Source organism: Oncorhynchus kisutch, linkage group LG17, assembly GCF_002021735.2.
Source record: "Oncorhynchus kisutch isolate 150728-3 linkage group LG17, Okis_V2, whole genome shotgun sequence".
NCBI classification, from domain to species: Eukaryota; Metazoa; Chordata; class Actinopteri; order Salmoniformes; family Salmonidae; genus Oncorhynchus; species Oncorhynchus kisutch.
In genome coordinates this window covers 28628517-28750484 of record NC_034190.2, presented here as the reverse complement: position 1 = coordinate 28750484, position 121968 = coordinate 28628517, and the positions used below count along the sequence as shown (strand labels likewise).

At 44.9% G+C, this 121968-nt stretch overlaps 2 protein-coding genes across 5 annotated transcripts; one reads left to right on the top strand and one right to left on the bottom strand.

Annotated features, from left to right (window-relative positions):
• Positions 1-10096: 10096 nt before the first annotated feature.
• LOC109875614 (dysbindin) lies at positions 10097-32149 on the top strand. 3 transcript variants are annotated; one of them, XM_031793500.1, is made up of 4 exons: positions 10097-10440; positions 27771-28004; positions 28982-29116; positions 29218-32149. In XM_031793500.1, the coding sequence occupies exons 1-4, from the start codon at positions 10395-10397 to the stop codon at positions 29469-29471; spliced, it is 669 nt and encodes a 222-aa protein (XP_031649360.1). In that variant the 5' UTR covers positions 10097-10394; the 3' UTR covers positions 29472-32149. The 3 variants fall into 3 exon arrangements, with proteins under 3 accessions (XP_031649360.1, XP_031649359.1, XP_031649361.1); XM_031793499.1 differs by having other exon boundaries at positions 28973-29116; XM_031793501.1 differs by having other exon boundaries at positions 10103-10440; positions 28973-29116; positions 29315-32149.
• LOC109875556 (protein Jumonji) lies at positions 30370-111654 on the bottom strand. 2 transcript variants are annotated; one of them, XM_020467899.2, is made up of 18 exons: positions 111089-111653; positions 69871-70006; positions 66537-66657; positions 57690-57859; positions 52863-52886; positions 48907-49083; positions 44174-44367; positions 38866-40123; positions 37730-38244; positions 36880-36972; positions 36602-36720; positions 36411-36481; positions 36186-36300; positions 34936-35224; positions 34151-34281; positions 33670-33853; positions 33267-33374; positions 30370-32546 (listed from the first exon to the last, which is right to left on the bottom strand). In XM_020467899.2, exons 1-18 carry the CDS (start codon positions 111131-111133, stop codon positions 32364-32366), a joined length of 3933 nt encoding a protein of 1310 aa, XP_020323488.1. In that variant the 5' UTR covers positions 111134-111653; the 3' UTR covers positions 30370-32363. The 2 variants fall into 2 exon arrangements, with proteins under 2 accessions (XP_020323488.1, XP_020323489.1); XM_020467900.2 differs by lacking the exon at positions 52863-52886 and having other exon boundaries at positions 111089-111654.
• Between the last annotated feature and the right edge of the window lie 10314 nt (positions 111655-121968).

The following is a 121968-nucleotide window of genomic DNA, read 5'->3' as shown; positions in this document are numbered from 1 at the left end:
TAAGATTTGTAACAAACACAAGGCCTCATACACATCACTGTACCTTCTATCAGTTAGCAGGAAGGACATCCTTAACCGTAAGGCAACAGAGTCACTATTACATGCTTGTCTCTAAGGCCATTTTAAGGCAGCTACCAATATATTGAAGTGATTTACCTTCCCTACAGACTCATGGTCATTACCGTCTGAGATCACAGAACTGCATTTTACATAATGTTCCCAACACAAGAACTGAGTTTGGTAAGAGTGCTTTTTGATTTGCTGCCCCATCATCTTGGAACACTTTGTAGAAGTGCTTATAACTAGATCATTTTATTCTGATTGGTGATTTTTAGATCCTGTTTGGATGGCTGCTGACCACAGATTGCACATGTTTATAATCTCTTATGCACTTTGTACTGTTCTTCCATTCCGTTCATTATGGTGTTTATGTTGTGTTGTGTCACATGTGTAACTAACTATATGCATGTTGCATTCTTGGCCAGGGTTCAGTTGAAAAAGAGACGTAAATCTCAATGTGACTAAATAAAAGAGGTGGGCATGGGCCCCATCAAAGAGGTCGAAGAGGTGGGCATGGGCCCCATCAAAGAGGTCGAAGAGGTGGGCATGGGCCCCATCAAAGAGGTCGAAGAGGTGGGCATGGGCCCCATCAAAGAGGTCGAAGAGGTGGGCATGTGCCCCATCAAAGAGGTCGAAGAGGTGGGCATGGGCCCCATCGAAGAGGTGGGCATGGGCCCCATCAAAGAGGTCGAAGAGGTGGGCATGGGCCCCATCAAAGAGGTCGAAGAGGTGGGCATGGGCCCCATCAAAGAGGTCGAAGAGGTGGGCATGGGCCCCATCAAAGAGGTCGAAGAGGTGGGCATGGGCCCCATCAAAGAGGTCGAAGAGGTGGGCATGGGCCCCATCGAAGAGGTGGGCATGGGCCCCATCAAAGAGGTCGAAGAGGTGGGCATGGGCCCCATCAAAGAGGTCGAAGAGGTGGGCATGGGCCCCATCAAAGAGGTCGAAGAGGTGGGCATGGGCCCCATCAAAGATGTGGACATCAGAGAGAGGGAGGCAGACGGCAGGGAACGGTTATGTCTAATAAAGTCCTGGCCATCGTCGTTGACCATGTATCCAGCGGCTTTACCATGGTGGAGGCTGACACATTAGTTCACCCCAATCTGAAAAGATCCACTGTCAATTCCATCATGAGAACATTTCGCCAAGTAAAATGGTAAGTCTGCAGGATGAGCGCTATGCTTTACCATTACATTTACAATAAATGACATATTGTAATGCAAGTAAATTCAGAAAACATGTTACAGTATACTGATACTCTGTTCTACCATTAGAATTTACAAAAGACCAACAGCAATCGCCCACCTTTTGAAGGGGCACCAGGTGTCTATGAAAAGTATTTACCTGGTGCCTTTTGAGAGAAACAGCGACCGGGTGAAACAACTGCAGGCCGAGTATGTTCCGGTACAGCACTATATACTGTATTACTGTTACTATTTGATACACAGGCTACTTCACAATATCATATTGGAACTGTACTGTAAAAAATAACTAACCAAAATATATTTTTAAAGGGTGATGTTGCTTGATGCTGCTGTGAACCATCACAAGTATATCTTTTTAGATGAAGCGGGCTTCAACCTGGCCAAAACTTGGCGCCGTAGGCGGAACGTCATTGTGTAATGGGCGACCGTCCAAGTGCCTGGAAAACGTGGGGGAAACATCTCCATGTGCACATACAGTATCTCTGAAGATGGGGTGGTAGGACGTAGGCCATTACTTGGATCCGACAACGCTGCACACCTCATTGTGTTTCTCATTTAACTTGAACAGGCTTGTCAAGGTAAAGGGGTCACCTATGTCATTGTGTGGAACAATGTCAGGTTCCACCATGCAAAGGTGGTTCAGGCATGGTTTCAGGCCCATCCCTGATTCGTGATCCTGTACCTGACCTCGTACTCTCCTTTCCTCAACCCTATTGAGGATTTTTTTTCAGCATGGAGTTGGAAGGTGTACAATCACCATCCCCATGAGCATGACACTCTCCTTTTGGCCATGGATGAGGGATGCAACGGCATCAATGCAGACCAATGTCAAGCTTGGATTCGCCAGGCCAAGAGGTTTTTCCCACGGTGCATGAAAAATGAGGACATTCACTGTGATGTGGAAGAGAATTTATGGGCAAATGCTCAAGACAGGCTTGATGCAAATGAATGCATGATAAACGTTGTGTTTTATTTTCATTCATTTAATTTGTTTCATTTAATTTCTTACATTTGATTACAGACAGTACACTGTATGTTGCAATAATATCTGAAAAATAATAAAAACAATTCTTCAATCACACCTTTTTAATTTCACATTGGATAAATATTATGTAAATGATAGATTTTCCATAAATTTTGTCGGGTAATGTAAGTATATTGCCTAATGTGAAAACGGTGTAATTTACAGTACTCTAACATATTACTTTAAGCACTTCTAAGTGTAACGGATGTGAAACGGCTAGCTTAGTTAGCGGTGCGCGCTAAATAGCGTTTCAATCGGTGACGTCACTTGCTCTGAGACCTTGAAGTAGTGGTTCCCCTTGCGGAGCGCTGGGTAGCGATGCTTCGTGGGTGACTGTTGTTGATGTGTGCAGAGGGTCCCTGGTTCGCGCCCGGGTATGGGCGAGGGAACGGTCTAAAGTTATATATACTGTTACAAGGGCTAATTGAAACATGTAGCTTGCATTGTAAACTATTAGATTAATTGGCAGTTAAAAATACTAAATTGAAAAGATATCATTATGTTGTGTTTTGGTGATTTAACCAATGTTCTCATTACATTTCACAATAAATGTATATTTTTAATCAATAATTGTGTGGTGAGAGATGTTTACAATCCAAAGTAATGCATAATGACAGGTTTTGAAGGAAAGACAGGCTGCGTTACAAGTGTGACCAGTTTGAAGTTTTATACTAAGAGTTGTGAAAATGTATCACATACTTGTGAAAATAGTACCAAAGCAATTTTAAAAACTATATGCCCTGACTTTTCACTGTAGTTTTTACATTTTGTATCATGTTAAATATTAGCCCCTATTGGTAGCCACCGTCAGTTATACCCACATACTATACATTTATAACTGTCACTTTAATGTTAGTTTCCTTACATTTTGCATCATTCCATTACATCTTTAGTTTACATTTCTTTCCTCTGTCATGTTCATGTGGTTGTTCCTGAGGATTGCTAGCAATAGTCAGGGTTGGATTACTGAACCAGGGTCCCCCAATCCAAAAACATATTTGGAAATTGGGGTGCCCCCAGATAGAATATGATTACAAAATGTGTAGAATTGCAGGAAATTAGCTTTAAAACTTCAAAAATGTCTCTCGGCCTCATGGCTAAATGTGAACAAAAGCATGAGATGAGCTATAACTCCCCTCCCTCTCTCTCCCGAGCTTACGCTCGCCTCCAGCACACATGCACTGTTGGGGTGAGTGACTCTGAACTTACAATGGCTAGCCCCAAGTTGTTATATATTTGGAAAAATTATTGTGCATTTTGATATTTGCATCATGACACCTGCATGCTTTGTTGACCACTAACTTTCTTCACCCAACCGTGGGACAGACCATGTTTGTTCCCACACTCGGGACTCTGACTCTCTATTGGTTTCACAGACTTTTGGCCTCCCATTCCATTCTAGGCACCTCTAGCCGGCTTTGTATTCATGTTACCTGATGCAATTGCTGTACAATATGATCTTGTTGCTGTCTAATGCACATTCAGATGTCATAAATCAGCACAGCAGAGCTCTCCCTGTACTATGCCGTGCCTTGATTGTGTTACTGTTGATGATATCTTGAAATGTGCATGTACACCCTGTCCCATCTACTGCTGCTAGCCCCAATTCTGACTTGTGCTCTGATATCTGCTTTACTGATTTCTCCAATCCAGATGTGTTGGTCATTACTGAGATGTGGTTAAGGAAGAGTGTTTTGAATACTGATGTTTACCTTTCTGGTTATAACCTTTTTCGGCAAGACAGATCTTCTAAAGGTGGGGGAGTGGCAATATTTACCAAGGATCACCATCAGTGCTCGGTTGTCTCCACCAAGTCTGTCCCCAAACAATTTGATTTGCTGGTATTACAATTTCAAATAGCTATTTGCTGACCGTTGCTGGGTGCTATCGTTCTCTATCAGCACCGGCCTGTACCCTACCTGCCCTAAGCTCTCTCCTGGCCCTTGACACCAAGTCTGAATTTGTCCTGCTAGGTGAACTAGAACTGGGACATGCTTAAACCACCTGACTGAAGTCCTGAAGTCCTAAAGCAATGGGCCTCCCTTGATCTTTCTCAGATTATTACCAAACCCACAAGGTATGACTCCAAACACCCAGAAAAGGCTACTCTCCTTGATGTTATCCTCACATATAATCCTGATAGGTATCAGTCTGGTGTTTTCTGTAATGACCTTAGTGATCACTGTTTTACTGCCTGTGTTTGTAATGGCTGCTCAGTGAAACAACCTGTCCTGATTTGTCATAGACGCTTGCTAAAAAACTTTAATTAGCAAGCCTTCCTTCATGAACTGTCCTCTTTAAAATGGTATAGAATCAGCTTGATCCCCTCTGTCGAAGACACTTGGACCTTCTTTTTTGATGTTTTCAGTGGTATTGTTAATAAACACTCCCCCACTAAGAAAATGAGAATTAAAAACAGGTTCAGCCCTTGGTTCAACCATGATCTTGCAGAGTTACTCCACCTCAAGAATTGCATTTGGCTAAAGGCTCGGCATACGCATACTGATGCTGGCTGGCTCTCGTTCAGGCAAATAAGAAACAAGTTCACTCAGGCTATCTGGAAGGCCAAAGTTAGTTACTTTAAGAAGCAGTTCTCTCTCTCTCTCTGTGGGTCTAACGCCAAGAAGTTCTGGAAAACAGTTAAAGACCTGGAGAATAAACCCTCGTCCTCACAGCTGCCCATGTCCCTTCAAGTTGATTATGTGGTTGTTACTGACAAGAAGCACATGGCTGAGCTCTTTAATCACCACTTCATTAAGTCAGGATTCCTATTTGACTCAGCCATGCCTCCTTGCCCATCCGACATTTCCTCATCTCCCATCCCTTCTAATGTGACTATCCCCGATGCTTCTCCCTCTTTTTCCCCTGCCCCGCTACAAAGTTTCTCCCTGCAGGCAGTCACTGCAGTCAGTCAGGAGATCCTGAAACTTGACCCCAAAAAGACAAAGAGAGACGAAGCAGTTACGGGGAGTAAAACATTTAATAAAGAAGGACATAGAACGAGACAGGAACACCGTCAGCAAACTAATACTAAACTACTACTACTTTGAGGGAAGAGCGGGAGCAGACCTGACAGTACCACCCTCCCTCTTGGGGCGCCACCCGGTGTCCCATCTGGGCGAACCGGCCGAGACATGGGCGCTGGGCAAGCCGGTTGGGGCGTGGAAGCCCGACGAACCGGCAGGAGCGTGAGAGCCTGGTGATCCGGCTGAGGCATGGGAGCCTGACAATCCAGCTGAGGCAAGACGCCTGTCGAGCCAGCTTGGGCGTGGAAGCCGACGAGCTGGCTAGGCACCTTCGGTTCCATCGGTGGCAACCAGGAGCCGATGCCACCATACCAACCGGAACGCCAGTACTCCCCGATGCTTCGTATGTTGGCTGTTGCATTCTGTCACACCGGAATGACGCTGGAGAGACGAAGCAGGTACGGGGAGTAAAAACATTTAATAAAGACGGACATAGAACGAGACAGGAACAGCATCAGCAATCTAATACTAAAGACTAAAATAATACAATGCAGCAGTGGGGAACAGAGCAGGGAACTGACAAATATAGGGGAGGAAATGAACAGGTGATACATGAGTTCAGGTGAGTCCAATAACGCTGATGCACGTGACAAGGAAAGGCAGGTGTGCATGATGGATGCCAGGAGTGCGTGATGCAGGGCAACCTGGCGCCCTCAAGCACCAGGGGGAGGGAAGAGCGGGAGCAGATGTGACAGATGATTTAGACCCTTTCTTCTTTAAAGTTGCTGCCCCTATCGTCACCAAGCCTATCTCCAACCTTTTTAACCTGTCTCTCCTTTCTGGGGAGGTTCCCATTGCTTGAAAGGTAGCCACGGTTCATCCTTTATTTAAAGAGGAGATCAAGCTGATCCTAAATGTTCTATTCTATTCTAAATGTAATATTCTATTTTTGCCCTGTTTATCAAAAGTGTCGGAAAAACTTGTCAACTAACTGGCTTTCTTGATGTCGATAGTATTCTCTCTGGTATGCAATCTGGTTTCCACCCAGGTTATGGATGTGTCACTGCAACCTTAAAGGCCCTCAATGTCCCCATTGCCCTCACCATTGCCCTTGATTCTAAGCAATGTTGTGCTGCTATTGGCCAAAGCTTTTGATACGGTAGACCGTTCCATTCTTGTGGGCCGGCTAAGGAGTATTGGTGTCTCTGAGGGGTCTTTGGCCTAGTTTGCTAACTACCTCTCTCAAAGAGTGCAGTGTATAAAGTCAGAAAATCTGCTGTCTCAGCTATTGCCTGTACCCAAAGGCTCAATCCTAGGCCCCACACTCTTCTCAATTTACATCAACAACATAGCTCAGGCAGTAGGAAGCTCTCTCATATGAGGAGTAGAAGGCCACTCCCCGGATGTTGTGTTAAATGCTCTACAACAAAGCTTTCTTTGTGTCCAACAAGCTTTCTCTACCCTTAACCTTGTTCTGAACCCCTCCAAAACAAAGGTAATGTAGTTTGGTAAGAAGAATGCCCCTCTCCCCACAGGTGTGATTACTGCCTCTGACGGTATACAGCTTGAGGTAGTCACCTCATACAAGTACTTAGGAGTATAGCTAGACAGTGCACTGTCCTTCTCTCAGCACATATCAAAGCTGCAGGCTAAAGTTAAATCTAGACTTGCTTTCCTCTATCGTAATCGCTCCTCTTTCACCCCAGCTGCCAAACTAACCCTGATTCAGATGACCATCCTACCCATGCTAGTTTACGGAGACATAATTTATAGATCGATAGGTAAGGGTGCTCTCGAGCGGCTCGATGTTCTTTACCATTCGGCCATCAGATTTGCCACCAATGCTCCTTATAGGACACATCATTGCGCTCTATACTCCTCTGTAAACTGGTCATCTCTGTATACCCGTCGCAAGACCCACTGGTTGATGCTTATTTATAAAACCCTCTTAGGCCTCACTCCCCCCATCTGAGATATCTACTTCAGCCCTCATCCTCCACATACAACACCCGTTCTACCAGTCACATTCTGTTAAAAGTCCCCAAAGCACACACATCCTTGGGTCGCTTATATTTTCAGTTCGCTGCAGGTTGCGACTGGAACGAGCTGCAACAAACACTCGAACTGGACAGCTTTATCTCAAACTCTTCATTCAAAGACTCAATCATGGACACACTTACTGACAGTTGTGGCTGCTTTGCGTGATGTATTGTTGTCTCTACCTTCTTGCCCTTTGTGCTGTTGTCTGTGCCCAATAATGTTTGTACCATGTTTTGTGCTGCTACCATGTTGTTGTCATGTTGTGTTGTTGTCATGTTGTGTTGCTACCATGTTGTTGTCATGTTGTGTTGCTACCATGCTGTGTTGTCATGTGTTGCTGCCTTGCTATGTTGTTGTCTTAGGTCTCTCTTTATGTGGTGATGTGTGTTTTGTCTTATATTTCTATGTTATATATTTTTTTTAATTATAATTTTGAATCCCTTTTGGTAGGCCGTCATTGTAAATAAGAATGTGTTCTTAACTGACTTGCCTAGTTAAATAAAGGTTAAATAAAAAATAAAAAATGTAATAAATAAAACAGCAACAATAACAAAACATCTCTGTATCATGGCACAATGTGTTGAAATGCAGGAAGTTGGCTGATCACGCCTGCAGAGCCCGTTATGCACCTGCATAAGGTACAGTACCAATCAAAAGTTTGGACACACCTTCACCTACATTCCATGTTTTTTATTTTTTATTTAAACTATTTTCTATATTGTATAATAATAGAGAATACATCAAACTATGAAATAATACACATGGAATCATGTAGAAACCAAAAGAGTTAATCAAATCAAAATATATTCGATATTTTTCAAAGTAGCCACCCTTTGCCTCGATGACAGCTTTGCACACTCTTAGCATTCTCTCAACCAGCTTCATGAGGTAGTCACCTGGAATGCATTTCAATTAACAGGTGCGCCTTGTGGAATTTCTTTCCTTCTCAATGTGTTTGAGCCCATCAGTTGATTTGTGACAAGATAGGGGTGGTATTCAGAAGATTGCCCTACATGGTAAAAGACAAAGTCCATATTATTGCAAGAACAGCTCAAATAAGCAAAAAGAAACGACAGTCCATTATTACTTTAAGACATGAATGTCAGTCAATCCGGAAAATTTGTCAAAAACCATCAAGCACTATGATGAAACTGGCTCTCATGAGGCCCACCACAGGAAAGGAAGACCCAGAGTTACCTCTGCTGCAGAGGATATGTTCATTAGAGTTACCAGCCTCAGAAATTGCAGCCCAAATAAATGCTTCACAGAGTTCAAGAAACAGACACATCAACTGTTCAGAGGAGTCTGCATGAATTAGGCCTTCATGGTCGAATTGTAGCAAAGAAACCACTACTAAAGGACACCAATAAGAAGAAGAGACTTGCTTGTGCCAAGAAACAGAAGCAATGGACATTAGAGTGGTGGAAATCTGTCTGATGAGTCCAAATTTGAGATCTTTGGTTCCAACCGCTGTGTCTTTGTGAGACGCAGAGTAGGTGAACGGATGATCTCCGCATGTGTAGTTCACACCATGAAGCATGGAGGAGGAGGTGTGTGGGTGCTTTGCTGGTGACACTGTCAGTGATTTATTTAGAATTCAAGGCACTTTTAACCAGCATGACTACCACAGCATTCTGCAGCAATATCCCATCCCTTCTGGTTTGCACTTAGTGGGACTATCATTTGTTTTTCAACAGGACAATGACCCAACACATCTCCAGGCTATGTAAGAGCTATTTGACCAAGAAGGGGAGTGATGGAGTGCATCAGATGACCTGGCCTCCACAATCACCCGATCTCAACCCAATTGAGATGGTTTCAGATGAGCTGGACCACAGAGTGAAGGAAAAGCAGCAAACAAGTGCTCTGCATATGTGGGAACTCCTTCAAGACTGTTGGAAAAGCATTCCAGGTGAAGCTGGTTGAGAGCATGCCAAGAATGTGCAAATCTGTCATCAAGGAAAAGGGTGTCAACTTTGAAGAATCTAAAATATATTTTTTTGGTTACTACATGATTCCATATGTGTTATTTCATTGTTTTGATATCTTCACTATTATAGTAACAATATATAGTATATATAGTAACAATATATAGTATATATAGTAACAATAACGAAAAACCCTTGAATGAGTAGGTGTGTCCAAACGTTTGACTGGTTCTGTAAGTCTGAATACCAACTACTGAGAAGTGCGTAGGAAATAAAAGGCGTACATTTCCTAAATCTGAATTGGGCCCTAAGAGAAGAGGGAGGAGAGAAGAAGAGAGAAGAAGAGGGGTTGATTTTTGTTATGATGTTCAGCCTTATTGGATTTGGATTATTGTCCAGACAGATGTAAGTGATAACAACACATCATATCAGAGGTTATCTTACTCCTCCTCTCTCTGTCTTACATGTGCACAAATGCACACACTCACACTTTTTGCCTCTCTTTGCTTCTCCCAGCTCTTATCGGAGCTCTATGACTGTGGCTCTTAGCCATGTGATTGGTACATTCCCAGCTCTTAGCCATGTGATTGGTACATTCCCAGCTCTTAGCCATGTGATTGGTACATTCCCAGCTCTTAGCCATGTGATTGGTACATTCCCAGCTCTTAGCCGTGTGATTGGTACATTCACAGCTCTTAGCTGAGTGACTGGTACATTCCCAGCTCCTAATCATGTGATTGGTCAATCCCCAGCTCTCAGCCATGTGATTGATACAGTCCCAGCTCCTAGCCTTGTGATTGGTCCAACCCCAGCTCCTAGCCATGAGATTGGTCCATCCCCAGCTCCTAGCCGTGCTGAAGCCTCTCTGTCTCCACAGCCAGACCATTCAGCCTGCAGGCAGCAGCTCGACCCTTTCAGACAGCCAGTGTGGGGGAGAACGTTGCTGCCATACTCCTGTGTGTGAGAGTGTGTGTGTATAATACTGTGTATGTGCATGACTGTGTGTGTGAGATAGTGGTTTAAGCAGCCTCTTAGGATGAGCGCAGAGGGAGACAGACGGTGCTGTGATTGAGAGTTGGTAACATCGCCTCTCTTTGCCGCCTCACCCTGTCCACAGCCCATCCTGCCCTCCTCTCCCTTTCCTCTGGCTCTGATCTACAACACCGCTGGGATGTCTTCTTCTCCAGGATCCATGGACGGCAGCCAGAGGAATAGCTGTAGGTACCCACCATAGATATACGTACAGTATATATGCATATAATACAGCTCTAGAATTATATTTCTATGGTACTGACACCCGCTTGTACTGGTTATTTCTTTATTGTTTTCTGTTTGTGTCATAATGTCTACATGCTAATGTATGGTGGAATCGCAGATCCATGTATGATTATTAGATAGTTGTAATATCTGTAGATATGCTTCTTCTTTTTCCTGGTAGCCTTTTTTTTATCTGGTTTTCTTTTCAATTGTTTTTATCTGAATTTGATAATGGTCACAGTTGTCACAAAAATGTAGTAATTTTTTGGTGGCAGTAGAAGAATCTTTAAACGGGTTGGATTTAGATTCAAACGTATGGATTTAGTTTCAAGCGTGCACGGAATTCATATCAACAGTATTTGATGTCAAACATTTGGAGTGAAGAGGATAAGATGCAAGCCTTCAACCACAACTGAACACACAGTAATACTAAGATACGTATGTTATTAATGAATAACAAAACGTCTGGGATGGAAAATATTGGTGCTGTAACTACCAGAGATTAATGGGTGATGTGACTTATTGTGACAGCTCAGTGTGGGCGTGCACGCACACACACACACACAAACACACACACACACACACACACACACACACACACACACACACACACACACACACACACACACACACACACACACACACACACACACACACACACACACAGAGAGAATGAAAGCTTTTTATTGCTTTCATTATTATTGAACCCCCCACATCCCTTCTCCTTCTGCCCTTCCATCTATCCATCTATCCATCCATCCCCCCTCCACTGCTCCCTATCTCCTTCCATACATCCACCCCCCTCCTCCACCACTCCCTCCTCCCTATCCCCTTCCATCCACCCATCCATCCCCCTCCTCCACCACTCCCTCCTCCACCTCTCCACCACCATGTTCAACTCCCTCCTCCCTATCCCCTTCCATCCACCCATCCATCCCCCTCCTCCACCACTCCCTCCTCCACCTCTCCACCACCATGTTCAACTCCCTCCTCCCTATCCCCTTCCATCCATCCATCCATCCCCTTTGTATGTCTCAGAACATTCATGTTCCATGGTCTGTTAACACAGCCACACATTTTGAATGCAGAATATTGGATGGTTTCGATGGAATGGTTTGACAGTGTTTAAGAAAGAGATGTGACAGGACAAGAAAGAGATGGGACAGGACAGAGCTAAGAAAGGACAGGACAGGAAAAAGATGGGACAGGACAGGAAAAAGATGGGACAGGACAGAGATAGGACAGGTCAGTATAGAACAGGACAGGAAGAAAGGACAGGACATTGAACATTGGTCTCTGTAATCTATTGAAAAGCTTCACAATAACAGTGCTGTAGAGGAGAGGGAATATTAGCTGGTGGCTCTGAATAGCCCTTTATGATGAAAGCCAGAGGGAACCAACAACATTAGCAAAGCCAAAGAGAGAAAATGAAAGAAGAAGCAACTGTATATTGAAGGAATTAAAGGTTGCCCCCAAAGCATTGTTTACGGTGTGGTTGTGTGTGCATGTGGCATGTGCGCTTGTGTGTATGTGTGTGGTTTGGTTTTTACTATCCTTGTTGGTATCAGAAGTCCTCACAAGGCTAATAAAACGAGGAAATGTTATGTAATGAGTTACTGCAGTCTGGAGTATTTTAGCCTATTTGACAGATGTTGGCACACCTGACGAATGGCATGATGTCTACACTGGGTTGGCACGATGTCTACACTGGGTTGGCACGATGTCTACACTGGGTTGGCACGATGTCTACACTGGGTTGGCACGATGTCTACACTGGGTTGGCACGATGTCTACACTGGGTTGGCACGATGTCTACACTGGGTTGGCACGATGTCTACACTGGGTTAGGGTTAGAGATGTATACTGTACACTGGGTTAGTCTTGGTTAACCCAGAAATAAAGTCCCACGTAATTGGCCAGCTGCTTGATTAAGTTCTGGGTCCATACGTGTGAAGAGAAGAGATGAAAAGATGCTAGAACGAGGAGCAGAACTGTAGCTCCACCCTCTCTCTTTGCAAGTTAATGTCCCCTCCCCTTACGAAATTCGAAAGATACCAACACCTGCAAAATCGTGATTTTTGCAAATAACCAGTGACAACCAAAATAAGAAGAGAAAAAACTATTGCTTCTCGTTATCCCACGCATCCCATTCCTTCCCGATAGATTCTATGGTACCAGTTATGCATACATACAGTTAGGATGGAGTCATTAAAACTAATTTTTCAACCACTCCACAAATTTCTTGTTAACAAACTATAGTATTGGCAAGTCGGTTAGGACATCTACGTTGTGCATGACACGAGTAATCTTTCCAACAATTGTTTCTGGACAGATTATTTCACTTATCATTCACTGTATCACAATTCCAGTGGGTCAGAAGTTTGCATACACTAAGTTGACTGTGCCTTTAAACAGCTTGGAAAATTCCAGAAAATGATGTCATGGCTTTAGAAGCTTCTGATAGGATAATTGATATAATTTGAGTCAACTGGAAGTGTACCTGTGGATGTATTTCAAGGCCTACCTTCAAACTCAGTGCCTCTTTGCCTGACATCATGGGAAAATCAAAAGAAATCAGCCAAGACCTCGAAAAAATAATTGTAGACCTCCACAAGTCTGGTTCATCCTTCGGAGCAATTTCCAAATGCCTGAAGGTACCACGTTCATCTGTACACAAGTATAAACACCATGGGACCACGCAGCCGCCATAACACTCAGGAAGGAGACGCGTTCTGTCTCCTAGAGATGAACGTACTTTGGTGCGAAAAGTTAAAATCAATCCCAGAACAACAGCAAAGGCCCTTGTGAAGATGCTGGAGGAAACAGGTACAAAACTATCTATATCCACAGTAAAACAAGTCCTATATCGACATAACCTGAAAGGCCGCTCAGCAAGGAAGAAGACACTGCTCCAAAACTGCCATAAAAAAGCCAGACTACGGTTTGCAACTGCACATGGGGACAAAGATCGTACTTTTTGGAGAAATGTCCTCTGGTCTGATGAAACAAAAATAGAACTGTTTGACCATAATGACCATCGTTAAGTTTGGAGGAAAAAGGTGGAGGCTTGCAAGCTAAAGAACACCATCCCAACCGTGAAGCACAGTTGGGATGGGGGTGCTTTGCTGCAGGAGGTACTGATGCACTTCACAAAATAGATGGCATCACGAGGAAGGACAATTATGTGGATATATTGAAGCAACATCTCAAGACATCAGTCAGGAAGTTAAAGCTTGGTCGCAAATGGGTCTTCCAAATGGACAATGACCCCAAGCATTCTCCCAAAGTTCTGGCAAAATGCTTAAGAACAACAATGTCAAGGTATTGGAGTGGCCATCACAAAGCCCTGACCTCAATCCCATAGAAAATCTGTGGGCAGAACTAACAAGGCGTGTGTGAGCAAGGAGGCCTACAAACCTGACTCAGTTACACCATCTCTGTTAGAAGGAATGGGCCAAAATTCACCAAACTTATCGTGGGAAGCTTGTGGAAGGCTACCCGAAATATTTGACCCAAGTTAAACAATTTTTAAAGGCAATGCTACCAAATACTAATTGAGTGTATGTAAACTTCTGACCCACTGGGAATGTGATGAAATAAATAAAAGATGAAATAAATCATTCCCTCTACTATTATTCCACATTCTTAAAATAAAGTGGTGATCCTAACTGACCGAAGACAGGGAATTTTTACTCTGATTAAATGTCAGGAATTGTGAAAAACTGAGTTTAAATGTATTTGGCTCAGGTGTTTGTAAACTTCCGACTTCAACTGTACATCTGTACACGAGAGATGAACACTGGGATAAGATTATCTATCATTGATAATCTTCTAAAAGACTGTTGTAGAACCATATTGCCTATTGCTTCGACAGGGCTCTCCAGAGATAACTTGTGTGTGCACTGCCACATGGGTCTCCCGGTCACAGCCGGCAGTGACACAGCCCAGGATCGAACCCAGGTCTGTAGTGACACCTCAAGAACTGTGATGCAGTGCATTAGGCCGCTGCGCCACTAGGGAGGCCCTAAACCAATCAGTTTAGCTTCGGAAAAGATCTGATGTAAAATGTTCTTAGTGGACAAAAATATCAGAATTGGGCTGCCTGTGTAAACGCAGCCAGATAGGTATTGGGTCAGTAAGGAAGGATCAAACCAAATCAAATTTGTCACATGCTTCATAAACAACAGGTATAAACTAACAGTGAAATGCTTACATAGGAGAAGGTGACACATTGGAATGTGTTGCAGTGCAAGGAGTTTTAACAGACTAAGAAGTTGGAAACAGTGGAATATTACCAGTGCTATACTGTGTGGTACTACTTTGTACTGGTTGCTTGGTTACTTGCTGATTTGGCAGTGATGTTCCCTACTCATGGTTCTCTCTCCCACTCAGGGTTAGTGCTGATTGTCCATCGGGCTTGAGAATGCTGCAAGAAGGAGGAGGAGAAGAAGGAGGAGGAAGAGGTCCATCTTGCACAATCTATTCATTGTCCATAAATGTGTTTAAAATAGGAGATACTATGAGATAAACCATCACTGGAGGCTATGACAATATATGTGTTGGTCACAGAAATAAGAAATAAGCCACCATTGGTTTACAGTTGCCTCATTGGTTTAAATTAGTTTGCTGACATAGAACACTGACAAGTCCAGCAATGAAGTGAGTAAGCGGTTGAAAATGAACATTAGATAGTTTAATGGCAGTGAATGCTTCGTGCTCTAATAGATATAGTGTGGGTAGATATAATGCTTATTGCTCTAATAGATATAGTGTGGGTAGATATAATGCTTATTGCTCTAATAGATATAGTTCTTGGCAGATGTAATGCTTATTGCTCTAATAGATATAGGTCTTGGTAGATATAATGGTTAGTGCTCTAATATACTGTATATAGTATTTGGTAGACATAATGCTTGTTGCTCTAATAGATATAGTTCTTGGTAGATATAATGCTTGTTGCTCTAATAGATATAGTTATTGGTAGATATAATGCTTATTGCTCTAATAGACATAGTTCTTGGTAGATATAATGGTTAGTGCTCTAATAGATATGGTATTTGGTAGATATACAGTGAGGGAAAAAAGTATTTGATCCCCTGCTGATTTTGTGTGTTTGCCCACTGATAAAGAAATGATCCGTCTATCATTTTAATGGTAGGTTTATTTGAACAGTGAGAGACAGAATAACAACAATAACATCAAAAATGTTATAAATTGATTTGCATATTAATGAGGGAAATAAGTATTTGACCCCTCTGCAAAACATGACTTAGTCCTTGGTGGCAAAACCCTTGTTGGCAATCACAGAGGTCAGACGCTTCTTGTAGTTGGCCACCAGGTTTGCACACATCTCAGGAGGGATTTTGTCCCACTCCTCTTTGCAGATCTTCTCCAAGTCATTAAGGTTTCGAGGCTGACGTTTGGCAACTCGAACCTTCAGCTCCCTCCACAGATGTTCTATGGGATTAAGGTCTGGAGACTGGCTAGGCCACTCCAGGAGCTTAATGTCCCTCTTCTTGAGCCACTCCTTTGTTGCCTTGGACATGTGTTTTGAGTCATTGTCATACTGGAATACCCATACACGACCCATTTTCAATGCCCTGGCTGAGGGAAGGAGGTTCTCACCCAAGATCTGACGGTACATGGCCCTGTCCATCGTCCCTTTGATGCAGTGAAGTTGTCCTGTCCCCTTAGCAGAAAAACACCCCCAAAGCATAATGTTTCCACCTCCATGTTTGACGGTGGGGATTGTGTTTTCGGAGTCATAGGCAGCATTCCTCCTCCTCCAAACACTGCGAGTTGATGCCAAAGAGCGCCATTTTGGTCTCATCTGACCACAACACTTTCACCCAGTTGTCCTCTGAATCATTCAGATGTTCATTGGCAAACTTCAGACGGGCATGTATATGTGCTTTCTTGAGCAGGGGGTCCTTGCGTGCGCTGCAGGATTTCAGTCCTTCACGGCGTAGTGTGTTACCAATTGTTTTCTTGGTGACTATGGTCCCAGCTGCCTTGAGATCATTGACAAGATCCTCCCGTGTAGTTCTGGGCTGATTCCTCACCGTTCTCATGATCATTGTAACTCCACGAGGTGAGATCTTGCATGGAGCCCCAGGCCGAGGGAGATTGACAGTTCTTTTGTGTTTCTTCCATTTGCAAATAATCGCACCAACTGTTGTCACCTCACCAAGCTGCTTGGCGATGGACTTGTAGGCCATTCCAGCCTTGTGTAGGTCTACAATCTTGTCCCTGACATCCTTGGAGAGCTCTTTGGTCTTGGCCATGGTGGAGAGTTTGGATTCTGATTGATTGCTTCTGTGGACAGGTGTCTTTTATACAGGTAACAATCTGAGATTAGGAGCAATCCCTTTAAGAGGGTGCTCCTAATCTCAGCTCGTTACCTGTATAAAAGACACCTGGGAGCCAGAAATCTTTCTGATTGAGAGGGGGTCAAATACTTATTTCCCTCATTAAAATGCAAATCAATTTATAACATTTTTGACATGCGTTTTTCTGGATTATTTTGTTGTTGTTCTGTCTCTCACTGTTCAAATAAACCTACCATTAAAATTATAGACTGATCATTTCTTTGTCAGTGGGAAAACGTACAAAATCAGCAGGGGATCAAATACTTTTTTCCCTCACTGTAATGCTTATTGCTCTAATAGACATAGTTATTGGTAGATATAATGCTTGTTGCTTTAATAGATATAGTTCTTGGTAGATATAACGGTTAGTGCTCTAATATATATAGTGTTTGGTAGATATAATGCTTAGTGCTCTAATAGAGTGTTGTTAATTTTACTCTGCCAGCTCTCTCTCTCTAGGATGTTGAGTGGGCCTGACAGCAGTAGAGTGACTCAGTTTGCCCCCAGGTTCCCACTCCTACGCTTTTCTTGTCTGCACAAACCAAAGTAGAATGCAGATAGCCTGGGCACTGTGTTCCCGTGAGTACTGTAGTGGAAACTCCTCTGTGTGTGTGTGTGTGTGTGTGTGTGTGTGTGTGTGTGTGTGTGTGTGTGTGTGTGTGTGTGTGTGTGTGTGTGTGTGTGTGTGTGTGTGTGTGTGTGTGTGTGTGTGTGTGTGTGTTTGCTTTGCCATAATCATTATAGCACATGTACGCTGGATGCAAATGAAGCTATTAAACAAAGCAAACAAAGACAGAGTGGTCTTGTCGTTCTGGCGCCCCCCTCACAGTCATTAATCAGTTCACTTTGTCATGAGCAGCTCACCATCAGTTCACTTTGTCATGAGGCGCTCGATACATAAATGTATTAATCCTGTGTGCCAGACAAGCACAGATGAGCATGATGCTATCCCTAATCTTAACCCTAGCTTCATATCCACATCACAGTTTAACCCTAGCTTCAATCCTAACCCTAACCTTTAGCCTAATCCTAACCCTAGCTTCATGTCCACATCCCGGTCCAACCCTAACCCTTGTCTCAACCACACCCCTAACACTAGCTTCATGTACACATCCCGGTCCAACCCTAACCCTTGTCTCAACCACACCCCTAACACTAGCTTCATGTACACATCCCGGTTCAACCCTAACCCTTGTCTCAACCACAACTCTAACCCTACAGTAGCTTCATGCCCACATCCCAGTTTAACCCAAGCCTCAACCATGACCCTAACCTTAACCCAAGCTTTATGTCCACATCCCAGTTCAACTCCAGCCTCAATCACTAACCCTAACCCATACGAACTCACCACTACTGCTTACTGATCCTTTACTTCTAACTCTCCACTATTGCTTACTGATCCTTTACTTCTAACTCTCCACTACTGCTTACTGATCCTTTACTTCTAACTCTCCACTACTGCTTACTGATCCTTTACTTCTAACTCTCCACTATTGCTTACTGATCCTTTACTTCTAACTCTCCACTATTGCTTACTGATCCTTTACTTCTAACTCTCCACTACTGCTTACTGATCCTTTACTTCTAACTCTCCACTACTGCATACTGATCCTTTACTTCTAACTCTCCACTACTGCTTACTGATCCTTTACTTCTAACTCTCCACTAATACTTACTGATCCTTTACTTCTAAGTCGCCACTATTAACAGCGTAAGTTATTTTCATGTTGGCTACTGCCTTGCTTTAAATCTGAACACTAGTGAGAAAGATATCTGCAATCTAAAAGTAACATTGCATAAATGCACTGCTACAACTGTCAAGAATGTGAGGTTCATCAGGCCACTGGTACATCTTCTTTTTAACCATGCATAACAAATTAATTTCAGAGTAGACAATCCTTCCTTTGAGTTTATAAGAACCAAATCATATGAATTATTTATATGCATTTTTAAAAATCTAATAATAGACAATAATTTGAGCTGATGCGTTTCAGAAGAATAAGGGAGGGAAATTGACAGCATTGTTCTGTATTGTGTGTAATGTGTCCTTCGTGAATGGTGTTTATTGCTAATCTGTTGTCTCTGTGGTGGGATGTGCTTGCATTAGCCTACTTTCCAGTATTGGGCTGGACGAGACAGCTCGATTGTGTAGTCTGGCAACACTCTAAATGGAGACCTGCAATCAGATAATGATGTCCAGTTTCATAGAGGCCCAGCCAAAACCCTCTCACAGAATACTAATATAATTTTACTGCTTATACAGTGCCTTCGGAAAGTATTCAGACCCATTGAGTTTTTCATATTTTTTACATTACAGCCTTATTCTAAAATTGATTACATTATTGTTTTCCCTCAATCTACACACAAAACCCCATCATGACCAAGCGAAAACAGGTTTTTAGAAAGAAAAAAAATTTAAACGTTAAAAAAAACATATTTACATAAGTAATTCAGACCGTTTGCTGTGAGACTTGAAATTAAGATCAGGTGCATCCTGTTTCCGTTGATCATCCTTGTTTCTACAACTTGATTGGAGTCCACTGGTGGTAAATTTAATTGATTGGACATGATTTGGAAAAGCACAAACCTGTTTATATAAGTTCCCACAGTTGACAGTGCATGTCAGAGCAAAAACCAAGCCATGAGGTCAAAGGAATTGTCTGCAGAGCTCTGAGACCAGATTGTTTTGAGATACAGATCTGGGGAAGGGTACTCAAAAATGTCTGCCGCATTGAAGGTCCCCAAGAACACAGTGGCCTCTATCATTCTTAAATTAAAGAAGTTTGGAACCACCAAGACTCTTCCTAGAGCTACCCTCCTGGCCAAACTGAGCAATTGGGGAGAAGGGCCTTGGTCAGGGAGGTGACCAAGAACCCGATGGTCACTCTGACAGAGCTCCAGAGTCCCTTTGTGGAGATGGAAGAACCCAGAAGTACAAATATCTCTGCAGCACTCCACCAATCAGGCCTTTATGGTAGAGTGGCTAGACGGAAGCCACTCCTCAGTAAAAGGCACATGACAGCCCGCTTGGAGTTTTCCAAAAGGCACCTAAAGACTCTCAGACCATGAGAAACAAAATTCTCTGGTCTGATGAAACCAAAATTTAACTCCTTGGCCTGAATGCCAAGCGTCACATCTGGAGGAAACCTGGCACCATCCCTACTGTGAAGCATGGTGGTGGCAGCATCATGCTGTGGGATGTTTTTCAGTGGCAGGGACTGGGAGACTAGTCAGGATCAAGGGAAAGATAAAGGACGCAAAGAACAATGAGATCCTAGATGAAATTCTGCTCCAGAGCGCTCAGGACCTTAGACTGGGACGAAGGTTCACCTTCCAGCAGGACAGCGACCCTAAGCACACAGCCAAGACTACACAGGAGTGGCTTCGGGACAAGTCTCTGACTGTCTTTGAGTGGCCCAGCCAGAGTCCGGACATGAACCTGATCGTACATCTCTGGAGAGACCTGAAAATAGCTGTGCTGCGATGCTCTCCAACCAACCTGACAGAGCTTCAGAGGATCTGCAGAGAAGATTGGGAGAAGCTACCCAAATATAGGTGTGCCAAGCTCGTAGCGTCACACCTAAGACTTGAGGCTGTAATCTCTGCCAAAGGTGCCTCAGCAAAGTACTGAGTAAAAGGTCTCAATACTTATGTAAATGTCATATTTCCGTTGTTTTTATTTTTTTTTATACATTTGCAAACCTTTCTAAAAACCTGTTTTCTTCTGTGTCATTATGGGGCATTGTGTGTAGATTGATGAGGGAAAAAAACAATTAAATCAATTTTAGAATGAACAAAATGTGTAAAAATTCAAGGGGTCTGAATACTTTCCGAATGCACTGTGTGCTTTATAAGTGAACCTTGGTCATCCATTCTGATTACAACCCATTAAGAGTTGTTATGTAGTAATTTTTAATTTTTTTATTTCACCTTTATTTAACCAGGTAGGCTAGTTGAGAACAAGTTCTCATTTGCAACTGCGACCTGGCCAAGATAAAGCATAGCAGTGTGAGCATACAACAAAGAGTTACACATGGAGTAAACAATTAACAAGTCAATAACACAGTAGAAAACAAAGGGGGGGGGTCTATATACAATGTGTGAAAAAGGCATGAGGAGGTAGGCAAATAATTACAATTTTGCAGATTAACACTGGAGTGATAAATGATCAGATGGTCATGTACAGGTAGAGATATTGGTGTGCAGAAGAGCAGAAAAGTAAATAAATAAAAACAGTATGGGGATGAGGTAGGTGAAAAGGGTGGGCTATTTACCAATAGACTATGTACAGCTGCAGCGATCGGTTAGCTGCTCAGATAGCTGATGTTTGAAGTTGGTGAGGGAGATAAAAGTCTCCAACTTCAGTGATTTTTGCAATTCGTTCCAGTCACAGGCAGCAGAGTACTTGAACGAAAGGCGGCCAAATGAGGTGTTGGCTTTAGGGATGATCAGTGAGATACACCTGCTGGAGCGCGTGCTACGGATGGGTGTTGCCATCGTGACCAGTGAGCTGAGATAAGGCGGAGCTTTACCTAGCATGGACTTGTAGATGACCTGGAGCCAGTGGGTCTGGCAACGAATATGTAGCGAGGGCCAGCCGACTAGAGCATACAAGTCGCAGTGGTGGGTGGTATAAGGTGCTTTAGTGACAAAACAGATGGCACTGTGATAGACTGCATCCAGTTTGCTGAGTAGAGTGTTGGAAGCCATTTTGTATATGACATCGCCGAAGTCGAGGATCGGTAGGATAGTCAGTTTTACTAGGGTAAGCTTGGCGGCGTGAGTGAAGGAGGCTTTGTTGCGGAATAGAAAGCCGACTCTTGATTTGATTTTCGATTGGAGATGTTTGATATGAGTCTGGAAGGAGAGTTTGCAGTCTAGCCAGACACCTAGGTACTTATAGACGTCCACATATTCTAGGTCGGAACCATCCAGGGTGGTGATGCTAGTCGGGCATGCAGGTGCAGGCAGCGACCGGTTGAAAAGCATGCATTTGGTTTTACTAGCGTTTAAGAGCAGTTGGAGGCTACGGAAGGAGTGTTGTATGGCATTGAAGCTTGTTTGGAGGTTAGATAGCACAGTGTCCAAAGACGGGCCGAAAGTATATAGAATGGTGTCGTCTGCGTAGAGGTGGATCAGGGAATCGCCCGCAGCAAGAGCAACATCATTGATATACACAGAGAAAAGAGTCGGCCCGAGAATTGAACCCTGTGGCACCCCCATAGAGACTGCCAGAGGACCGGACAGCATGCCCTCCGATTTGACACACTGAACTCTGTCTGCAAAGTAATTGGTGAACCAGGCAAGGCAGTCATCCGAAAAACCGAGGCTACTGAGTCTGCCGATAAGAATATGGTGATTGACAGAGTCGAAAGCCTTGGCAAGGTCGATGAAGACGGCTGCACAGTACTGTCTTTTATCGATGGCGGTTATGATATCGTTTAGTACCTTGAGTGTGGCTGAGGTGCACCCGTGACCGGCTCGGAAACCAGATTGCACAGCGGAGAAGGTACGGTGGGATTCGAGATGGTCAGTGACCTGTTTGTTGACTTGGCTTTCGAAGACCTTAGATAGGCAGGGCAGGATGGATATAGGTCTGTAACAGTTTGGGTCCAGGGTGTCTCCCCCTTTGAAGAGGGGGATGACTGCGGCAGCTTTCCAATCCTTGGGGATCTCAGACGAGATGAAAGAGAGGTTGAACAGGCTGGTAATAGGGGTTGTGACAATGGTGGCAGATAGTTTCAGAAATAGAGGGTCCAGATTGTCAAGCCCAGCTGATTTGTACGGGTCCAGGTTTTGCAGCTCTTTCAGAACATCTGCTATCTGGAATTGGGTAAAGGAGAACCTGGAGAGGCTTGGGCGAGGAGCTGCTTGGGCGAGGAGCTGCGGGGGGGGCGGAGCTGTTGGCCGAGGTTGAAGTAGCCAGGCGGAAGGCATGGCCAGCCGTTGAGAAATGCTTATTGAAGTTTTCGATAATCATGGATTTATCAGTGGTGACCGTGTTACCTAGCCTCAGTGCAGTGGGCAGCTGGGAGGAGGTGCTCTTGTTCTCCATGGACTTCACAGTGTCCCAGAACTTTTTGGAGTTGGAGCTACAGGATGCACACTTCTGCCTGAAGAAGCTGGCCTTAGCTTTCCTGACTGACTGCGTGTATTGGTTCCGGACTTCCCTGAACAGTTGCATATCACGGGGACTATTCGATGCTATTGCAGTCCGCCACAGGATGTTTTTGTGCTGGTCGAGGGCAGTCAGGTCTGGGGTGAACCAAGGGCTGTATCTGTTCTTAGTTCTGCATTTTTTTAACGGAGCATGCTTATCTAAAATGGTGAGGAAGTTACTTTTAAAGAATGACCAGGCATCCTCAACTGACGGGATGAGGTCGATGTCCTTCCAGGATACCCGGGCCAGGTCGATTAGAAAGGCCTGCTCACAGAAGTGTTTTAGGGAGCGTTTGACAGTGATGAGGGGTGGTCGTTTGACTGCGGCTCCGTAGCGGATACAGGCAATGAGGCAGTGATCGCTGAGATCCTGGTTGAAGACAGCGGAGGTGTATTTGGAGGGCCAGTTGGTCAGGATGACGTCTATGAGGGTGCCCTTGTTTACAGAGTTAGGGTTGTACCTGGTGGGTTCCTTGATGATTTGTGTGAGATTGAGGGCATCTAGCTTAGATTGTAGGACTGGCGGGGTGTTAAGCATATCCCAGTTTAGGTCACCCAACAGAACAAACTCTGAAGCTAGATGGGGGGCGATCAATTCACAAATGGTGTCCAGGGCACAGCTGGGAGCTGAGGGGGGTCGGTAGCAGGCGGCAACCGCGAGAGACTTATTTCTGGAGAGAGTAATTTTCAAAATTAGTAGTTCGAACTGTTTGGGTATGGACCTGGAAAGTATGACATTACTTTGCAGGCTATCTCTGCAGTAAACTGCAACTCCTCCCCCTTTAGCAGTTCTATCTTGACGGAAGATGTTATAGTTGGGTATGGAGATCTCTGAATTTTTGGTGGCCTTCCTGAGCCAGGATTCAGACACAGCAAGGACATCAGGGTTAGCAGAGTGTGCTAAAGCAGTGAGTAAGACAAACTTAGGGAGGAGGCTTCTGATGTTGACATGCATGAAACCAAGGCTTTTTCGATCACAGAAGTCAACAAATGAGGGTGCCTGGGGACATGCAGGCCTGGGTTTACCTCCACATCACCCGCGGAACAGAGAAGGAGTAGTATGAGGGTGCGGCTAAAGGCTATCAAAACTGGTCGCCTAGAGCGTTGGGGACAGAGAACAAGAGGAGCAGGTTTCTGGGCATGGTAGAATATATTCAGGGCATAATGCGCAGACAGGGGTATGGTGGGGTGCGGGTACAGCGGAGGTAAGCCCAGGCACTGGGTGATGATGAGAGAGGTTGTATCTCTGGACATGCTGGTAGTAATGGGTGAGGTCACCGCATGTGTGGGAGGTGGGACAAAGGAGTTATCAGTGGTATGAAGAGTGGAACTAGGGGCTCCATTGTGAACTAAAACAATGATAACTAACCTGAACAACAGTATACAAGGCATATTGACATTTGAGAGAGACATACAGCGAGGCATACAGTAATCACAGGTGTTGAATTGGGAAAGCTAGCTAAAACAGTAGGTGAGACAACAGCTAATCAGCTAGCACAACAACAGCAGGTAAAATGGCGTAGACTAGGCAACGGGGCCAACAGATAAAACAAACAAGCAGAATGGAGTACCGTGATTAATGGACAGCCAGCGTGCATCAGCTATGTAGCCAAGAGATCAGTGTCCAGGGGGCAGCGGTGGATGGGGCAGGGAAGCTGGACTGGCGAGTGTTATCCAGGTAAAAAAAAACGAACAATGACTAAATAGCTTGTAGCTAGTTAGCTGGTTAGCTTCTGGAGGTTCTTGAGTGTGTTCTAAAAATTAAAAAATTAAAAAGCGATTCCGTATCACATTGGGTGAGGCAGGTTTCCGGAAGGTATAAACAAATTAAAAGTCAAAAGAGATAGAAAGTAAATATGGGTCCGGTGAGCGTTTGGGACGCGGCGATTCAGACGGTTAGCAGGCCTGTGCTAACAAGCTAACAGTTTGTAGGCCCGGGCTAGACAAGGTAGCAGTTAGCGGACCGGAGCTGGACAAGCTAGCAGTTAGCAGGCCGAATTAGCAAGCAGGGAGATAGCGAGGGCTAGAGAGTTAGCCTTTGGGGGACGTCGCGATGGGGTGAGTCTGTTTATTCCTCTTCATGCGGTGACATCGATAGACCGGTCGTGGGCCCGGGTATTGTAGCTCAGGAGTATGCTACGGTGGTAGCGCAGGCCGGGCTAGCTTCAAGCTAAGTGGGTGGAAACGCTAGCCCGGGGTAATCATCCGGGGTTGTGGTTTAGCTAGATAGCTAGTTGTGAAGATCCAGCTAAAAAAATCCAGCTGAAAAATGTTCCGTTTGCGGTGGGAATCCGGGGATGAATCCGGGGATGAAAAATAAATAGGTCCGTTATGCTCTGGTTAGAGTCGCGTTGTTCGAACTGGCGAGAGCTTTCCGAACTACAGGTTAGCTGATGACCGGTTAGCTGAAGACCGCTAGCATAGCTGGTGGTTAGCTGGCTAGCTTCAGTTGAGGGGTTCCGAAGTAAATATAAATACTTTAGGAAAAATAGCTACATTGGGTGAGGCGGGTAGCAGGAGAGTATTTGGAAGCTTAGGTTTAGCAAAAAGTTTTTAAAGGGATAGCTATGTAAAAAACGAAAAATATGTTTAAAAAAAACGGAAAATAAACGAAATATACAGGGACACGACACGACAGGACGACTTACTGCTACGCCATCTTGGAACATTGCACTGTGGTCCACTGTGGTCCTTCAGTGTTTTCCTGCCGCTGTTCGAACGGATAAAACATTTGTGGATCTTTACAAAATGTCTCCTGTTTGTCGTTTCCATCCACGTTGCAATGATTGTTTTGCTAAATGTTTTTGTTGTAGACTTGGCCCAATGGAGACCTGTGCAGTGATGCCATCTCTAGATCCTGCAGTGCAACAAGTCTCCACTGTCAATCAGGACCCAGTGACTGTAGGTTTAGAATCTGTTTGGAAGGCAGTGATACCCACACACCTGTTTATTGGTATGGTTGGAACATGTTTGGATGAAATACTAATGTCTATAAATACAGATTTCTTCATCAGTCAACATACAAATATTTTATTTGATAGCACATACATGAGCAATCAATCAAAAGTATTTATTAAGCCCTTTTTACATCAGCAGATGCCACAAAGTGCTTATACAGAAACCCAGCCTAAAACCCCCAAACAACAAGCAATGCAGATATAGAAGAAAGGACCCTAGAAAAAAACTAAAGAGGAGCCAGGCTCTGAAGGGTGGCCAATCCTGTTCTGGCTGTGCCGGGGGGAGATTATAAGACTACATGGCCATTAAGGCCAGATCGTTCTTCAAGATGTTCAAATGTTCATAGGTAATAATCAGTGGTTGTAGAGGGTGCAAAGGTCACTACCTCAGGAGTAAATATCAGTTGGCTTTTCATAGCCGAGCATTCAGAGGTCGAGACAACAGGTGTGGTGTGGTGTGGTGTAGAGAGAGAGAGAGAGCGAGAGAGAGAAAGAGAGAGAGAGTCAAAAACAGCAGGTCCAGGACATGATTCAATCATCTTGGCACAGTATATATGACTAATTTCATATTTACAACATGTGCAATTTTACTATGTCAAGTCGAGTGGAGACACATTCTACAGGGGCAGAATATCTTTATTTCTCAGGGTTAACAAAGTCAAAGCCAACTAACCACAGTAATGAAAACACACTGGAGTCCCTTAGGAACCCCACTACCTTTAATTCATCCTCAAAAAAAAGCACAACACAAACACACTTATGCACGTACACAGGCACACAAACACACACACAAAAAAAATCGCAGACACTCTGTACACACACACACACACACCAACCACACTCAGCAGCACACCTACAAAGATAAAGAGTGAGTGATGGAGAGAAAGAGGGGACGCTATAGAAAGAAAGGGGGAGAGAGACTGGGGACAGCTGCTGATAATGGGGACGTCAACTGTACCCGCTCTCTTTCTCCCACTCTAGCCGTCCCACTCTCTCTCTCTTTCTCCCACTCTAGCCGTCCCAGTCTCTCTCTTCCTTTCGTGACTTAGATCGTTCTTATATAACGGACTCTCCCCGTCTGAGAGAAACAGTTAGCTGAAGTGACACTGTGTCGTCTGAAATCTCCAGGCTCTGTCATCATCCAGACAGACAGAGATGGTCAGTAGGCTATGTCATCGTCCAGACACAGACAGTCAGTTTCTTTTCAAAGGCCCAAGCTCTAGGGCATCTGATATCACAGCATTTTGTATCAAATGATTTCATGCAACAGAGCTACAAGTGTATATGGGATGCTGTACAGACCTGTAATCCACGCTAGTAACCACCTGTAATCAATGCCGGTAATCATTCATTGTTATTTGAGTTTAGCTGTTAAAAGCCCAGTGCAGGCAAAAACGTGATTTTCTTGTGTTTTATATATATTTTCACACTATGCGGTTGGAATAACACTGTGAAATGGAGAAAATTATGATAATGACCTTTCAATGTATGAACTGTTTGAAAAGACTGCCTGAAATGTTTGCCTGTTTTGATGGGATGGAGTTTTGGCCTGCCTAGTGACTAGACCAATACAGACCAGGTCCAAATATCTCTGCCAATAACAGCTAGTTTTCAGTTTTCCCCTCCCCACTCAGACCACTCCCAGAATGTCCTAGCAAAATTCTTGTTTGAGAAATTGTTCTTTGCTATTTTTGTTTCTTTTGGACAATTTTTATTGAAAAAATAAATAATCACAGAAATGTACTTCATTTTTACCCAGAAATTATGCTATTGAGATTTAAATGAAAATATCTCGGCCCTGTGTAGCGGATAAGGTGCCACCCCAGGTGAACGAGGCGGAGCCTGCCCAGGTTAAGTTAAAGGATGCGGATCCTCCCCAGGTGAAGCCAAAGGAGGTGGAGTCTAGCCAGTTTAAGCTGAAGGAGGTGGAGCCTGCCCTGGTGAATCTGAAGGAGAGGCAGAAGTTCTTTGAAGAGGCATTCCAGCAAGACATGGACCAGTACCAGTCCACCGGCTACCTGCAGATCAGTGAGAGGAGAGGTGAGAGAGTCCCACCTTAACACCTTATCGTCTTCAATGGAAAAGTATGGTCACAGTGACAGATGGTGTGTGTGTACTGGTGCATTTCCAATAAGGATTTTCCCGTGTTTTACCCAAAAGGTTCACACTTTGTTTCGATCTACATGGACCGGAATCTGGTTTACACTGGGCCATGGCCCCGGCAGACCTGCACCTTCTCAAAAAAGATTTGAATTATCAAGACATTGTTGATTTTGCTCATCACAAGTCTTTAGTGTCACACTGTTGATGGGAAAAAACTGGCGACTCACTGGTGTGGGGGTAAGTCTCATTGGAAAAGCACCGGTTGTGTGTGCGTGACTGCGTGGCTGGCTAGTAACAGTTCCCTCTCTCTTTACTCTGCCCCACCCTGCTGTCCTGCCCTGCTCTCCTCGTATCCTTGAGGTATGCCGCCTCAGCTGTCAATCATCCCTCACAGTGCACTGTGTGTTTGTAACGCGTGATAACACCAATGTTACAACAGATACTGTTCCTGCAAGGTGATGAATCCAGGACAATGATTGAACACAGACACAAAACTGGAATAACTTCAGACAGGATAGAACCATACAGACACCGCCTGAAATAATTTACGACAGGATATAACCCTACAGATATCTAGAACAATTTCAGGGTTTTTGGCAAGTCAGTGAGGATGAATTAAAACCATTTTTCAGATGAAGATCAGCTCTTTTAATGGAACATGATTTCTTGAAGGTTGGGTTTGAATAATCTGAAGGTTTGAAGAATAGTCAGTTAGCATGCAAGATTCTTTTGGGGTTCAAATATAAATATTTGCCGAAAGCAGTAAATGATTTTGGCTTTTTATTTGTTTGAGAGTTTTAAAAGAAAAAGGCTTCGAGGCTCTTCCTGGACTCAGCCCCTTGCCGTTGCATTCTTGGTGAATTGCTGTATGCGTTGGTGACTAACACCTGTGTCTTGCTGCTCAGGGCCAATAGGCAGCTTTTCATCCATGGAGGTGAACGTAGACATGCTGGAGCAGATGGACCTGACGGACATGTCCGACCATGAGAGCCTTGACGTCTTCCTCCACTCTGGGGGAGAGGACAACAGCGTTGCCTCGCCCATGCTGGGTATGACACAGACACACAGACACACATGCACAGTAAACAGCAACTTAATACTTCGATTAGTTCTCGGGCACTCCACAAAACGTCCCTGCTCTGTCTCTCAGGTCCAGACGTGGAGTCGTTAACCACAGAGATCACACTGCAGGTTCCCACCCAGGCTGAGCTAAGACACACGCTCTCCTCCCTCTCATCCACTGACAGGCAGGACACCAAGGCCAGGGAGGATGAAGGGGGTAGGGAGGACCACATCCACTGTACTGCCGGGGTGCAATCATACGAAACAGAGGTTCCCCCCAACACAGGCCTAGCAGGGAGGCCACTGCTCCAGCCACCCAGAAACCAGCCACTTAAACACTGAGGACAGCAGCTCACAGGCCACGTAAGGGCCAGGGTAGAAGCGAAGACACTGAATGGCCCAAAACCCTGCGAGGACTGGTTGCGATGCATGGAAGAAGAGATGCATCATTTATGTTCACTGTATTTTAATCCGTTTTGTAAATAACTAATTCCATGTTGAACATTGTGGTTACAGTATTATTCCCCCCACATCTCTTGACTTGGTAATAAACATTTCACCCCCTTGTACTGCCATTTCTCATACTGATCCCTTAGTGCCATTTCAGAATGAAATGAAACTGGAATAGAACGACAATGTTCCATAGTCCCGCTCCACTAGTCTGTTGATTTATAACCCAGCCTGAACCCTTTGAACACAGGGACAGCTGACCGGCGCCACCGCAGACGAGCGCTACGTACATTCACGGTTTCTTTTCTTTACTAGAGGCCATTGCACACACCTGAATATGTTTTCAGAACATGATTATATCATACAGCTGCTTGAAGCACCAGCACTGCCTGCTAATGGCTCACAGGTGTGGGTGATTGGCAGGTTATTGCAGAGTGAGAGGTGGACTAAGTATCCTCTCGGTCTGGTTGGGTCTTACAGTGTTGGTTTGACACCTTTTTGTTATTACACCTTTTAGATATTTCCATTTTTGCAATCACCATTTGAACTTAAATGGGTCTGGTAGGGCTGGCCGTTTAGAGTGTCAGGACAGAACTCGCCCTGGACCCTGGTAAGTACACTGTTTCCTGGGTACATTAAAAGACATCTGTCTGCTTACCCTTGTTTGACACTGAATGCACACACTTGTATCAGGCTTGGATCCCTAGACATGGAGTATACTTATTTGTAGAATGGCTAACTACTTTCGTAACATGACAGCTTCAGAACACCACAACGACAGACACGCAGGTTCAAAAGAAAAGACAGTGAATTGTCTGTACGTTTTTATTAAACCTTTAGTACAAACTGCAAAAGTAAAAAACTGGCAATATAACCAACATGAACTCTTTCCAAGTGGAAGGAAAGATGGAGACGCAGTGCTAATAAATTAACTTGCCAGACCGTGAGCAATAGTTTATACTGTAGAAAAAGAAAATTGCAAAGAAATCTGAATAAAATACATTGTAAGGCCATAAAAACTTAACCACTTTTGTTGAAAACGACCGACTTGGTTTTCATTAAATATTCCTAAAACAGTTCAGTCTTCTGTAAAGGACAACAACCACCAACAAACTGGATAATAGGATCACCTTGTCAGCCACCACTGGCAAGCTCAGTGCAACATGAGGAGCTACTACATTGTTGAATTTTCAGTACATTTTTGTGAACATATGTTCCCTTTTCTTTAAAAAAGTAGAGCTAAAAGAAAAAAAAAAAACGTTAAAAGAAAACTAGGGGGCCATAGCTACTCCATATCTTTGTCTTAGTGATGTAAGCAGCACTTAAAATGTATACACGTAACCAGAGCAACCCTGTAAGCATCAAACTCACACAGATGAAGAAACTGAAACGTAAGGCTTTTCTTCATCAAGCACTTCCTCCCTTGCTTCCTGTAATACCTTTAAAATGGTATCATTTTCCTTCCTTCACCCCAGAAAAGGCTTGAGTATTTAAAGACATTTACAGGATTATGTACAAAAATGTATGTTGTGTTGGACCTTCTGCTAAAATAATTCATAATATATCTGAAAAAAAGGGAAAAACCTCAAATACACACCCCAAAACAAAAAAAACGTGGATTTCCATATTTCACATTTCACACCCTTTGACTAGTGACTCTACTCGCACATTAGAACAAAAACACAATCAAAATAGAAAATAATAAAATTATTAATGTTAACTGATACAGATGAAACAGTAGGACTGGAAGAATGGAATGTTAACATGATTGCACATCGAGAAGAGGAGAGCCGAGAACCCTAACCCTATGGGAGAGGAGAGCCTAGAACCCTAACCCTATGGGAGAGGAGAGCCTAGAGGCTACCGCCCTGTGGGAGAAGGGGCTAGCAGTTAGCCAGCACCCCACCTTTCTTTTGTATTGTTATACAGTAATAATAACCAACAGCACCAAAAACAATGGATCTCTTTGTTGAGTATCAGGCACAGTTTTCACTTGCTAGCGAAGGAGGCCTCCCTCCTACTACAGAGACAGAGACCAGCGGCACCGAGGTCTGCATTTCTGACATACAGCCATGGCACCTTGGTCCGTTTGACATACAGCCACGGCACCCCAGGCTGTGTTTCTGACATACAGCCATGGCACCACTAGTTCCACAAGTAACAAAGAAAAAGGAAACAACGATGACAAAATAAACACAGAAGACTTCCTCAAAATCTAAAAATCAAAGCTAAAATCCCAAATAAAACAAGCCAGCCAAAACACATCTGCCTTTCAAGTTCTACCTGGCGTGGGTTAGGGAGCAACAGGCCCTGAACAACAGGAGCTTCTGCAGGCAGAGGAGAATAAAAAGAACTCATCTTCAAAAACTAAAGATGAGAGAACTTTGGGTTCTACTTGTGTCATTTCAATAAAATGAAAAAAGGAGCACCTTCTCCACTCATCCCTTTGTTCACAGTTGAGTGACAGATGGCGATGGGTCTGACTGCACACATTGGGGGGGGGCAGTGAAAGGGGCACAACATTTACCTGTGAACGTTTCAATTAATGCTAACCCCCCCCCCCCCCCCCCGAAAAAAAATCAGCTGAAAAAACATTTTCCGTGCTAGTGCAAAAAAAGACTGCTTGCTTTCACAAGTTTGCCATACTAAGGGGGTGGGTGGGGTAGTTCGTCATAGTAAGGTTGAGTGGGAGATTTGGGGCATTATATTTTTTCTTTCTTTAAAAAAAGGACGACAGTGATTCTCCAAACTAAGATGGAGGGGCAGTGGGGGGTGTTAACGTCCTCATGTGACCGCTGCAGGAGACAGGTGGGAAGAGGAGAGACGGGACAGGGACACCTCCACGGTCTCTCTCTTCCGGGGTCCGCGTTTAGGTGGTGGTTTGATGGGGCTTGCACCGTTACATTTCTCGGTCGTCTTCCCCAGGGCCTTACCACACACCTGCTTCACCAAGCTGTTGATCTGCTCCTGGGGGGGCAGAGGCACGGGGGGCACAGCCAGAGAATGGAGGAATTAGACAGAACATGTGTGTTATAATGAACACAGTGCATTATAACACATACACTATAAATTAACAAATATCATATTTATCCAAACATTGCACGTTACACCACTCCGCTGTTGAAGGTTCTGATCAATTCTACCCAGATAAGAGCGGGTCATCCCAGCAATGACACAAAAACTGTCCAGTTGTGCTGATGATTATACCATTTTTGCATAAAACATTCACCTGATTGCAAGACCGTTTCCAGAACACATTTATTACATTACCTGGAAACATAAGAAACTTAGGGGAATGTTCTGTGCGGGTTGTTACAGATGTTGTGGACAACATTTTTGTGAATGTTAGGAAGACATTCAAAGGATATTTCATTTAAAACATAAAAAAACATCTTTTTTTCTATCTAAAACATTTAATGTTTTCATCATAATGTTCGATAAAAGCCGAACTAGAACTTATGCCTCTATTCAATCCGTATCGTGGAAGTTCAGTCTTAAAGCCCAATTTAGAGGCAATGTTCCCACGGCGGCAGAGACAGTATTCATGTTAAATGCTGCATACGATGGCTCAATCAGAAATGTTATGATCATTTTCCATCGCTTCAGCGATAAATTGAATAGAGCCCTTAATGGGAATGTTAGCTAATGTCCTGGGAATGCTCCCGGTTTGCTGGGATGGAATCTTACCTCATCGTAACGATACATCATCTTGAGGCCTCTGCAGGACTTGTGATTCTCCACGTATCTCAAAGCACACTCCAAACAGAAGACAACGTTCTCATTCTCCTGGACCACCTGGGATGGACATCACAACTCAGAATTCAACACATTTTTCATGGAATGGTAAACTAAATTCATCTTTACATTTAAACCATTTAGCAGACGTTCTTATCCAGAGCGACGCACAGGAGCAATTAGGGTCAAGTGCCTTGCTCAAGAGCACATGGACAGATTTGTCACCAAGTCAGCTTATGGATTCGAACCAGCGACCATTTGGTTATTGGCCCAACGCCCGGTTACCTTGCCCAGCACTAGCTCTAGTCCCGACCCAAATGAAACCTAGCATTATTCCCCATGGGCCAGCTCTCACCATGGACAGGTAGCAGAGGTGTTGGCAAGTCTGGCAGCGTCTCTCTGACGACTCCAGCGCCAGCCACTTCCTGGGTTTCTTGCGTCCATCACCGGGCAACAGGCTGTTATCATGTGTTCCGTAGCGGGCAGAGGACAGAAGCCCTGCCTCGTACAGTTCCTGCCGTTGTCTCATCTCTATGTTCCTATTAGAGCGGAGCAACAACTCAGTGATTCAGAACACGACAATTCACAACGTTGTGATTAAAGCTCAGTACAGCAAACAGTTCTAAAGGTCTTTCCGCCCTGACATAGACAGTAAGCCCACACATTAAATCATGGAGTGTATTTGAAACAGAAGATTTTGGGATATTTTCAACTTGGCTTTGAGCATAGTTCGACTGAGCTATGTCTTTGATCATACTGGCACGGCAACAGAGGATGAAGAACAAGGCCGTGACAGCATCCATGTTTTTATGTGCCCGGTTTCCATGGCTACCGACCTGAGGTCTTTGAGAAGGGCGGAGATCGTAGTCAGAATGTGCCCGTTCTCGCGTTTGGATTCGGCCGTGGCGATCTGGTAGAGTAACTTCTCCATGGAGAAGGGTTTGGCTATGTGCCGGCATTTCAGGTCCTACAGTGGGAAGGCAGAGAGACACTGCGTTAACACAGAACATTGACAGAATATCCTACAGCCTTTTGTATCAACCAGATTACACATGACACTACACTAATCAACAGGAACAAAAACCTGTATAGACTGTAGAGCAGTGCTGCCTAACCCTGTTCCTGGAAAGCTACAATACCCTCCTGTAGGTTTCAGCTCCAACCCCAGTTGTAACTAACCGGATTAATCTTATCAACAACCTAATTATTAGAATCAGGTGTGCTAAATTACATTTGAAGCCAAAACCTACAGGATGCAGTAGCTCTCCAGGAACAGGGTTAGGCTAGGGCTCCCGAGTGGCGCAGCGGTCTAAGGCACTGCATCTCAGTGCTAGAGGCGTTAATACAGACCCTAGTTCGATCCCAGGCTATATCACAACCGTGATCTGGAGTCCCATAGGGCGGCGCACAATTAGGGCGGCGCACAATTAGGGCGGCGCACAATTGGCCCAGCATCGTCTGGGTTAGGGGAGGGTTTGGCCGTGGTAGGCAGTCATTGTAAAATAAGAATTTGTTCTTAACTGACTTGCCTGGTTAAATCAAAATAAATAGAGACACTGTGGCAGACAATGAGCTATGTCTCTAAATGGCCACAGGGTGGCAGCTCCGGCTTCAGACTCACCTTAGCAGCCTCATATCCCAGGTTCATCCACTGTGGGGTGGCAAAATGCACAGTTTCCGACACACTATAGCCACAGCAGACCTTGGACACAAAGGTCCCGGGGAAGCAGACCACGAACTGACCGCTCTGCTGGACGGTGCGGTGGACCTTGATACCCTCTCGACAAAGCACCTCTGGAGAGATCATGATGTTCTTCTCCAGCATCTCCAGCCCAGGGGTCCCGTTGGCCTGCAGCAGTGTGTGAACCACCTTGTCAAGCTTCACCTTCTCCTCAGCAGGAATAGAATACCTGGTAGGGCGAGAGAGGACCAATCAGGCTCATGCAAGAGTGTGTGTTATGCTGGACATCGGCTGTGCTGTGTAACCCCTCAGCTTTGAACAGTCAGAGTTAGGTCGGTCTGTGCTTACGCTCTGCCTCAAAAGGTTAGAGAAAGATTGAGAGCGAGAATGAGATCCTAAAGAGGTGGCTTTCCTGTGGGGATCATAGCCTGTAGACAGACTGCAGGTAGAGCTGTCTGTCTGTCTGTGGTTTCATCTGTCAAATGGAGGATGTGGATTGCATATTAGAATGAGACCTCTTTTTAACAGACTCACTGGACAACTAAGTACTCTGGGAATAGTGTAACAGACTTATGCTTGTCCTAGGGCATCCCAAATTAGCACTTCCTGTAACTTTCAGACATTCAGACAGAATGAAAAGATGAGTGGAACATTCATACTTCAAGATAGCAGGCAGTCAATTATGATGATTATGACTTGCCTTCATCTCAGGAACCTCCTAGCACATTTCTACTCACCTGTGTCACCACCAATGGGCAGGTAGCACACATGGGGAGGGAGGGGTTGGGCTGGTGGATGTCTAGAGCCACCGCCCTTTCTCAAACCCTTCATTACCATTACATTCAAGTTGGGCTAATGCAAAGAGATTAAACATTGCCTTCATAACAGGTCAATACACAACACACTAACGCCTGTGGCTTTCGCTGACACCCAGTCATTTCTTGTTGTAAGTAAATGTAGCTTTAATGAGAGACACTTTGGTATCAATACATATTTTCAAAAGACTGGCGTGTGTTCAATGAAGTTGGAATTTGATCAGCTAATTACAAGTCTGATCTGAGTTATCAATGGCATTATGTTTTATATCACGTATTCCATGTCACCTTAGAAAAACCACATGTCTTTGTACAGTACACATGTACCTGTGAGGAGGAAGAGAGACCCAGAGGTGGTCATGTTGGGATACTTACCAAATGCAGTCAGCACCAGTGTGTAAGTAATCAATGTATGGAAGGCGGTTTTGGTCTCGAGACCAGCATGAGGTAGAAAAGACCATGCCAATGTTCAGCCAAGGAATGGTGACCCCTACGGGGAGAGAAAAGTCTGTTTTTACATAGCAGACACCACAACAGGCATCACATTGTCTCAGAAAGACGTGTGCCTCAGGGGTGAGGATGACGGGTTGGATATCTCACCGGGCACAGCTCCAAGATGCCGCAGAATGGATCCAGAATTATTAGGGAGGACAGTGAGGTTCCATCCATGTCTGAAACGGAGAGAAGAACAGTCATTACACAGTGGCCAGTCAAGAGATATATTTTTTAACTCTAATGGTTATTACACCACGTATTACTGTGTTTAGGGTGTGATGACATTGGGTTCTTACTTAGAAAATGGCTCTGACTTTCCCACGGGGAAGCCACTTCCGTGTGTGTTGGTGTCCACTTTCCCATAATGCACTGCCACATGGCAGTGCCTCTGCTCCACTATCCTCCAGTATTCTTGCTGTAAAGGAAGACAAATAGGAGAAGTGATAGATAAATCTGCATACTGAACAAAACAAAAATGTACAGTGACTAATAAATGGAGGTCAATGGAATGCTACAGTAGTGAGCTGACCTCTACATGAAGGCCAGTAGGGATTGAGACTAGTTCCATTCTTACCTCGACCTCAGCAGCCCCAGGCGCTTTGTTAAAGCACATGATCATGGTGTTCCTGGCTATCCTGAAGAAGTTGGTGAGCGATACAGATTTCCCCTGCAACAAGAGAAGCCACATCAGGACAGTACAGCTAGCATCAAACAAAGTCAGGTACCCTGTAAACGCACGTACTGTATCGCAAGTCTCTGCAGCTGCATGTCTGTCCTGAAAGTTTCCGAGCTTGACTAGTTATTATGAACCTTCGCCGGGACACCTCAGAATGGAGGGGTGTTGATAGTCTATAAATCTGCCTGTACCGTCCCTGGATTTAATACCCCGCTGAAATACACCCTCTCCTCACCCCTCTTCTATGTGAGAGCTAGGTTACTGTACTGAACTCACATCTCATGGGTCTGCTTGTGTTGGGGATTTGGTTACAAGAGGGAAAAGATTGAAATGGAATCCAGACTAGAACAGTGTTTGAGATGTCATGATCAGACAGGTTCAGAGGAAGGAGACGGTTAGAAACAACACAACACTCAGGCTCTTCCATGAGAAGAGCAGCAGGGGCAACATCTGGGTCACGAAGCTGTGGTGTGTGTGTGTGTGTGTGTCTCGATGTCTGGGCAGGGGTAACAGAGGCAGATCAGAACGATGTTGAGTAGAGAGGCAGTGGCCTGCTCTCTGTGGGTCCATTTCACCCAGCTCAGCACTGACCTACATTCCATCAGCTAGAACAGAACAGAGCAGGCAGACAAACAGGAAGACTGGAGCTACACTACCAGGTTTGCCTTGTAGCATGAGCAGAGCATGAGAATAATGAACAAAAACACTCATTTAAAAAGGATGTGCAAAGTTGTTGCCCTTGCATCACCTTGTAAATACACTTGTGCTGGTCGCTGAGAACCCCCTTCTCCTCCTCCTCATCTTCCTCCTGCTGTGTCATTTCCCCATTCCTCTTTTCCTGAGAGAACAGCCTCCGGCGTCCCACCTTGAGCTGCTGACTGTCCAGCTCCTTCAGACGGCTGCACAGCTGACCGTTGCTGTGCTGCACCAGACTGCCGACCAGCCCGTTCTTGGGCTCGTAGCGTGGCAGTGTCAGGCTCCTCTCTGTGTGGCCCTCCAGGGGCCCCCTGCGGCGCTCCAGGCCCTCCTTCTCCTGCAGCACCTCCCTCTCCAGGCGCCGGTGCTCCTCTAGGGACAGAGAGTCATAGGACAGCAGGTACTGGAGGTAGGACTCCTGCAGCTTGGCCAGCCGGTCCTGGGCTGACTTGGGGATCCGCAGCAGATCAGCCAGTTTACTCCACTTCTTCAGGTCCATAACCTGCTGCATGCCACCCATGTCATTAATCAGCTGGAAGAACCGAGCCAGGTCCACCTCGCAGCCACCTGGGGGGAAGAGACAGATCGATGGGGTCAGATAGAGTTAACCCTAAACCCACAGTTGCCTGGGGAGAGAGAGATGGGTTAGGGTCTATGGCCATGAGTTTAACACTCCTACAGTAATGATCAAATCAAATTGTATTGGTCACATACACATATTTAGCAGATGTTATTGCGGGTGTAGCGAAATTCTTGTGTTCCTCGCGCCAACAGTGTAGTAGTATGATAGCACTACAAATTTGGACCGTATTCTCAAACCGATTCAGTAAACATTTATTTCAGCCATATAGACTGACTGGGCTAGAGGCTGTTTAAAACACATCAAGCTGCTGAGTGAGAAATCTAAAATGACAGACAAGCTGCTGGGTATAGTTATATCGTCTCAGACACACATCTGAACACTGATATTGACCTCACAGTATAAATACCATATACGGTTGGTGGAATGCAACAAACATTTTATTGGATTGTCAATAATGTCCATACCCAATTTTTGTGATGTTTGCTAAAGAGGTCCGTTTTGCGACAGTCGTCCAGCCTATGTGAGTGTGTCTGACTGTCAGACTAACTGATGACCAGTGTTAGGGTAGTATTGCTGGTAAAGTATGGACAGTCAGTTAGACTCACCGATGAGTGGGGGGTCTTCCATGGTGATGCCCTGAGATTTGAGGTGCTTCTTGATGCAGGCTAGCCTCTGTACGTTAGGGCCCCAGCGACGGCCTAGCTTGTGGATGCGCTGCACCTGGGTCACAAAGCGCATCTCATCGTTCAGTTTGCACTCTGGGCGCCAGTCAGCCGGGGGAACCACCCGACACAGTCCGCAGGGCTCCGCCCCCTCCCGCACAGAGTCCAGGTACACCAGGGGGTCCTGGAACTCCCGCTGGGTGGGACAGAACTCTGGTGCCTCACCCAACGCTGCCCAGCTCGCCCTGCTCCTCTCCACCCGCTCCCTCTCTTTATCCCGCTCCTTCTCCCTTTCCCACTCCCTGTCAGGCCGAGGCTCTGCTGGTTTGTGAGGGGTATGCCCAGGGGTGTGGCCAGGGGTGTGGCCAGGTGACTCTGAGGTAGTTGAGCGGTTAAGGGTGTGGGTGTGGTTAGGGTTAGAGGCAGCCTGCGCCCGGTGCTGTGCTTGTCTGATGAACATCAACTTGCCGGCTGACGCTCGCTTGGGCCGCTGACGCCCTGGCTCTGGAGTGGCTAGTGGTGTGGAGGGAGGGGGTGGGGCTAGCAGGGAGGGGGGAGGGGTGGTTTCCATGACGATGTGTCCGTTAGGGACCGAGGCCTTGCCCTGACACGCTTTCTTACTGCGTGTCTCCAGAGGGCTGGTCTGGTGCTTGGTCTTACCATCCAGGGGGCTGCTCTGGTTCTGTTTGGTCTTCTTACGGTTGGGGTTAGTCTCCAGGACGACCAGCTTACCCTGGGAGTCAGCCACCGCCCCGATGGCAGCCACCGCCACCTCCAGCCTCCGCTTGGAGTTCCTCAGTCCCTCACGCCCCTGCCTGCCCACCTCCTGCTTGGCACAGAGGTGTCCGTTGAAGCGCACTCCGCCCCCGCTAGTCACCTTGTGCACCCCATTGGATAATAGCACCTGTTTGCTTGTTTTTGCTTTGCTATTCTGGGCTTTTCCTGAGTTGGAGAGGGGGAGTCGCTGGTGGCGCTGGAGGTGGTTGTGGTGGCGATTGTTGCTATGGGCTCTATGGGTAGCAGCAGTGCTGTGTTTGCGCTTGTTCAGTTTGGTTTTCTTGACCATTTCTCGTTTTCCTTTGGTGTATGTGACAAGGCCATTCACAGTTTTGGACGGCAGTCTGAAGTCTTTCGGTTTTTTGGCACCGGCCGTGTGCATGCCTGTCTGGGACGCCCGTGTGACTCCGTTCACTTTAGAGACCTGAGAGTGGGAGGCGAGAGAGAGAGAGACCAGAAACATGGAGTTGTTTATTCACATACTGTAGTGCAGCAACATAGAACACAGACTCACTGCACTAACACTCTCAGGAGCTGGCGCTTGACATTGAAGTAAAAACTCCAAGCAAACATTAACTCGCTGAAACAGCTATAAAAGTAAAGAGTTAGGGTTAGAACTAAATGCTATGCGGAAATTGCTGCCATTCGTTAAAGCCTATACAGGGTTGCTGTACTTTCAAATCAGCTAGTTATAGACAAACACTCCTCACAGGGCAAAAAACAGATCAGTATCAGCTTCAACAGATGAAAAAGCCATCCCGGCCCTAACATGGAGTGAGGTTCACTTCAGAGCCAACTGCTGTATGTACAAAACGGGTTACTACTTGAAACCCCATCCCAGCAGAAAGCCAGTTTTATTTGGTATGGTTTCCTTAACCTCTTTAAATGGCAAAAATAAACTTTTTTTTTTTTTTGCAGATCTGAGAACCCCTGCTGAACATGTGAGCTCTAATGTAGGTAGTTTGGGTTACATCAGGGACCTCACTGGCTAATGGCAGCTGGGGGAATAAAGCCACCCAGACCCACCAGTGGAAGAAGCAGAGTCGACTCTCTCTCAGTTCCCTCTCTCCCGTCATGTTTTTTTACTTGCCCTAGTTTTAGTGCTGCCCCTAAACCACCCTGCCCCAGAACATGATACAGACTAGCATCAACCTGAACGGGAACAACCGTCATTCATGTTAATATATATGTGTGTGTGTGTGTGTGTGTGTGTGTAGTAAAATGGAAAAGTTGTGTGTAGTCAAAACAGAGGGGATGTCTGGACTGAGACCCTGGGATGGATACATTGGGGTTTCTGGTAGCTGGACACCAGCTTTCTGCTTCGACCCCACCTAGCTACTCTGCTGTTCTTCCCACTACATCCCTGTCCGTTTGAGTAGCACCCTGTTGTAAGTGAACCTAGTAGCCCTGCTGTAAGCGAACTATGCAGAGGAGATGAGAGGATGGCGTTATCGAACCAGCGAGGTGCCAGAGGGAGGTGACAGCAGGCTTGACGGCTGCGTTTGAAGCAGGGCCGCAGCTGTATTGTATTCCTATCAGGTGCAGCCAGCACAAAGGGAGGCTATTAAAAGATAAGGGGAGTGAAATGTGACCCCCTTCATCAATCCTGTCCCCTTCCACTCCAACAGTGGAAAAATACAGAGGATGGGGAGCGAGAGGGGGCAGAAGGGAGGGGAGAGAGAGAGGGGAGTTGACAGCAAGAGAGGCGACAGAGAGAGGAGACGAGAGACACACAGAATGCCTACACATTCCATCACCTACAGAGAGATCCACCTAGAAAAGAGGCCCCTCAGCCAGCTGGTTCTGGGGCTCTGTTCACAAGGACCCCACAGAGCCCCAGGACAGCAACACAATTTGACCCAAACAAATTATGAAAAAGGCAAAAAGATATCTAATTGACACTGGAAAGAATCAACCAAAAAAAGCATATTTGACCATAGTGACTGACACAAAATTAAGAAAATCCATTGCTATTGAGAGAGGCCGCCATAGGCAGACCTGGCTCTCAAGAGAAGACAGGCTTTGTGCACACTGCCCCCAAAATGAGGTGGAAACTGAGCTGCACTTCCTAACCTCCTGTCCAATGTATGACCACCTTAGGAGATACACATTTCCCACAGATTGATCAACTCCCATATCTGTTCAGTGTGCAATCACAGCAGCAAGATGTGTCCCGTTGCCATGAGAAAAATGGCAACCAGTGAAGCAAACAAACAAACATTGTAAATACCACCAATAATTTGTTTATTTATCGTCGCCTACTATTCATACTACAACTATTTGCACATTGCTAACACACTGTACATAGCGGATAATATAACACTTGAAATGTCTACCATTTTCAAACCTTTGAGAGTGCAATGTTACTGATCGGGTTTGGAGTTATAACTTTTATTTATTTCACTTGCTTAGGCAATGTAAACATGTTTCGCATGCCAATAAAGCCCATTGTATTTTTGAGAGAGAAAGAACGGCGTCGCCCCGGCAGGCCAGAGTGACGATGTCTAAACGCAGCGTGACGTCTACCGGGGGCTCGAAACATAACGCAAAGAACCAACGAACACATCAGATTCTAGAACTCTAGAAGGTTAGGGTCATAACCAAAGATTAAATAAGACTCTCAAGACTTCCGTCTGCAGAATTTAAACACCTTCCTTTAGGGTCAAACTCATCCATTTGGCCTCAAAGACCAAAGTAATAGAAACAGAAAGCCAGTCAGCCAACTGTGACTGAACAGATATGCTGACAAGAAGGCACAGCGGGCTGGGTGGTGGTCTACTTTAGTTTCACCACTAGAGAGCTCACCGGCACTGTGCTGCTGCACAAGCCTTGAGGGTTGGTGTGCACGTGAGCCCTGGCCTTGCACTGTAATAGTCTGGTCCGTGGCAGAGGAGAGAAAAGAGGAGAGGGAGAGAGAAGATGGGCTACATCCCAGCCCCATGGAGCAGGAGAAGGCCCCATGTTACTGTAGAAAGCACCAAAAGACTGGTGAGAACGAAGGAGAAAATTCAGTGCCGGAAACAGAGGTGAGGGGGGGAGAGAGAACGAGAACAGAAACACAGCCAACCCTCTGAAGTGGATTTTGGTCACACGTGAGTGGGAAGAGGGGGGGTGGCGGGGGAAGGGCCAGGATGACATCATGTGTTGCTATAGCCAATCTGCAGGATGGCGAGAAGATTCACATGGAACATCTGCAACTCAGATGCTTATAGGAACAGACTGGATCCATCTCAACAAACAGACTGGATCAGGAAGAGGAGCTATAAACGTAACCCTTCCAATGCTTAGAGAAACAGACACACACACACAAACAAACAAACCCACCAATGTGATAGCTGAAAGATGTGGCCTTCATCTTCATGAATAGCCTTCAGAATATTGACTTTTAAACTGAGACCGAAAGGTCAACGCGATACCGGAGCAGCAACCCAATATTCCTGCGCAATTAACATTCCTCAGTTTGGATCTCATCAAACATCATGACTCTGGCTTACTCTAACTGCTATACAACAGGGCCATTGGGTTCATGTATGATAAGAATTTAACCTATGGCTGATTTCCTTCCACAGATAAGGGATCCTGATGCTTTCGGCCAGGGGATTGGACATCAGCCTGCTGCTGCACTCACAGTTAATATCAGAAAACACAAAATGCTAATACCTCAAAATGTTTGGAGCTCTGTTGCCAAGGATGGTAAATCTGCCAGCATAACACATGAACAGAGGTAAAGAGTAAGGAGAGAGGGGGGGGGGGGTTTAATCAGAAGGAGAGAGCGAAAGCAGAGAGAGGAGGGCAGAAGGAGGGGGGATAGAACAAAGGCCAATAACTTGAGCGTAGTTTGTCTTGGCTCTCCCCTGCTCATTGAGATTCATTGTTCCTTAATTAGTCAGTTGGCGGCACTTAAAACCGACAGGCCCGGCATCAACATGAGACAGCGTGGCTCGGCCACGTCTGCTGGCCGTCTGGGAGAGCTGCTAGTCTTGATGCTGCCCTCTCTGACGAGGCAAAGACCCCAGCACTCCATTCTGATTAGTTCACGCAGTTGTCAGAAGCACAATGTGCTTTTTGAGCAGAGTCAAAGTTACTCTCCATCCTCCTCCCGACCTCTCCTCCTTAGAGCTATTTTAAACCAACAGAACGTCTTGGACAGGAAGGCAGCTTTCACAACCCAGCCTCAGTACTAAATATAGTAGCAGACTGAAATACAATCATTACATGGAGACAAAGGGAGGAGAGGAGCTCAGGGATTTCACACAACACTGAGCATGCTGCTATCATGTTACTCTATTAATGTAGAATATTTTTTATCATAACACATCACTGCTCTTCTAATGACGATAAAAGATAGACGATAATCACGCGCCTGGTGGCTACGGAGGCATGTTGGTCAGCCATCTTTATGACCATTAGAGTTACATATAAGCCAAATCAACGAAGCATACTGTTCAGGCATAGATGAAGTATGATACAGTACCTGCTTGCTGAGCTCCTCTGCAGCCCTCCTGTGGGGCAGTCCGTTGGTAGTGTGGCCCCTGGCTGTAGCCTTTAGCTGGCTGAGGGCCTGCTCCCTCCGGGCCTCGGCTCTCTCACTGCGCTCTCTCACCTGCACCCACTCCTTCCCTCTGGGCTTGGGGCTGTCTCGGGGCGCCTTGCTGGGGCCGTTCAACACTGAACCAACAGGAAAGAAAGATGATCTTAGGAGGTTGAACACCGGACCAACAGAGGAAAATATGATTTCGGTGCAGTGTAGGAGGGATGCTGCTGGCTTACAGTGCCTTCAGAAAGTATTCATACCCCGTGACTTATTCCACATTCTGTTGTGTTACAGCCTTAATTTCAAAATTGATTAAATACAAACGTCTCACCCATCTACACACAATACCCCATAATGACAAAGTGAAAACACGTTTATTAAAATGTATTGAAAATAAAATATATACATCTAATTTACACAAGTAAATAGAAGCACCTTTGGCAGAGAATACTAATACAGAGAAGTCTAAGAACTTTCCACACCTGGATTGTGCAACATTTGCCCATTAATGTTTTCAGAATTCTTTAAGTTCTGTCAAATTGGTTGTTGATCATCGCTAGACAACCATTTTCAGGTCATGCCATAGATTTTCAAGCATATTTAAAGTCAGAACTTTAACTCTGCCACTCAGTAGCATTCAATGTCTTCCTGGTAACCAACTCCAGTGTAGATTTGGCCTTGTGTTTTAGGTTATTGTACTGCTGAAAGGTGAATTCATCTCCCAGTGTCTGGTGGAAAGCAGACAACCAGGTTTTCCTCTAGGATTTTACCTGTGCAGAGCTCCGTTCTGTTTCTTTTATATCCTGAAAAACTCCCGTCTTTAATGATTACAAGCATACCTATAACATGATGCAGCCACCACTATGCTTGAAAATATGGAGAACGGTACTCCGTAATGTGTTGCATTCAGGACAAAAAAGTGAATTGCTTTGCCACAATTTTTTGCAGTATTATTTTAGTGCCTTGTTGCAAACAGGACGTATGTTTTGGAATATTTTTATTCTGTACAGGCTTCCTTCTTTTCACTCTGTTAATTAGGTTAGTATTGTGGAGTAACTACAATGTTGTTCATCCATCCTCAGTTTTCCTCCATCACAGCCATTCAACTCTAAATTGTTTTTAAAAAGGTTACCATTGGCCTAAGCGGTTCCTTCCTCTCTGGCCACGCGAGAGTCCAGAAGGACACCTGTATCTTTGTAGTGACTGGGTGTATTGATACACCATCTAAAGTGTAATTAATAACTTCACCATGCTCATAGGTATATTCAGTGTCTGCTTTTTTTATGTTTACCCATCTACCAATAGGTGCCATTCTTTATGAGGCATTGGAAAACCTCCCTGGTCTTTGTGGTAGAATCTGTGTTTGAAATTCACTGCTCGACTGAGGGACCTTACAGACAATTATATATGTGAGGTACAGAGATGAGGAAGTTATTCAAAATTCATGTTAAACACTATTATTGCACACAATGAGAGTACATGGAACTTAAGCAATACTCCTGAAAGTGTTTAGGCTTGCCATAAAGGGGTTGAATACTTATTGCCTCAAGACATTTCAGCTTTTCTTTAGTAATTCATTTGTACAAAATAAAAACAACAATTCCACTGACATTATAGTGTATTGTGTGTAGGCCAGTGAGGCAAAAAAATGTTTAATCCATTTCAAATTCCGGCTGTAACAAAATGTGGGAAAAGTCAAGGGTTGTGAATACTTTCTGAAGGCACTGTGTATATTAAAACTTTAACAAGAATGTATCATTTCAATTAAATATTTCCTCCAGTCTTGTACAGTGACTTGTGGTGAACATTATATTGGTCAAGCACCAGACGACAGCCCTGCTAACCTCAGACTAGAGCAGAAGCATTGATATTAGCTGTCTGAACCATTCCAATTAACACATTCAATAGCTCTCTTTATATTTTATGGAGGTTCACTATTTTTTTAATTTTTATCAGTGTTTTAATATCAACAGTCGCTGGCGTTTATAAAACGACATGGTTCGTTCTCTCCCCCCCCCCATCTGTCTAAGTCCCTTCAGCGTTTTGAAAAGCTACTGGAAAACTGAACTCAATAAAAAAGGTGTTTAATTTAGAAAATGTAAACATGGCTGGGGTTAGCAAGGTGCAGGGTAATGAAAGCAGAGCTCTATGATTTCTCACTCGGTGCACAGCAGCTCAAATAAACTACTGAAGTACTGCCCACGCTACATTTTAAAAGTGTCACATCTGACACACGGCCTTATAGTGTACTGTACTGGCCAGGTATAATAGTGTACTGGGATACAGGCTTCTATAGTACTTACAGACCAGGCCTAACACTGTACTGGGAGCAGTGGCGACCAGTCTTTTTTGTGTGCCTGTTTTGCATGTTAATACGTCACATATCAGTTTGCAAACAATGCAAAAGTAATACTAATCGTTAATAAAGCTGCATACAAACGTGGTCTCTTTTTGACTTTCTTAAGAAAGGCAGCTCTAAAATGCAGTTGTTTCAGCCGAGCTCAGTGCCTTCTGTGGTGGGGCAGCCAGTGGACAACACGTAGCGTTGGGGTTGGTAATGTTCTTTAGCTGCACCGTGATTGGCTCAGTGTTCAGTCAGTCATGTGGACACTACGTCACTGCGACATCTATGGGTAATGCTCGAAAACTCAAGCCCCTTGGGTGCTGCCATAGAGTTACATTAGAAGAACCCAACCAAGGCGGCTCAAGGTCATTGGCCACAAATAAAATGTCAAATCACATATGTACAGTAGCTTTGATTCTTAGCTAGCGGTCATCATTAATCAAGTCGACATCTACTGGCAAATCCTTTTCAATCCTTGGCATATGAAAAGAACATTACAACAGTTGGAAATCGCAAATTCAACAATCAGTGCCTAACTACAAGCATTGCAAAGCAATCATTAGCCTGCTATTCAGTGGAATGGCTGTGTGGTCCAAGTCTAGGTTTAAGGGTCTCATTTCCAAGCTTAAAATGATAAACATTCAACATTGGCCATGCTGTCAATCCAGCATGACTTCTGCCACACTCAAAACCTGGAAATCTCCGACTTCAGTGAGTTCAAGACAACTGGGAACTTGGAAGAAAACAAGCTCAGACTGGGAAAATACATTTTGAACATTAATCCAAATCGGAATTGCAAGGGCCTCTTTCGAGAGCTCCAACCTGAAGATCCCTTACGTCATCATGATTCGACCTTGTTCCCCCCCTCCCAAGTTATCTTGAAAGCACCATAAATCAAGAGAATACCAGACTGATGACAAAATGTTCCCACAAAGGAGCGACGCATCACCTTCCTGTTCAAGGGAGCACAGCAAGGCGAGTCCAAAAATATCTTGTATAAATGCATAAATGATGTGATATGCCAGAGCGATATGTATACTGTAGCTAAGAAAGTAATACTAAGTGTATGTTGGGTAGTAAGCTGTTAGTAGCCCATGTTATGAATTGTCGCTGTACATTTCAAAAGTGCTGAACAAATGGTTATATTGACTACGTCCGTCCTAGCGCACTCCTTAATGTCTTAATCGAAATTACAGATTGCCTCCTACAAGCTCGTGGTCCCCTTATGCCATAGTTTGTACATCTCAATTGTCAGTAGAAACCACATTTGTTTAAGTCCACTGATAGCCAGGTGTCGCGGTGGTATGGTGTTGGGACGGCTGTTGAAGCTGTACCAACAGCAGAGCACCATGTAGGCCATAACAAGTTTGTCACCATTATAGTGCAATTCATGTACTGTCTAGTGGCTTTGCTGGCATGCATGTAAAGAAAGTTTTCCCGACCCAGATATACATGCTAAAAATGGCCACTGAGAGACTGAGAGACCGGCTTCTCAGGTACTTGGAACTAAGAACACTGGCCTTGTTTCCATGGGGATTGCCTGGGCTGGTGGATCTGGTGTCACAGGGAGGAGGACGACAAAGTCAGGAACATAGCACTGTACTTACAAGTGTGTGTGTTTCTATAATAACCACTGAAAGTTGCTGAGCAACACCAAGCATATGCCACTGATAACATGTAGCTATTTATCGCGTGGCTTCGCCTGCTTGTAGCCTTCATCACCACTGACACATTGTGTTTTAACATGACGTGTTTCATTAAGACAAGCTCCCCTCAGAACCACACACAGTGTGTGTGTGTGCTCCTTGTTTTCCATCCCTGTTCCCCTCCTCCCTGGCCAGCTGTGAGCTGAATGCATAAACACCTTGTTACTGCTGTTCCCTCCTAGTGTTAATTGGAGTGGAAAGATGGAATGCTCCCTGCCACACTCCCATGTGAGTTCCTCAGTCTCCATGCTCTCCCTTTCCCTACCTCCCTCCATCCAACTCAGCCATGCTCGGTTGCAGACAGCTCTAACCGTGTGGGTCTCTTGTGCACATTAGGTCCATTTGAACCAATCCACCCGTTTTCCTTCGGCCCTCAATCATGATTGGTCAGTGTTAAATGTCTGTTGTGATTGGTCAGAGTGGGGTGTGGTACCGTGCTCTATTGCATGTACAGAGTTCTATAGAGACTAAGGGAGCTGGCAGTATGACGGCTGAAGTGTCGCACCGTAGCCGTTAACGGCGTGTTTCCCGGGAGGTTCAGGGTTGGGTAGGTGAGAAAGAGGATCGTTTCGTAGGGTTAAGGTTAGCATTGAGGTTAGGTAAGTAAGAGGACATTGTCATACCGTGGCCATTGACGGCGTGTTTCCCTTGGGGTTTGCCCTTCCTGGGCGTGGACTGACAGGAAGTAGATGCCACGCTGACGTCTGGCTTTACATCCTCGTACTCCTCTTCATCATCCAGTGCATCTTCATCCTGAGAGCTCCCAAAGTACGCCATGTTACTGGGTAACACTGATGACCCTAGGAGAGAGAGAACAGAGAGAGTGTTAAAACTAGTGAGAACCTACCAAGCAGATATGAGGAGAGAGAACTACTGCAGCCTTCTGACATAGTGTAATGTGCTGGCAAACACCAGTACTGTAAAATCACAGCATCCCAGAAAATGTAAAAAAATTAATAAATAAACGGGTGATATTAAATCTCCTCTCCCTCCCGCCTTTTCCTTGCTCTCCTGTGTTAACATGCATAAAAATTCCCATTGTCTGCGCCATGTTCCAGTGTCTCTCAAATTATATAGGAGTGCGACCGGTGCATTATGGGACACTGGGATAATTGAATAAATACAGGTATAGGTATGTTGATATGAATGATTTAACACTGCAATAGAACATTCATAAGGTGCAGAATACTAATAGTGTTGACAGTGTATAGGTCCTTATGTGGTCCTACACCCGTAGTTCACCTATAACCCCTAGAGCAGGGATCATCAAGTAGATTGAGCAGCTTCATTAATTGTACCCACAGAAACAGTCTCAATGTCAACAGTGAAGAGGCAACTCAGGGATGTTGGTCTTCTAGGCAGAATTCCTCTGCCCAGTGTGTGTTCTTTTGCCAATCTTAATATTTTATTTTTATTGGCCAGAGTGAGATGTGGCGTTTTCTTTGCAACTCTGCCAAGAATGCCAGCATCCCGGAGTTGCCTCTTCACTGTTGACGTAGAGACTGGTGTTTTGCGTGTACTATTTAACGAAGCTGCCAGTTGGGGACTTGTGAGGCGTCTGTTACTCAAACTAGACACTAATTTACTTGTCCTCTTGCACAGTTGTGCACCAGGGCCTTCCACTCGTCTTTTTATTCTGGTTAGAGCCAGTTTGCCCTGTTCTGAGAAACATCTCAGCCGCGAAGTCGTAGGCTACACAAGCTCACAGAACAGGACCGCCGAGTGCTGAAAATCGTAATAATTGTCCGTCCTCGGTTGCAACACTCACCACCGAGTTCCAAACTGCCTCTGGAAGCAACGTCAGCGCAATAACTGTTAGTCGGGAGCTTCATGAATTGGCATTCCCTGGCTGAGCAGCCACACAGAAGCCTAATATCTCCATGCGCAATGCCAAGCTTCGGCTGGAGTGGTGTAAAGTTCACTGCCATTGCACTCTGGAGCAGTAGAAACACTTTCTCTGGAGTGACGAATCACGCTTCACCATCTGGCAGTCCGACGGACGAATATGGGTATGTCGGACGCCACAAGAACGCTACCTGCCCCAATGCATAGTGCTAACTGTAGAGTTCAGTGGAGCAAGAATAATGGTCTGGGGCTGTTTTTCATGGTTTGGGCTAGGCCCTTTAGTTCCAGTGAAGGGAAATCTTAATGCTACAACATACAATGCCATTCTAGACGATTCTGCGCTTCCAACTTTGTGGCAACAGTTCGTGGAAGGCCCTTTCCTGTTTCAGCATGACAACGCCCCTGTGCAAGGTCCATACAGAAATGGTTTGTTGAGCTCGGTGTGTAAGAACTTGACTGGCCTGCACAGAACCCTGACATCAACCCCATCGAACACCTTTGGGATGAAATGGAACTCAGACTGCGAGCCAGGCCTAATCGCCCAACCTCACTAATCCTCGTGGCTGAATGGAAGAAAGTCCCCGCAGCAATCTTCCAACATCTAGTGGAAAGCCTTCCTAGAAGAGTGGAGGCTGTTATAGCAGCAAAGGGGGGACCAACTCCATATTAATGCCCATGACTTTGGAATGAGATTTGACAGGCAGGTGTCCACATACACTACCAAAAGTATTTGTACACGATCAAATACACTGAGTATATCAAACATTAGGAACCCTTTCCTAACACAAATATTTTAGTGTTATGTCCAACAACATATTTGGGTGGCCAAATAAAATCACCAGCTGGCCAAATTCTGCCCGTCGGCCGCCAGTTGCAGAACCCTAACCCGGAGCACAGAGAAAGCAGTTCCATGGCCAGCTGGCGAAGGACCCAGTCCTCCATAGGACTAGGAACCGCTTTAGGACTAGGGCCATTAGAGACACCAGAGGAAAAGAAAGCTGGTTTGTATGCATCAGCGGTCTCCATTGTGGTTTATCGGTTTAAACCAGTGTAATGTTCTCCAATGAGCTTTGATTAGACCTATGTTAAGATGTCTGAATTAAGTTTGTGTTATCAATCATTACATTTCATTTTCATGTCACAGTATATAAAATAAAAATGCTCATTCCTAATGACAGTGGGAAATACAGTGCCTTCGGAAAGTATTCAGACCCATCGACTTTTCCCACATTTTGTTACGTAACAGCAATCTACACACAATACCACATAATGACAAAGCGAAAACGGGTTCGGACATTTTGGCACATTACACATAAAAAAACTGAAATAAGTTATTTACATAGGTATTCAGACCTGTTGCTATGAGACTCTAAATTGAGTTCTTTTTCCATTGATCCTCCTTGAGATGTTTCGACAACTTGATTGGAGTCCACCTGTGGTAAAGTCAATTGATTGGACATGATTTGGAAAGGCACACACCTGTCTGTATAACGTCCCACAGTTGGCAGTGCATTTCAGAAAACCAAGCCATGAGGTCGAAGGAATTGTCCGTAGAGTTCTGAGACAGGATTGTGTCGAGGCACAGATCTGGGGAAGGGTACCAAAATAATTCTGCAGCATTTAAGGTCCCCAAGAACAACATGGCTTCCATCATTCATAAATGGAGAAGTTTGGAACCACCAAGACTCTTCCTATAGCTAGCCTCCCGGCCATAGAGAGCAATTGGGGGAGAAGGGCCTTGGTCAGGGAGGTGACCAAGAACCAAATGGTCACTGACAGAGCTCTAGAGTTCCTCTGTAAAGACGGGAGAACCTTCCAGAAGGACAACCATCTCTGCAGCACTCCACCAATCAGGCCTTTACGGTAGAGTGACCAGACGGAAGCCACTCCTCAGTAAAAGGCACGACATCCCACTTGGAGCATTCCAAAAGGAACCTAAAGGACTCTCAGACCATGAACCAAGATGATCTGATCTGATGAAACCAAGATTGAACTCTGGAGGAAACTTGGCAACATCCCTACGATAAAGCATGGTGGTGGAAGCATCATGCTGTGGTGATGTTTTTCAGCGGCAGGGACTGGGAGACTAGTCAGGATCGAGGGAAAGATGAAAGGAGAAAAATACAGAGAGATCCTTGATGAAAACCTGCTCCAGAGCGCGCAGGACCTCAGACTCTGGCGAAAGTGCACCTTCCAACAGGACAATGACCTTAAGCACACAGCCAAGACAATGCAGGAGTGGCTTCGGGACAAGTGTCTGAATGTCCTTGAGTGGCCCAGCCAGAGCCCGGACTGAAAACCAATCGAACATCTCTGGAGAGACTTGAAAATAGCTGTGCAGCGACGCTCCCCATCGAGTTTGAGAGGATCTGCAGAGGAAAACCACCAAATACAGGTGTGCCAAGCTTGTAGCATCATACCCAATAACACTCAAGGCTGCAATCGCTGCCAAAGGTGCGTAGCAAAGTACTGCGTAAAGGGTGTGAAAATACTCATGTAAATGTGATATTTCAGTTGTTTTTTTTATATAAATGAGCAAAAGTGTCTAAAAACCTGTTTTTGCTATGACATTATGGGGTATTGTGTAGATTGGTGGGGGGGGGGGGACAATTTCATCCATTTTAGAATAAGGCTGTAACAAAATGAATACTTTCCGAAGGTACTGTACATGATTGTGTATTAACATTTGTCTAGATAATAAGTACTTTTTAAAAAAGGTAGAAATTGAACTAACCTTCATTTGGCCACGAGGAGTAACCTGAAATTAGATGTGGTGAAGCTAGAATTAGTCAGACATCAAAACGTCATAATCAAATTGGATGCAAATCCATACAATCATCAGTATGATAGGAACTGGTCTATTGCAGCAAATTGTGCTTTAAACTGAGCATCATTAATAAGCAACTTATTGTTATGGTTACAATAGGGGAGCCAATGGGGTTAGGGTTACGTTGAATGCAGTAATGAATTACAGTGATATCGGAGCCTTCTGACTCACACGCACATCAGAATAGTTAGTAGGCCTACAAAAAAAATACAGTCAGTACCCACAATACAACACAGCTTTTGAAGCGGCAGGTAGCCTAGTGGTTAGAGCGTTGGGCCAGTAACGAATCCCAGAGCTGACAAGGTAAAAATCTGTCGTTCTTCCCCTGAACAAGGCAGTTAACCCACTGTTCCCCTGTAGGTAAACACTGTAAATAAAAATGTGTTCTTAACCGACTTGCCTAGTTAAATAAAGGTTACATACATTGTTTTTAAAAAAGCTTATCACAACAGGACTAAAATGCCAGTGTGACTCGATACTTTGACTATCCCTACATGTAGAGAGAGCAGAGATGCCAGTCCATTGTTATTAGGGGTCATTGTGTAAGGTTTAGGATAACAGTATAATGTGTAACGTGAGAAGAAGTCATGTCTGGACTAGGTTTGAGGTGCTGGTTTCAGTCTCGGCTCCAGGTTAGGCTAAGAACAGGCTGTAGAGAACTGGGTTAACTGGGTTCTGTATAAGCACTTTGTGACGCCTGATGTAAAAAGGCTTTTAAAACAAATGTGATTGATTGACTGCAGAGGAGTGTGATAGTAGCACATTTGTGTCAGCTCTCCAAACTGGTCCTTTCTCCTGGTGACAGAGGCCAGGGGAACTTAGAGTCAACAAACTCCCAATCGGCTCCAAGTGACCTGCTTCATTAACAACATGGCTTCAATTTCTGTGTTCTCTGGGGTCACAGGGCCAATTGCTAGCAGGCCCAGGGGGGCACGGGGACAGGGGGTTGGCGAGGTGGTGTGGAGCATGGGGGTGAGTTCGCATCTAAATGGGTGAGGAATCTCTTTGTGGGGAAGTGAGAAAGAGAGGAGAGGATGAGACTGGACAATGTTATCCTGTAATCCTTTCCAGTGGCCCAAAATAAGCCTGTTACTACCATGTATTTACAGTAGCCCCCAGAGTCAGAGGGAGGGAGAGAAGAAGCCTGTTGGGCTGGCTCCTCTGGTCACTGGTATCTGGTCTATGGTTAGGCTACGTTTTCAGCGGGTGGTGCTGGGCTTATAACAGCCGCTCTCTCTGGTGCAGAGACTCCGTCTGTCAGCTCCCAGACACAGAAATATAACCCAGGCGTCCCTCCTCCAGGCCTGTTCCCCTCCCTCCTCCCAATCCTCAATTATGGACCTTTCATGTGCCTCAGAACCACAGTCAAATCATAATTAAGGCTGAAAGAGTCCATTATGACTGTCATTTTTCACTAGACAGGCGTAATTACAACCAAAATGGTCGTCTTAAACATTGTCCTTTAATAGAGTTCAAACAATGAGTTTAAACAGCCAATCGAGAGCTTTAACTGATTTTTTTTTTACACAAATGTATAATCTGACTAACATCCATGTTAGGGAAAATTAGCACTTCTACTGGTTCTCGGGTATAGCCTAAAGACCCTCCGGAATCTCTAGAGCCTCTCAGAAAAGCAGTTCCAAGATGTGAATAAAAAAGGACAGATGCCATTGAGTCAAGTGTATGACCTTCCTCTTCGATGGAAGTAGGGGGCCAATCCCTGGCTGAATCCCCCGTCATAGACAGAGAGTATGTGGAGAGACCATGTCAGACACTCTGCCCCCTCTCCCAAACCCTCATGCTTCACCACTTCACCTCGTTCAGGGAAGAAGATGGGTGAGGAGGGGAGGGAATGGAAGAGAGTGGACTGGGACTTTTTCAATAACATTGTTTTACAGGCTGCTGCAGCAGAGTGAATCTGAGAGGATTGGGGATTATATCACCTCTGATTTACTTTCCTGAATGTCAGCAAATCCATTAACCCATGCTGCTCTCGGCTCCAGTCAACTCATTTATAAAAAAATATATATATATTTTTTTTTTCATCAGCCTTCGTAAACACAACCACGGCCGCAGCCTCCGACCTAGACCCAGACACATTCAATGCTCAGCCAGCCATGGCACACACACACACACACATATAGCAGTAGCTGTTATGTAACATTGGACAAGCATATTAGTGGGGGTTACTCATCTACTATATCTGGCACTCTCAGCCATGCGTGTTTGTGTACACAGAGAGAGGCGCAGCTGCGGTGACATTGTCACAGCCACTACCAACAATTACCCTCTCTACCCATCACTACAGGCAAGGTTCTGTGCTGCCTGTATCCAAGGCTAAAGACTCAAGAGTTGCAGCATACTACGACAGCCTACACAAGCCGACAGGCTGGCTGGACTACTACCCCAGCCTCAGAGACGAGCTGGCTGGCCAGGCTCCAAATGGATTCTGTCACCGCCACAATAAAAAGGGATGCGAGAAGGCACCGTAGCACATAAAACACGACCGATTCACTCTGTTTTGTGACCGTCGCACGTTACTCTACATTGCATCAGAACCGCCAGCAGTTTCCCAAGAGAGATTAAAAATATATCGTTCCTGTTTCAAAATCGGGAGAAAGAAAACAGCTCATTATGATGCCGAGTCCCAGATGAATAAGCAGGGGAGATTACAAGCTGCTGCTGCGGTAGAGAACAGAGGAAAACTTCTCCCGGTGAAATCATGGTGGAAATGGCCTGCTTTCATAACCAGTGCTTTATTATCAAACGCTTTTCTAAAGCGGTCAGACAGGGGGCTTGCTGGGTAAATGTGGCATGTTTGTCAGATAAGATAAACATTTGAGAGGAGCGGAGCCGTTTGAACAGAACGACCGTTTGACCTCTAATATCGACCAGGAACGCCATTGATCTGTTCCAGAGCTAGAAGAACAGACCGTGTGCCGGCTCCTTGCCTCCCTAGCCCCTCCCTGTCAGCTCTGGGGAAAATATAAAATACATTGATACAAAGTGTAAGTGTTAGACTCAAACATAGCTGCCTGGTCTTGGGCCACTACAGTGAAATACCTAGCTAGCGTGGGCCACCAAAGTGGATTCAGATGAACAAAGTCCTTTGAATGAAATCAAAAGGGCAAAAGCGCCTTTGAAAAATAAAACGTTAAAAACATTGCTGCCTCATGGTCTATATCTATCTGTCCCCAGGACACCGACCGCGCGTGTGCGCACGCACACCCCTGCGCTGCCCTGACATTCTTGCACGTCTCCTCGATGTATTGGTATCTTCCACACGGGCCATTAAAGTGAAGGAAGAGAGAGCACAACCCTGTGTATGAAAATGCCATTAAGGCAGCATGAGCTCTGCAGAGGAATCAGGCCGCCTCTCGGCAGGGTAACAGAGCTATAAATAAGGCTGCCACGGAGACGGGGTGCAGCGGTCAACCAAGCGCGGCACGGTGGGGTGGGAAGGGAAATAATAATAATAATAATACTAGGAAACTGGTCAGGAGTTAGCATAGCATCCAGGAGTTGTCCAAAACCTGAACAATAGAAGACATTTACTGGAAGATTCTGAGAACAGATCTGTTCCATTAAGAATAAGGCTGCCAACCCTGTCCGTTTGACTGATCGCTAATTACGTTACATTGAAGTGACATTGGCTTTTAAAACACGAGTCTTCATCTCTTCTTCTCCTCTGGGCCTCTTAGCTCCCAGCTGATTCCAGTTCGTTTTAACCTACTTCATGTTGCCAGCCGAGGTTAATGGCAATACCAAATTAATCTAATCAAGGCATTACTCTTCCTAAAGGGCTATTTCTGGTTGTGATGAGTCGGGGAGGGTTCTGCTGGGTGGGAGGAGACACTGTTCAGAGTTAAACACTCTCTGGGATTGAAGACATCAGTAAAAGCCAAGGCCAAGGTTGTTCATTAAAAAAAAAAAAAACATCAAGAATCCTCTTTGTTCCTGAGGTGAGGCTATACTCCACTCAGTTTCTCCATTTCTTTTTTCGTGTTTCAATTCATCATTGAGGTAAAGACTAAAGGGAAACATGTCCATGATAGTGAACTTCTTGAGTCTTGTATAGCACTGAAGAAACCTGTTATACCAATACAGAAATGAGGCGAGGTGGGATTTCAGCTGAACCCTGAAGCTGAAATGCTGCCCTATTCTCCCTAGCTTGGCCGTGTTTGCGTTGGTGGGCAGCAGAGAGCAACCCAGGCCTCTCTGTGCTCTGAGGTACAGGAGCAGGGTTATCTGGCTCTACCAGGATGTATGTGTGGGTGTGTGCGTAGGGGCTGCTCAACGCTGACTGTGTGCAGATAACAATATTCAATATTCATTGTTGAAACATTATCTGTAGCCAATGTGTAACCTGTGAGGACAGAATGGGTTTGGTGTTTGCCTTATCAAGGTCAATGAACCTGGACCTCTGACTGAACTATTCCTTCTGCACAGCTAGGCCTGGATCTAGGTCAAAGGCAGGCCGGGAGGAAGGCCTGGAACTCTCCTGAGATGTGTGGCTACTGAACTGAAGCCCTAACAGAGGTCAGAGAAGCAGGGCCCTGGTGTTGGCCTGGTGACGAGACGCATGGTGCTAGGGTGACTGGGCAAGTAAGTGGCCGACTGAATGAGTAAATTAGTGAGTTGGGAGGATGAAGGACTGAGTGTGTGTGGGGGTGGATGAAGGGGTTTGTGGATGAAAAGGTGAGATGTGAGGCATGGACCACAGGGTTACTGTACCTCTCAGGCAGAGGAAGGTGAGGAAATCTTCGGTCTTGGGTTTTCGTCTGGAGATGTCTCTGATGTGAGAGGAGGGTGCGGGCAGGGCGGTATCAGACACCTTGACCGGGGTGGTGCTGGGAGAGTTGGGCTGAGACTGGGCAAACTTCCTCTGTGCTTGCAGTCTGGGCCTGGGAAGAGACAGGAGATAAGTTTTATTCCATACATTCTTACACAGACCTACGATAGGAACTGACATACGGCTCGCCCTGTTTTGTGTATGCATTTAAATTTACACTGAACAAAAATAAACACAACATGTAAAGTGTTGGTCCCACATTTCATGGGCTGAAATAAAAGATCCCAGAAATGTTCCATACGCACAAAAAGCTGATTTCTCTCAAATTTTGTGCACAAATTTGTTTACATCCCTGTTAGTGAGCATTTCTCCTTTGCCAAGCTGATCCAGCCACCTGACAGGTGTGGTATATTAACAAGCTGATCATGATCATTACACAGGAGTTTATCAAAAGTTACCTGGCTAAATCATTAATCCTGGTTTGTAGTATACCCCTCTGTTCAGCGGTTTAACACAGCTCTGGCCTCAGTTGTTAGTATGCCTAATTTAGTCAGTCTGGGCTTTGGACATGATTTAATTATCTTTAATAACACTGCAGTGGCCATTGACTGAAGTGTCCACGGGGGCTAAAACAATGATAATCCTCCTTCAGAATAACCCCTAGCAGCACCTGCAAGCAGCCGTCCACCTCATAAAAGACTTTGATCCATGTTGACTCTGAATTGTAATTAAGTTCTCCATTAAAGCCAAGACATCTGCAGCAGCTGACAACTGATAACAAGTACAAAGGAGGTGTCAAATTGCAGACAGACTTTCAAGGCCAGATTTATTTTTTTCCCTTCCGTCTCTCCAGGCCAGATCGCTTTCTGCGTCCGTTCTTTCTTCTGATTCCACAGAGGGAGCAGGCTGACAGGATGGAATATTAAGAGCAGCCTGTCTGGAGATGGACCTGGTCACAGCTCTTCATCTTTTATCACACACACAGCACCCTGCATTTAAGAGAAGTGTGCCATTTAATTTCACCATCTCCTTGTTTCAAAGAGGTTTGATGCCAGATACAGGCCGGTCTCACGGTAAACCGAAAAAGACAATGCCACGCTCATACTGCCTCCCTGTGTTCCACCATCCTGTTTGAAACAGTCTCCCATTCAATCTGATGCTTGTTTAGAGGAGAATGTTCAGGCCTTCCAGGCAGGTTGACAGACACAGACAGCATCACTAATCAATTGAAACCACAGCCACTTGCTCCAGACAGATTGTGACTACTCGGCTGATTGTCTCATTGCGCTACATGTAGGGAGGGAAATGCTTCATGATATCCTACAGTGAGCCCCCCCCCAAAAAAAATAAATAAACACATGACATTTGGCAAACTATGCCCTGAAACACCCAATGTATTTTGTTTCCATCAAACCCCCGGAACCTACAGCTCTCCAATTTCACTTCAATCACAAAGCAATACACAGCCTATATAACACCAACCCTGACTAAATACCTTGATCAAGAAGCTGTGAAGAGATTGCGTCGATACACGCATACACTGGGTTCAGTGACGGAACAATCTGTTCAGTTCCTGAGAGAAGTCTTTATTCAAGAAGGATTCTGTATTTGATGAGCAGGTGCATCAGTATGGTAACCAATCTGTTCTCATGCTTTAGTTCAGCCAGTGAAGAGAACAAAAAAGGTTCTGTTCCCCCTGGAAAGATCAATGGCTGTTGCAGGTCACATGGTTCAAACACCTGAACATGACAGGTGTCACCAGCCCATCATTATGTTGTGAATGGAGCTATTAGTTTCCCTGACAGACTGGTAAAACACGAGCTGTTTAAACAGCCCGACTCATGGCCCTATAGCTGGCAGGGCCTCATGATGGCGAGAGAGAGCGAGATATTGTGAGTCATGGAGACTGGTGCAGATTAGAGATGCAGAATGCATTAGCTACAGTGGCTCCCTGACACCACGTCTCCCAGAGGGCAGAACCGACACTACAACTTACTTGGGGGAGAACCAACACTACAGCTCCATGAAGGCAGAGCCAACATTGCAGACAGCAGTGGACCATTAGAACGTGGATGATGGTATTTACTGACTGCCTCCCAGACAGTAACAGGAGAAAAACATGGCTTTCAATAAACCCCTTCAGAAATATGATCTTGCTCATGGGAATAGAGCCAGCGATAAATAGCAGCCATTTAACTGGACGTGGTTGTTAAAAGGTAGGATAGACCATTAAACTATTAGAAGTGCAATGGCTCTAGACAGACCTGAGCCCAATGAGCACAGTGGCTTTTATTGGAGGGGCTCGTCCTATCTGTTGCCTATTAAAGACATTCAACAGTGAACTGAACCACAAGACTAAAACCTGGATCCTTTCCCCAGGAGGGCGGAGTACAGACCATCTAGTCAGGATATCATGGCACCATGATGTACCCACAATGCCCAGCAGGACTTAAGAGACAAATAGCAGACACCAAGCCTCTCAAACCCAGAGCCTCCCTGTAGAAAGCTCTCGCACAAACTTCTCAACACCGTCAAATCTATGATCTTTAAATATATATATATATATATGAGCAGATGTGATAAGGATATTTTCTAACACTGGCCCTGTGTCAGAAGTGGGGTAAAACTGGAGTTGCTTGATGAGGTGCTATCCTTCTATAGGGGTCTAAAGACATGCTATGTGTGCCGTTTATTACCACCACCTAACCCAGACTTATACTCGCTGCCTAGGCACTGCTCTACACACGCCTAATAGAGAGATCGGGAGCGAGAGAGAGGGAGGGAGAGCAGAGCACCTGCAGTAGAGGCACAGGCTTACAGGGGAGGGATTACTGCAGGATGTCCCCTTCATCCCAAACTAATCTTCCTCCTCCCCCTCTGCCTCCCCCGCTCTTCAAAGCTGCCGTTCCTCTGATGTTACACGTGCTTCCGCTCTGTATCATTGATTAGCTCTCAGACAGGAGGGTGACCCAGCGCCGGAACAGAAACAATGTCTGGATTCCCCCGGCTAAATGAAGGGAGGAATGAGGTTCTAAACCGCTCCAGATGGTCCACATGGTCCTAATAAACTCTACCAGCAGACACTGCAGCGCTCAGCGGCTGGAGAGGAGACAGGAGACCGTCAGACGCAGATGCAGGAGAAGAGACAGCGAGACAGACAGAGAGACCGAGAGTGTAAAGACAAGGTAGCCAGACTAGCAATATTCAGTTAAGCTGCAGTAATGGTTACTGCATCCTTGTTTAAAAGTATTGATTGTCATCAAACTAACAACACAGCCACAAGGGGAGTATGTGGCTGATACACCTGCATTGCTTGCTGTTTGGAGTTTTAGGCTGGGTTTCTGTATAGCACTTTGTGACATCCGCCGACGTCGAAAGGGCTTTAAAAATACATTTGATTGATTAAACCGGTGGGTTTAGTATCCAGTTGAAACTACAGCCAAACTTTGTGTCCAACATCTCTCCTCACAGCAGCACCATTCTCCTAGAACATCAACACCATAACCACGGCTGTCAATACAAACATGAAGACTGGATGAATCAAATGACTGGGATTCTAAAGTAGGGGGTTAGGGTCAGGGTTAGCATAAACAGCGCTCACGGAGAGAGCCACTCCGGCTAATGTGTTATTGCTTTTCTGTCTGAGTGTTGAGCGCTTGGAGAAGAGATGGCCTTGCTTGAGCCGACTGCGTGACCTGGTGACCCTGTAACCCCCCCAGGGCTCAACACTCCCCGTGCCATAACAGGTCATTGGTCAGAGAAGCTGAAAGACAAGGCTATGAGGGTGAGAATCAAACAAAATCTCTTGAATTTCATCTAAGAGTTCATTACAACTATTTCACCTTGAAACATTCGAACTATACCATTGTGTGGAATCTGCTGATGCAGAATAACCCTGATAGTACTGCTTGATGCAGATCCATGCTGGCTGGCAGTTTCTAGTCTATTCAAAACCAAGACTGAACAAGACTTCTGCCGCAATCAAAACTGGGATCTCTGAAATTTCAGACTTCCGACTTCAGTGCATTCAACAAAACTGGGAACTCGAGTTCCAACTGGGATAAATCATTCTGAACTGTCATCCAACTCGCCACTCTTTCTAGAGCTCTGACTTTCCAACCTGAAGATCATTGACGTCATGATTTCACCTCGTATTTTTCAGAGTTGCTAGTTAAAAAAAATTATTTAAAAAACACCAGTGAACACATCTCTTTTAAATGATGTGAAACGGAGTGTTGGCGAGCATTCCAATGAGAGTTACCACAGACTAACAAATATATTGGGGCAGTGTTGGTGTGTGATGTGTACATAAGGCTTAAATGAGTCCTACACGATGACCTTCACACAATCCACTTTGCGCATCATTTAATTAAAGCAACCTAAGCCTACGTGTTGCATAATGCATTACCACACTACCATGTTACTGTGTCCACTATTTCCCTTTAGTAGAGTACTACCATGTTACTGTGTCCACCATTTCCCTTTAGTAGAGTACTACCATGTTACTGTGTCCACCATTTCCCTTTAGTATAGTACTACCATGTTACTGTGTCCACCATTTCCCTTTAGTATAGTACTACCATGTTACTGTGTCCACCATTTCTCATTATTATAGAACCAGTAGTGGAAAACGTAATTGAAATGTTATACTTGACTTAAGAAACCTTAATAGAAAATGACTCAAGTAAAAGTGAAAGTTAGCCAGTAAAATACTACTTGAGTGAATATCTAAAAGTATCTAGTTTTAAAATGTACGTATGTACAGTGGTGGAAAAAGTACACAATTGTCATACAATTGAGTAAAAGTAACAGTAAATGCTATACATCCAATTACTTATATTAAGCAAACCAGTCAGCACTATTTTCTAGTGTTTTTATTTATTTTACGGACAGACAGGGGCACTCTCCAACAATCAGACATCGTTTACAAACATACTATTTGTGTTTAGTGAGTTTGCCAGGTCAGAGGCAGTAGCGATGACAACGTATTATATTGAGAGGTGTGTGAACTGAACCATACTGCTGTCCTGTCTGAGAAATGTAACGAGTACCTTTGGGTGTCAGGGAAAACATATGGGAGTGAAAAGTACATATTTTCTTTAGGAATGTAGTGGAGTAAAAGTAGCCAAAAACATAAAATAGCAAAGTAAAGTACAAATACCCCAGAAAACAACTTAAGTATTTTTACACCACTGTATACGTTGATGTTACAGTGTCCACTATTGTGCTTTAGTATACTACCACCATTGGTCCCAGTACATTCTCTATGCTTAGAGCAGTGAGCTGATGAACTGTGTATTAAGGTCGGCACTGGACAACATCACCTTCTCCTCGGGTCAGTGGGCCGACCACTTCACTGGACAACATCACCTTCTCCTCGGGTCAGTGGGCCGACCACTTCCCTGGACAACATCACCTTCTCCTCGGGTCAGTGGGCCGACCACTTCCCTGGGCAACATCACCTTCTCCTTGGGTCAGTGGGTCGACCACTTCACTGGACTTACCCTGGTCTCTGACCTCTGACCCATGAGCTTGGCGGCAGTCTTAAAAATCACACTAAGCCAGATCAATAACGAGCAGGCTCAGAGAAAAGCTGTGTTATTGCTGACATCACTTTAAAAATCAGGACATTATCCATGAAATCACAGGCTCTGATTAGTTCTGGCCACAGCAGTGGAACATGGGATATGCCATCCAGTCCACATCCGATTATGATAGAACAAAACTACTTCTCTTCAGAACTGCTGTATAGTTTGTTGTGATGTTGCCGTTTTATTCCTTTGGTGTGCCTATTGTCTTCAGTGAATACAAACAGCCTGCAGAGAATAGAGAAACTGGAACAAACACTGTTTATGACGATGCCTTGCTCCCTCTCTGATCTCCCCTACAGTCTTCCCTGCTTGGTAACAGGGTATACAATATCACAATGCATGATAATACACAATCCTCCGCTCAGCAGACCGTATTGTGAGAGTTTATTCAGAATGATGTGTGACAGTATGTAATGCAGGGATCATCAACTAGATTGAGCTGCGGACCAATTCTTTCTTGAGCGTATGGTCAGGGGCCAGGAACATATTTACAAAATAATTTGTAGACTGCAAATTGACCGGAAGAAACACAAGCAGATAGAATCATTTGACTAAAAACAATCATTTCAAACCTTGTGATTGCATACAAATGTAAGCATTGCTCTATTACACGTGGGAATACCTTGGAACACTTTCCCACAATTAAAAAGTATTTGATCTCCACTTTTTCTCAGAAAACTTGGGGGGGGGGGGGGGGGGGGGGGGGCAACAGAACGGCAGACAAAGGCAGTGCTTACTAACTTGGCATTCATTAAAACAAACACAACAAGCAGCTCAATGAGCTATACTTGGCTCTTACTACTGAGGAGAATTTGCCTCAAAATCTCCCTAAGAAGTGGAGCTTTCCAACATTGGTCACCATGGCTGAACTGTGTGTTTCCTACTCCAGCCTCGTGGTGTGGCTGGGAAGGGGAGGAGGGAAGAACCTCTCCAGTACTTGGCAGGGTTCTAAGATGCTGGGGCCCGATTTCCAATCCCGGTACCCTAGGAAGACAAACAGCTAAGGTCCCCAAACGCCTCCCCGGGACCGCCCATCCCCTCCGAGACACACTGGGACCCTCCCTTGCACCCCAGGATGAAGCAGCCAAAAATCACACACCTGCGCCGCCCCTCTCCACTAGTTCTTGCGTTGCCAGGCGTGAAAGGTCCTGGCACCTCCTCAATCAGCCACCCTGTTATAGAGTGGCGTGGGCTGCAGATGCCAGGGCCAAGAAGTCATCCTCCACACACTCCCCACACCAAAAGACCTGAGCTATTGCCAAGCACTCTGAGCCGGCTGCTCATTAAGAGAGAGCCTACTTTTATTCCAGCATGAGAACTAATGAAAACCATCAAACCACTGTACTGAACACAGGCCTGTTGTTGACGCAACGCCTTTCTGCTTCTCTCCCTGTCCATATTGTTCTCTTGCTCTCCTTTTCAGGTTTGCCAGACCTCTTAAAGACAAGTTCTGCTGGACTATTAAATAACAGGTACTGCACACACACAGAGGGTGAAAAGAGGTGGTGGAGACAGGGAGCTGAGGAATCATGCGATGGCTGGCTACACAGAGGAGGGTCTCACGGTGAGAGATTACAGAGCAGATCTCTGTGCTATGGCCGCTGCAGTACAGCATGTGCATATGAATATATATGATTTAATGTAGCTGTGAGTGTGTGTGTGCCAAGCAGTGCATTTAATCCACAGTGGCCGGTCTGTTATAGAACCAGGACCTGCTAGTTGAGAGGGAATCCCTCCCAGTCTGAACCCACCAGTGTGCTCACACCACGCCTGTGCCCCAGTCTCCTCCAGTCCAACACGCTCCCCAACCCAGTCTCCTCCAGTCCCACACGCCCCCCAACCCAGTCTCCTCCAGTCCCACACGCCCCCCCAGCCAAATTTATTTATAAAGCCCTTCTTACATCAGTTGATATATCAAAGTGCTGTTCAGAAACCAAGCCTAAAACCCCAAACAGCAAGCAATATGCAGGTGTAGAAGCACAGTGGCTAGGAAAAACTCCCTAGAAAGGCCAGAACCTCACTACAGACACTGGTTCAATTCCAGGCTGTATCACAACCAACCGTGATTGGGAGTCCCATAGGGCGGCGCACAGTTGACCTAACGTCGTACGGGTTATGGTTTGGCCAGGGTAGGCCGTCATTGTAAATAAGGATTTGTTCTCAACTGACTTGCCTAATTAAATAAAAAATAAATAAACACTGAAACATCTTTCCGCCTTTTAAGAATGAACGCTGGTTAAAGAGCTCCCATTCTTCTGAATCAAACTCCTCTTTACCCTTCACTGTTGATGCTGTCATGTCCCATTACTGTAATTCCCTGACTTAACCAAACACATTACTGGAGAACAAGAAGAGAATACAGCAAGAAGGAAGTTAATTAATAAAAAGACAAGAGGCTTTTTATACATGTACTACCACAATTGTTTATTTTGGCTTTGATAATTCACACACATGAATCTGAGAGCGCTGAATTAACCTATGCTGACATCACCAGGATCAAAACACCTCTATGATACCGTACCTCGGCTGTACTGCAGGCCATAAAAAACACTACTTACGAAAAAAAACATTAGCTTCTTAAAGTTCATGAGAGCAAATCCTCAACAATATCTTAAAATTGAATGATTTTCTTACGAACTTCTCAAATTCCTTAAAATGTTTGTTGCTAGGCAACCATTTTAGCTATCTAGCAAGCAATGGCAATCATGTTAGCATATTTCTTACTAAGATTACTGTTCTAAAACATGTTCTTGGGTTTAAAATAATCAATACTCAAACTATCAAATGATGTTTGTGAATTAAATATTTTCAATTGCTTTCATGAACTTTCTCTCATTGCCCTAAGATTAAGGGTTTAGCCATTTTGGAAATAGGAACATTCCCAATAATTTTATTTTCAATAATCTAATTTCTTAACTTTTAGCTTAAGGAGAAACATGAAGAAATGGCACAAGAAAGATGTTCAATAACTTTGAGGAATATCAACTTTGCTTACATATTCTTAAGTCTATAATTAAGGAAAAAATGCCAGTTTAAGACATTTCTTCTTAAGGTTTTGTGAATCTGGGCCCAGGTACTGTAGAGATCCCCCTGCCTATCACTACCTTCTCTCAAGCACTCTGGTTCAAAGCGGCTGCCGATCAGAGAGAGAGCAGAGCGAGAGAGCCATCGCTCCAGAGTACAGGTTAATACGCTCACCTCTTCTTGGCAGGGCCATCCTCAGAGTACTCGCTGCTGCCGTCGGTGCTCTGGAACCGTGACCCGTCAGCATTGTGGCCCTTCTGCCCTGAGCCATTGAGCTGCCCGCGGGCATGGGAACCTAGAGAGACAAGACATGGGTTAGAGACTATGCATTGTGCTGCTAGGACATGTTGACTGGAGAGAAACACGGTGACCAAAGTAAGGGCGCTAATTTGTGTTTGGAGCCCGTTAGCTGAACAAAGTAAACAAGTCGGGACTTGAGCAGATCTCAAAAATACATTCCAGTCAAATAAAGACAGCATTGATGCGTAACCAAGACATGAAACTGAAGTGAAACCCTCTTGACCAAACGAAACTGCATTCACTGCAATTACACAAACAAGGTGGAAGTAGTAATCATGGTTAAGGAAAAACAGATCAATTATGATCCACAAAATCTTTGTAGGTAGTAAAAGTCTACAGAGGTACTGGCATTTCTAGTTGACGCATGACCTTCCCCATCACATTCCTTAGGACTGAGTCCTTACCTCACGTGCCAACCTAAAACCACAACCCTTAACTGCGGGTGTCAAAGAAACATAAATTAGAATGGTAATAATGAGTGGCTAATGGTTGAGTGGCGGCTTCCTCTGAAAACCTGTTTGAAGAACCCAGAACAAACCCAGACAGCTGGTAATTGAAGTCTGTGTACCGAGTGCAGGTCACTACCTGATAGCAGGAGACCAGCCATAGAGCTTAACATGTCTGTAGACCTCTTAACATGCTCTGGCAGTATGAGTCACACCACAGTGATGCTCAAGGAACTGACTGGGTTATGTTTGGTTTGTGTGTGTTCTGTGCTCAGGGTGAAGCTTATAACACCAAGAACTCAAAAGAAACCATTCTTCTGATTCAGCTATAATAATATTTGTCTAATCTGTAGTAGTAGGTGACTGTAATAATATTCATACTGAGCATAAACAGCCTGGTGAGGGGCCATCTTGTCTCCTCTCTACTCCCTCCCCTCTCCGCCCTTCCAAGACGTTTTACATATGTTGGTTTCACATCAGTGCCTTTGTGAGGGGCCGGGCACAGAGACAGGGATGCAAACTGGCAGTCACGAAAGGGAGCCAGACTGGGCTGAGGCTTAAATTCTTTCCCCTGGTCCCAGTGAGGCCTAGTTGGGAAGGAGGTTGACGGCTGATCCGTAAGGGACTCTAATCAGATTTATGCGTTGTTTCAATAAGCCCATCACCTTGCTATGTTCCTCCTGCTCTCCAGACAGAGAGAGCGGGAGAATGAAGGAGATAGAGGAGCGAGGTTGGGGGTGCGTACCACAGCAAGTCAGAGTGTAGCCCATTAGTGGGAGGTGGAGTAATGCAGACAGGAAGCCCAGATGCAGACAGAAAATATTAAAACAGCCAGGAGAGTGGCATTACTTCAGCTTAAATCATCTTTACAAACAGAGAGTGATTACGACTGAATAATAATGTTTAATGGAGTAAGCTTAGTATCCATCAGCAGCCTGTTGCAGTAACCCGCTCACTGGTCCACTGTACTGTGGCTAGTAACAAAATACTTATTTCTCTCAGTTTTTAATGACACAGTATGATTGGGACTGTAGTGTGTATAAAAATAAACAATGTGTTTGTTGTGTGGGATTTATAACCCATTTGAATGTATTTTCAACCACTTCTGACAATAGAATGGGATACTAAAAAAGGAACTCTAGGAGACAACCCTACAAGAGGACAACAAAAAGTAGTGTTTTTAAAATGACTGTCTCAACCACACAGTTCTGACCACAAATCAACCCCAGACCGAAATAGACAATAGTTACTAAATAGAATCTGTCTATGTGGCCTAGGGTGATCTAGCAGTCTAAACCGCAACCTCCTCTGGCACATACTGTATGTCTACAGTGTTGGCAAAGGTTGGACTCCGGCCTACTGCCCTTTGACACAACCTCTATATTTCCCCACTGTCATCTTCATAAAATACCTTAAATATACCTTAAAATTAAAATAATTTGAGTAGATGTGTTATGTGAGAATGACATGCTGCAGATTGTCAGTCTATCACTCGCCCTATCCGAGAGGAAGCCAGCTCCACCACCAAGGCTCTGTGCCCTCTTCCACTATGTTCGGGTCAAAACTTCCAGTGTCAAGCTCTGAGGTCCCCATGAGAGAGGACAGGGTCAGTGCTAAGGGACAGACAGAACAAGGCCAGTGGTGCTATTGAGCAGACACTCACTACCATCCACCATCTCCAATGGTTTGGAACACAGCCAGTAGTTTCATCAATGGGGGCAGGGTATGGAGGGTATGGAGAGGAGGGCAGGGGAGCGGGAGGAAAGCTTCCTGAGCAGCAGTAACCAGAGGCCTATTGATGTAATGATGCCTTCCATCCAAGGAGGGATAACAGGGAGGGGAGAGGATGCAAAAGGGGCATCATGTAATTAGTTGAATAATGCAGAGGGGGGGAGTGAGGGAAAGAGGAAGAGAGATGGAGAGATGGACGCCTGCCAACACTGAGAGGTAAAGTGGTCAGGGAGATAGCATGATTGCCGGTTATGGGATGGGAGATAGACGGGGTTGGGGGGGGGGGGGGGGGCGAGTAGGAGGGGAGACACGCTTAGGGCCTTGCAGGTTCGGTCCCTTCACTCTGCTGTTGGATCAATGCTTTTGGTCATGTAGTGTATTTCAGTAGAGATCCAGCGTGTTGTTCGGTCATCTTGTTCTAATCTAATTTGCACCTTCCTCACATCCCTCTGCAGGTAGCTGGCTCCAGACAGCCAGTCAGACACACTCCTCTAAGAGACTGACAACACTGCGGGGGGGGGGGGGTGACAGTTTCAGCCGGTACAAGGCAGTCTGTGCAACTGAGCCTGTGACCTAGATCTGAACTGAGGCTTCTCCATGCCAGCTTGGCACGGTGTAAACTTCCAGAGGCCTTTATCTCGCTCTCGGCCTCTGGGTTGTGTCGTGACAGCTGAGAATAGGTTCAGAGGCCTGTGTGAAGCACAGCGAAGGTGTCAAACAAAGCAGCAGCAGATCATTCAGACCAGCCTTTATACCACAGGCGGACACAAACAGGCAGCCTGAGCTCCCTGGATGTTATTGCACCTGCTTAGAAAAAACCCTGCAACATCCTCTGTTTCATTGTGCATACCAAAGCACCTTCACTCTGAAATAACGCTATATTAATGTGTCACTATTCTATCACTCCTATCATTATCAGCTGGTCCACTGCAAACAAAAGACAGAGCAGCCTATTGCAGGTCTGTGAGCATCCAGACAAAAGCCTGACTGGGGTAGTGCTGCAGAGAAAAGGGTCCCAAGGAGAAACTCACCATTAGTGTATTTGGTTCCATCGCCGATGCCGTCTCCGAGCTGCCTTTTCTGAGCAGTCTTGAATTCCTTCAGGGAGAGATAGAGCACCTTCCTCACGTCCCTCTCCTCTGACCAGGGGATCCCATCAATATCATCCTAAAAACACAGGACAGAGGACTACTGATTATCATAACACAGCATCTTAACATAACAGCACAGTAGATGATAGACGTTAGGATAAGAATAACATGGCACATTAGCATAACATAGCAAATCGTTACAAGTAGCATCACGTTTCTCACTTCATGAACCATTTCTCACAACATAAAAGACAGAAGGGTGATTGCTCACAAAACCATGTTTTGGGGGATTTTCACAAAATGTAATCCATAGAAGGGTCCTTTGGAGTTGGTATTTTACATATTTATATTTGTGAGTGCCCAGAACCAATAAAGCCTAATAACAAATTAAAATTGGGAGACTACGGCTGCCTAGTATGACAGATTCTGGTCGATTCCCTTGGCTGACAAAGACACAGGATGTTATTGTAACAAGGGTGACAGACGTCTTAATCACACTGCTTCCTTTTCCTTCATCACTTGTCATCTTTGACAATAACTCTCGTTCCATCTCAGTACTATTGCGAAGTTTAAAACAATGGAAGGGACAGCCCATGAGGTCAATGTGGCACAGACACTCACAGCAGTACACCACCAGGAAAGACAGAAGAATAGGATCGTGTCAAACTTCCGTTACATTGCACTAACTTTCCAACACGCTTCATTATTAAGCTCTCCAGTGTCTGAATACAGAAATAACATGCTTCCTACACAGAGCAGATTTAATGTATAACACATTTATAACCCTACTTCCCCTCACAGTAAAGCATTGCTTCCTACACAGTGCAGCTGTACTAGGCTACTTTGCTGCTATACCAGCCTCATTCTTCTGGGAAAGCTTTCCACTAGATGTTGAAACTAGAGGTCGACCGATTCATCGGAATGGACGATTAATTAGGGCCAATTTCAAGTTTTCATAACAATCAGAAATCTGTATTTTTGGGGGCCGATTTGCCCAATTTCTCTTTTTTTTTACACCTTTATTTAACTTGGCAAGTCTGCCTGTTACGCAAATGCAGTAAGCCAAGGTAAGTTGCTAGCTAGCATTAAACTTAAAAAACAATCCTAATCACTAGTTAACTACACTATGAGGCTAAATGTATTTATTATATTAAGTTAAAATAAGTGTTAATTCAGTATAATAAGTGTTCATTCAGTATTGTTGTAATTGTCATTATTACAAATACATTTTTAAAAAATTCATTGGTATCGGCTTTTTTGGTCCTCCAATAAATCGGTATCGGCGTTGAAAAATCATAATCGGTCGACCTCTAGTTGGAACACTGAGGCGGAGACTTGCTTCCATTCAGCCACGAGGATTAGTAAGGTTGGGTAATTCGGCGTGGCTCACAGTCGTCGATCCAATTCATCCAAAAGGTGCTCGATGGGTGAGGTCAGGGCTCTGTGCAGGCCAGTCAAGTTCTTCCACACCAATCTTGACAAACCATTTCTGTATGGACCTCGCATTGTGCACAGAGGCTTTGTCATGCTGAAACAGGAAAGTGCCTTCCCCGAGCTGGTGCCACAAAGTTGGAAGCACAGAATCGTCTAGAATGTCATTATATGCCGTAACATTAAGATTTCCCTTCAATGGAACTAAGGAGCCTGAACCATGCAAAAACAACCCCAGACCATTATTCCTACTGCACCAAACTTTACAATGCACTATGCATTGGGGCAGGTAGCGTTCTCCTGCCATCCGCCAAAGCGTGATTCATCACTCCAGAGAAGGCGTTTCCACTGCTCCAGAGTTCAATAGTGGCAAGCTCTACACTGCTCAAGCCAACGCCTGGCATTGCGCATGGTGATCTTAGGTTTGTGTGCGGCTGCGCGGCCATAGAAACCCAGTTCATGAAGCTCGAGTTCTTGTGCTGACGTTTCTTCCAGGGGCAGATTGGAACTAGTGTGTTGCAAACGAGGACAGACGATTTTCAGCCGTCGCTGTCTCCGTTCGGTGAGTTTGTGTGCCCTACCATTTCGCAGAAGCCATTGTTGCGCCTAGATGTTTCCACTTCACAATAACAGCACTTAGTTGACCAAGGCAGTTCTAGCAGGGTAGAAATTTGATGAACTGACTTGTTGGAAAGATCGCATTCTATGATCGTGCCTCGTTGAAAGATACTGAGCTCTTCAGTACAGGCCCTTCTACTGCCAAAGTTTATCTAGGGAGATTCCATGGCTGTGTGCTAAATTTTATACACCAGTCAGCAACAGGTGTGGCTGAAATAGCCAAATCAACTAATTTAAAGGGTTGTCCACATACTTCTGTATATATGGTGTAGCTGTAGGGTAATTCCATGGTGACGAAATTACACTCAGATTTCAGTTTTAAATCTATAGCAAACAAAAACCCTTGATTTCAAAGTTTAACAAACCACAAAACTGTACGAACAAGGACTACTTTCAACAATTCCACTGAACATTTTATAAAAACACATTTCAGGAAAAACTGCACATGCAAAGTTTGATAAGTTTTCCAGCAAAAGTATATATTTTTTTATACTGTGTAAATTGTTCGAAGTAGTCATTGAGCATAGAGTTGTATGTTTTGTTAAACATGTGGTGTTTGTTTGGCATACATGTTAAAGTAAAAAAAAAGTTGTACTAGTGGACATCACTGAGATATTCCATGAGAATCAACGTGATGAAGTTAGAGACAATCGACTGTCTCCTTGTGATGAAGCGGAGGGGTGACAGCCATGTTTCTCTGCAGACACTCAACTGTGTCGCCAATGCTGTGCACCAACTCTCCTCGTTACACTAAGCTTTGAAACACACGCAAGCTAGCACACACCCACAGCTGACACCTCTGGCTTTGAACTCTGGGAGCAGATCAAAAATGTGCTTGCAAGTGTGTGTTTTTCCTTCTCTTCCTCTTAGAGGCTGGCAGGCTGCCGGAGTGATTTCCTCATCTCCCTACACGTAGTGACGCAAAGTTGGAAACTGCGAAGTGCTGGGCTCCTCAGCCGAAAGGCATCGTCAGCCAAAGCCCTGCAAAGAGATGCAACAAAATGTAGCAAATGGTTTTTTTTACAACACAAGGTAAAACGTCAACAGAAAAAAAACTGAAAGAGGTCAAAAAGGTTCCCAACATTCTACTGAAACGCAACACTTAAATCGTTAAAATAGGACTTTATTCTGCAGATCGCTTGTCTTAACAGAAAGCAGCTCTGCCCATCTGCTTAGTAAGGGCTAAACCCTCTCTAAACACTCAATCCTTGTGTCATACATCACAACATGTTCATCTCAATGCTTTCAAAAAAATAACAAAAACTGTATAAAAATCCAACATTGCTATCCCAAAATTGCTATCGTGCCTTTGCTGTAAGTAAATGCGTTTTTCTTGGCACGACCAACAGACGTAGGTAGGCAGAGAGACTAGCAGAGGCAGGAGTTTGGTAGTTAGGCAGGTAAGCAGGCCGTTGAGAGGGCTGACTGGCGGAGGGTTGCCAGGCCTCTTCAGAGGGAGAGTCGGGCTGCTGGCAGAGCAGAGTAGGGCCTGGGCTCAGATGAGAGCTGAGGAGCTGGCACCACCACAGAGACAACACGCAGCACTGAGCTGACAACCCCTGCCCGCTTACACCCCCCCCCACCCGGCTCCCACTGGGAACCAACAGCCTGCTAATGAACGCTGAGGCTTGTGTGTCTACTGTTGCGGGACGACTGGCACACAGCACGCACACGTTTTAGGGGCCCCAAAGGGACTCAGAACCCGCTGCCTTTCATACCACAGCGCACCACCTTGGCAAACACAGAGAACAGAAAGACACACGGAGGCTCTTCTAAATGACATCAAGAGCCTCTACTCCTTCAACATTCCCACTGAGACGAGCCAGGATGGGGAAGGTGTATATCCGCAGACCGAGACTAAAGTCCCAGACAGACGTCTGTCACAGCAGACGGAGGAGACTCTACATCAGACGACATGCTGGCTCCCTCACACACGCCAGTAGAGACTTAGACGCCAGAAAGAAACCATGTCAACTTGTAAACGCTTTAGGGTCTGGAACCTCCCCAATAGGCTTCAGGAAGATAAGTAGTCTACACCTGATTGTTCGGAGGCTGCCGTTTACACTAGAAGCCCAGTGGATTGGTTATTTATAGCGTTGGTACCCGAGTCTAAAGCAGGGGCAAGTCATAAAGGGAAAATTTAAAAAAAAATCAACTTCATCTCCAGCACATGTGAAAATGGAGTATTTATGTTTCGTGGTAAAAAAAAAAAGGAGGGGAAGATCAGTGTTTCCAATAACATTGGTGTGCATCGTGTGATTTTGACCAATTGGGGGTCGGGGTTGGAAACGCTGATCTGAAGCTTTAAAAAATAGAAACATGCCATTTTCACATATGTTAATGTTGGGGTGGCGCAGCAACATCAGTAGCAGTGGGAGATGTTTGCGGGTCCTGTGCATCTTCTTGAGCAGTGAGATGTCCCATGTTAACACATCACTGGGTCACCTCTAACCATTCCTGTCCAAAGCCACCTGATCCATTAAGACCAGGACTAATATAATAACCAGGACAGAGACAACTCAGTTTCATCTGTCAACTCGAACATTGCATGATGGATGGAAAAGCTTGAATGTAGTTGTAGATAGCGCTTGGGACTGTAAGGTTCCATCTATCTACGAAAATGATTGCGATCCAATGCTTTAAGGTTCTGAACCCTAATTGGTTTGAATTGTGTCAGCAACGTATTCTTTTGAACTTGACATGAGAGGTATTTAGAGTACTATATTAGGTAGAGACCATTGAACAGAACAGAGCTGTCAACTCAATTTTGACAAAAATGCAGATAAATACTAAGTTTATAAAAAAAAAAATTTTTTACTGCTCTAAGGATATAACAATAAATGTTATTATTAATTTATTAATGCACAGATCAACAGAATAATTGAATTGTTGTAAGGTTTGTTTTTGTTAATTAATCTCATAATTGACGGGTTGCCAACTGGCGATTTGACACGAACATAAATGTAATTTATCCATTCATTAATTCATTCCCAAGCTCTTGAGATGTTCGTAGCGCTGATGCATGACTAAATACAAATTGTCTTATGAGGTGCACAATAATGGAAACAAGGTCACTGCAATGAGGAATAAAAGAACACTGGTTCTTCAAACCTACTGTGTACTGTACGGGGATTGGATGAACCTACTGTGCACTTGGGGTGGTAAGTAGCCTCGTTGTTAGAGCGTTGGGCCAGTAACCAAAATGTTGCTGGATCGAATCCCCGAGCTAACAAGATAAAAGTACAAATCTGTCGTTCTGCCCCTGAATAAGGCAGTTTACCCACTGTTCGCCGGTAGGCCGTCATTGTAAATAAGAATTTGTTCTTAACTGACTTGCCTAGTTGAATAAAAAAGGTTAGTTTTTTCAAATGTAAGGACTGGCTGAAAGATTTGATGCCGAGAGGAAGTCCATCTAACCAAGCAGGAAGTTCACACACCCCCGTCTGCAGATTGTCAGCCACCATGGATTAATTTTACAGGAACAGAACTCCCTCCCACACACAGGAGAGGGGTTGTCCCAATTTCAAAACAAAAAAGGAACACGCGTGCAGTGGTTCACATGGCAGACTAATAATAACAGTGCTGATGGTCTGGATCTCATCAACTGGAGAATGTGGGCCACGCGCCAACAGATCCGGCTAAAATGTGTTTTAGTACTGTTTAAACACACATTCTCCTAGGGGGGAGGGGGGGGGTGAAGAGGGCTTAGTGTTTGTGTAGCTAGGAAGGGTCTCCCTCGCTCTTCCCCTCTCATTAGGGTCTCCACGTGTCCCAGCACTAACAGGAGAGGTTTTCACCCAGATCATTAACACTTTCACAGCTTTTCTCCCAAACCGTTACTTAGCTTGCAGATACAAGTGACTAGAGGTCAACCGATTATGGTTTTTCAACGCCGATACCGATTATTGGAGGACCAAAAAAAAGCCAATACAGATTAAAATTGTCCGATTTTTAAAAAATGTATTTGTAATAATGACAATTACAACAATACTGAATGAACACTTATTTTAACTTAATATAATACTTCAATAAAATCAATTTAGTCTCAAATAAATAATGAAATATGTTCAATTTGGTTTAAATAATGCAAAAACAAAGTGTTGGAGAAGAAAGTAAAAGTGCAATATGTGCCATGTAAAAAAGCTAACGTTTAAGTTCCTTGCTCAGAACATATGAAAGCTGGTGGTTCCTTTTAATATGAGACTTAAATATTCCAAGGTAAGAAGTTTTAGGTTGTAGTTAATATAGGAATTATAGGACTATTTCTCTACCATTTGTATTTCATATACCTTTGAATTTTGGATGTTCTTATAGGCACTTTAGTATTGCCAGTGTAACAGTATAGCTTCCATCCCTCTCCTCGCCCCGAACCAGGAACACATCGGCAACAGCCACCCTCGAAGCATCGTTACCCATCTCTCCACAAAAGCTCCACAAAATTTTGCACGCCCAATTTTTCCGTTTTGGATTTGTTAAGAGTTTGAAATATCCAATAAATGTCGTTCCACTTCATGATTGTGTCCCACTTGTTGATTCTTCACAAAAAAAATAGTTTTATATCTTTATGTTTGAAGCCTGAAATGTGGCAAAAGGTCGCAAAGTTCAAGGGGGCCAAATACTTTCGCAAGGCACTGTAAATATGCAGGTTTAGAAACATATACTTCTGTGTATTGATTTTAAGAAAGGCATTGGTGTTTATGGTTAGGTCCAACGATATTTCGCAAATGCGCTTTTGTTAGATCCCCCAGCGTTGCATCGATTATATGCAATGCAGGACATGCTAGATAAACTAGTAATATCATCAACCATGTGTAGTTAACTAGTGATTATGATTGATTGTTTTTTATAAGATATGTTTAATGCTAACTAGCAACTTACCTTGGCTTCTACTGCATTCGCGTAACAGGCAGTCTTTGTGGAGTGCAACGAGAGGCAGGTGGTTATAGCATTGGACTAGTTAACTGTAAGGTTGGATCCCCCGAGCCGACAAGGTGAAAATCTGGCAGTTAACCCACCGTTCCTAGGCCGTTATTGAAAATAAGGTGTTCTTAACTGACTTGCCTAGTTAATTAAAGGTATAAAAAAAAATATATACCGATTTCCGATTGTTATGAAAACTTGAAATCGGCCCTAATTAATCTGCAATTCCGATTAATCGGTCGACCTCTACAAGTTGCAAGCTGCGAATTAATTGGAGGGGTTACAAAGCAGACAGGATTTCACTGAGTCACAAGCAGAAGTCCATTCCAAAGTGCAGGGAGTCAGGCACTCTTACTAGGAGCAGACTTAGTGACTAACTAACTGGGAGTTAACGGGTGCGTGAGGAACTTAATGTCATCACCTCATTACACCTCTACCTCAGCGCATCGGAATGCCCGGGCCGTATCCACCATTAAACACCCTCATGCTGGGATCGACCACATTCCTGTTCTCCGTCTCAGACCCACAGCACTTCCATCTGCACCATCGCTAAACATTATCCCGTTCTGGGAACTTTTGAAATGTTAGGGACTGTCGACCCGGAGTGGGAAGAGTTGCCTCGTTTCATCTCTGTGTGTCTCCTGCCCTCCTACCCATCTCCAGAACCCAGGGGTCCACCGTGATCACCCTGAGAGAAAACACTGCGTTGATCTGAAACACTGCCAGGCGCCACAGAATGCATTTAACTGGAGGGATGTAAAGAGCTTTATCATGGTGTGGTTTCTCTTCCTCCCTTGACAGTGACAGACTGCACTGTCATTCAGCCTGTCATTGTCAGACTCATTAAACTGGAGTATGTAGGGTTGGACGATATCATATTAATTTGATTGCATGTTTTAGCACGATGTTCCAAATGCCTGCATCACAAGAATCTAGTTGATTTGGTGGTACCACATACCGCTAGCAGCATTGTAGCCACAGACTTTGGACGAAAAGCGTTCCCAAATTAAACTGCCTTCTACTCAGGCCCAGAAGATAGGATATGCATATACAGTGCCTTGCGAAAGAGACATTTAAACCAGGTGATGTCATCGCATATGTAGGAGGTGGAACAACATTGTTGGTTAAGGCATATTGAGCAGGGCTCGAGGCTCTACAATGAAATAAGACAGTAGTAATCACTAACCAGGAGAGTAATGGACGAGGCATATTGATATTAGAGAGAGGCATGCATAACCAAGTGAACATATGGGTCAAGTGAGTGGTTGGGTTGACCGGGGCTAAACAAGCTAGCGGTTAGCAGACCAGGGCAGACCGGGGCAGGCAAGCTAGCAGTTAGCAGACCGGGGCAGGCAAGCTAGCAGTTAGCAGACCGGGGCAGGCAAGCTAGCAGACCGGGGCAGGCAAGCTAGCAGACCGGGGCAGGCAAGCTAGCAGACCGGGGCAGGCAAGCTAGCAGACCGGGGCAGGCAAGCTAGCAGACCGGGGCAGGCAAGCTAGCAGACCGGGGCAGGCAAGCTAGCAGACCGGGGCAAGCTAGCAGTTAGCAGACCGGGGCAGGCAAGCTAGCAGTTAGCAGACCGGGGCAGGCAAGCTAGCAGTTAGCAGACCGGGGCAGGCAAGCTAGCAGTTAGCAGACCGGGGCAGGCAAGCTAGCAGTTAGCAGACCGGGGCAGGCAAGCTAGCAGTTAGCAGACCGGTAGTGGTCCCCCGGGAGTGGTCACCCGGGATTGCGGTTAGCTAGTTGCGAAGATTCAGATGAAAAATGTTCAGCGTTTGCGGTAGGAATACGGGGATATGGAGAGAAATGGGTCCGTTATGCTCTGGTTTGAGTCACGTTGTTTGAACTGGCGAGAGCTTTCCGAGCTAAAGGTTAGCTGCTGACCGCTAGAAATGGTTTGCTAACTGATAGCTGGTAGGTAGTTAGCTGGCTAGCTTCAGTTAAGGGATTCCAGATCCTTAGTAAATAGAAATACTTTAGAAAAAAGCAGATCCACGCCACATTGGGTTAGGCGGGTTAGAAGTTGAGATTTAGGAAAATATTTTTAAAAGATATATGCATATATCTTTTTACAAGGGACATGACAGGACAAAAGACAAAGACGTCTGACTGCTACGCCATCTTGGAATGAATTGATAATAACTGTGTGTGTACTGGGCCCCTCAGTGGATGCATACAGATTCAGGAAGTGACCAAAGGAAGGGGGGGGGGGGGGGGGGGGGGGGGGGGGTGGACAGGAAGTCCAAAGTCTCATTACTCCGCTGGATTCTGATTGAGGTGAAACGGTCTGGATCCCACAGGCAGACATGGCATGAACACGCTCATACAGCCCATGCACAGGTTAATACAGCACAGCTCGCCACAGACAGATGGACCTGGGCCCACTTCACCTTTTCAGGGTTTAGTGTGGACAGGGAGGTCGGTTTAGTGTGTCAATGTCCACTTATTCACCCATGAGAGTGGATCAGCAGTCTTGGTGAGATCCAGCCCAGAGCCCACCATGCAGCTCTGTTTACACAGGCAAAAATCGACCAGATAAAAGAGGAACAGATGGTACAGTCACCCCTCTGCTCTCATCCCTCCATGTCGCTCTGCCTTCATGTGTCAATACTACTCAAGATCTTTCTCTTCCCATTAATCCCACTACTTTTTCCCCACAGGGTGCCCCACTCTCACCATACCTCTCAGTGGAGAACATAGTCAATCAGGATCCTGAACAGCTTCTACCCCAAAGCCATTGGACAGCTAAATAGTCCGGGTGACCATTGGTTAACTATCGTCATTGACCCTTTTTGCACCAACTTATTGACTCATCACAGAGGCTGCTGTTGGAGTTTATTCTGCTTCCTGTTGACGAGCCACTTTATCACTACCTACAGTTAATTCTGAAAGTATTCAGACCCCTTGACTTTTCCCACATTTTTTTACAGCCTATTAAGCTCAAATAAAATAAATAAATAAAAAGATCCTCAATCTACACACAATACCCCATAATGACAAAGCAAAAACAGGCATAGCAAAAATGTCTAAGGTCTTAAAAATAAAAACAAGTATTCAGACCCTTTGCTATGAGACTAGAAACAAGATTCTCTGGTCTGATGAAATTAAGATTAAACTCTTTGGCCTGAATGCCAAACGTCACGTCTGGAGGAAACCCGTCACCATCCCTACGGTGGAGCATGGTGGTGGAAGCATCATGTTTCTCAGTGGCAGGGACTGAGAGACTAGTCAGGATTGGGGGAAAGGTGAACAGAGCAAATTACAGCGCGAGAGATCCTTGATGAAGTCCTGAGTGCTCTGGAACAGGTTATCAGAAAGTTAACCTTCCAAAAAGGACAACGCAGGAGTGGCTTCGGGACAAGTCGCTGAATGTCCTCTGGCCCAGCCAGAGCCCGATCGAACATCTTTGGAGAGATCTGAAAGTAGTTGTGCAGCGACGCTCCCCATCCAACCTGACAGAGCTCGAGAGGAATAGGAGAAACTCCCCAAATACAGGTGTGCCAAGCTTGTAGCGTCATATCCAAGACTCAAGGCTGTAAATCGCTGCCAAAGGTGCTTCAAAGTACTGAGAAAGGGGTGTGAAACCTTATGAAAATGCAATATTTTGGGTGTTTTATTTTTAATCCATTTGCTAAAATTTTTAAAGAAACGTCTTTACAATTGAATACATTTTTGAATAAGGCTATAACATAACAAAACGTGGAAAAAGCCAAAGGGTCTGAATACTTTCCGAATGCACTATATACATACCTACCTAAACTCTCGTACCCCTGCACATCGACTCGGTACCCCATGTATATAGCCAAGTTATCGTTACTCATTGTGTATTTGTTCCTCGTGTTATTATTTTCCCCCTCTCTGCATTGTCGGGAAGAACCCTTAAGTAAGCATTTCACTGTTGTATTTGATTAGTCATAGGACTAGCACAATGCATTCAGGGGTTCCCCCATTTGAGATCTCATTGGATGTGTTGAACAGGGATTTTCTCATCTGGCTGCGAGGGTTGGAGGTCACTGCAGTGCTGACAGAACACACAAACTTCCACACAGAAAGCTAAAGGCTGTATCAAGCGCTGGCTATCTGAATACTACGGACATTGGTCTACCAACCACAAAGAGTAAACATGCATTGCTTTCCACACACACACACACCACACCACACCACACCACACACACACGCTCACTGCCCAATATTTTAAATAATCTTGGAGGATTCAAATATCTGTTTCTGTATTTAGAAAGAGGACGTACTGTGGGTAAGAGAAAGCAGCATTATACCTCACAGTTCTGAATCGATCCTTGATCACTAAATCAATAGGATGTTCATTACAGCGTAGCTAATGCAGAACCAAACCCTAAGAGTTCAGGTTTAGCAACGCTTCCTGAATGAAGTCAGCACTGGGTCTCTCTCCGTGGCCATTGTCACCGGTGTTCAGATTGTAAGGGTTGTGGTGGAGGAGAGTCGACTCAAACATACACACAGGATACTTGTGCCCCTGCACTCAGCTCGTAAGGTATTCATATGAGGTCAGAGCTTGAAATGGCATCTGAATCAGCATCAGACTGAGCTCTTTTCCACACAAACATATCAGCACTGTGCTGGAGATAGAATCCAGCAGTGCACAGTGAAAGCCAGCCAGCCCCCACACCTGCATGTTTTTGTGAAGCAGGCAACATCATTTCAGGGAAACATGTCAATTCAGCAACGTCACTACTTTTATCCACCCAGTCAAACCTGATTTGTATTTTACTGTCCCTGACCTGTTGCGTGTACACCCCCCCCCACCCCCACAACAACAATCGGGAGTTGGGAGATTATTATATTACCAAACAAAAGCAGACAGCCGTGGGTTCACACAGAGAATTGGAATGAGAGAGAGCCAGAGACTGTGGTTAAGGCGAGAGAACAGTCACTGCTCCACTAACAGTGCCAGCCTGGCTCAACCTAGGAGAGAGACAGTGATGCTGAAGCATGACTCCACCACCCACTCCCTAGCCCCCCATTCCTCTAATTCCCCCCCCCCCCCCTCTTTTTCTGTCTCATGGGGTGAATCAATCTTCCTGTTCTTTCATAGAAATAAAATGTGCCCTGAACACTGTGGCTGCTCCCATGTCCCCCTGCCTGTCCTGGTCTTATTATTCAGCCCTGTCCCTTGGGACACAGCTCCTAGCACGACACTGTCCCACCTTGTTGACCACCATGTCACCTACTAACTGCACCGCATAATGTTGAGTAGATGTAGTTCCGTGGTAGTGTATGAATACGGAGGTGGTAAGGACAGAAGAGGAGCGAGCCGAGCGAGAGGAAAAGAATAGCCATAGGAGAGAACAGCAAGGCAGCTCCTGTGTGTCAGCCCTGGGAGCTTTAGCGCCTCGTCTCACAGCTGGTGTAAATACTTTCCAAACTGTTGGCGGAAGCGAAGGGCTGGAGCCTGGATGTGTTGCAGCGAGTGGCACAGAGCAGAGAGTACTGAGGGTGCCAGGACACAGGGCAGGATGGCACAGAGCAGCACACAGTGTCGGGGTAAACAATGCACAGTGTTCTGGGATGCCCTCTGCAACCCTGGCGCTCACTGGCCCTGTGGCACGCTACTGGGCCTGAGCGCTTGGCTCTGATCGAGCGTGCGTGTGTCTGCACACTGACAACAGGATGAACAGCTGTTTTCAGATGACATCACAGTTTTAATAGACGGAGCAGAGGCAAAGTGGTGAGGATCAGGTAGAGTCAGACATCAGGAAATCAAATTTGACTGAATGTGTAATTGGATAAAAATGCTGCCCTATCGTAACAAGAGCAGAGCTAGTTGTAATGTGTGCGCGAGGTCAAGCCGGTCTCCCTCTAGCCAAACCAACAAGCACCGCTCAGCTCCATAATATCCATCAGAGCAGCACATTCAGGCAAAACATTCAGCCATCCAGTGTTTCATAGCACAGGGGCCTGGTGTCTTTGATAAACCTTTGCAGTGAGTAGAGAGTTAAGAGGCTGTTATTATTTTATTACTCCCAGTCAGTGTGTGATGCAGGGTGAAGCGGGGTGGGGGTAGACGGTAGGGGTCCTGGTAGACTGAGTCACCCGTTTCTCTTTGCTTAACCTGTCTCAGCGATGTTAAATTCAACACACATTTCAGTGATGTAATTCAATTTTCACCCGCTCCTGCCTCCAACTCACTGACTCGCTCTGCTTCCTCTCCTCCGGCAGGCTCAGTGAGCCAGCCAGATTCTGTGGCGTTCCTCTGCTCTGTAAAACCACAGATGTGTGTGTGTGTGAAGGCGGATGCAGCACACTCTCCAGCAAAGTCCTCCATTCTCCTCTAGCTCCATATGGGCATGCATTAATTGCGAGTGACAGGTCAGCTTGAACATATGTCGACCCTGACACACTTCACTTCCTAGAGGGATTCTGCTGCAGAAGAGAGACCATGGAAACTGACCAACCAAATGGCTGCTGTTTCCCCACTACAGAGAGCCAGTGTACTGGGAGCTTCATTTCATTTTGAGACCTCAAAACAACAGTGTATTTAGACTAGCAGCATTACTGAAATAGTGTCAACACCTCATGGTATCTCAGGTAAGAAGGACAAAGCAATAGAAGGTTCAGCTGAGATATCCAGAAGTAAGCAGTCACCAGTCTGTCAAATCAGTCAGCACTAACTTGTCAAAAGCAGATTCACAGTAGAGAGATGACCATCTCAATTTAAATCACAAGGTTAGCAGCAGTATGGTTGTAACCGTTCCAACCATCTGGCAGCAACCACTAGGACCTCACACTTGACTTTTTTCAAACGGATGGGAGAGAAGTCTACACGTACCATATATCAACACAAGTGCGGGGCACACGACGGACCTTTTATCATCATCACGGTCCACTGTTCTGTTTACTCAGTCTGACACACTGACCCAATTTAGACAGAAAGGGAAATGAAGTCTACCTTGTGAATTTGCACTTCCCTGTTCACCAGCATCCATGAACTTGTCATTGTTAGTGACTGTTTGCAAGACAATATGAAACTACTGTCTAGCTCTGGTCGGCAGACTGCAACACGGTGCAATTTCTAAGGCAACAAAATGAAATGCATTTAGTGAAATGTTTAATAACAAATCACACACTAAACAGAAGCCAGCCGGGTTTCACAACAAAAGCGGAGCTTGCTGGTCTTCTGGGGGTTTACAGAGGTCAGAACACACTGGAACCTTGAAGATGAATGGTTGGGACACTTTAAAAATGTCCACAGCAATTCAGGAGCTCTAAATTAAAATAATAATGATAATAATACTTCCTAACATTGATATTGACTGGTGGATGTTTGGGAGCAGAAGAGACAGAATAGATCTGTGGGAGCAGGCAGGGGGAGGGATAACAGAAAAGAGATACAGGATCACATGTCCAGGGAGCTGCACCAGGGGAGTGTGGGGTTGGGGGTCAGGGAGGCAGGTGGCCTCTGAGGTTAAAGGGGACTCCCAGCAGACACCTCTAGGTTGTTCTGCTCAAAGAGCCCGTCAATCAATATTGATTATTTACCATCCTGCGTCTCGCTCAGCCTAACCTCAGTGTCTCTTTTAGATAAAGCCCTTTACATGACAAAGTGGTACGAGGGAAAGGAAAGAACGGGGGAGGACAAGGAGAGAGAGGGGGGGGGGGAATACAATAGCAAGATGGATGAAACGCCCATGGCACCAGGTCCATCGTCAGTACCCTGCTTTTAAACTGAAGGATCAATGGGACAGGACGTACGCTACGACATCAATCTATGCAAGTAAAGATTCTGTTGGGGTCGAGATTCCCCAGAGATGGAACCATTGTCTGGGACGCCTTAACACCTTCAGACACGTCAGTCTCTCCATCAATCACTGACAGCAGCTAAATAAACAAATCAAACTTTCCATCCATCGATCACTGTCTATTTAAAAACAAAAGAGAAAAAAAGTCAGGCAGTTTCAATCGCTGCCGGGTTGTGTACATGCGGCGTGTGCCTGTGTCCGAGTGAGTGTGTGAAATTATAAATTTTAAAAAGAGAGAATGTAGTTCAAGGAAGTCAATGGAGCACCCTGGCTTGGAATATGATTTACAAAGCTAATACACTGGATCCACTGATGGCAGCATGTTGTTTTAGGACCTGGAATGAGGACCCCCGAGACAGTTGGTTTAGGGGCCCCGAGACAGTTGGGTACCTTCCAGCTCTGTTTAATGGCAATGGTTTGTGTGGCACTAGTCACTGGAACATAATGTCATCACAGCCCTGCGACTAAGAAACTAAATGACACTGCATATTGGGAGCAAACACCAGTTTGGTCATTTCACAGTTAGAGGTCAAAACCAGGTCACATCATTACCTGGTGATCCTGATGAGTCTGTAGTGACGTAGACTTACTGGGAACCTGACCGGCTACACTAGTGCCGTTACCAGACAGGTACCCAATGCCTCACTGTGCACATCATGACATGTCTGACTCAGCCCTGCCCAGACTGGTCCTGCGTGGATATAGCCTCATCCCAACCGGCAACATTCCTATCGTTTTCATCCCCCGAGCTGAAGGAGAGTGATAGTACTGCCGTTCAAAGGAGAGCCGGAAAACAGCCTCCCGCAAAAATAAAACTACCTTGTAGGAATCCACTGCCACCAGGAATCACAATGAATAGGGCAGTGAATAAAACACAGTAAAGGCCAGACAGAATAAGCAGACAGACCCTAGTATGTAGCCTGCTGACAACAGCACACATACAGGCCCACTCACTGTAGGAGGAGACCATCTACCTTTAACTAACTGTGTCGATTTGTCTTCTCTAAGATGCAAATAAGGAGAGTATTGGCTCAGGACATTCGTTGTCATTTGCCCCCCCCCCCCCCCCCATCTGTCTACAGACCAGAGGACTGGGTTGTTATATTAAAACCCTACTAGGCATTTAAACCAGTCCTGGCGTTTTAATGTACGTTTGTGACTCTTATACATGTTATGAGATTTATAGGGCATCATAAAATGTGTCGTTGAATTTAACCTATTTTTCTGTTAGCGGACCGCACAATAACTCCCCTGTATTAGCTCACTGAGGGCCTTAATCTCAGTTTTACTGTGCCTCGGAAAAAGAGAGGGCAGGAAAAAAAAACGCTAAGAAATACAGGACATAATTGCACGCCACTTGCAATCAGCCTGAATGCAGCTCCAAAATACACACGTCTGAAATATGGAATCGAATCAAGTGCGGTGTTCAATTTCCTAGTGAATGGCAGTGGGGTTTTGCGCTGGTAAATTGTCCTCTTCAATTAGTGGGAGATTTTAAGCTGAAGGCTCCTCCTGGAAAAGAAAGAACACTCGTTTACTGGAGAGAAGAAAAAAAATGGATCCGAAAAAAAATACGCTTGTTCCGTTGCAGCCAAAAACAGTACTGGACTATAGTGTGAGAATGCCAAATGACCGTGTCAGGGCATTGAAATACTCAGACACAAAATGCAATGACAAAAGTGGATCTCAAAAGGAGCAGCAGCTACTAGGTGTAGAAAACTCATGATTGCTAAATGTTTGGACCACAAAGTAAAGCTGTGTCTGATCACAGCCTAACTTGCATTGTAATGACACTAGCTGATGCTGGCTAGTTCAGACCTGTGCCAGGCTCATTTTAAATAACAAATGCTTGTTCAATTACTCTCCCAGCTACACCTAGAACCATTAAATCAAGCTGCCAGAGAGCAACCATATTTCTCCAAGCTGCCTGCCTTACACAGAGGACTGAGCCCAGCCAAAAAGGGTTCTGGCCTCCTTCCCTCCTGACACTGACCCCTCCCCCTTAGCACCCCGGGGCACGCTTGACTTCCAGAATTCCTGTCCACAATTAAGCGGGCAATAATGTGGCTGCCGCCTGGCGGGCAGAGCTATGGCAGAAGACTTCCCCGGTCCGGTTTAGCGGTTCAGGGAGGGAGGTGTTCTGCTGATGCGTTGAGGAGCAGAGCGTGGGGAGGGAGCGGAGTGGGGAGCAGGGAGGGAGGGGTTCTGCTGATGCGTTGAGGAGCAGAGCGTGGGGAGGGAGCGGAGTGGGGAGCAGGGAGGGAGGGGTTCTGCTGATGCGTTGAGGAGCAGAGCGAGGGGAGGGAGCGGAGTGGGGAGCAGAGAGGGAGGGCAGAATAACAGCCATCCATTGAGTGTCTGAAGGAGACCACACAACTAAAGCATCAAATACTCAGACAACGGGTACAGTAGGGGAGGACGGTCTTGTTGTTCCCAGATCATTGTCATTAAAGAAACCAGCTCATTGTGCCAAAGTTCCTCTTTGAGGGCTTGGCAGTGCTCTTCTCTGTTTCAGCTCATTTAGGCAGAGAGACTTTTCATATAGAAGAAGAATAAACACATGGAAAATGGACAGAGAGCGAGAAGAGAGGCGCCATATGAGAGGGTTTTCAGACTCAGATCAGGGAAAGGTGGATGAGAGGAGAGCAGGGGCAGACTGGGGCCAGAACTCAGCCCTGGCATTTATAACACCGGACCATTTTTTCTTTCGGGAACGCACAGGCCCATTTTGTTACCCGTGGTCCCCATTATTATTATTATTTTTTAAAACCTTTATTTAACTAGGCAAGTTAGTTGAGAACAAATTCTTATTTACAATGATGGCCTACTGGGGAGCAGTGGGTTAACTGCCTTGTTCAGGGACAGAACGACAGATTTTTACCTTGTCAGCGCACGGATTCGATCGAGCAACCTTTCAGTTACTCGCCCAACGCCCTAACCACTAGGCTACCTGCCACCCCAGTCAGCTATTAGTAAAATAACTAATTTTAGAGCCAATAACCCAAGTTACAGGGCCACCGGACTAAAAATGGACCAGTCCATCTGGCACTTGCCCGGAATGCCAGATGGCCAGTCAGCCCCTGGAGGAGAGGGCGAGTGCAGCCAGTGCATTTCACTGGGTGAGGTCATATTTTTCCTATGGGTGTCATTCGAGCCATATCTCGGGCAATTATGCTGCCTTTTAAAGCGATTTTATCTCGTGAGCCAACTGCACATCTAGATAATGCTGTCTAAATATACCCAGTCTGGGTGAGGGATCTTCCTGAAATAAAACACACATCCCCTTAAATCTGAAAATACTCAGAGCTTACATTCACGCCTGTAGATAAATGAGTTAGGGCAGGTTAAGGAGTCATTTTAGGAAGCATGAACCAGGCAGCACGGAATAGAAAATAGGAATAGAAAATGACTAGAGTAAAAGTCACCCAGTAAAATACTACTTAAGTAAAAGTCTAAAAGTATTGGTTTTAAATATACTTAAGTATCAAAATTAAATATATAAATAGTCCTTATATTAAGCAAACCAGACAGCACCATCTGTTTGTTTTCTGTATTTACAGATCGCCAGGGGCATACTCCAACATTTATAAACAAAGAATGCTTATTTAGTGAGGCCACCAGATCTGGAGGCAGTCAAGATGACCAGGGATAAGTGTGTGAATTGGACCACTTTCCTGTCCTGTTAAGCAATCAAAATGCAAAGAGTACTTTTGGGAAAATGTATGGGGTAAAAAGTACAGATTTTCTTTTGGAATGTAGTGAAGTAAAAGCTGTCAAACATATAAATAGTAATGTACAGATACCACAAAAATTACTTAGGTAGTACTTCAAAGTATTTTTACGTAAGTATTTTACACCACTGCCAGGCAGACCATTAACCGGCAGGTAAAGGTTTATCCAGGAAGCATGTTCAGCAGGTAGAGACCAGGCAGACTGATAACCAAGCAGCCAACAGGTACAGCTTTACCCAGGCATCCTTCAGGCAGAGCCTCAACTAGGAGGAGCGTTAACCGGCAGGTAGAGTGGGCGTTCCGCTTCATTAACACTGCGGTGACTGAGCCAGAGCAGATTTACCCAATTTAGGCAGGAAATGACATGATGTCAACGAGCTGAGGAGAGAGGGAGGGAGAAGAGGCGGATGCTGCCAGAGAGTGAGTCTGGTGATGGCCGTCAGAAAGCCTCAAGCAGAGCAAACTGAATTACCCTGCTCCTCAAGGACGGGAAGACAGGACAGTCTAATTACATTACTACTGGGGGAGGAAGAAGGGAGAGGGGCTGTTGTATATGGCCATCTTGGAAATCAAGTCTGCTTCTGAGAGGATAAAGGTCAACTGGTTCAGCAGGGAGATGGAGGGACAAGGTGGAGCAGGGAGTTGACATAACAGGACAAGGCCACGGGAGAGCAGGAGGAGGTCGATAGTGCATTAAGGAGAGAGGCGAGAGGGAGCACGTGCGAAAGAGAGCAGGGAAAGATTGAGAGAGAGGGACAAGAGAGTGTACACGAGCAAGCAGAGAAAGAGATTGAGGAGACACACAGGGCTGAAGTCGGCCAGGCGGTCTGTAACATGTGCAAGGGCCTCTGCACTAATCAAAAGGTGCTTAAAATAGCAACCGCAGCAGGAGGAGCAGGCCAGGCTAACAGCCTCGGTCTGTAATCATGTCCCCGAAACCTCTAGAGGGGCTATATAGTAGCAACACACAGGACAGACCGGCATGGCAATATAACATAGGAAAAGATTCATCTGAAAAGGCCTGGAATATCATGAAACAATAGTGATAATCAGTTTGGGGATTCCAGGCTAGGAAAAGATAGGACACAAATCAATGGCATTAGAAAGGGGGCAGATCAGCAGGTTCTCTAAAGCCTAGGAGTTGACATTATATAATGTGTTATTGATTATTCCACACAGCAGTCCATGAGCACAGGGAAAACACCCAGTAAAGCCCTGGCTGCGATGCAGCCACTTAGGAAGGCAGTGTCAGAAGGACATGAATGCAGGAACTCACGATTTGGCAGAACTAGGGAAACAGATGATGTTTGGCTAAACAAACACAAGGCCCATCCCCACAGCAACTAGAACTGCTAACAGACATTTGAAGTGAGGGGGGAGGGGTTAAATATTTATAGGAGATTCGACTAACAAATCACATCTTTTTTCTCATGGGCAGGATAGAAATACAATATAGGATGGCATCTGCTGAGGCAGTCTGCCAGACAGACAGACACATCTCACCCCAACAGACAGCAGCACTGATGTGGCTCCAGCCTCTCAGGAAAACACAATAATCCCACCATCCACTGTGCTAAACATTCTACCAGACAAGATACAGTTTTAATGTCATAGTATGATCAACAACCCTCTAATTAAAGACTAGTCTTTCTGCTACTTCCTCATCTACTCGGATTCCACTTTACAATTACATTGAGAGAAATAAGGGGGAGTGCTGTCACATTCTGACTGACTGGCAGTCATGCTGGGCTGGGATAAGAGGACACAGGGCTGGTCGGCGCACATATATGACTCAGGCAGCAGACTCGAAGATGAACAGACTGAGCGAACAGAAAGATGATCTTGATGTGCAGCCAACGAAAATGTGTATATCGAGAACTGAGATCTTGTCTGACTGTCCCTCACCTCCTACTCAAATACACAAAACGAGACAGATGCACAACCAAACACATTTCTGTGAGAAAAGCCAGAATTTGGACAGGAAGCAAGGTCACTTTAGAGCAGCAGCTGAGGCAGTCAGTAACTGGGGCATCAAAGATCATGGACAAGTATGATGAGACCCTAATTCCCCCTAACCCTTCACTACCCCCCCCCCCCAACCATAACCCTATTACATATTAACGATGACAGGTTTAGCCTGGAGGGTCCAGTGGGGGCAGCCACTGGAGCAAACACGCATCCAGACGCATCCACAGCCAGCTAAAACCACAGCAGCATCTGCTAGTTAGGTCTCTGCGCTCAGTGCATAAGAGGTTAAGAGTACGCTTGACTTGGTCCGAGGCTCCATACTGTAGCTTTAACCAGTTCTTGGTGATGAACTAAAAGGCAGAAGGCCTCCATGCTGGCTGGTTGGCTGAGAGCACGGCATGCAGGGCTCGACGTCAAATGCTTATCCACTTGTCAGGTGCACAAAAAAAGAATATATTTTTTTTAAATTCAGTTGTCCAAATGTACATGTAAAAAATAACTACAACAATTACTTTGATCAGAATTGGATGAGGGGCAGTGCATGGTTGACATTGAGTAAATGACCTGTTCCTATGTCAATAAATATGTTATATTTACAACGTGATCTAGTCTCCCCATAGTAGCGGAAAACAATCTGGTCAGATTTTTTTTTTCTCTCGCTCTCGAATGATCTGGGCCAATAGGCAAAGTAGATTTTTATAGCAGACACTCCGTGTCTTATTGTTATAGAAGCCCAAATGTTCCATGTCCTCTATTTGATAGAAATAGGACTTGGCCTATTATGCCACTCACTGCAATGCATGCAAGATTTTTTTTATAGAACAATGAATGAATCTAGTTCTAGGCCATCTCAGAAAGTTAAGTTGTTTCTGAATAACACAAAAACCATGGGAGGCCTAAGGTAATAAAAGAGACCGAAGAAACATTTGCAAGACATAAAAATCTAATAAGAAATTGGAACAAATCATAAGACAATTGATACATGAGGCTGAAATAAAATATCCATCCCTGCGAACCAAAACAACCAAAGGCCTAATCCTACTAACTGAAAGATCAAAAGCATGATGACAAATTAGAGTATTCAAACTATTCTAACAAAGTTTGTCCTCTAGTTCCAGCTTTGACATGAGAATCCGTACGGAAGTCCATGCCATTCTCATTCTAAGATTCATTTTGAACGACAACATATTTTAGGCCACAACAAGAGAAATTTAGCAAACAATACCTTTTTTTAAGGAGAAAAGCTTATGAAATCCATTATACATACTGGTTCTAGAACTACTTCCATATTACTCTAGCAATGCGCAACCTGCCCACAACGAATATACAGTGCCTTCTGGAAGTATTCACATCCCTAGACTTTCTCCACATTTTGTGTTGCAGCCTGAATTGAAAATGGATTAAAATTGAGAATTATTTTAGGTCACTGGCCTACACACGTCAGTGGAATTGTTCACCTTCACAAATAAATCATGAGAAGTATTCAACCCCTTATGGCAAGCCTAAATAAGTTCATAAATGTGTTTAACAAGTTGCATGGATTCCCTCTGTGTGCAATAGTCATAAAAATAAACTTTATACACTAACTCATATCAGTACTTCACACATACAGATAATTGTAAGGTCCCTCAGTCAAGCAGTGAATATCAGAACACCAGTTTCAACCACAAAGACCAGGGAGGTGTTACAATGCCTTGCAAAGGGCACCTATAGGTTGATTTAAAAAAAATACAGACACTGACTATCCATTTGAGCATGGTGAAGTTATTACACTTTGGATGGTGTATCAATACACCCAATCACTACAAAGACAGTCATCCTTCCTAACTCAGTTAAGTTTAATGGCTGTGATAGGATAAAACTGAGGATGGATCAACGACATCGTAGTTATTCCACAATACTAACCTAATTAACAGAGTGAAAAGAAGGAAGCCTGTACAGAATAAAAATATTCCAAAACATACATCCTGTTTGCAACAAGGCTCTAAAGTAATACTGAAAAAAATGGTGACAAAGCAATTCACTTTTAGTACTGAATACAAAGTGTTATTGGATTTGCCTCAAACATACAACACATTACCACGCACCATATTTTGATGATCAACAACCAATGACAGAGCATGAAGAACTTTGAGAACAATCAAATGGACAAATATTGTAGAATGCAGGTGTGCAAAGCTCTTTGAGACTTACCCAGAAAGACTTACAGCTGTAGGTTGCTGCCAAAAGTGATTATAACATGTATTGACTCAGGGATGTGAATACTTATGCAAATTATATATTGCATTTAATTTTTAATCCATTTACTAAGTGTCATTATGGGGTATAGTGTGTAGGTGGATAAAAAAAAAAAAATGTATCCTCATCTAATTTGAATTCTGGCTGTAACAAAAATGTGGAATAAGTGAAGGGGTATGATACTTTCTGAAGGCACTGTAGTGGCCTAGGCCGAATAAGGGAATGAGGCAAAAATGCAAATCAGTTTATATTTATCCAGGTCCGAGGACAGCGGAATTGCTCTGCAGCCCATGATGATTTTCAACCCATCACAAGACGCATAGCCAGCGAGGCTCGTTGACCGTCACTCGCTTCTTCAGCGTTTCTCAGAACACACAGCCAGATGTGTAGAAGCCTCGGCTCTGCTCTCAGTGCATGGCATGCAGTCCAGTGGAGACTACTGCATTAGAAGCAGCTCTGCTCTCAGTGCATGGCATGCAGTTTAGTGGAGACTACTGCATTAGAAGCAGCTCTGCTCTCAGTGCATGGCATGCAGTTTAGCAGCAGCAGCAGTGCATGCTCACCTGACCCAACCACAACACAGAAACCCAGAGCTGTGAGGTGGAGAGTAGCAGAGTGGGTGGGAGGCTGGATGAGCTGAAGAAGTAGGACATGGCAAGGGTCCACATTCTACAAACCTTACCAGGCAGGCACAAAATGGATGTTAACATAGTGTGAGAGAGAAAGAGTGGAGTTTGGACGAGGCTGGGGCCTTAGGAACTTTTTCAACCCACAGAGAGGCAAGAATATCCCCTAGGACAGACTTCCTGGAGCTACAGTAATACCAAATAGATTAACATTCATAAACACTGTTTACAAGTGCTGTTGCAGATTTGATAGTTTTAAGTGCTTCCAACATAACACTTGCCACATTTTCAGTTGCAATTTGTCCCTCCAGTAAAATCTATATAAACACAATGCAGAAATGCAACAAACATTCCAGGGGTTAACAAATAGGCTTTAAATGATCTGTTCTAGCACCTCTATACTCTCAGGTTGGTCATGAATGTCTAAGTGCATCACTACTTCTGCACTAGTGTAAACTACATTCCACTGCGTCTTTGAGCGTCCAATTTAAAAAACGCAGGACTCGGCGCCACCAGCCATGCTCTGCTATGGCTTGGCTATATTTGAATACCCAAAATTCTGTCTGTGCATTATGGGCTTGTGCTGCAGCAGACCCTGTTCATCTCTTTAGTAGATAACATACTTCGGTCTGCTGCTGAAACAGTTCAGTTCTATTAGAACATGTAATCAGCTAAGCCCCCAGAGCAGCCCCCCCCCCCCCCCTTCCTGGGCCAAACTCCATGACCCTTCATCTAATCATCAGCCTGGAGCTGCCTGAGAGAGAGAGGACAGATCAAAGGCTGGGCTACAGAGGGGGGCAGCCCTGAGAGAGACCATAGTAGCGTGAGCCATACCAGACGAGTCAGGAGAACCCACTACTACTGCAGTGCTGTGACATTGAGACAAATAACGTTTATATTAAAAAACAGCCCATTTATACAGTCTGCATTGGTGTTTAATAGGTCTACAGTGATCTTGTCTGACAGACTAATGGAGGGGCCCCTCTGTGCCTTAACACAAAACCATTCCCATACCCAGCAACCATATGACTCAGTAGAGCCTGTTTAATATGGTGGTGGGGGAACAAACCACTGGAGGTTCAGTCAGTTAGGTGCATCATGTGACTCAGTTAAAGCAACACAGACTATTCAAGCCTTGCCAATGCTGTGTGTTGGATTACTTAGCCTGACCATCCGATCAAGTTCCACTTTCGTAAGCTTCTGAAGCCCCCGAGGGCCACCCCACTGCTCACCCCACCCAGGTCCCATCTTTAGGGTCTAGATGCTTGGGTGACTGAATGCCTCCCCGCTCCAGAAACCACTGGAGGTAAATTTGTCTGATGGTTAATGGTTAGTCACTGGGTCTCCCCTCCCTCCCCTCCTTGACAAGTCGTCTCTGCTTAGAGTAATGTTGTTAGCCAGGGGGCGGTATCCCCCAGAGACATGGAGGCAGGCAGGGGTCTTCAACCTGAAACCAAGGACACATGGAGAAACAACCACACCACAAAAACAGTCCTAATGCCCACCGAGTCACAGAACCAATGGCTGAAACACTACCGACAGAAGTGGAGAAACGCAAACACGCTCATCTCAAACCTCAACTACTGCACATTGCCTCGGTACTGGTACTCTGTGTATATAGCCTTATTTTATTGTGTTACTATTTCATATAGAGCATATTGTAATTTATTTATGTATTACTTTAACTCTGCATGTTTTGGAAAGGGCTATTAAGGAAGAATTTCACGGTAAAGTCTACAACTTGTTTTTCGGTGCATGTGACAAAAACATCTGATTTGAGCTTAACATTTCACAGCTTCTGACATCACCACAAGGCACCGACAGCGAGAGGAATGACTGAGAAAGAGAGTTTCCCTTTGGTGACAACACTAGTTTCCTTCGGCTCAGTCTCATGACCGAGGAGGATCTCAGAAACATTCATCAACAAAGCAAGGAGCTTCTGGTAGGCGATACACAGATGAGTAAAAACCACTTCAGATATTGATGTCATCTTCCTAACAACCCACTCAGGTTAAAACCAACATAATGATTGGATGTGATGCAAGGAGGAAGCTCTGAGGAAACTACTGTGACTAAGCCATCCTGAATCATTCTTTCATGTCTTTATCATTATTCTACGGACAGAGGTTCTCATGAACACATTTCTGCTGGGTGGGAAAGTTTGCGAGACAGCTAAAAATAACTTGAGTCCAGCACACAGGAGCAGAGGAGGCTGCAGAGAATTAAAAGTCAATTTTGACAGCACAATAAACTCAAACTGGAGGTCCTCGCCTTACCCAGATGACTCCTAATTGTAAACGTCCTTGTCAGGCAACTCTTCCAAAAAAAGGAAAAAGAGGAAGAACTCAAAAAAGCAACTTGAATTGAGCTCAGTGGTGCTGAGCCATCAGAGGCTGCCAAGCAGACAAAGCATGAGAGCACAGATCAGTCTCAGGGAGACCCAATTACACAGTCACACCCTTGCGCCGTCACTTCCTCGCACACAGGCCCGTATTGACAGTCACAGGGGCCTCTGCATGAATGCTTAAAAAGGGTTCTCCTGCTTAAGATGAGCTGTATTGTGGCAGGGAGGGCAGGGGGGAAAACTAGGGCGCCACCAGGACTGTAACCCCACTGTTCCCAGTAGGCAGACAGATCGTACAAAAGTAGCTGGCCGAAACATGTTACTCAGAGAGCAGCCATTGATATCGTTCCCAGTCCTCCTCCCACCTTCACACTACTGTCACTGCCAGAGGACATTGCAAGTCAAAGTGTGACATATCAGTGCACCACTAGTCTCTTGTTCATCTGCTCAGTTGAAAATGTGCAAGTCTTTTTCCTCTGGTTCCTCCAAATCTCCTCTACAGCCAGTTCACTGCAGTCCAGCCAAGTCAGTGGTGGGTGGGGATTTTGATTTGAACCAGACTAACCAACTACGTATCCTCAATAGCAATGTTAACCACACACACACGACATAAATGGCATCCTTATTTTCTCATTATTTTGCACACATTTATTCCCTGACCTCTAGAACATCCTGTTCTATAAAAGCTACTTCGGAGCACTTGGAAGATACTACATTGGAGTATTCTGTGGGAATACCTTTGACAGAGGAAGTTCCCCTTGTTATAGCCAATGTGACGCCATTGTTTTTCCTCAGGTTCACACACTCATCTCCAACTTAACACGTGCAACTGTACCACCTTATCATGTCACATCGTAGGTAACTTCAATGACGTTATGAATAGGCTTCCGTGATATGGCTTCCGTGATATGGTATGAAACTCTTCCATCTTCCTGCGTTTCACCTCGTAGAATAAAGCCAAGGCTACGGAACAACCATAGAACACAGAAACCTTTGTTTCCATACCGTCACTTTCCCTCAGCTCTCACACACACAGTCTGCTCCCTGGGATCTCCATCCACATGATGTAATGCGTCGCTACAGACTCACACTACGGTCTGTTCTCTCAGTGTTTAGTGGCCAACAGACCAGGCTACCAGACAAAAACCTGTGGCATCATCATGGGTCAAAGATTAAGAGCTACTGAGACCAGACTTTTTCCTGCAAATCAGTGATGTCCATTTTCCATTTCCCCTTCATCGGAACTTCTGACAATCTTTTCTAGGTGGTTCTCTCATTAGTGAAACTCCTGACACCAGTCGTCCTGTCAGACGGCAGTGGGGATACTCTTATCAGGTATCAGATTTCTGAATGGACATAGGCCGATGACCCACAATGCCACACTAATGATGTAACCACCTGAACAGGAAGAGCAGCCAAAAGGTCTCGTCTGGTCACCATGGGAAAAACTGGAAATTTCCCTGCAATGCTGCCATCTAGCTAACCCATAGGAATAAATGAAACCCTCCCTTTCTTCAGGCCAGGACTGCAAGGAAGCTTCTCAACCACACCTCAGTGGAACCTGGAGAATTCACCCGACAGACTAGGGTTGGCTGGTCAGTCACCCACTTACAGGAGGCTACGGTGACTTTCACTTGTGTGTGTGTGTGAGGGGGGGGCTAAGGTGCTAAGTTCTCTGGTCTTAGGCCTGGCTGCCAATCCAGTCAAAAGTTTGGACACACCTAATCATTCAAGGGTTTCTCTTTATTTGACCTATTTTCCACATTGTAGAATAATAGTGAAGACATCAAATACGAAATAACACATATGGAATCATGTAGTAACCAAAATCAAGTGTAAAACAAATCAAAATATATTTTATATTTGAGATTCTTCAAAGTAGCCACTCTTTGCCTTGGCAGCTTTGCACTCTTAGCATTCTCTCAACCAGCTTCATGAGGTAGTCACCTGGAATGCATTTCAATTATCAGGTGTGTCTTGTTAAGTTAATTTGTGGAATTTCTTTCCTGCAATAGTAAAAATAAAAGAACCCCTAGAATGAGTAGGTGTCTAAACTTTTGACTGGTACTGTAAAATCAAATACAGGAGCATTTCTGGCAGTTATCTTTGCATGAGTGTGCATGTTCGTGTGTGCCAGTCTGAATGCTGGTAAATGTGATCGTCTAAATTATGAAAGGAGGAGAAAAGAAGAAGAGCAGAGACCAGAGGGATAGCTTAGTGACCAGGGTCTGTGGAACGCTCTAGTGATTAAGAAAGAGGGGAGGAGTAGGAAGAGAGAGAGAGCCCTTACTGACAGAGTAGATTATTTCAAAGCCTGGTGTGGTGGAAACACACACACACAGACCGGCTCCATGCTTCCTGAGTTGATGTTGCCATGCATGAGAGTTAAAAGACAGGAGTGTTGGCCACTTGTAGACTAAAACAACATTCATTTGGGATTCCATGCAGTTTGATAAGGGTGATAGAAGCTTCAAATAATCTTGAGCCAACATTACACAGAAGTGGGGGACCTTGTGAAACTGTGGTCTTAATATTTTATTGATACAGTTCATTGATCTCTATTCAGCTTTACGTTCAGGATATTTTACGTCAGCAGCAGCTCAGGGCTGGATGGAACGGAGGGCCGTGGCAGTGCCATCCTGAGCTCGTTTCAGCTCCTATTAGCCATTTAAACACATGACAAAACCCAGGGGAGGGAGACTACCTTCTTACCCCCCCGAGCCCCTCGACCCCCAGAGTCTGGTTACACTGCTGCTCGCCTATCAAAAGCACTTTGTTCTGCCATGTAGACCTCAGCCAACTACACAGCAGAGTGAGCAGGGAGCTTGGCAGGGATTGGCCAAGGCATGTGGGTGGCTCCACCCATTCTCCCCCCATGCCCTAACAACAGCAGCATGCTGGTCTCTCCCTCTTCGCTTCCTTTCTCTCCTCAGCAGACTAACTGCACTCAATCTCTCTCCATCCAGTTCTGTCACACTCCCTCTGTTCATAACCCCTTTCCGGTCCCGTTTTGCCGGTCTGTGTGGAGAAGCCGTCATTATTCTCCACCACCGATCTCCATTTCCCCCTCAACCCTATCACTCGTCAGTCCGTTTCATGTCTGCAGCATGACACTGAACAGACCCCTCCAAGCACGGGGGTTCAGCGGTCACACACACACGCCTCCTGGGCCTCTTGCCTGGGGGCTCAGAAGCAGTGGGAAGTCAAGCTGGTTGCTGGCGGAAGGAAACACTGAACAGAAACACAGTAGAGAGGCTGAGACAGCAGAGGCATATTTGCTCTACGCAGGCCTGCTTGATGCAGCACAGCGCAGGGTTGACGAGGCCTCTGATCTGACCTACTTTTCAAATCGTCACTACAGGAAGATAACGGAGTAAAAATGGCGGCCGGTCAGTTCCTCTGACTGCTCAGGTCCACAGTGCCACATAAGACCAGGTGAAGTTCTGTTTCATCTGGTGAAGAGAAGGGTGGGGGTGGTCTGTGTCATTGTGGCTCTCCCTCGTTGTACTACCTCGTTCCACTCTGAGCAGAGCTGCAACAAAGAAAGAGAGGCCCTTCCCTTCAGCTCAGAAAGGTGTTAGCAGCAGCCTGTGTGTGTTCGCACGTACGTTACTATATCCAGCAATTTGTCCAGGCTGTACCATGGATAGCCCAGGTGGAGGCGGACAGCCCACATCTTTGGGAGTGCGAGCAGAACAGACACATGGCCCTCGAACACAGCTAGCACCTGTCTGAGCGGGAGCAAAGCTGCCTGGTCCACATAAATAGGAAGGTGAGGAATATGCTTCTCATTTGCAGAGTGACAGAATCATGCAGCAAGGTGTGAGAGGAGTGATGAGCAGTGGCTCTTTTGAGGAGATGGAGAAACAGGCTCTGACAGCCTTCCTCTACTGTGAATGGGCAGTTTAATTACTATTGATTTATTTTGTAGAAGTAGTACAGGAAAGGTCTAATAAAATAATATTTGATTGTATGATGAATACATTGAATAAAGAATGAATTATACATTTCACAAAAACATGGTGGTGTGTGTTATGAGGATACCTTGTGTACCTGTCCTGTTTCTATTCCAACTTTCTTCTGTCTGTGGTGGCTTTAGAGAGGAAATGTTATTTTTCAGCAGAGCACAGCTGTGCATATATCTCACACATCCCTATTCAGACAACTGCCTTTGTCCAAACAGCCTTGAAGAATAAAAGCCAGTTAGATGTAGACAATACATTGATACTGGGCTTGGCAATCCGCGTCGGTCCCATCCTCCTTTGCAAATACATAAAACTACATTAAAAATCACAGCACATAAGACCTTTAACATTGCACGTTTAACGCGTTACTCCATTGTTTGGCATAAGAGATATACAACTATTAAATAGGGCCAGCTGTCAATCAGCCATTGTAAGAGAAGCTGAATGAGTGAAGGTCCGGGTGCTTCCCAGATCCATGTTGTTGCTCAGAGTAGAATCACTGCTGTACAATCACTGTTCTCATATTACCATACAGTTGGCCTACACTACGCATGGCTGACCACACCGTTAAACACAAACACCTGCAGACATCAGGTTAGTGGAACAGAAGGAACAGGTTCACACACACACACAAACGAAGGGGGGTATGTGGCATTGTCACAGAGTCGCTTTCAGAACGGACAATGGCAGCATGGATGGAGAAGACAGGCAATGAACAACAGAGTGTTGGGGTGAGGAGAAACCACAGGGGAAAAGTTTATAAAGTAGGAAAAATAAAAGGCAGTAGTAGTTCTATACCTCACAGAATGACCCTTGCACAGTCACTTTATTTGGTAAATATTTTCTTAACTATTTTTCTTGAACTGCACTGTTGGTTAAGGGCTTGTAGTAAGCATTTCACGGTAAGGTCTACACATGTATACGGCGCAGGTGAGACAAAGTTGGATTTGATTTGGAGTTATTTTCTCAGAGAGCAAAAGGAAACATTATATTAAAGCTATTCATCAAATCCTGTGAGACAGAAAGAAACACTTGGCCCTGAACACAAAACTGAAGCCAAGAGGGGTAGAGGTATAGACGCCAAGACGTCCTACTGACTGATATAAGGTGATAATCTAAACTTGGCTGTCAATCTGTGGGCTCACTGGGAACAGTCGTGTGTTTGAGGAAGAGACGGCTGCTTTTGGAAACAACTCCTCTGACAGGTTCTTCATACATCAATGCCCTCATTTGGGGAGAGAATATGCACACTGCAGAGTCAGACACTCAGCTTTTCCATGAATTAATGTCACAGGACTGAAATAAAACTATGGTTTAGACTAGCTTCTCTGGTGAGGAGGGAGAACATTAAACCAAACTAGCATGAAGCACTACTGTCTACCTTTATCAATGAATGAAAAGCATTTAGACCTTTATAAATTAAAGGCAAATAACCAGCTCCAATACATCAGAACTGAGTATAGTCAAACTCAAATATCTGTTTCAGTGGCATGGACTGAAGAGAATTTAGAATAAATAGCCAACACAGCTGAGAAGGCTGTGCACAGACCACATTTACACAAACATCAGTGGTTCTATTAAACCTCATGGGATCCCCAAGACACAGCGGGCCGTGTCTAGACTTGACAGTTCATGCAGCTTTGGAATTCTGATCAGAGTTCTGATCATGGAATTCTGAAAGCGTCAGGAGTCTACACCTACATGTAAATGAGTCTAGTGTCCGGTGTGTCCGGACTCCCTTTTGCCAGGCTATATTCAAACGCCAGTATGCATTCTACAAAACGGTGGAATAGGCTAGATTATAAAATCGCAACTGACGGCAGTAGCTAACCTCTGTAGTTAGCCAGCAAGCAATGCTAAAGGGATTGCAAACGAATGAGCATATATCTAGAAAAACTCAATTGTTTGACCTTCTAAATATGGCTAGCATTGATGAGGCCTGCAAAAATGTTCCTCACATGCTAGGAATGTATTTCTGGAGACTGGTGGGAGGATTGCTGGGCTTCACCCACTGTATGCGCTTCCGGTAGCCTGACTGCATTCAGACGAAGGAGAAATTCCCACACAAATCAAAATCAAATCAAATTTATTTATATAGCCCTTCGTACATCAGCTGATATCTCAAAGTGCTGTACAGAAACCCAGCCTAAAACAACACATCCCTGACCACCTAATGTGGTCAGCCAGATCTGAACACAATTAGACCACAAAGCGACTTTTGTACATCTAGACCAGTCTTTTCAATGCGATCTTTGTATTCTGATAGCAGGAGTCGCATGGAAGTGTCAAGTGTAGACACGACCTGAGAAACTACAAGTCAAAGGCATTGTGAGTTTCTCTGGAGTGGGGAGAGAGGCAGACTGACAGTTTCACGGTACTGTGGTTTGAGGACAGACTGAACGGGGCACACATCTGTAGCTGTCGCTCACAAGCAAGCAGAGCGATTGACAGACAGGGGGATCCATGCTGCACCGTGCTCCCAGAGCCATGTTCCCAGTCAATTAGTAGTGGGGAGAAGAAAAATAAAAAAATAAACTAGGCTCATGGGAGAGCACATGGGGTAACAGGAGGGTTACTCTTACCCCAAAACATAGGAGTATTCTGTACTCTGCAGCTCCCATCATGCACCATCACTGCGGTTGGGGAGCTGTGTTGATGCAAGCGTGAGGCCGGGCCCCAGCACAGCCAGTAGAGCGCTGACTGAGCTTAGAGACGCAAAGCTGCTTTGTTCGTCTGTAAACGTCCAGGGTCAGAGGGTTCACAGCATACAAACGCTGTGCTTAACCCCTAACCGACCTACCAGCCATGTTCCAGGAACAAAAACAATAGCAGCAGAAAATGTCATTGGTTTTTCCTCAGCACTACGGTTACTCAATATAGTCGAGGCGTTTGACCATCATATTTCAACCGTATTCATTTTATTCACAAGCTATTCTCCTTTGACGTTCAAACAAAGTAGGCCTGAAAATGACCCATAACAATGGAATCTATTTCTCTGATGGAGACAAGTTATTTACAACAGGAGAAAAAAAGCCAGACAGCCAGCAGCAGCCGTGGCTTCAACAGATTCATGCCCCATAAAAATAGCGGTGGATGGATTTCAGAGAGTAGAGTCGCCTGCCAGATGCTGGGAGACTAAATGATTGTGTTAGGTTGTAGTCGCACTACACAGCTCTGTTAGCTGGAGGAAAACAACTATCAGGGCCAACAGAAATTAAGTGGAGGATTTCATGTGGTTTAATGAAGCTGTGAACTCTGCTCTCCTGCAGCAGGCCCAGGGTCACCAACAGGACACACTGTGGATGACAGATACAAGCAGCTAGTGATTAGCTGGCCTGGACTTTACAGGCCAGTTTGACTGGGAGGGAGAAACTTCAACTGTCACTAAAGCGCTCTCTTTCTGCAGAGACAATGAGTGGACGGACTGGTAGAGTGAAGCTCAAAAGAGATGGTTGCAGGAGAGAAGGCTGAGTGTAATGCTAACTGTCAGGGAGATAAGATTAGCCGTTACTTTGCTGGTAATGGAGGAGACCGCAACAGAACAGACAGTTGACAGGAAGCTGACCACAGAGGGGCCCCAGCCTGGCTCTATACCATGCTACTGCTCTGGGCTCACAAACGCTCACTGACATGGACATGCATCCAACGCGGTGTTGGCTTCTTACACCACAGCCTTTAAATCTAATAGCCAACAGAAACTAAGAGAAAAAGGTCCATGCCCGTATAGCCCAAACACATTTTTTGTATCTCTTGTTCTGGCAATTATCACATACTGTAGAAACGTCATTGGGAGGAAAGATGTTTGATATGCTTTTTACATAAACCACTGCTGAGAAAATCATTCAGAGTGCAGGGCTATATGACTGTAGATTACAGTGGGCAAGCCTACTCCCAGACACAAAGCTAGGTGTTTAGCAGAGCTGCTCAGGTTGTTTGGGGCTCACAACACTAAAGCCCCTCGCTTGCACAGAGCTGCAGAAAACAGGCAATTAAGAAGTGATTTTCACCTCATAGCTTGGCCCGTTTCCTCACAAAGAACCACGCTACAGCCTGGGGACTGGAAGAGAGGCCCAGGGAGGGAAGGAGCTGCAGGAGTAGGACTGGGAGGCAGTGTACGGTGGGGCCGTGCGCAAAATATTATGATGTATGAGAAACGATTAGATAAGATACAGAAGGGAGGGAGGGAAGGGTCCCCAGCAGACTAGAGAGGAGCAGCAGTGTTGATTCATACCTCTATCCCTTTCTCGCTCCTTCCTTCCTTCTCATTCTCTCCCTATAGTTGGTAATTGAGCTCAAAGGGATCCTGTGGAGGTGAAATGTACTTTGTCTCAGGTACACAGACAAACCTGGTTGCCACGGAGACAGAGACACCTAGTTACCACGGTGTCACCGCTTACAGGATCCTCTGCCAACGTCACAGTAAACAGGAGAACCAGTCACACACACCTCCTGTCCTGTCAGGCCAAGTCACAGACAAAGCCACACACCAAACCATGGCTGCTGCTCAGCCAGTGGGTCTGGCAGATTGTCCAGTGATATAGGTACCTCAGACGCGCTCCTCCTTCAAGGTTGGCAAACGGTTCCACTCAACTATGTCTGAGCACCAATCGAAGCAAGACCATTCAATACTCAGAGGAAACTAAATGGCTGCTCTCCATTCAGGTAGTAAAGTAAATGTGGCAACAATGACTGATAGGAGTAATAATGCCTCAGTTGATTTCAGTGGAACTGTCATTTACAGTACCAGGTAATGGTTCTGGTTTCATTCAAAATACAATAGTGTGATATTAAAGGGAACAGGCCTCAAACAGCTAGTTCTGTCAGGCAATGCCTTATTTGTGCGCTTTCAAGTATTTCACAAGAGTGTAAATTGCCACACATTTCATACCAAAGTCAGTCATGCCTCTCAGCCTGTTACCTACAAACACCCCTCAGTAGAGTCTGTGCAAAGCTACTTTACAGTCTAACTTCAGCTCTCTACTATGTTCAGACACTGGAGTGTCGGGTCTCAAAACAGACCGATGGACGCTCCATTCTGCCCAGACTCCAGCAGTTGCTATAGTAACGGAGTGGCTAGGCCCCCGCCGATGGCATGGAGAATGGAAAATAAATGTTAAAAAACACTTCTGGTCACTATGGTAACCCTGTCTTTAGGTGACTCCCAGATTCAGTTTACATTACATGGCAGAGTTGCTTTGGATTGAACTTCTATGATTACCAACTGAAGCATTACTAAATATCATACTCTGTCCTCAGTCACACAGTATACTATAGGCCTAGATAGACACATATAGGCCTAAATGACTGTAGTGTAAATCTGCTGAAACTTACCAATGTAATGAGATTTAAGCAAGGCTGTACAGTATATGGATCTGACGCGAGCTACATATATTGTATGACGTGATCAACATTTAGATCAGTTTCCTTTACCTGGCTCTGTCATTAGCAACGGTGAAGATCGAAATTCTACCCGCGACAGACCCCAATTTAATTATTTCTATCCTCTTTAGTTCTCAGACTGTCACAGGTTGTGGTTTTTAGTGCTTCCTTTGGGAGGGTTATTTGATCCAGGGCCATGGGGCAGGGCCAGCCTTTCAGCCTGGGCTTTGGCTCCCTTCCCTGGGTGTACCAAACACTACAGTCCCCTGCTGTGAGGCCTAGTGAAAACTTAGCCGCTAGAAGTGCCATTAAAATGCTGCCATTGTGCAGAGAGGAGATCAAAGAGGCATTACTTTTGTCTGAATCAGATTTCTGACAATTCTTCTATTTTAAATATTAATCCCACTGTTGGGTCATAATGAACATCTGTCAACGTGCTTTATGAAACCACATATTGTGAATAATCTTTATAAGTTTCAGGCCACCAAGACAACAGCAGAATGTGTAGCTAACCAAACTCCTGGCCTCGTGTTTAGCTGACCCACAGGGACAAAGCACAGGGTGCCTGTTTATGGTGAGAGGGAGAGGCAAGGTGAGGTATTCCAACAGTTTACACTACATCTATCTGGGGAAGATTCCAATGTTTCCTTTGGCAGTCTGAAGCCAAACAACAAAATGTGGGAAGAATGCAGCGAGAAGAAACCACCAAGGAGACGGATCTCCCGCCAAACAGATGAATACAAACACACTACAGACAAATATACACAAGTGTTGTAAGCAGCAAGATATCCCACCGCCAACCACTCCACAGCAGTTTAGAAGAGCTTCTCTGGCTAAGCGGGAGAGAACTGCCATAGCTTCTGCGCTCATGCTGATCCCACTGGAAACGGTGTCGCTCCGCTCTTTGCACCTGGCTGAGTAATGACACTGAGGGAATAAAACAAAAAAACTCAGTATTCTATTACCAGACAAGATGGAGCAGGAGACTAATGTGTTTCTCATGGTGCTGGAGCACACAGAGCGATAACTAACTCGCCTCCATTGACCTACATTTTTTTTTTTTTTACTACGTTTTCTTGCCTCCCCACCTTTGAGCTGTGCGAGTCCACCCCTCCTTCCCCCCTGCCAATCGGTCCCCACAAAACCAATGCAGCCCACCCAACTACTCCAGCAGTTTATAGTGAGCAGAGTACACACTGCAGCCACTTACTGCACAAGCTCATTACTGTAGTAAATCGAGAGGGGAGCTTGTTGAAAAGGCTGCATTAACATGCACCGAGGGAGAGGTCATCTTTCAGAAAACAGCACCGGCTTGTTCAAGGGCCTCAAATGACTGCAATAACAATGTAAATAAAGAGATACCTTCATCGTCATAGTAAATATGACATCGGAGTAATGCTTTGACTCCAACTTCTTAACCCCTGGATAAGTCAGTGTGCCAAGCTAACACGGCAGTGGCCAAAGGTCCCTGTGGGGCTCTCTGGCTGGAAACAGATATTATACAGCTACATATGAAATATAACTATTATATACCACTACAAACATCACCGATTTATATAGAATAAATTGGTGGAAACCTAGAACCCAAAAACTACAATGATGAGTGCGCTGCGATTCAAAACTCAGACATGAGTAAATACGAGTTCTATAAACCAGGTATAACACCGCTGTGTAATCTGATTGTCAACTATATTTAGACATAAGAGTATAATGATTTATAAATCATGTTGAATAACAATATATGGCTAAAATAGCCTCCTCGTTGCCCATTCAGCAGCTCATCAAGGCATTAGGAGTCTAACATGGATCAATATAGTCAGAATGGAACCTGTATTGCTTTATCCCTGGAGGCTTACTGCTGCCTGATGAAAGTAAGTCAGAGTGGTAGAAGGGGATCTGGAGATAATACCGGATTGACCGAGAGTGTATAACTGATGTGTCCAGCCCCAGCTCAACCATAGAAGCAGTCCATGCACTCACTCGCCGCAGGGTCGGTCACAACACAGATGTTTCAGGTTTTCAACCTAACTTCCGTTTGCCCTAAAGAACAGATGTAGGGACTCCGCTGAGGCATCTTTTTACGCCTGCTATGTTAGGTTAGTGGTTGGATGGCAGGACTAATGGTTCCATTAGCCTTTACAGTCAGTAGAGACTCCCTAGGAGTCTACCGCACTCTGAACACAACCCTCGCCAGCTGAATGGGCTCGGCCAAAGTGTCTTGTTCATAATGCCCTCTTTCCTCCCCTGTTCTGCCCTCCAGTCATACCCATACAGCCTACCTACTACCGTCAAGTGTCCTCCCACCTCAGGGTTGAAGAATGTTGAGGCAAAACCAAAGACATCTAAAAATGCTGATTCAGCTCCTCAGGGATTCAGAACAGATAAGCTTTGGCTGCCACACACACTGTGTAGTGCAGCTTGTGTCCCACTCAGGGCAGTCCAGCCAAACCCACAGGAGTAGGAAGACATAAATCATGGCGCAAAATGAAGAGGTACATTCAGTGATAATATGTGGTGTACTCGAGTCTCATACATAACATATATTCTGAATAGTCCTTCAATACAGCAATGTCAGACAGTCTCATCTCAGAATAATTGCACATATGATAGAGTATATTTCAGCACATGATTACAATATCAAACCCCCCATTTATATGATATCACAGCAGTTCATCTGCCTGGTACAGCATGTATGGCACTACCCTGGTAGTTTAATAAAATAGTGCATGTGCCTGGCTGGTAGTTTGCCCATAAAGAGGTTGATCTAATGAACAGAAAGGGAACTGTGGCCTTGTGCAGAGATTGTGCCGAGATGGTAACGGCTGATAAGAGAAAGGTCACATTACATAACAGGGTAACAGGGGCAGGGTGCGTGAAGTAAAGCTGTCGTAAAATCAGGGAGAGACAGAGAATGGAGAATAGGAGGCGATCTGCTGGCTGCAGCTGATCACTGGCGGCCCAAATTAAATCCGGCAGTTTGGGGAGCTCCCGTAACGACGCAGTAAAGTGGAACATTGTCTGTTGGCAGACAGCAAAACACCGAGAACTGAATAGAGCCATCAATAAATGCAACAGCATCAGAAGGCTGTGTCTGCCAGTTCCACTCTCTCCACGTAGAGCTGGCTCTCCATGTACTGTGGAGTCAGTGGTCCCGCCGATATAAAGGAGGAAAAACTATGATTAATACTAAGAATGCTTGAGCAAGAAGTTGGAAGGTAGTGGTGTAGAATGAGGTGTCTGAAACCTTCCTGTTGAAACCTACCTCACAGCATCTTACTGGCCCAGTTACAGTGTCAAGGTTCCTCAGAGCGGAACTGTGAACTCTGCTGTGTTACACACACACACGAAGAAAACTAGGATTTAAAAAAAGACCATCTGCATTAAAACAGAAGGTTAAATGAAGCACATTCAGGCTCAGACCCACGAACTCTCATGGGTGGATATGAGGCACAAATTTAAATAGTAAAGCTGAAGGACTGGGGAGGGGAGGGAGAGGGGACGGAACTTTTACAGGCCTCGACCCCGGCCCCCTCTATTTTTGTTTCCTCTTTTTGTGCTCCACACACTGCGGTGGATTTTTCAACTTGGCCCTCATCAGTTGTGTGCCTGATGAAACAAACACTGACAGCTTCTTTACATTTGTAAAGACCCCTGCAGCAGCTGTGCTTATCCCACCACACAGCCAAGCTCTATCCCAGCACACAGAGGCCAGCCCAGCGCCACAAAGCCTGAATCAGAGCAGCTCTAACCCACCACACATCCTGAGAACAGCCTAGTCAGGACAAAATGGCCCTGGCTGCACGTCTCCTCTCAGTGGTATGTTCAGTTAAACCCCACAAATCTAGCAAACGCTGCTACCCAAATAAGTTATTACACCCCCGCCAAATTCTCTGAATATACAGATATAATTTCAGAGAGAAAGAGTGTTTGTGCCTAAAAAAAAACATTTTTTTTTTTATTGGGGGGGGGGGTTAACTTGTGTCTTATCAAAGGAGCGGCAACTGCCTTGTTTGCATTATAAAGTGTTTTTCCCCCTGACGTATGAACTTTAATAACATGGAGGATATTCACAACTCACTCTTTTCCAGTGTTCCTGAGGAGCCAAGCATGGCTAATTTTCTAAAGCTAATTAAGGGGACGTTAAATCAGAGGGGCCAAGAGTTGTTCTGGGGGGGGGGGGGGTGTTGCGTTCTGAGTGGGGGGCCCCTGGGGGCCTGAGGAGAAGGGGGGCACCTCCAGGTTGTTTTGTTGTTCGCATGGTTTGGTCCGACCAGATTTTTACCCCAGCTGCTGCAGCTCAGCAGATGTGACAGCCATGTTCTGTGCAGTCCAATTCCACACACAAACATAGCCATATAAGCATAGATCTATAATTACATAAGTTATGAATAAAATATCAGACCATTTTAAACTTAATTCTTGAGATTTCCCTAGCGTCCTTTTCGTTTGTTAAATTAACTCACCTGTCCCAAAGAAAGTTGGAAATGTAGTGCATTGATTACTTTAGCATTGCAGTGAGAGTTGAGTATGTTAGAGAAAAAATAGTATCACACTCCGGGGAAAGTATTGAGTACATAGACTAACTATATGCTCACTTCAGGAAATTAGTATTATGTCACCTCATAATATATAAAAGTATAACGTTTTAATCAGTTAGAGTGGTATGTTTGGGCAAGGCCAAAATCACACCTTATGAGGGTCCCACTGTGCTTTGATAACTCAAGTGTTGTGGGCCACAAACAGCAGGCCCACACGTGGCCAAAATGTTTTGACATTAAATATATGGAAATAAAAACGTGCATAATCTGAAATTATGTTATTATTCAAAGTAGTTCATAATAACTTCACATTGTTTCCACATGAGGAAAATTCACACGAGGACACGCAGTAATGTGAGGGTTAAACTCAGCCAAGGGATGTGCCAGTGTCTCCGTTTGAGAGAGTACGTCATTGGTTAGTTTACGCCTGTTTTAAAACTCTATTTAAAATATTTACAATCTTTTGGGTTACACAGAGGGTAAAATTCTTGAAATTACCTAAATTGGCATAGCCCCTTTGACAAAATCGCCGGTATTAGGTAGTTGCAGATAGAAAATGGTCGCTTCTTGCCTCCCCTTCACACGAACCTCTGCAATGCGACTGAAACACCACCTCTTTAAAATTACACAAAAAAACAAGTTCGCATTTAATCTACTATCCCCTTTAACACTTTGTTTAGCCGCATCCAGGGTCTCCGGTCTGCTTAAACATAAATGCGGATTTAGGAGAAAAAAAATGTCCGAGAAGCTTTAACATTCTGACTCAGCAAGCTCAGGCTGCAATATATTCCATTCCCTGAGGTAACAGACGTGCAACACAAAATTTAAATGATCAGACCCTTTATCGCATATCAATGTTAGTAAACCAACAGACAAGCAACTCCCCCTGAGCGTTCCACTACGATTGTAAAATTATTATAAATTCTTCGCAAATGTTAAATTGCCTAACCCCTGCGTCCTCTCCCTACGGAGACAATTAAAGAGCCACAGTCCAGTCGTAATGGTCGGACGGTGCTTTTCAGTTACACTCAAGTCACGTCAACATAACTAAAGTGAATGTTGTTGTGATATCCAACAGCAAAACAAGTGTTAATTTATAAATGCCATTGTATAGAGGGCTGCTCAGGATGGGGGTATGCAACCCGGAATCAGCCATGGGAGATATGGCGGTCTCTCTTCATGGCTCCGAAAGGGACTAAAGGAGAAAAATATCTTCTGAAAACAATTAGCCAGCTCCTGTGGAAAATTCTGACTTAAGTTGTTGTGGGAGGTTTATTGATTTCTCGTACAGTGATGAGTCCTCAATGCGCATTGCCCTTCCATTGCGAGTTAATAATCAAATAAATAGCCTTGTCTTATGTTGAAGAACTGTAGCAACACAGACACTGTATAAATATAACAGACTATAAAATCAAAGACGTCTAATTGATAACACATTCTACAACTTCAATATCTGAAAGGCAATTCGATCCCAATAGGCCACAGCTGTGTAATATTAACCTTCCTACTCCGTGATCGAAGTGGATGCATTTTCTTCGAAACGGGCGAATTGAACGTGCAAACTTGTAAAGGTCAAATTATTGTATGCACATAGGACAATAATAGGAAAGTAACTACTCACGTATTTCTTTTGGATGATATTCCGCTTGGGTCTTTCCTTGCTCATTCTGCAATCCAAAATATTTTGCTAAAGAGAGAATGGCCACATGAATTTCTTTCTTTGACTCTCGCTTCTCCCGGAGCACACCAAACACAATTTAAATCCCCGGTCTGTTGGGAGCTCTCTGGCTTCGTAGAATCCTCACTCTGGGTTTCCCTCGGCGATCTGGTTTTCGTCGTTAGATTCCAAATTAAAGGTCCACGGCGAACAGAGACAACCCCAAAACAAACTCACGTCGGCATAACATACTCAAAACAATTCACAACAAATAACTTCCATTCGCAAAACCCCCTCCGCGTTCTCTCTCCCGGCTATCCTGACATGAATATTCTAAAGGTATTAGTCTTGTTATAAAAGTCACATCTTGTTTGAGAAGAGGATATCAATCGAACCAAATAAATAAATAAAATAAAAAAGGTTCGATGTCCCGTTTTGGCTGGAGCTATCAGACGACGACTGTTGGCTACTCCAGCGCCGCTGCTATTCTGAACGAGGCGAGCTTCTTTCTTTCCCAGGTTCAGCCTATCACATCCGTTACCATGGACAGCGGCAACTTTAAAAGACCGTGTTTCGGGCACCGGGTAAAAATTATTTTACAAAACGGGAGATGAATAATATATCACGGATAAAGTAGCCTACTTTGTTTGAAGGAATCGGATCCCCACACGTAGGCTAGTTGTTTCTTTGAAAATGACAAGTTACCACGTGTTTCCTATTTCTCCTCAGTGGCTTGAGCTATCAAGTGAAAAGTTGATCTGGATTCCATTCATATTTAGTGTGCAAATTAGCAACCTTGTTTCAAGCCCTCAATCTATGTAATGGCAATGCTACAAATGAATCAATAATATTATGTTGCCAAAGTAAATACTGTTTTTAGCCTACAGGCCTACATTCACCTTCAGGAAGGTGAAGTCAAGTAAACCTTCCATCACAGCTACTTTATTATGTTTGGGAATCTTATAAAATGTAATTTTTTTTTCTAAGATTTCATATTTTCAAAACTTGCTTCTTTGTTAAATTCCCTCCAGCCGTGCACAACTTCTGTCAGACTCACCAAACACCGTTGAGAAATGGTCACCAGAATCCGAGATTATTGTACAGGACTGCTTTTGAGACTAACATTGACAAGCTAACCACCTCCATCACTGGAAAATGCATTGGCTACATTGTCCCCACATGAGTGTTCGTTGCATCCCCAATCAAAAGCCCTGGATTAACACTGACGTTGGCACTAAATTAAAGGACTACACAAACCTGAGGCTACTGCCAAGGATATGAATAAGTACAAGACGTCCTGCTATGACCTCCACAGAGTCATCAAACGAGAAAATGGACAATATAGTAATAAGGTGGAATCATACTACACAAGCTCCGACGCCCGTTGCTTGTGGCAGGGGCTAGAGTCCAATACGGATTAAAAAAGGAAAAAGCAACCGTGATCTGCCCAAAGATGCCTTTCTACCAGACGAACTCAATGCATTTTATGCACGCTTTGACAACAACACCATGTCGGGTGTGAGGGCCATCACCAACCCAGATGATTGGGTGATCTTGCTCTCTGAGGCCGACGTGAGAAAAGTCTTTAAGCAGGTCAATAGCCGCAAGGCCGCGGGTCCAGACAGTATTCTGGGGGCACGTTCTCAGAGCATGCGCAGAACAGCTGGCAGGCATATTCATGGTAATATTCAACTGGTAATATTCAACTTCACAGTCGTGAAGAAGGCATGACAGCACCTCTTTCCCCTCAGGAGATTGAAATGGTTTGGCATGAGCCCTCAAATCCTCAAAAGGTTCTACAGCTGTACCACTGAGAGTATATTGACTAGCTGCATCACTGCCTGGTATGGCAGTACCACCGCCATCGATCCAATGGCGCTACAGAGGGTGGTGCGAACAGCCCAGTACATCACTGGGGCCGAGCTCCCTGCCATCCAGGACATCTATATCAGGCGGTGTGGAAGGAAGGCCTGGAAAATCGTTAAAGACTCCAACTACCCAAGCCATAGTCTATTCTCTCTGTTTTGCATTGTCAATCGGTACCAGTGCATCAAGTCTGACACTAACAGTCTCTTGAACAGCTTCTATCCCCAAGCAATAAGACTGATACATAGACTATCTGAGTTAACACTGTATCTTTATTGACATTCATAGGGGACAGTGGTGCAACATCTCAAGACATCAGTCATGAAGTTAAAGCTTGGTTGCAAATGTGTGTTCCAAATGGACAATGACCCCGAACATACTTCCAAAGTTGTGGCAAAATGGCTTAAGGACAACCAAGTCAAGGTATTAGAGTGGCCATCACAAAGCCCTGACCTCAATCCTATTGAAAATGTGTGGGCAGAACTGAATGGCGTGTGGAAGCAAGGAGGCCTACAAACCTGACTCAGTTACACCAGCTCTGGCAGGAGGAATGGGCCAAAATTCACCCAATTTATTGTGGGAAGCTTATGGAAGGCTACCCGAAACGTTTGATCCAAGTTAAACCATTTAAAGGCAATGCTACCAAATATGTGTATGTAAACTTCTAACCCACTGGGAATGTGATGAAAGAAATAAAAGTTGAGATAAATCATTCTCTCTACTATTATTCTGACATTTCACATTGTTAAAATAAAGTGGTGATCCTAAGTGACCTAAGACAGGGAATTTTTACTCGGATTAAATGTCAGGAATTGTGAAAAACTGAGTTTAAATGTGTTTGGCTAAGGTGTATGTAAACTTCCGACTTGAACTGTATGTAGTTTTACTTGTGCATGTGACATTAAAACTTGAAACACTCATGCTTCTTTTCTCAAATGATGTCAGAGTGTTGGAGCGTGCCCCTGGCTATCCGTCAATAAAAAATAAATCAAGAAAATTGTGCCGTCTTGTTTGCTTAATATAAGGAATTAGAAACGATGTATACTTTTACTTTTGATACTTAAAGTACAGTATATTTTAGAAATTACAGTTTTTTTGGTATTTTAAAACCAAATACTTTGTGACTTTTACTCAAGTAGTATTTTACTGTGTGACTTTCACTTTTACTTTAGGCATTTTCTATTAAGGCATCTTTACTTTTACTCAAGTATGACAATTGAATACTTTTTCCACCACTGCCAATCAGTTCGGTTCAACGCTACATTGCGTGACGGTTTCCCTGAAACAGTGCGTTATTTTACATCCTTTGAGGTAGGTTTTCTACAGTTCAGTTGGTGTAGCGAGGTGTGGCCTGATCAATATGTGTGTGGCCATTGCAAAACAGGTGCAGCACACACCATACACAATCCCATTTGGGGCTTCATAGTCCTCTTCCTCAGCTTGTTGTTCAGTACAGTTTCCCGTTTAAATTAACATTGAACACCGTTCTGTTGTAGGCTACTAAACGAACTCCAGGTGAAATCCAAATGCACATGGATGGTGTATGTGACAAATGCACATACACCATCAATATGACTCAAAATTAGCTTTTCATGTTAAAATTGACTAGAAGTTCAAGTGGAGATTTTACTGACCATAAATCTAAGCATTCTGCCAGGCCTTCCTTCACTAAAGTGGAACTGTAGGCATCTACCACCTCCTCCTCAACTAAGGGAAAATATCCTCTCTCACCTGAGAACCAGTGATTTAGCAGTGAACAGGGAACCAATTAGTCAAAGGTTTTCGACTTGAAGTTCAGTAAACCTTCCTTCAAGTCGAAATGGTCATATTCAAATATGTCTTCATTTTGGTGAACAAGAAGAGAAATGGTTTGAAAACGTACCACAATCCAGGAATGGAAGGTGTCGCTGTACTCATTACTTTCCCATTATCCCATTCGGCAAATTGAGAAGGTTGAAATACTGCTAGTTATTCATTAAACTGCCGTTTTCATCCTCATTCTAGGTAGCTACTGATAAAGCAGCTCATTTAATTCCAAAATCACCTCCAGCAGCTACTCACCCAATTGCTTGGCGTCGCATTTTCATGGAATCCAATGGGCTGATTTAGCGTTAGCTATCTTAGAATGCTGACGGAGAAGTTTTATTAAAAACAAGCAGTATTTCAATCTTCTTCATTTGCCTGTTGGGATAATTAGGACTATAGCGACATCTTCCATCCCTGGATGGAGGTCGATTTTCAAACTGCCATCCCCCTGCATCTCTCTGATTCAGAGGGGTTTGGTTAAATTCGGAAGTACATTTCAGTTGAATGCATTCAGTTGTGCAACTGCATTCAGTTGTGCAATCCCCTTTCCCTTTCTCGTTCACAGTCAAAAACAACTCTACTGCCTTCTGTTACTCAGAACATCCCTACTGGCCCCTACACTGTCGGGCTTATCATTGCTTTGAAGTCATCAAAACTGTGTGTGTGTCTGCGTCTTGAAGGACTGATGAGCAGGAACTCGATTGGTTGTGATGACTGTTTGATGACTGGTTTCTCTTCCTCCTCAGTGACCTATCAGGAGGAATGACAAGGCCAACATGTTGATGCAGTTTGTGAAGGATTGACTGTGTGGACCAGAGGAGGCTGGTGAGGGGAGGACGGCTCATAATAACGAATGGAGTGATTGGAATGGTATCAAACACATGGAAACCAGGTGTGTGATGTGTTTGGGACCATTGCATTTATTCTGTTCCAGCCATTACTATTAGCCCATCCTCCCAATTTAAAGTGCCACCAGCCACCACAGGTGTGGACCTGTGTAATGTGGTTTAGTACTGTTACCGTTGTTCACAGCAGCAAAGTCAAGCCTCTGAGATCATGTAAAAAGGGTAGGTAAAGTCTCTTCTGCTGTTGGACTGGCTCTTTAATAAGCTAAACAACATCAGTCTATTCACACTGGGGATGGATCAGGTGCACTTCCTGATGATAGTGAACCGAGGTGCTGAAATGAGCCCTACAGGGAACAGATGAAAACCAGTGCATGAACATGTAGATTTCATTATAATCATGCAACGAGGATGAGATATCACTCCGCAGCATTTTTGATTTAGATTCAGCACCATGCTCACAGTGATCAAAGCTGTGAACTTGTCCATGAATGAACAAACACTCTGGATCAATATCTGGCAGATCAATAAGCCACAGTGAAACCTGCAGATGACATTATATTATGGATCTGATTAAATCCGACCAGCCTCCAGACTTCACACTGATCCCAGTTAACCACACGGTTGTAACATCTTATATAATAACTTTCGTTTATAAGCCATTGTCAGATCATTTCTAAGGTATGTGTTAATGATTTGCTGAACATTTGTAAATCTTTATTACTAATTTATTAAATATCAGTAAGCTATTTCTAAACTGTTACACTATAATAATTTCCGTTATTGTATAGGGATAAATATATATATTGTTTAATCATCATTTAACTCCTCACTGATGTGCGACCTAGATGTAGAAACATAAATAGTTCAGTTAATGTTTGATTAGAGTTTTCACTCCCCATGGTTTTAATTGGTGAGTGAGACTGATCAGAGCAGACGGTGCTACTCAGACTGATGTCCCGTAGCAGAGTAAAGGGAACGAGCGGGAGGGGCAGTGGAGGGAAAATACCATTCATTTAGCATGGCCAATAAAGCATTGACAAAAAGGGAATCCAAATTAATGTTGAGAGATCTTTAAAAAATATATATATATCTATATATATATATAGATATATATATATCTCTCTCAGGGTACTAGAAACTTGTTTGTTGGAACAGTATCACTGTTAGTGTAACCTCAAATATTTTGGGATCATTTTTGTGGTATTATAATATTGAATCTGGTATAAATAGCAAAGCTTCTTTTACTATTTTTATTATGGAAAGATGATCACTTGGGCTCCCGAGTGGCGCAACTGTCTAAAGGCACTCCATCTCAGTGCTAGAGACATCACTACAGACACTCTGGTTCGATTCCAGGCTGTACCACAACTGGCTGTGTCACGACTTCCGCCGAAGTTGGCTCCTCTCCTTGTTCGTTCGGCGATCGACGTCACCGGCTTTCTAGCCATCACCGCTCCATGTCCGTTTGTCTTGTCTTGTTCATTACACACCTGGTTTTCATTTCCCCAATCAATCTACTTGTATTTAACCCTCTGTTTCCCATCATGTATTTGTGTGTAATTGTTTCATGTTATTGTGGTATTTTATTATGCGCTTTACTTTTGTTATGTTCCGCGTTTTGAGCGCGTTTTATTTATGTAGTGCTCTCGTTTTTTAAACGAAAATAAAAGTGCCCCTGTTTACGTTACTCTGCTCTCCTGCACCTGACTTCGCCTCTAGTACACCCCTTGACAGGCTGTGATTGGGAGTCCTATATGGCGGTGCACAATTGGCCCAGTGTCGTCCGGGTTTGGCCAGGGTAGGCCGTCATTGTAAATAAGAATTTGTTCTTAACTAACTTGCCTAGTTAAATAAAGGTTCACTACAGCAACAGACAGAGGAACAGCCCTGTGCTGCTGGGTGGGGGAGGAGGTTGTAAAATAGATGCTTGCCACTTGTACAATTTTGTCTTTTCAAGCTGCTGTAAAATGTAAGTATTAGTGAGGATATTGAATATTACACAAAAGAGTGAGAAATAATGTTTTAAATGGTGTGGTGTGCCGAGGGTCGCGCTAGTATTAAATTATCCTGTTGAAATGGAAATCCTGTACCTAGTCTCATTAAAGTGAGGTTAACCTCCCCTGCCCCCTCTACCCTCTCCCCCACCGCCCTCTCCTCTCTGCTGGGACCAGTCAAGATCACAAACAACATTTATTTTACAGCCTTGGCCCCCACAGAGGGACTGAGAGTCCCAGTCTACCACGCAAGATAATTGGACACCTTGAGTTCCTAAATCCCTCCTGGAATGAAATACATGCTAGGTAATTGCATCAGCTGGACTCAAATGGAAACACCAATGAGAAAGAGAGGAAATCCAAGTTCAACGTGAACAACAGCAACAATAACAACATAATACAAAGACTGTGTAACTGTTCATGTTGTGAAATGTCAGTTACACTACTGCTCTACTGGTTGGTTAAACACACCCACAAGGGTACTGCTGCCCCATAGCTGTTGTTGTGTTGTTGTGTTTGTTGACAATGTTAGTTGTCACAGCCTCACCTCAGAACCCACAGCCTTACCTGTTCTCACCTAGGAACCCTGTCTTCATCCTGTCTCTATGGGACTGTCTGAGGTGGAGTTGGTTCTGTCCAGCTGAACCTGTTGCTTGGAGACGCCCCCCATCTGATCCAGTCTGATGTGGACACTTTGTATCTTCTGTCTGTCACTGTCTATCTGTGATCTCTCCATTCAACTGTACGTTCTGGTTGTCATTCTCTTCCTCCCACTCAGCAGTCAGTCCATTCACATTTCTCCTCCTCACATTCTGGGGTTTGATTAAGTGGATTTGTCTCTAGCCATGATTCAGTGATAACCAGGGGAGGCCTGCCATCCTCAGTGTAGCCACGTAACGAACGGCTAGAGAAGGTGTTCTGTTCGACTGACTGACTGACTCAGCTGGGTTGAGCTGAAAGTTCTCCAGAGGGACCTGAGTCTCTTGAGTCTCTTTCCCTGTAGCCCTGAGGCCCTTTCATGCCCAGGACACCTGCACCCCTCACAAACACCAGCCTTCCTCTGCTTTGTGATCACAGGGAGAGAGGGAAGAGAGAGAGAAAGCAAGCGAGGAGAGAGAGAGAGAGATCGAGCGAGGAGAAAGAGAAAGGGAGCGAGGCCACTGCCACTGACCTCAGCCACGTGGGGGGAAAAGTAACACAAATGGGCCACAGCCAGGATCAGCTGGGGAACAAAGGGGGGAGCAGAGAGGGAGAGATGGTTCCAGGTACTCCTCGCATCAATGAGTGTCTACTGTATAACCTGTGAGCAGAATAGAGCCTTTTCACAGACATGTTGGAGTATTCCCTGTGTTTTATATGGAGCTGGTCCTATCTGCTTTGTTTGCATGATGACAAGAGAAGGTGATTGTAACAGAAAGTTCTGTTGATGAGCATTTCCCCTGGTTCCCCTGGGCTCTGGTCACTGAGCTACACATGTCCCTCTCCTGATGGGATGGAGGTTGTTTGAGCCTGGAGGGATGTGAATGACAGGAGGGTTGGAGGAGGATTGTATTCTAGAGGCAACCACTTGTTGGTCTGGCCTGGTCTTACACTCAACTGAACATTGAAGAGTAGTTATGTAGTCCTCTGTGTGTCTATCATATTTCACTGGGATCATTTGCCTGTCAAAGGTTGCTCCAACACAAGATGTTACTCAGTAGACTCAGTATATTCATACTACTGGTAGGCTCTCCCTGTGTAGTTTTAATCAATTCTAATCACAAAATTGTTATCCCAGACCTCATACCAGATTTATTAGGATTTATGGCACAATTGACCTGGCGTTGTCAGGGGTAGGGGAGGGTTTGGCCAGTGGGGCTTTACTTGGCTCATCGCAATCTAGCAACTCCTTGTGGCGGGCCGGGTGCCTACGGGCTGACCCCAGGTGCCAGTTGCACAATGTTTCCTAAGACACATTTGTGCGACTGGCTTCCGGGTTAAGGAGCGCGGTTAGGTGGATCATGTTTTTCGGGGGACGCATGTCTCCACCTTCGCCTCCCCGAGCCTGTTGGGGAGATACAGCGACGAGACAAGATCGAAAAATTGGGAGAATACGGTGGTAAAAATAAATTAAATAAAACCCTTATTTCTCACCAGAAGAACTCATAAACATCCTTAATAACAAAGTGTGATTATGATTATATTAATTATCATTACTCTAAGCAGGCTCTCTGTTCAGCAGCCTATCCTACTTTGTTACCAGGCCAGCTCTCATGTGGAGCTGCTGGGACCCACTGGCTTAAGTAGTGGAGCTCATCTGTGCTGCGCTCTCTCTCTCCTTTTTCTCCACTCTCCTCTACTCTTTATTTGTTGTATTTATCCTCTCTATTCTCCCCTCTCTCCTCACCTCACACTCATTTATAACTAATCAGCACCTCTATTACATTAGCATCAGCCAGCCACACTACATGCAAATGAGGCACCGCACACTGTACTAGCACGGCTGAGGAGAATCTACAAACGCATTTACACACTCCTCGACTACAACACTCCTTGACCACCACACTCCTTGACCACCACACTCCTCGACCACAACACCACTCGACCATCACACTCCTCGACCACCACAATCCTCCACCATTCGACCACCACGCTCCTTGACCATTCGACAACCAAACTCCTCGACCAGTCAACCACCACACTCCTCGACCACCACACCACTCAACCACCACACTCCTCGACCACCACACCACTCAAACACCACACTCCTCGACCACCACACCACTCAACCATTCGACCACCAAACTCCTCGACCACTCGACCACCACACTCCTCGACCACCACACTCCACGACCACTCGACCACCACACTCCTCGACCACCACACTCCTCGACCACTTGACCACCACACTCCTCAACCACTCGACCACCACACTCCTCGACCCCTAGATCACCACACTCCTCGATCTCTCAATGACACTTTTTTCTCTTACTCTTCCTGACTCAATCTCTTTCTCACTATCTCTTGCACACATTCTCTCTCTCGCCCTCTCTCCCTCTCTCTCTCTCTCCCTCTCTCTCTCTCCCTCCCTCCCTCTCTCTCCCCATGAAAAATGGAGGCCTCATGAATTGTTTACAGGTTTGCTGTGTGTGTTGTCCAGGGTGTTGGGTTCAGCAGGGGAGGCGAGGCAGAAGGGAGGTGATGTTTTGTACACTCAGTGTATATTCCTACTATTCCTACTGGACTTGCACTCTCAGTATCACAGCACCAACGCCCACCTAAGCCTGTTAGTCAGTTAGGAGGGAAGAAGGTTAGCAAGAAGGAAGGGAGGAAGGGTTAGGTAAATGAAGCCTGACATCTGTCTCCAGCTGATCAATGTGTGTGTGTGTGTGTGGTGTCTGTTTTTAACCTCACTGCTTCTGTAGATCATCCTCAGCACCACTCTCAGCCTCCACCACGCTGTAGGCTGTAGGAGGTAGATGCTCTGTAGAGACCAGGCAAATGCTTCTAATGACTAATGACTCAGTATGTGGGTTGAATGTATTGTATGTCTGTGAGCAGTCTGTTGTGCTTATTCTGACTACCAGAATGCTTTCTAGTGTTAAGCAGAAATTGTTCGGTCCTCAATAACCTTTGCCATTCCAGGAGCAACAGGCTAAGGATTTCACTGTTAAGGTATTTAAGTTGTTACAACATAATTGGTTATTTACAACCAAACCTCCTTGGTAATACCCTTAGGATGACAAGCCTTCACCATATGTAAATGTGGCGTCCCGTTGAACATGGAATAGAGGCAGCACTTGGTTTGTTGGTTTGTAAAGTTTGAAAGTGTCTGAAAACGTTTTTTCTTGGAAAAGTTTGGTTACTAGTTGGAAACCTTTTGATTTTGGATCCTGCGATGCGGTTGGCATCAGTAGCTGGGACCGCTGCTATCTGTCCAGGGATTCTGCCAACCGAGGACCTAGCTGCCCCTGTCAGCTGCCTATCAAGCTAGCAGGGTTTCATTGGACCTCGGATTGTCCCATGCTTGTGACTGTCTAGATCCCTACTGTTTGTTGCTGTTTCCATCTTCCCTGCAACCTGCACTGTCTGGAATTGTGGGGAGTAACAACGTAGCCTACGTTGCTACCATGACAAGACCAAAGCTGGTACCGTTGAGGACAGTGGTGTCTCTCTATCACAGGTAAAGGATCTTTAAAATGATCAAACATTGTTCTACAAGCAGTTGTTACAACAACAAGAAAATAGTTGTTTTGTCCAAATACTGGTGGAGACGACTAATAAAATAATGGACGACCTGACCAGAGAGGTCCAGGACCTGAAAAAGAGTTTGCAGTTGTCCCAGGGTCCG

Bases quoted from the DNA above. Each gene is read 5' to 3' on its own strand.
- LOC109875556 (XM_020467899.2), bottom strand. From the start codon at position 111,133: ATGAGCAAGGAAAGACCCAAGCGGAATATCATCCAAAAGAAATAC. The intron at 40,124-44,173 runs GTACTGTATCAT...TCCCACTCTCAG, and splicing joins CAGAGGAGCTCAGCAAGCAG to GTCTCTAAAGTGAACGGAGT. The intron at 34,282-34,935 runs GTGAGTCTGAAG...TTCCCACTGTAG, and splicing joins TGGGATATGAGGCTGCTAAG to GACCTGAAATGCCGGCACAT.
- LOC109875614 (XM_031793499.1), top strand. From the start codon at position 10,395: ATGTCTTCTTCTCCAGGATCCATGGACGGCAGCCAGAGGAATAGCT. The intron at 10,441-27,770 runs GTAGGTACCCAC...GGCCCTGTGTAG, and splicing joins CGGCAGCCAGAGGAATAGCT to CGGATAAGGTGCCACCCCAG. The intron at 29,117-29,217 runs GTATGACACAGA...TCTGTCTCTCAG, and splicing joins CGTTGCCTCGCCCATGCTGG to GTCCAGACGTGGAGTCGTTA.